The sequence below is a fragment of the Phocoena sinus genome, chromosome 17 (assembly GCF_008692025.1).
Source record: "Phocoena sinus isolate mPhoSin1 chromosome 17, mPhoSin1.pri, whole genome shotgun sequence".
In the NCBI taxonomy this organism is placed as follows: domain Eukaryota; kingdom Metazoa; phylum Chordata; class Mammalia; order Artiodactyla; family Phocoenidae; genus Phocoena; species Phocoena sinus.
The window spans coordinates 51,815,273-51,959,451 of NC_045779.1; the positions used below are offsets into that span (position 1 = coordinate 51,815,273).

General features: G+C 39.3%; 1 protein-coding gene across 1 annotated transcript; it reads left to right on the forward strand.

The window, feature by feature from the left end:
• Positions 1-36,709: 36,709 nt before the first annotated feature.
• Positions 36,710-109,047, forward strand: TRHR (thyrotropin releasing hormone receptor). Its single transcript, XM_032610124.1, has 5 exons — positions 36,710-36,887; positions 51,662-51,755; positions 57,700-57,921; positions 58,480-59,353; positions 108,297-109,047. The coding sequence occupies exons 4-5, from the start codon at positions 58,565-58,567 to the stop codon at positions 108,702-108,704; spliced, it is 1,197 nt and encodes a 398-aa protein (XP_032466015.1). The 5' UTR covers positions 36,710-36,887; positions 51,662-51,755; positions 57,700-57,921; positions 58,480-58,564; the 3' UTR covers positions 108,705-109,047.
• The last annotated feature ends 35,132 nt before the right edge of the window (positions 109,048-144,179 follow it).

Consider the following 144,179-nt stretch of genomic DNA (forward strand, 5'->3'; position numbering starts at 1 on the left):
GTAGTTGATTACTTCCTACACAATTTCACTTTAACAGTATTACTGGAAGACAGTTGAAATTTACATTTTGACTTTAAAAAAAAGAAAGCCACTTGTGCTCTGGGTTTCCAGTGGAATTCAAGTTGACTCAGCTTCAGTGGGGGTCATACCAAGAAGTAGACACTGTGCCAGAGGCTAAATGTGTATCACCTCATTTAATCATTACAATAACTCTTTATGGTTAAAGGTTACATTCTTCATTAGTCAAATGTGGAAACTGAAGCACAAATCTAAGGTCACTCAGCTAGTAGGGGATGGATGTGAATTCTGTTTTATGTAGCTCCATAAGCCTTGCTTTTTGTAATGTACAATTTTGCTTTCTTCCTTTTTTTCTCAGTAATTCCTAGATGCATACATATGCCAGATGTAATGTGCTCCCACTTAATCCTCACACCACAACTCTGGTTATTTACACTTTATAAATTAAGAAACTGAGATTCAGTAATGTTATGTATATTCCCAAGGTCATACAATGGGTATGTGGCAGATCATATCAAACATTTTAAACTAAATTTTAAAAATCCAACTTCAGTTCTTCTACTCCCCAACAGCTTCCTCTTTCAAGATGTTCTGTCCTGAACTCATTGAAACACAGTTATGCCACTTAAAATAAAATCGGTGCTCTGACGCTTTCAAAACCTACCTATCTTTTGCCCTCCCTCTCAAAATCAGGTTCTCTCTACACTGGTAGAAAAATAATCTCATATGTTAATCCAAGCCATATTGATGGCTGAATAGTGAGTTCATTTATTACAGCTATCCTTGCATGTTTCCTAGGACACAGCAGAAGACAGAGAGCTCCAACCCACTAGAATGACCCTCTCTTGTTAGAATACTAGATACTGAGGCAGAGCTGGCAAGGAGTTATACACTTGTGCAAACACTCCTTTATCACACTCCTAAAATCATACCATAAGTAAATAAACCCAGGAATATGCATGGATATTATGATGGAAGATTCCTATGGTATATATTCAGATTAATAAATATATAATATGACTTAAAACAGCACAACAGAGCAAGGTCTCATGAACCTGCAACAGATCTGGAACATTCTTTGGCTCTAAATTTCTTCTCTTTATCATAAGAGGATGGAAACTCTCTTTGCTACAGTTAGGAAGATCTCACACACAGGTGATAATCTGAGAGAAAAGATACGAAAGTCACGTTGAGCAGGTGGCAGTCCTGGATTATAGTATTTTTTCTGTTTCACATATTTGAAAACCTAACACTAAATACTATATAAAGAAGGTGTAGTGATTTCCCCATTAAATTAAGAGACTATAGACAATCAGCAGAAAAAATTGAAAGGAAAAAAAAAAAACCACACACTACATTTCTTTGGGAGAAGCAATACTTACTCAATTTCTTGGATTGCCTCTCCAATAAAGTTAATGATATTTTCTTTTTGTCTACTAGCTTAATAAAATAGTGGCCTACAAATCTGGGGATGGGGAAGTGATAAGGCTTCAAACTTAGCTGAATTGTGACCTCAAATTTTGTCCTTGAGTTACTTCTCCCTCTAGGTCTTACATCTCTGCTCTTCTACATGTGAGCTTTATTCTTAGGTTTACCGCATGGCATGGCTAAGATGATGACCAGAAGCTTCAGGCTGATAGCCTACCAGCTTAGCAAACACCAATTGGAAAAGAGTGGGACTTTCTCTAGAAACTCAAGCCAAATCCCTCAGATATACACTGATCTGCTTGGTTTTTGTCATATGCCTATCCCTGAACCAATCACTGTGGCTAATGGAAAGTTGATGCCCTGATGGCCAAACCTGGCTCATTTTGGACCCCAACTGCTAAGGGTGGTGTCAACCTGAGTAGAACTACAGGGACTGATAAAGGAAGAAAGTGGTTCCCCAAAGAAAGGCTGGACAGATCAAAAGAAAGAATAAACTACCGCAAGTGTTCTTTCAAAATAGTCGATAGATTGACTCATTGAAAAATCCTTTTAATATAAAGGAAAAATAAAGCATAAAATGAATTAGAAAACATTAAAAAAACAATATGTATCAAAGGCATAGCTGTTGATTGAGATATGATTAAGGTGTCTTTGATAGTGTGCAAAGAATTATAGGTAGACCAATAAAAAACAAAGAACACCTTTTTCTTTGTAGTACATTTAATAAGTGTCAGATTGTGTTGTATCCAAAGTAGGCAAGAGAGAATGTTGACTGGGCAACCTTTGATTAATTATGCAGTGACAGCACAGTCATGAGTCGGAAGGAACTAAGCAATGTTCCCTAGGTTTGTGTAACCCTGTGGTTCTTACTTCAGAGTCCATAACACCAGAAGAGAAACATGTGTCCAGAGAGAATTTTTAAACAGAAAAAAGGAGTTCAACATATGGACCTCATTCAATAGGTTAAATCATTTCCAAGAACCAGAATATGGCCCCCTCTTCACTTCTAACTGGCTAGCTCCTTCTTCTTCAACTATAACCTGCACTGACCACCTATCTTGAAAAAGCAAGACTAGAGGATGGGCTGGCCCAGCTGATACACTGGCAGTTAACACTGACTCTGGAGCAGAGTGAAAATGGGGACTACAGTTGAATTGCGGACAAGCACAAGCTTACAAGGAACACTGAGAAGAGTTAAGCTCACCAACAAACAGCAGACGAGAGAGGCAGGGTGGATTTAGGGAGAAAATGCTGAAAAGATCTGAGCCCATGAGCCTGAGGAGAGAAACCCTTTTATTGACATCCTATCGCCTGTGCTCACCAGCTTTGAAAAACACTGAGTCAATTGTGTCCTCCGGGAAGCTCTCCCACCCACTGGCCACACAGACACACCAGTGTCCTTGATTGCACTTTCACCCACACTATAGGTGGTCAGGAAAGAAAGATCCTCAAAGCAAAATTAGAGTGTTGTAACCACAAGAAAAAAGAACATACACACATACATAAATCCCCACAAAAAACATATGTCTCAGACTGTTTTGCTTACCACAGGCAGAAAATGGGTTGCATTTTGAAAGAATGAGTGACATTTCTCATCTTCTAGATATAGCTAAATATTTATGAAACCCCATATAATGTGCAGTGGATTATGTGCAGTGATGGAACTTCTGTCATTGCACATTTTGATGTACAGTTATTTCCCCAAAACAGAAAAAACCTCAAGTGTCATCAAGAGGTATTTTGCTTTGTTTCCTAAGGCCCTCTCTCCTTCTGGGGGCACCACCTGTAAGTCCAAATATTACTACCCAATTGAGAGGAATATAAATAACTCCCGGAACAGAGTCAGAAAACAAGCCAAGAATAGAAAACCGAAATAATTAGTGCAAGGGCATCTCAGCCAAATAAAGAGCAGTAAGATGTATAACAGTTAAGGGAGAAACAGCATCAGCAGCTTGGTTTTAAAAGAGAAAATTAGGAAATAACTAGACTTTTTACTAAGTGCAACATATCCTGCTAGTAATAGTAAAACCTGATTTGTAAGGTACTCAGAGACTTAACAAATTTTTTCTAAAATACATACAAGAGATGCTCAAAGAGATGACAACCAAGTATAAGGACAGCATCAATAGGGAAAAATGGTACCCATGGAGAGAGCACAACAAATTAAGCCCCAAGGGATTTTAAGATAGTGTGAGAAGGAACCTGGCTCTCTAAACCACTGAACAATAGAACTACCTTGGGACCAATGACCAATGAATAAACTAACTCAAAAATATGTACTTTTTTTTTTTTTTTTTTGGGAGTACGCGTGCCTCTCACTGTTGTGGCCTCTCCCGTTGCGGAACACAGGCTCCGGACGCGCAGGCTCAGTGGCCATGGCTCACGGGCCCAGCCGCTCCGCGGCATGTGGGATCCTCCCAGAACGGGGCACGAACCCGTGTCCCCTGCATCGGCAGGCGGACTCTCAACCACTGCGCCACCAGGGAAGCCCCCTGTACTTATTTTTAAAGGTCTCTGCAATTAAATGTATATTTTAAATTGAACTATTAACCTAAATTTCATGAGCACCTTACTTTGTTTTTCCTTCTGTTGTTTTTAACTGAAATTATTTCCATAAAAGTTCCAAATTAAGAACCATAACTTCCTATTCTCTGAGGCAAAAATACCTGACTCAAACGGGACCTGAAGGTAGATGGACCTCTCTCTTTACCTGGGTACTATCTGGTCCTCAGGGAGGAAGAACCTGTAGCTCCCATTTAGCTCGTTCACTCTTACTTAGCACATAGAGATATAGAGGGAAAAGAGAACAACAGAATTATTCTGGGATAATTACTACTACTACTAATAATAAATAATAGAGTGGGCTGAATTTGTCAGACTACATAGATATGACTACCCAGACGACGTTTTCTGTTTAGTTGAAAACCCATGCTAAGAAATAAGCAAATGGGTAACTCTGAAACTCTATCACTATTGACAGCTATCAGTGCTGATGTGTCTAAAATCCCTTTCCAAACAGGTTTTCTCTCCCTTGTCAAAGGCAAATGGTATGAGTGTGAAGAAAAGAGTAAGCAGATCAAGGGCAGAAGTATGGGGGTGGGGAACGTCCTAGAAACTTCTTCTTGAGACCCGGCAGTGCAGAACTTCTCGGCCCTTTGTCAGTTGAGAAACCAAGGTTCTCACTGCTTAGCTGGTGTGAAAGGTGAGCAGACTGATGAGTGTGGAGATGTGCTGTTTTACAAGGTAGATGCGTCAGGAACTCAAGCTTCATGCCCTGTGCACTTCTGCTTCCAAAGGAGCTTTGGAAAGTCAGCTAAACTACATTTCTCCATTTACAAAAAAAGTAGTATTTACCTCCCCATCTACCTCAAAGACATCTTCTGAGAAATAACCAACAAATTTCCCACCATGCCCTTCTCAAATGAAATGTGATAAAAACATTAGTAAGACTAGTAAGACTAAAACTAAGTTTTTCTTTTTTTGTAAACTGTTTCTCTGTGCTATTGAAAAATAGAGCTACGGCTAGTCCTAAATTTAACTTAATTATTAAAGTATAAGCAAGCTCCAAGTTCTAAATATATAAATAAAGTTTAGCAACTTTAAATATTAAAATTTGACATTGAATTTGCAATTCTACGTGGCAAGGCACTTCATAATATCCTTGTGCTTCTTCAGCCTTTTATTAATGTGAGTTGTAGAAACAAACTGTAAGTAGCATATTGAAACTTATTTATTGGCTTAGAATAATAGCATTGCTCAATCACGTACAACATATTCTTATTCTAGACCTAGTAAAAAGTGAAGGATGACTACCAAGACAAATTATGTCCTATGGTTAACAGAAGAAAGTCATAGGGCCATAAGAAAACACACACACAAAAAAAATTAGTCTATAAATGAAATTCACTGTTTTTTTTTCCCCTATCATAACTTCAATCCTGACTATTAAAATCCTAGTTTAAAACATGTACCTAATGAAGAGCTTGTGGAAAATTAGCTTTTAGGTGGCTGCAGAATAGTTGCTTTTTTTTTTTTTTTTTTTTTTGCGGTACGTGGGCCTCTCCCGTTGTGGAGCACAGGCTCCGGACGCGCAGGCCCAGTAGCCATGGCTCACAGGCCCAGCTGCTCTGCGGCATATGGGATCTTCCCGGACTGGGGCACGAACCCATGTCCCCTGCATCGGCAGGCAGACTCTCAACCACTGAGCCACCAGGGAAGCCCAATATTTGCTATTTTTAATTCACATATTTTCTAAACAAAAATGATCTCATCACTCTTCAGAAATTACAGCTTCAGTCTACCCACACTACTCTGAGCAAAAAGAAAATAGTTTAATTTTAACAAAATGTGGTTTCAAAGTACAGTATTAAAGAGGAACATGAAACGTTAATTGTTAGTTTCCCTCGAAGCTTCTCTTTTGTACTGGTTTATCTGCAAAATCAATTTCTACAATTAACTCTGACAAAATATGTTTTGCAAAAATCAAATTATACCCTGCTAATATCTGCAGTAGAATTTTAATTCTTAAATAAGATAAGCTTAATAAACCAATACATTTAGAACAAAATAATTGCTGATAAAAGTGGTTTCTCTGCTGAGGGACAGTTTTAGACTCAGTGAACAACTTGTTAGATCTTCGTTGTAATTCCTAAAAAAGAGAAATGAAGCACATTTGTTAATTTCTAATTTTTTATTTTCTGACTAAGGTCGTGTAGACAAAGCTTCTTTTAAATGAGTTGAAACCATGATACACGCAGTTTAAATCATACCATGATCTTGGTTCCCTGAAGGTCTTCTAAAAAAATTGAGTTCTCTGCAATAATAATGAATTTCTGTGTTTTGTACCATCTAGACTGGAATGAAAATGGCCAGATAACTATTGACACTTTCATTTCATATAGTTTATCATTTGCAATATACTTTGTGGTTGTGTTGTTGAGCAAAGGATAGACTTTGAAATATGGAGCTCTACTTTATGCTTCGGCACTAACTTTGCACAAGGTCAAAATGGATTTATCACTAATGAGAGACATCTCAAACTCTATAGACCACTGGGGCAAAGAAAAATAACTTTTAAAAACAACTTGGCCACCAGTGATATGCTCATAAAAATCATAATGGGAGTCTGGATAATGTTTGGCAATTCTTTTTCAGTATCGATTGAGTTTTGTTTTGTTTTTCTAAAGACCAGAGTTATATTCAACAATAGTTAACAGAAATCCAGTCACAACTATTATGATCCACAATTCAAGTTTCAGGTGATTATCTCAAGTCACATTGTCAACTGTGAAATGAAAAGATAGTTAAGAAGCTTTTTTCATCAATGCTGGAACACTTCTACCAAGAAAGGAATATATGCAGTGCATATATTTTCTCATAGTGTAAATCTAGTTTTTCTCATAGTGTAATTTCTATTGTTTGTTATTCTAATGGCAGTCCACAAATCAATGAGCCGGTACTGATACAGTGCCATGTCCCAGACTGCACACGGGGCTGGGTTCATTTCCTCCATAACCCCATCAATGTGAGACAATTGCCATTGAGCTGCCATTTAAACTGCCCATATGCAGCAATAAGCCAGGCAAACAGGATCTTACAACAAGCAAGGAGAATCTCATGCTGGGAGATGAATGAGGACTTTGCCCTATGTTTAGGGATGCCTTATCATTGAACTAAAAGGAGGAGGAGACTAAAAGTAGGAAACAGCTAGAGCGCAATGCAAAAAGTAAGTACCAAGAACCTATGTTTTATAGGATGCACAGCACAAAGTGCCTCTCTCTTTCCTATAACTCTGAGCTACTGATTTCCTATCGTGCTATTTTTCAATTTAAAACATTGGACAGACAAAAAGTCAAATAAAGGTTTATAATTAAAAACAGAAATTCTCAGATACTCTGCTAACTCTTCCTATTAAATCGTATTTTAAAATTTCTGCTTCAGAAGTTTATCTACTACACAAAGACCTTAATGAATAATTAAGCAATAAAGGTTTGCCAGAAATGGTTTTATGGAAATGACTAGATTTTTAGGGGTTTTAATATAAAATGTGATGCTTTTGATTTCATGCTCTCTAGCAGAGAGCCCTCTATTCTTATTGTACTATTCTGAAAAAGATATTATGCTATTTTTTGTGTTTTAAGATAGAGTAATTAAGTTAAAATTCCCCAATATCACATTATTTTAAAGAATATACATATAACAGATCTCTATGAGTTTAAATATTTTGAGGTCCTCAGACAACTTTGCTTCTTCTAGAGACTGAGTCCCAAAGTTCTAGAATAACATAACGCTGTGGTATTTTAGGAACAGGAATGACAACAGATTTGAAAAGATTGCAACAATACAAAGGAATTTCTGAAGGTTCAGTTCGAATTCTATTTAATAATTGAAAGAGAAGAAAGGAGGCCCCGATTTGAAGCTAAATTGTATGTTTCTTGATCTTTAAATTTTGTCTCATTCAAGATTTCCTGATTCTTTTTTTGTTTTGTTTCCTGGATCCCCTTGGACATAGCCTATACTCACTTTCTCAGAATAATACTTTTAAAAGAATAAAATAAAATAGGGTTTATAACTAAAAACTAATATATATATGGTAGGTAGAGGATAGATAGATGGATTCGTGGCTAGAGGCCACGTACACGTTCCACTCTAAGTAAAATAAAATTCCCAATACAATAAAATTTCCAAAGGACTTATTAGGAACAAGGTGGCCCCTAGGAGCAGGGGCAGATACAGCATCTATTGTATACTTTCCCTTAGCAGCTGACAGTGTCAAGTCAGAGTCAGGCATTGCTGGAACTGAGAAGCTCATTTCTTAATGTGCCACAATCCTTTTATAATAGTGGCTTTTACCTCAAATTAGAAAGAATGTAAATAAATAATCTATACCCTTAAAAGAAAATATTTACAAACCTCTGGGTCCCTCCTGGGTCCCATGCTGAGACTATATACCCAAATTGTATAGTGAACAAAGTCAGTTCAATCCTATTGCTGGAACAGCAAACAGCACCAGGAAAATAATTTGTCCCATCACTCCTCAAGTTAGGTCAAAGCCTTGATATATGGGACAATCTGATGCTTACAGAATGACTGCAGCACTAGTTCTGTGTATAATATTTATTAATATTAGTTTAAAAGATAATTCCTCCGTTTAGAATATAAGATTTTATTTATAGTGTTTCATATATTAACATTGATTTAAAGTAATCTAGAAAGAAGAATTTAAAGATATAAATCTTAGGGAACCAGTAAATCTAAGGTGTGGAAATATTCCTAATTTACATGCAATCTGGCCATCTATTGTATGTTTGAATTTACAATACACTATCTCATTATTATTTATAATAATAAATATATAATCATTCCATTATTAACTATAATAATAATGATAAATACTATATATTACTGCTATCACCATCACCGCCATCATTTTTACCATTACTTTTTATGAGCACTATGTACCAGGATTCTGCACTACCACATCTGCTGCTAAAAATTCAATCTTGTCCTTCAAGTTCTATAATGATGGGAACTCAGTACCTCCAGAGGCAGATGATTCTATCATTGTATAATCTTACTGTTGGAGATGTTTGATTAAAAGTTCAAAATTAAACTATAAATAAAATCTAAGTTCAGTCCTTCAAAATGTACTCTGGAGCAGAATATAAGAAAAAAATTAATTCTATTTGAAAATAAAGGAAATTGCGCATTCTTTCTTGATCCACAGCTCATTTACTTAGGTTTAATGTCCAATATTTGTTTTTTAAGCCATTTAAAAGCTAACCCCTTATAATGATAGAACACATAATGCAAAATAATATGACAGTCAGGGGTTCTGTAGACTTGTTTCCCAGGAAAACTCCCATATTGAAAACACGCAGACTTTCACATGGCATTAAATCAATCATTAACACACAAAAAAATCACTGTTGCAACACATACCTCAAGATTAAAAGCGCTTATCTATGTTTATGGTTGTCAAGGAAACCTTTCCCTGATTTTCTAATGAAATACATTGCATGAGAGACAAATAGAATAAGCACCAAAGTATGAAATAAAATCCATACTTTAAAAAATGTGGTTTTTAAAATATTCATGAAAAATTAAAAAACTTAATGTTTTAACTTTAAACTCATATAAAGCATTCAAAAATCAGAATGACAACTTTAAAACTGGTATTCAGAATCTCATAGCACTCTTCACTAAGTAAAGCTAATGGAATTTTAAAGCCTAAAAACTTAAATTCTCAAGCACAATTATTTACACTGTCTTAAACACTAAGAGAATACAAATGAAGTTGGAGGTAATTATGCCTGTAACTATTTTAAACTATAATAGAAAAGGTAGAGCTATACAACTGGCAGATCAAAATAATATTAGAGAAAGATTGTTTTGGGTTTTGTTTTTTTTTTTTTGCGGTACGCGGGCCTGTCATTGTTGCGGCTTCTCCCGTTGCGGAGCACAGGCTCCGGACGCGCAGGCTCAGCGGCCATGGCTCACGGGCCCAGCCGCTCCGCGGCATGTGGGATCCCCCCGGACCGGGGCACGAGCCCATGTCCCCTGCATCAGCAGGCGGACTCTCAACCACTGCACCACCAGGGAAGCCCTACCCATCTTTAAATTAACACCTTTTGAGAAAAATTCTTTTACCAGTTTGAATCTGCATAACCCTGCATAATCTCACTTAAAACATCACCATCATGTCTCCATACTGACTACGCAAATAGTCTTTAAAAACACAATCTTTCGGGCTTTCTTGGTGGCGCAGTGGTTGCGAGTCCGCCTGCCGATGCAGCGGACACAGGTTTGTACCCCGGTTTGGGAAGATCCCACATGCCGTGGAGCGGCTGGGCCCGTGAGCCATGACCGCAGAGCCTGTGCGTCTGGAGCCTGTGCTCCACAACGGGAGAGGCCGCAACAGTGAGAGGCCCGCGTACCGCAAAAAATAATAATAATAATAATTGTAACAATGAAGTAAACGTTTATGACCAATTAGATGCATGTGCAAAAGGGGAAAAAACTGTGACTAAATTTAAGGTTTGTAGCTTGGGAGACTGGATAAATATACAAATGACATTAACTGGAATAGGAGGTGTGAGAGATAAGAAGACTGGGGACAAATGTTAGTTTCTGTTTTAGAGTATAGAATTTGAGATATCTTCAGGATATCTAGGTGGAGATTCCCAAAAGTCATTGAGAAACTGAGCCCTGGCACACAAGAAAGGGTATGTGGGCCAGGGTGTGCCTTGGTCTCAATGTGCAGTATAACTCACAAACATACTATTTCTTCATAGAAACACAATGTATCAAAAAAGGTGAGTTGTTTTAGAATCTTGTTAACATGACAAGCAGAATTGTGCTAATACTCTCTCATTCCTGCCTCTCGTAGGAAACTTTACCTAAACCAAGAAATATGTGTACTATCTCTGATCAGCCCGTTATATGCATTTACCCCTTGAATTACCTTGATGTTTATGTACATGTTTGTCTTTACTAGCTCTGTCTATGCTGTTATCAACTAGCACAAAATCTCTTCCCCCCCAAGAAATTAAATTCTGCTTATTTTTTCCTCTAAGGAAATGGTTCCAAATGAATATTTTGTCCACCAAGGTGCTTGACATGCTTTTCACGGGAACTAGTACAGCCCACAGTGTGTGGGTTCTTAGTAGCTGCTGGTGGTCATCCTATGTTGCTGTTATTCAGGCCAGAAAAGTGACTTATCATTTGTTTCCTTATATTACTTACAAGGGGCCCCAATGTTGTGGCTGAGAGCAGGTGCCCTACTGTGTTTCTGATGAGTTTTATCAAAAAGAGTATAATTCTGCTAGCCTCAATTAGAGACAGACCTGTTCCTTGCTTCTCTCTTCTCTGATCTGAAGTAGGACTTGAAAAGAGGTGACTCACATAGTTCTTATCTTCAGCTATCTCTGCCATCTATCAATGTTAGTTAGAGAGAACAGTTAAAAACAAAGCAAAACAAAACAGAAACTCCAGAATGTTATAGCATGTTAGAATTTGCAAATTCCTTTCTATCATAAACAGAGTCTATAACTGACCGTATAAGAGAGAACCGTAAACTCAGAAACATCAGGCCAGTTCAACTCGCTGCCATCTTTTTATTTGGGAGGGACAGCTTATTTCTAGTAAATTTGAACTTGACTCTCTTTGGGTTGGATGTGAGCTCTCCAGTGTGCCACAGTCCCCACCAATCCCTGTTTTTTAATACCTGGCTGCATCACATATTTAATTTGGAAGTGCAAACAAAGCTCTAATTCTGGAACTACTTGTCTTAATTGGTGTCATTTAAACAATTGTGACAGAATAAATCCCATATTTAAGTTTACCTTTGCCCAGGCAAAAATTAAATGCACAGAACTTAGCATAGTATCTAGCACAGAGTAGTCCATCCAATACTTATTTTTTGAATGAGTGAATTTATTTGACTCTTAGATAGCCTTCAGGTCTGGATGAACTTTTTTTGGTTCAGCCAAATTTGCACAGAAGATATCAGAGCCTGTAGATTTTTCTAACATCTTTGGTAGGTATTGAACCTAGCTAGCCCTGTCTTTGAAACTTACATTGTATTTTTTATATTTAAGAAACCTCCTGTGAAGTGAGGAACATAACATGTGATGTGTCCAAATATTCACTCTTTATCTGTAAAGTTCTAGTATATATTTTCTCATTGAATTCTAGCAAAACCATGTTGAGTATGTATTAATGTACCTGTTTTATATTGGATGAAATTGAAGTTCAGAGATATTGAGGAATTTTCTCACAGCTCACACAATCACTAAATAGCCAAATAGGACTTCAAACTTAGACAGGTCTTTTGTTTTTTTTCCCCCAAGGACGGTTATGCTCCTTTTGTTTTTCTGATTAATTAGAATAGTTGTGTCCAGCCTCTTTGGTAAGAGGACACATCCTAAATGTTACCTGACCTGTTAGGGTAGACTTGAGGATGTGGGGAAAGGCAGATCTATCCATCCATCCACTCTATAACTCACCCTTCCACGTACCCATCACAGACAAGGTGATGAGAATTCCTCTCCTGATTTCCACTTCTCTCAGCCTTCATGTTTTTGGACTTCTTCCCTGTTTTTCAGATTCTGAAGAAAGTTTTAACCACTTGCCCCTGTACTAGACAAGTTTATACTATGAGGGAGGTTGTGAAAGGGAGCAAAGATGTAGTTTGTTCCAGGCTCTGTCTTTTCTAGGACTATCTCTGGACCTCTCATAGAAAATAACTAATGTCAAAAGAAAATATTGAAAAAACAGAAGTGTTTCAACTACCTGGTTTTAAATTACTCAGATGGATTGGAATTCAACCATATTACAGGATAAGCTAGTGTTGCAATATTTAGTTGAAAGCCCGGATCACATACACATGTAAATGTGAATTCAGTCCCACAGTTGTCTCTACCATTAAGGGTTCCTTTTAGAGCACTGGTGTTGCCCATTAAGAAAATCCTGTTCATAAGAAGGAAGGTGGTAACTCAAAATGTATCTGTTAAAAAAATATTTTGGATCAATTTTACTACGTTAGTTCTTTCTTACAGATTACAGTAATATACCAAATTGAACTCCATAGTCAATGTTTCCACACTCAAAGAACTGATTTGGATCCATTAGCTCTATTCTAACCTTTTAGCTATATAATTTCTCAACTGGATCATAGGTGGGTGCCTAAATACTCCTTCAGGTCTAATGAATGGTCTTTTAGACCATTCTTAAATGCAACTGGTTTCCATACATTTAGACTAATACCTCAAAAACTAGAGAGTAAAAATAATGAATGCTGAGAATTGGATTCTTAAAAAAGAACTTGAAAGTCCATGCTAGGTTATTTTAGGTGTATCTGCTGGTAACAGAGAAGAGGGTACAGAGGGCTATTGGGCATGCAAGCCTTCCTAAAATGGAGTTTATTAAGCCACATTCATGACTATTAAAGTTACAGTGACAGGGTTTATTGATGGGGCCTCTTTAGAAATTATGTGAAACTGTGCAGTCTGTTTAGCAAAATCTCATAGAATATTCTTAAAAATGAGATAAAGACTGAATCTGAAGAAAAAGTACAGTTGGTACAGCAACTGTGATGAAAATATGAACACTGAAGCTTTTCTCTCAGTCTCTCAACTCAGATGCATTTAACCACAGGCCATGTTTTCCCAGGATAATTTCCTACTAGGTCCCAGAGCGGCAGCCTTGCAGCATTTAGTTATCATTGCTTCAAACACTTCATCAAATGTAGAGAGACAAGATTTGATCATTTAAAACCATATATATTTGGTTGTAGTATTATATATAATTGTATTATATAATTTTATATATATGTATATATATCATCATATATATATATCATAAAGCAAGCTTATTTGTCAAAATATCTCTGCTTTATTTTGATTTTTCACCAGAACATACTATCTGAACCATACATATATATCAATATGACTTTGCTTCTGTTCTACTAGAGAAGGGTACTCTTGAGCCAAAGCCTCCGGTACATAAAATGAACCCTGCTTTAATTCTCCCCAGATCCTCACAAAAAGAGCCTTCCTTTAAACAGGCTGATCTATTTCATGAAGTCAAATTTTCCAAAGAACTGTGGTCAGTACTTTACAACCAGTGTTTCGTTTAATCTTCACAAAAATCCATTAAGTATCATGCCATTCAAAAATGTTGAAAGTATGGCACAGAGAGATCTAAACAGTTTGTATCAAGAAATAAAGGGCAGAGTTTTATTAACTGAACATTCAAAGTAAACCATGTACTTTTAACCATGAAGCTGTAGCGACTTCTTAGAAGAAGTTTAGACTGTGTGTGAGAAGCGGTGAAGCCCCTTGAACATCCCCACAGGGAAATGCAAGAACAGCAGCTAAGACTGCAGCACAAGAAGAAAATTCTTTAGAGAGGCTTCTGGTTGGGTAACCAGATGTTAGATGTGACTTTTCTTGTGGTCTTGGAACGCTGGCCAACCTCCAGACGCCATGAGCCATAAGCACCTGACCATCTGTGCATGAGCTGCCAAGAGACCCTGACTCCAATTTTGTGATGCTGAGCCCAGAGCTCATCTCCAGGATATATAAAGGGGAAGCGTGTGATAAAGTTGGTTTCAAGAGCCACGGAGATGATTTCCTTAGAGGAGAGTTGTGAGATTGTTGCCAGACTTCACTGCCACTGCCCGTCTCAAGCCGTATGAGGGTGATTTCAAAGGAGCCACTCTAAGACTTAGCAACAGATCTCCAGAAAAATCAAAGTCCAAATATGGGAGGCTGGCCAGGGATACACAGTCTGCAGTAAAATGGGCTTCCGTTGGAGCTGTCTACACTTCCCTAACAAGGTGACTGATGTGGACCCTATGACAGGAGCAGGGCTCGAATATCCTGTAAACTCCCAGGGGGATACGTTGATCCCAGGTACAATACAGAGCAACCAGCCTGTGGAGGAATTGCCTACATCAGGAGAACTGCTGGAGAGACCCCCAGAGGAGGAGAACACGTCCAAATACTCACTGAAGCACCAATTAAGAAAGAATGATTAGGTAGCTGGCATCCTGGAAGGCATTAAGTGATGGATGAAAGTATACTTATCCAAAGCTCCCTCTCCTTTTCTCCTCCATGCTGCAGCCCTTCCCTTCCCTTCCAGCCTTTGATATAGAATTATGAATGACAGCAGAAAGCAACCAGGCAGTCTTGGGAAAAGGTGAAGAAGCAGCTAACCATGCCCTCTCCTCCACTGCAGGTCACTAGCCAGAGTTGAGCCCAACAGGTGGGTTGGCATGGAGTGTAGAAGTCTTAAATTGAAGGAAGGTTTGAAATTCTAACATTAGGTTAGATCGGACAGTTTATTATCTTAAAAATTAAGACTCTTCATGTTACACTTTAGAACTAGCATGGAAGCCATGGAACCTACTTAAATTTCATTCAAGAGCAGGAGAAAAACAAGCCAATAGAGTAGGTTTGCAGATGCAGTGGTATGGAAAAAGGAAACTGATAAAATGCACCCCCTAAAAATGATAGCTTATTTTAGAAACTGGCTAGAATTAGAGCAAATCCTTAGTCAATCCTTTTTATACCAAGACCCCAGTTCTGCTCTTGGTCACCTGACCAGTTCCACCACCACTAGATTTGGTTCTTGACTTTGCCTAGCTCCTTCCCTTGTACTCTATATTCCTTTATGTATCCCTGAGTCCCAGATTTGGTTTTTTTGGCTCACTGTCTGTCCTTGAACACAACCGCTACCCCCAGCCCGATGCCTCTGCTGCCTGCTTCCATTCATTTCAGGGTTTAAGGTGAACTCCAAAATCAAGTCCATTATTCCCATTATTGACCCATATTTGGGGGTGGGCTGAGTTCCTGGTCTCAACTCCTTCAGTTTTCCTCTGTCCCAGAGAATTCATTAATTGGACTGTTCCCAGCCATGATCAGAAAAATGGCATTCAAGTAATAAATACAAACTGGCCCAATCAGCACAATAACCGTCTCACCCTCCCATCAATGAGGGATATGTATAATTCCTTCAGAATCATTTTCTAATACATTTTCCCACTTGGTTTTCTTATTAGTGTATTATTTCATTTATTCTATGAGAAGAGTTCCCTGTGCACCTTTTTTAATTTTTTTATTTTTTTGCGGTACGCAGGCCTCTCACTGTTGTGGCCTCCCTCGTTGCGGAACACAGGCTCCGGACGCGCAGGCTCAGCGGTCATGGCTCACGGGCCCAGCCGCTCCGCGTCATGTGGGATCTTCCCAGACCGGGGCACGAACCCACGTCCCCTGCATCGGCAGGCAGACTCTCAACCACTGCACCACCAGGGAAGCCCCCTGTGCACCTTTAGATAAACAAGTATTTACCACTTACTTAGCCCGGGCAGTAGGCTAATACCTTTTATATAATCAATTCTAATCCTCACCATACCATCTTGTTCAAGTAGGTATTATTTTATCTTCCATGCAGATAAGGACATTAGCTCACAGAGTTTTAATGACTGGCCCAAGAATGACACAATTAGAAGTCAACTCCATATTTTTCTGCTCCAGAAAGAACTAGAATTTGGCAAAATCATGATTTAGAAATAATGTGGTACAGATGTTGGGAGGATCATAGTCAAGTTCCAAAAGGCATATTTAGGGATTCATGAAGAATACTTCAAAATATTAACTGAGGAATTAGATGGATAAAGACAGACAGAGGGAGAGAGGTTGGCTCTGGCTAAGAGCCCAGCAGTAGGAACAAACAGACACTATAAATTAAAGCCAACACTTGGACTTGTCCCTGACTGTGGACAAATATCCATGTGGAGCAGCACGAGAGGGATGGAGTCCGCTTAACCTGATGCCTGTGTTGTTCTACTGGCACTAGTTGGAACTTCAAGATTCGTTCTCTAACAGAGCATAGCAGGGCACACAGTCAAAGGCGCCCACTCCAAACTCAAACTGAGTGCTTCTAAGTGATAGATGAAGGGAGCTTTGAAGGCAGATAAGAAGCAGGGCTTTGCTTTCTTCTCACAGGCTTCTTGCTATTTCAACCATGTGGTTGCACTCCACTTCGGAGCCTAGCTGGGGAGAACCATACTGGTCATTGTATGTTAACAGAGAATTTCATAGAATATAGGAACTTTCTCAGTGTTACATGTGATGTTTCTCTATGGTACCCACAGTGGGTGTTCACTGAGAATAACATTTTCTGCTCCAGCTGCAATCATGAGAGAGTTGGTGTGAGCAGGAAAGGACATTCAGGAGTCCAGTGATAAATTTGCAAGTTGTTTCAGTGGCTACCAAACATTTGTGATCCTGGATATAAATCCTGTAACAACAAATCTCTTTACCCATGATCTTTATAATCAATGACAGCTGTAACTCAGTACTGTATTTCAGATATGAATTCAAAAAGTATTAATAAGGCACATGAGCCATGCACTGGGTACAGAAATGAACAAAATAGACACAAATCTTGAACTTCACCATCAGCTTTCTGGCTACCAAATAAAATTCAGCAGAATACTAGTCCACTATAGATTTTGCTTGGTAATAATATTAATAGTAAAATTTACAATTACATTTGAGCAACACAATAAAATAGTACTGGATCATAGCCCAAAGTATAAAATAAAGATCTATAGTCTATGTTGATATAAATAAATGATTGAATAAATAAATAAGTGGGGGTGAGTAGACAAATCTCCCATGAAGAAGAATTCCAAATAAATTATGTCAATACTCCACCCTCAAGGACATGGAACGTACGTAACACCCAACTACTTAAGTATGGGCTGCTCGTAGTGACTTCCTTCCGAAGATCACAGTATGGAAAGGGGATAAAAAAGAGTAACTTTACAGTGGCAAAACCTGACAAACCCTACATCAGCCAGGTGGTCGAGGTTAACACCAACAGGGATGAGTCGTGTTGATAGTATGTACCCTTGCTATGAGGTGATGAAGGTGACACTTCACCTCTTCAGGCTTCCTCCCCGAAACACATAACCGCAATCTAATTATAACAAATCCCAGTTGAGGGACATTCTGCAAAATACTCACCCAGTCCTTCCTAAAGCTGTCAAGGTCATCAAAAATAAGCAAAGTCTGAGAACTGTCACAGTCAAAAGGAGTCTAAAGAGTCATAATGGCTAAATGTTATGCAGTACCATGGGGTGAGATCCTAGAACAAGGAGCAAGGAAAAGGACATTACATAACAACTAAGAAAATATTAATAAAATGCGGACTTTAGTTAATAATAATGTATTGGCTCATTAATTGTAATAAATGTACCACGCCTGTGTAAGATTTAATACTAGAAGAAACTGGGTGGAGGTATATGAGAACTCTATGTACTATCTTCACAGTTTTTTTAGTAAATCTAAAACTATTCTAAAATAAGTAGTTTATTTAAAAAAATAATTACTTTGAACTCTCTTTATAGTTTCCAAGTTACTTTCATATTCATTAACTTACTTTAACTTCATAAATTCAATGAAGAATTGATCCCTCCATTGTGCCAAGTACTCTTCTAGACACACAAAAACACAATCCCTAATCCAAAGAGTGTATAATCTAGCATTGAATGTGGATAGGAGGACTGGCCTGGCTAGTGTTATAAATGCCCATTTTACAGGGAACTCTAAACAGTGGCTTAGAGATGCTGAGATTTGCCAAAACTACATAGCTTTTAAGAGTCAGAGCAAGAGCTCAATAGTAGATGTTACAACTACAAATGTATTTCTTTCCCCATTAAAATAAATTTGTAACTGGGGGAAATACTGTTTTACCTGAGAGGCTCCATCATAACATGGATTTCTAAGACCATGTTAGCATGGGTGCCAGTTGGTAAAGGCAAGTTTTTTATTTTGTGTCATTGCCCCCTGGGGAGTTGAGTATGGTCTCTCAGGTTCAGACTTCGTACAGTTCTTTTCACTGAAACTTCTTAATTGACGTGAAACAAAAAGACTTGAATTTAGTACCGTACTCTATGGTCTGTGTATATCAATCCTTTCATCAAATGACATTTCTCTCAAGTTGAATTCAGATATGCTCTGGAATTCATTTACTTCAAAAGTCCAAGTGCGGACTTCCCTGGTGGCACAGTGGTTGGGAGTCCGCCTGCCGATGCGGGGGACGCGGGTTCGTGCCCCGGTCCGGGAGGATCCCACGTGCCGCGGAGTGGCTGGGCCTGCACGTCCGGAGCCTGTGCTCCATAACGGGAGAGGCCACAGCAGTGAGAGGCCCGCGTCCCGCAAAAAAAAAAAAAAAAAGTCCAAGTGCTTAACTTCCAAGTGTTTGTTTTCAATGATGGAAGAGCAGAGTAACATAATGGAAATATCACTGGCTTGGAATTAGAAGACATAGATTCAAATTCCAGCTCTAACATTGGCTACTTTCATTATTTTGATCAAGTTAATATCCTTTCTCAGTAATAATTTCTTCCATCTATTAAATGGGAATAATATCATTTACTTAGAGGTGTTTAAAGTATTAAATAAATGTACATGTGTGACTTTCCAAGTACAAAACCTGATACACAGTAGGGGTTCAATAAGCCTTAGTACTGGAAACTTGCTAGGGAATGAGTTGCATGATCCAGGGTGAGGGAGGGAAGAAAAACAAGAGGAATGGGATAAAGATAAGAAAGTCTACATTATAGAATTGTCCAGAAGAATGCTCATCAGACATGTAGAACACAACTATGTTTTCCCTCCTCCTGCCCAAACTGAGACCTCCTTCTATGTCACAAAAACGGGCTAACAAGATAATTTGAATTGGCACGGATCTCTTGACAAGTGTTGGGATTCTCTGAACACTTGAGGCCCAGAAGATAATCCAGAGTGCTTGAACATATTTCTGTCAGAACAAGAGCGAGTAATTTCTTCCTCATGCCTGACATCTTGGCAAATTGCATAATCCATTGTGCTAATCTAGGGGATGAGCCTTTTGAATAATAACTCTTGTTCTCATGACAGTTCAATACAACTACATCCAAAAGTAGTATCAGAAGGTTGTATAAGTGCTTCCTTTAAGTTAAATGTAATTAAATCCCAGACTTTCTACATTATAAATGGTGTTTCTTGATGTTCCTTAAAACTAAAATATACAAAGAGAATAAAATCCCATGTACCTGGTCTTGTGGTGAAGGCCCCTAAACATTGTCTCTGCAGCCTCCAGCTTCTCCCATCTTCTTCACTGTGAGGGAGATGGTCAGCAATGGGAGACGACTTGGAGGGCATCCCTCTCCTTGAAGAGGATGGGAAAGAGGGCCTCCAAAGGCCTTTTCCTTGCCTCTGATTCCCTGATCCCTGGCACTTTTCCCTTTAATACATTCTTCTGACCTTTAGCATCTGCTGCATAATGTTTGGACTCTGAAATTTTACTACCCATTTTTCTGTTTGGAAGTTGCTGTATTTAGTTTAAATGTTGAATGTATTCTCTGTATGCAAGTTCTAGAGCTCTAGGCCATGAACATTTTCAAAATAAATCATCTCGATAATAAACGTGAATAATTTCCATTGTAGGTAATGATCTGTGTGGCTGAGGGCTGCCAAGTTGAGCCCCAGATCAACGTCCGGAACTGTTTTGAAGACCTAATATGTACAGTGGCATTACTGGTACTGATCCCAGCCATATGAGGTCAGTGTTTCAATTTTCCTTGTCAGCAGCTTCTTTGGCAGGACAGAGTATGCAAGGTTTGCCAAAACTAACATATCAGGTAGCTGGGCCTCCAAACAGATGTGTTCCCATTTCCTGTTCTTCTCTCTTTGTCCTTCATTGGCAATTTCTATATGTGTACCAAGCCAAATTGTGATACTTACGTGGATGTGCTCAAAACCCATTGTAGTTTTTGGCCATATGTGACTGAACTTGAGAGTGGAATCTGGCCCATAGTTTGAAGTGGTTGGAAAAATTTAAGGCTCCTTATCCTATGCCTGAATTATCAGTTTAATCTTTTCTAGTGTTATCAGGGAAGCTGAGAGTTAGGGGAGAAAAGGTAGTGGAAATGAGCATTACCTGAACTACCTAAAGTTTTGCGAAGACCTAGATTCATGATATCTAAAGTTTTAGTCCATGCACCAGCTAAATGGCTGCATCAAAATTACCTGATATGGGGCTTCTCTGGTGGCGCAGTGGTTGAGAGTCCACCTGCCGATGCAGGGCACACGGGTTCATGCCCCGGTCCGGGGAGATCCCACATGCCGCAGAGCGGCTGGGTCTGTGAGCAATGGCCGCTGAGCCTGCGCGTCCGGAGCCTGTGCTCCACAACGGGAGAGGCCACAAGAGTCAGAGGTCTGCATACCGCAAAAAAAAAAAATTACCTGATACGGTTGCTAACGACACTAATTTCCTGACCCTTCAGCAAACCTACAGAATCAGATTTTCCAGTGGTGGGACCCTGGAATCTGTACATTATTTAACCTTTAGATTATCAGCCAGGTTTAGGATTCGCTGAGAAGGTTCTCTTTGACCCAAACCATTCCTAAGATGTCTAAACCTGGCTTAGGTTATCACTGATCTGGATCTTTCCCAGGGCTCACTTTTGATCTATAGCAGGGTTATAGCACCACAGTAGATCTTTAAATCTTCCCAGTTTGTCCCAGGACTAGCGTCAACTCCTGGAGAAGACAAAGGCCTAAATGGGAAATGGAACAACTCGTCACTGAGCACCCATTACCTACCAGGTTCTATTTGAGGGTTTTCCATGTGTAACATGGGAAAATATCATTTGTGATTTATAATTCTCTTCTACTTTCTGAAGAAGATACACCCCAGTGACTGGAGAGCCCCTTGTATACAGAAAAAAAGAAAGAAAGAAAGAAAAAAAAAATGATGCGTGGGGGACAGATGTTTGAAGGGAATAGAAAAAAGTTAAATTGAACTGCATGAGAAGGAGTGAAAGGGAGTGAGATGGGAGCATCAGATCCAGGAGGGGAGAGACTGTAGCCTGGCAAGTTAGGCCCTGGAGGATAAGAGGAGAGAGAGAGAGATCTGAGACTGAGAACTGGTCTATGTATAATTAGAATATAGACTAAGCTGCTCTAACAAGAAGACCTCAAAATATAATGGCTTAAATGAGGTGGTTTATTTTGCTACCACTTAATAGTTCAGGGATGAATAGTTGTAGTTTCTAAGGTGGTTTGGGTTGTCAGTATTCTTTAGGTCACAGGAAATAGGAAAGAGAGTCCAAGACAAGCAGCTTTAACTCTGAGAAGATGACCCAGGTATTGCACATATATCATTGCTGTTCATACCCCACGGGTTTGGCTTGGTTACTTAGTCACACCTGGATGCACGTGAGGCCAAAATTATGCAATCTCTAGCTGGGCAGCTGTGTTCTCAATTAAAAGTTGGAGGCTTCTGTTGCTAAAAGGAAGAAGGGATGTATGGATATAATGTTACAGTTAGCAGTCTCTACCCACTCAGCAAAAGATAACTAGTAACTGCGAGTTTTGGAGTGACATGCTACATCCTGTACCACATGAATGCCCACCTCAACTGTACCCCCAAATCTTTAGTAAAATACACACTGTTCACTGACATTTGGAGTGGTTTCTCTTAGTGAATGTAAAGAGTGAAGTTCTGCTTCACAGTTGGCACACTGGTGAAAACAAGATTCCACCCAGGGAGAGAGACAAATGAGTTGCATATGTATCATCTGGAATGGTCTACACAACAGCCCCATCAAGGAGCTATCACCACCTCTTTATTAGAAGAGAAAATAGAGGCTCAAAATGTAAAAAAAAGGCAACTGGCAGCCCCACGCCTAGAAAGTGGCAAAGTCAGGATTCCACAGCTGCATGCCTGATTCCAAAGCCCTCCCACCACAGCAATGTGCTCATTCGGTTTGCTCCAGACTCTACCTCCTGAGCAAAGGCAGGAAGCCTCACTGGGCCCAAGGATGCGGGTTATTTCACTCTGCTCCTTTGTACATCTAATCTCCCTTTGTGTTTTCCCCGAAAACAAAAGAATTAAGAATCCATTAATTAAGAATCCATTAATCACAAATTAAGAATCCATTAATTCTTACCTTTGTTTAATGTAGTGTTTCCAAAACTTTTTTGACCACAGAACTCTTAAGGAAAAAAAAACACTATTAATATCCTACCCCTCACTCCCAACCTACCATATGTTTTTTATTTAATGATCAAGGGATCTTTTTTAAAGCATAAATCAAATTATGTCACACACACATACACACTCAAATATCTCCAGTGGCTTCACATCAACTCAGCATGGAAATCAGAGTTCTGACCGAGGTCCACAAAGTCCTACACAATCTGGTCTCTCGCCTCCACCAACACCAGCCTCACATATGCCTCCCTGGGCCACACTGACCACGTTGTCTCTGGAATATGTCAACCACTCTTTTGCCTTAGGACCCTTCCCATTGCTATTCTTCTGCCTGCGCTGCTCTTCCCCAGATATTTCTATGCGTTTCACATTCACCCTGTTCTGATTGCTACTCAGGTATCACTTTCTCAGAAAGTTTTTACCTTTCTATTAATATAAAAAACATCACAGCTAAAACAATAAGCTCCTTCTCTGTCCTTCAGACTCTTACCTCATCTTATTTTTTTTTCATAGTACTATTCACTACATGAAAATGTAGAATTATTTGTTTGTTTGCTTATTTTACCTCTGCCCTACTAGATGTGAGCATAGATCTTTTCTCTTTTGTTTGCATCTTTACCCCCCGTAACTATCCCTGACACATAGCAGGTGCTCAATAAATAAAGACTTAATGAATGAATATCCCATCAGATCAGCATCTAATGGAATACATTCAGGAATTGTTGGTTCTCATAATGCAAAACAGCCGATAGATTTGATTAAGCCAAACAACCAACTAAATTCAAACAAGCAAGAAAAGAAGAATTCATAAAACTAGTTATTTAGTTAATAAAAAACAATCCAGAAAAAAGTCTTTTGGCTAATCTTTTTTACTATGTGAAGAACTGTTTCACAAAAAGAGCTTTGGGCTTCCATGGTGGTACAGTGGTTGAGAGTCCGACTGCCGATGCAGGGGACACGGGTTCGTGCCCCGGTCTGGAAAGATCCCACATGCCGCGGAGCGGCTGGGCCCGTGAGCCATGGCCGCTGAGCCTGCATGTCCGGAGCCTGTTGCTCCGCAACAGGAGAGGCCACAACAGTGAGAGACCTGTGTACCGCAAAAAAAAAAAAAGAGCTTTAATCTCTTTTTGCTGAGATAGATGAGGTTCTAATTCCTTAGAGGGTTTGTTTTCCTGCTTTTTTTTATAGCTGGGAATTTTTCTGCTCACAAAACCTACCTAAAGTCTGTGAATTACAAGCTGCCTTGATCTCCACTGGAGAATATTCAAAGCTTCCAAGACCTTCAGTAAGGAAAGATGCTAAGTACTCTTCTGTCAACCAAAATCTACTAAGTAGGTAAAATGTTGAATTTTGTTATGTTGTCATTTAAGAGGTCTTGCATCAAGAAATCAGTGGTACGATTTCACATTATTTGAATTATGATTCCAACGACCTTATTGTGAACTCAGAGTTCAACTATTATAACCCTTGAAAAAATCAGAGAAAAGCAATTTTAAAAAGATGTGTTTCCTTGAATACGCCACAAATTGAGAATGGAGTATTATTCACAGCCATCATCAACATAGTAGGAAATAATTACCTTAACTTCAAAAGTGTCACTCACTATCACTGAAAAGTTACCTGCTTAAAAGACAAAATAAAGAAACCAGCATTGACAGTTACTACTAAATTCCTCCCCCAGAAAGCTCTAATTTCTAGCTGCCACTGAAAAAGAAAAACGATTATCATACTCTCTTTCTTGCTTGGTAATAGTTTAGAAGTTGATTTTTCAGAGAGCTTAGGAAAAATTTGATGAAAAGCCTCATTTTTCATAATTATGTAAACTGTACATAGTGAGCAGAAAAGAGAAAAATCTTTTATGTGTGAGAATGTCATCAGCAGCAGAAGCCTAGGTATGGATGAATGACTTGGATGGATTTGAATCCCAATCAGTCTAAGGACAGGAGAATAAAAAGGTTAAGAGGGAATAGAATAAAGCAACAAGATGCTAATTTGGAAGTTTCAAATGAGACCCAGAGAAAGGCTATAAAATAACGATGGCTTACAGTGGGCCAGGCTCTGTTCTAAGAACTTTTCATATTATAAAACTTATGATAAAGACATGAGGCAGGAACTTCTATAAAGCCCATTCTTTAGGTGAGGAAACTGAGGCACAAAAAGGCCAAGTAACTTGTTCAATGTCTCACAGCTATTGTCATGGGTTTCAGATTCCAATTTAAGCCCAGGCATTCTGGTTTAGAGTGCAGGCCAAAAATGTTGCATAAAATACTGAGATAGCTCTAGAGACTGACCATATGCAGAGATTTGCAGGAAACAGCCAGCCAGAAGCTGGTTTTACAACACTAAAAAAATCTTATTTACAAAAGGGTGATGAAAGAGAGTGCAGGTGAGAAAGAGGATTTTGTGAGGAAGTTTCTTTGGCAAAATCCATCTTTTGAGCCCCAGCCCCTCTTCCTTCAATAAGATTGATGGGTGGCTCCAGCCCTCTCAAAACAAGTCTCAGGATTGAGAGACAGCTGGGGAGAGGGGTTCAACAAGAACACTCAGAGAGCCATTGTTATTAGGGACACAGTGGACTGAGATCTGACCTTTGTCTCTAGAAATCTGGAAGGCAGCAGAAATAGGCCCAGGACCTGCTTTGACAGTGGGACAAAGGCAAGTTTCTGCAGCTTATTGAAAGTTACTATACTCCTCTCTTAAGGTGGGTCAAAGAATGTGTGATTTTCTTTTCTGTGAAACAGAATGGAGACAGAATTGACTTGGAAAATATATAAATCTGTGTCTGTTTTGTTCATGCTGTTTTCCTAGTACTTAGAATTGTGCTTGTCCTAGTGGCTAGGGCAGATTGTTCAATAAGTATTTACTAATTTTATAAATTATTATTATTTTATTATAAAATATTATTTTATGAGTTGTCATGATGAAAGAGGGAGAGAGAATGAGAAGGAAGGGAATGGTCCATTTTGACATCCTAACATTCCTTGCCCTTTCCTGTGGTTGAAGACCCAGATTTTCTTTTAGAAATCTATCCCTCTTCCATGACTTGCAGTGTTCCTTGATGTTTCACTTAGGGAGCTAAGGATAGATGTGTGACCCAAATTAAGCAAGTCAGACTCTGGTTACTGGTATTAGGATTGTTAAAATAAAATATTGCATGGGACATACTAAAAATTATTGGTTGTTTATCTGAAATTCAAATTTAACTTTGTGTCCAGTGTTTTTATTTGCTAAGTCTGGCAACCCTACCTGTAATTTAAGTCATGGTTACTTGGCACAGATAGAAGCCTGATGGAGTCCAGCTACTCCAGTATCCATTAGTTTTTGCCTCCAAGATTCCCTAGCACTACCCAGGCTCTGTCCTGCCTCAAATCTGGTTATTTAGTTATTCCTCCAATTCTTTGTCTATCCCTACTCTTATAGCCTTCCAATATATTTAATTTTTTCCTTACCTTTTTTTGTATCAGATATCTAAAGTTGTTTTTTATAGTTTGCAGCAAAAAATCCTGGTTGAAATATCACCAGATATCACCAGCAGAGACACATTGGTGGTCCCATGCTGGAAACAGCCAGGTTTTTTGGCCCCCAAAGAATCTTTAAACTGAATTTATTGCCACTAGGATCTAAGATAGGGATGTTTATATTAAAAAATGGAGACTTCTGGCTTCTCCAAAACCTCCAGTCTGGCAATATGGGGCTGCAATCCTACATGGTGACAACTGTCTGGATTGGACTAGTTGTTCGCCTTAAACAGATCACGTGCTTATTTATCTGTATTTTGCAGATAAAAAGCTGAGGCTCTAATGCTAAGGTCAGTAAACTTTTTCTAAAATGGGACAGAGATTAGTTACTTTAGAGATTGTGGGCCATTAAGTCTGTGTCACAGCTACTCAGATCTGCTGCCATAATGTGAAAGCAGCCATAGACAATACTTAAACTAATGGGCGTGGCTGTGTTCCAATAAAACTGTGTCCCCAAAACAGATGGCAGGTGCTTGAACCATAGTTTTCACACTGAAAACATTAGTAACTTGCTCTTGAAGTCACTAGCAACTTGCTCAAGATCACTTAGCTAATAAGTAAGGAAATTTGGAATAAAATTCAGATTTTCTGCTTTGAAGCTCAATATTCTTTTTACTCTCCTGTAACTTCTTCAGTACCTAGACACCCATTTTAAAATAGTTATTTGTGGACAAGGTTTATTCAATTGTTTTTAATCTAGCCAAAATAATACCCCAGCAAACTTTAGAAAAGTATTTTTAAATATTAAATCAATAAATATATATATTTTTTGTGGGATTAAGATCAGATTAGACAGTGCAGAAGAAAAAAATCAGTGAACTTGAAAATATAATAACACAACCTTCCAAAATGAGGCAGAGAAAGAAAAACAGGAATGAAAAACAAACAGATGCATAGGACAACATCAAGTAGTCTAACACATTGTAATTGAAGTCCCAGAAAAAGAAGAGAAAGAAGGTGAGACAAAAACATTTGTCTAAGAAATAATAACCAAAAATTTTATAGATGTGTTACGAATGATAAACCTATATTTCCAAGAAACTCAATAAATCCCAAGGAGTGTATGCATAAAGAAAACATGGTAATAGGTAGAAAATCTTAAAAACAGCCAGAGGAAAGATTATTATATACAGAAGAAGGAAGATAAGAATTACAACAAACTTCTCATCAGAAACTGTCCAAGACAGAAGAAAATTTAGTGACATCCTTAAAATACAAAATTCTTTCAACCTAGAATTCTCTCTAGTTTATTCTAGGTAGAATGAACTTGCAACCTAGAATTCTTTACCCAGAAGAAATTTATTTCAGAAATTAACTGGAAATAAAGACCCTTTTTCAGACAAGCCAAACTGAAGAGAATTCATTGCTTACAAACCCACAGTAAAAAAAAAAAAAAAAAAAAAAAATTAAGGAAAAAATTTTGTGGGGTGCTATTAAAGCAGTGCTTAGAGGGAAATTTAGAGCGTCGAATGTTAAATTTTATCAAGTAGGAATGGTCTAAAGTCAATGATCTGTGATCTATTCCACATTGAGAAATAGAAAAAAAAGAGCAAATTAAACTCAAATAAAGCACAAGAAGGAAAATTATAAAGATAAGAATAGAAATCAATGAAATAGAAAACAGAAAAGTTAATACAGAATGTCAGTAAAACCAAAAGCTGATCGTTGGATGAGAACAATAAGTTGGATAGACCTCTAGACCACGAATATGGGAGCTAGATATTTTTGTCCTCTTGTCACAAATGAAGAAACCAAGTCTCAGACTGAAGAATTAATGTTCTTGTGGTCATTTACCCATTAAGTGGTGGGGTCTTAACTCAAACCCAAGTCTGAGTCTCGATTCCATTTTATTTTCAATAAGTCAGCAATAAATAAGTAGATTATGGACTACAGGGTGGTATGGACAGACAAGTTTTCCCTCCTATTTTCCCTCACACTTAAATGAATGACCAAGCACTAAAAATGACAATGAAATACTTTTAGTATCTGAAGTTAGACACACTAGCATGGGTTACTATCTAGCAGAGAGTAACAGTATTAGTCCATTCCAGAGTCAGGGCATATGGTTGTACAATGGAGGACTCCAGTCAGCACCGTTCACACTATGGTCTACGTGAATGGTTCCCCCGCAGTTGTGCAGCAGGTCACCTTCACAGCCATACCTGGTGGCTGCTCTGGTTCATTCATTAATTAAACAAATATTTATTGAGTGTCTGGTATGTGCTAAGCTCTGGGCTACGTTCTGAGGACACAGAGATTAGTAGGGGTCTTAAAGTTTAGTGGGGAAAATGGGCAAAGGGACAGAAAATGGCAGTACATTATAGTGAGAGCAGAGTAAAATGGTAACGCTTAGGAGAGACTTCTAACTCAGAGAGCAGATGAATATCTGGGATTTGGCTCTATTCTCTCTCCGACTTTGGCTTTTTACTCCTCAACATCAACCCAGGGTTTCTGCTCCACAAAAGTTTTAGTGCACTGATGGTCAAGGCAGGAATGGCTCCTTTTCAGGAAGGTGATGGTGGACTCTTAGAGTTATTGGCTCATTATAGAGCTCTTAGGCAAATTAATCTATTAGGTAAATTAATCTATAAGGCTAACAGATGCAGGTTTCTTTTTAATGTGAAAATTATTAGGCTAACAGACCCTCCCCATTAGGGGCAAAGCTGAGAAGAGACACGGGAAGGGAATGGGATGGAGAAATCTCCTTCTGCCAGAGCTGTAAATCCCCTGAAGGGAGGAGCCATGAGAGTCTTGTTCAGGGCTATAACCGCCTCCCTCCCACACCCAGCATACACACTGGTGCTGGATTGTTCATGAACATCAAATAAGTGAATGAATGATTGAATGATAGATGCACAAAAGTATTAGCCTGGGAATGTGGACATTTCAGGGATGGGAAAGACTATTCTAAGCAGAGAGAATAGCATATGCAAAAGTATAGACAAAAGAAAAAAAAGGACAAGAAAGTATGATGAGTTCCAGGAACTGATAATAGTCTAGTCTAGCAAGACTTGAGAATAAGGGGATTAAGGAATGAAAGCTAGAGATGACATTCTGAGTCAAAACACTGGTCAATTCGATCCTTTGACATCATGAACTTGTTGAATAAATTGTTTCCCTTTCCATAGACTGGGTTAGCATTCTCTAGCATGTCATAATATCTAGTTAATGAAACATTAAACCACCTTCCATATGTCATTTCAGCTTTTGGGGGTATCACAACAAACAGATCTACCATTTTGAATATAAGCAAATATAATTATTTGAAACATATTATGTATTCTAAGTTTTCCCCAACTTAGTAACTTTATCTGAGTTGTCATGGTTGGGAAGCTCATAAAATCATTCTGTAATTCAAAATATTGTTAATCAGTCTGAAAATTAACATTTTTTTTCTTGTGCTTGCAGCAAAAGCTTCTGAGAGCTTCATTTCAATTAGATTTGTCCAATTATAATAAATGCCTTTAATGAAGATATAAAAGGACTGGAATAAAAGCGAAAAACCAGGAACACTGAAGAGATAGATCTAAAGGACACCCATTATTCACTTTCTTGTAACTGACCTCAGAATTTACCATCTCCCTTAAAAGAAGGAAATCGGAATTATATATAATGTATAAGTAACAATTGTACTTTGGGAGTTTTTCCAGGTAGTTTACATAAATGGGAAAACAAGTGTATATGAGGTCATGCATTTCCATCTGAATACTTAAGGGTAATAATACTAATTTTAAAGTACACTAGAAAAAAAGGGTTAATCCTTCCCCATTGCCCTTATATCCCTGTTGCCTTATTCGGGTGTACTTGTGAAAAACTTGCAAGAAGATAAATTGTCAAGGCCAACATTTATTCATTTTAATCTATGAGCACATATTTTAACTGTAAAAAAATTTTTAATTTCTCGGCCTAAATCCTTAATTACCAGGACTAACGTAATTAATACTAATGTAATTAATACAAAGTTAATACTTTGCCAGATCTGGGTTTGTGTGACACACATGTGAGAATATTTCCTGACTAGCTCTTAAGAAGCAATTAAAAATCAGTGTTTCTGGATGAACTTGTAATCACACAAGTAGCATTAGATAGAATCAAAGTCTATTTGAAACCTATAAGCACATTTTCTTTTAGCAAATTAGCATATGTCCAAGGATGGAACAGCACATTCTAAGTGCAGAGTTAGGGGAAACTGACAAACTTGTCCGAACTAATAATACTAATCAGTTTTGCTCTATTTTTTGCCATAAGAAAGTCTAGGGGGCTTTCCTGGTGGCACAGTGGTTGAGAGTCCACCTGCCGATGCAGGCGACACGGATTCGTGCCCCGGTCCAGGAGGATCCCACCGCGGCTGGGCCCGTGAGCCATGGCCGCTGAGCCTGCGCGTCCGGAGCCTGTGCTTCGCAACGGGAGAGGCCACAACAGTGAGAGGCCCGAGAACCGCAAAAGAAAAAAAAGTCTAGGATTTTTAGGGAACTTCACAAGAGGTCTATGGAATATATGCCTAGTATCTATTAGATTTTTTAGTTCCATGATTTAGTTTATGGAACTTCACAAGAGGTCTATGGAATATATGCCTAGTATCTATTAGATTTTTTAGTTCCATGATTTAGTTTAACTCTCAAACCTCTTTGAGTTAGATACGTTGGTTTTATCATCTTCATTTTGCTGGTAAAGGAAATTAGGGTGAAAAACTTGACCAATGACAGCCAGGAGCAACCAGAATTTGAATTCAAGTCTATCGAACTCCAAAGCCTCTGCTTTATCTTACATATCCACAAAGTGCCAGTCCTATATAAGTTTTTTAAAACATGAAGTTAGTGGCTGGGAATATGTAGTCACTTTACTCCTAGTACTCGTACATCAGTAGTTTTCTTTCCTTCAGCATAAAGGCGATACTTTATTGTCACGGGGAAATAGTCTGAAATAACCCATTTCTGTAGAAAAGTTTATGTAAAGTATTCTAAAGAGAAGATACCCAGAATTAATATATTTTTTTCTGTTTATAAAGGTTTGCATTTAAATATCACTCTATAGAAAAAAATTTACACCTATGTCTCAATATAATCACAAAGGCAGAGAACATTTTCTCCCCTTCATCTCGAATATCAAACATCATCTTGAATATCATACATTTCTACAGGAATGTAGCTACTGCTATAATAAATTAACCATTAATCCCCTCCCTTATTCGAATTATTGAAAATCTACCTCAACAAAATTCCATTTAAAAAAGAATAAAGTACAGAATGAACTACAGATTTCCTCAGGAAAACTGGGGTGGGGGGTAGAACTGCCACGTGGATTTGACGTTTCCTTTTCTTCTAATCTTATTTAGGTATTCTAAAAACACAGGAGTTAGGGAAGCTCAGAGAATGCCACCCAAGGGAAGATTCTACTTAATGAGAACACAAGAAGGGGAGAATAATGCCTCTAAGATTCCCATTAATAAGGCACCAGTCTCTTGGCACCAATATATTACTTCCCAAACTCCATCTCTAACCCTCCAATAACACCTCCTCCTTGTGGCTCTTCCCAACTACTTTACTTCCTACATATTTGGAAATGATTTCAAAGGGAGAGCTATAAATAAACAGAAGTACCCCACTTTCTGCCACACCCTTACTAGATGCAGCATAGAGGTTAAACACATGGACTCTGGAACCTTTTGGCTTGGTTTTTGTCTTCCTGTTTTGCCATGGTCTTGGGTATGTTGCATATGCCTCAATCCCCCATATATAACGTGGGGATAAGAACAGTATCTCAGTCCCCCATATATAACATGGGGATAAGAACAGTATCTCCTTCACAGAGTTGTGCTGAGGATTAAACGTAAAACATTTATAGCAATGCCTGGAACAAGAGTACATTTTCAATCAGTGTTAGCTATTGTTAATATTTTGAAGAAGTTGTAAGTTTAATTCTCCAACTTCACACCAATATAATTATAAAAATTCCATTTATACTTTCAATTTAATTGTGAAAAACCGTGTTTTTGTTCCAGACTTCATCAGACTCTCACTAAATACTCAGGAGAAAATATCCCATCTGTCTCTGAACAATATTTCAAACCTCACTGGTCACTAACCTCCCTCTACTCAAAGTTTTTCCATGCTTCTACAATTTATGATTATGTGTTTCTAATGAGTCGAAAGACGAGCATTCACAATTTGCCACATTTATTCCCTCCAGCTTTTAATGTGAATAATATTCTCATTTATTTATTAATTCACTTTTAGTCACAACCCACTGAATGGCATGCTAATCTTTCCATGGCTTTTTTTCCCCTATAAATACACATGGCCATTAAAATCAACAACTGTTGTTTTGGTTTCTTTTTTTTTTTGGTTTCTTTTGAATTATATAAACAATTAGATTTACAGAAGGTAACCCAGTAGTCCCAGTTTTTTGGAGACTTTCTAGATTTAAGCACTGAAAGTCCTGTGTCCAGAGAACTCCTTGATCCCAGACAAACTGGGACAGTTGGTATTTCTACATCATTCATATTGAACAAATGTATTGCAGTTGTCTTTAAAATATTCCAAACCATTAGAAAATGAAGTGCGGTAAAAATGGCATTGGATTTTAGACTCAGAGTTGCAGGTTTCAGATAACATCCTGTTTTGCCTTGCACTCTCTGTGATTTCAGCAAGTCAGTCAAACATTCAAGGTTGTCATTTATAAAATGGAATTGGAACATTGGTCTTCATTACACTAGGGCTGTTGTGAAGGTCAAATGTAGTAATGGTCATGAAGACAGAATCTTGATGAAGAAAGTTTTACATATGTTATCTTTTCTGATCTTAAAATTTAGTACTAAATGGTGCTCCTATGAATTCACGATGGTTACTAAAATTCAGAAGTTAAAAGGAAGTATTATACATGAAGTTTTTGTTCTTTCATACAGATATTTCATATCCAGCCATATCTGTAAGCAACTCTATTTTATGTTTAGTCAATTGTAAGAATTCACATCTCTTCTGGTATTCTAATACTCTGTCATGAGAGTCCCAAAACCCTCCTTCTAACATTTATAGTACAAATATCTTCTCAGTTCAAAAAGGATAAGTTAGGAGAGATCATTTTAAGTACTGCTCTCACCAGTGAGCATTTCACAGATACTTATAAAGATATTTTTCTAGGATGACCATATTTCCATAAACTGGATGATATGCTGGTATGCAACAAGCTTCTGAAAACAGATTTCTGACCGTCCCTTTATGAGTTGTATGACTTTGAGCCAGTTGTGTAGCCTCACTCTGCCTATACCCTGCATCTGTAAAATGGGAGTAATAATAACACCTCCTACCTAGGATTGTTATGAGGACCACATGGTTGGATACAGGAGAAGAGTGTAGAACAATACCTGGCACAAAGCAGGTATTCTCAAAAGTATTTTACCATTCTTATGACTTTCAGCCAATCACAGCACTAGGCACTAAGAACAAGCTATTGAATAAAGGTGGTTACTGCCCTCAAGGAGCATTATGTGAGTATTATAAATGCTTTAGGGGAGGCAATCCAGGATCATGGTGTCAAGCAAGGCTATCCTAGAGAATACTATGCTTAGTCTCTCCCTTTAACTCAGGAAAGGGGCCTAATCTAAGCTTAGTAGACTCTCCTGTTGAAAACCTTAATTCCAAATCATTTCCAGGTTTTAAATGTGTTTAGTCTTCAATAATTTCTCCCCCCAATTTGAACATCAGGACTTTTGACATTTCAAGTACATACCAGGGTCAATGAAAGTAGCTTCTGTCTATGTCTCAGGGCCTTCTGTTTTGAATATTTGAGTTACTAATTTGATTCCTCAGTGCTCCAAACCAAAAGATTCTTTGTTTTCATCCTAACCTTTTCATAGCTTGTCTTCTGCAAGGAAATGTTGCCAGAACATCAATATTTCCTCCATTAGAAAGCTGAAGAATTTGGTTTCCACGTAATTCAGTAAAAATGTGAGTGTAATTGAGGATATCTCACTCAGACAGTTAAGCGGACAATATCCTTTGTCAACATCTGTGGTCATGGTGACAGTTTGGGACAGAACCCCCCACCTCTACCCAGTCTCTTCTGTCACTGCTTTCCCACCCTCTCCTCAGTCCCTCACTAATCCTTCAGTGAGAGTCAACTTTCAGCACACAAGGGGGATGATCAATGACTTTCTGCTCTGTACAATTATTGAAAGTGTAATTATTATTATAATATCTCCTGCTGAAATGAAGCCCATCATATCTCATTTGGTTTTATTAATTGCTAAACATTTTCTTTAATTCTCTTAACAACATGGCGCCTACTACTCAGTTTTCTTCATTGGAAAAATAAGTGTCTTAAAGATGGTACTTAGATCTTCTCACTTTCTTCTACCTTGTGTATTTATTTATTAAGGGCAAATGGGGATGATTTCTAAGGAGTGTGCAGTGGCTGCAGGGAAGCTTGCAAGGCAGGTGCAACGCTTGGTGCCCATGTCCAGTCTCACACAGTTGTTCCATTAGCCCCAGCAGTCCATCATTCAGCCGAGCCCCACCAGCAGCCAGGCTGCCTTCCTGATTCCCTTCATGGTCCAGTCCAGGTACCAGCAGAAGCATCGTCCAAGAATCAGAAGACCATGAAGTTACACAGGCTTGGAATTGGGTCCCTCCGAACAAAAGTGACTCAACCAGTCAGTTTTCATCTTGTTTAAATTTCTCGTTAGGGCTCTTCAGAGATCCGGGTTCGGCAACGAACCCTGGGTTTATGTTATGGAGGGTCGCACATTCCTCCCTATGCCCATATGCACTCTTCCTTGCCACATTCCAGACTGCTTTATCATGTTTAGTTCTCCTAATTCATGAAGTTTTTTCTTTCACTATCTTACCGATAGGAGGACTATTTCTTTATTTTGTTTAAACTCCTCATATTCTGGAGGCCAGGATTCAAATCCCATTACTCTGTCTGCCCTTAGATATCAAGAGTAATCAGTTACTGAGTTCTAATGATTCCTATTCCATGGATTTTTATCACATCTTCCCCCTTCTTTTTTTATTTTTTTTAATTGAAATATAGTTACTGTACAATATTATATAAGTTATAGGTGTATAATATAGTGATTAGCAATTTTTAAAGGTTATACTCCATTTATAGTTATTATAAAATATTGGCTATATTCCCGTGTTGTACAATACATCCTTGTAGCTTATTTTCTACCTAATAGTTTGTACCTCTTACTCCCGTAGCCCTATCTTGCCCCACCTTCCTTCCCTCTCCCTGCCGGTGACCACTAGTTTGTTGTTTATATCTGCGGGTCTGCTTCCTTTTTGTAATATTCGCTAGTTTGTTGTATTTTTTAGATTCCATATATATATATATATATATATATATATATATATTTTATCTTCATGCCACAATTCTAATAAGGCCAACAACAATAACTGTAGTTTATGAAAGGTCTACTGTGGGTCAGATACTTTACCCACATTATCTCTAAATCCTTGCCACTTCCCACCATGCAATGAAGGGCCTATTACCTCTACTTGGTTTTTCTGTCTCACTTATTATGATCTGACATATGCATATTTAATTAATTTATTTACACGTTTATTGGTTGCATCAGCCAACTAGAATGTAAACTCCATGAGGACAAGGGTATTTGTTAGGTTCATTGCTGTATCACTAGTTCCTAGAACAGGTACCAGGCTGGCAAGGACCAAATCTGTTGCCTATTATTTTCATTTAGAACATAGCAAAGTGTCTGGCATTTATGTGTCACCCAATAAATATTTGTTGAATTAATTAATGAGATCAAGAATGACATACAAGACTCCTTTTCTGCTTCTGCCTAGTTATATTTTATTTTTGGCATTTCATCCCTAATTGGTCCACGTTTCATTTATTTATTCCTCTTAAATTTCAAACTGTTTTGGAAATGTGCTGATGCTAATGATATTGATATCATTGCATCAGTCAAGCTTCAATCAGTTAAACAGAACCACTGGAGGAACCCATAATATGAAGGGATTTGTTACAGGGATTTGACCTTCTACAATTGTAGGAGCTGGTTAAGTGATCTTTGTAAGGTTATTGTCTTTGTGTCTGATGTTACAGCTTGAGGTTCTCTCATTAGCCAGTCAGGAAGGGAAGACGGAGATAAAGTGGGAGACAGCCAGAAAGAGCTGGAATCCATAAACACATCCTGGAATCCACGAAGAAGAACTGAAACCTGTGTCATTTCCTGTTACTTCTGACCTTGATGGTGTGGGTATCTGCAGAAATCTAGGCCTTTCATCATGGAATTAAACACACATACCTGGTCCAGGATTCAGAGACACTGAAAGAGGATCCAAAGGAAGGCGGAGTAGTTGCAGGCCTGGCCACTGCTTCACGGTTGATGAGGTGAACTAGCAGGTATGTGACATGTTGTATAAGTTACGAAATGGCTGTGGCTTCACTTCTGCCCTCACATATCCTACAAGGTTCTTTCTCGTGGCCGACCCTGTCTGGAAATGTACAGAAAAGGGAATCTGAGAAATATAGCTCATCCTGGCCAAGTTGACACATTACGAGACTGCCTCTCATATCTTCCAATGAATTGGTCATGACAACTTGTTGCATTCCTATTTTGTCAGTTGTTAACAATCCCACCCTAATTTAGACTAGAAACTTGAGGAACAATGTTTCCTTCTTTTATAAAGGTACTGATGGTATTACTGAATTCCCATTAACTTCTTGCTGTTCCGTGCCACTTAAAATGTAATTGGATATTCATTTAACTTCTCTGTTGGTTAGAAATGTATTCGTCTGCAAATTTGAACCCAAACAAACAAATAAATAAAGTCATGCCTTAAGTAAAGTAAAAATTTATTTCTTTCTCACAAAAAAAAGTAGGAAGTCTAGAGCTGGTCTGTCCATGATCATCAGAAACCCAGGCTTTTTCTTTCAGTAAGTCTTAGCATCTTCAAAGTTATTTTATGGGCTTCCCTGGTGGCGCAGTGGTTTAGAGTCCGCCTGCCGATGCAGGGGACATGGGTTCGTGCCCCGGTCCGGGAGGATCCCACATGCCGCGGAGCGGCTGGGCCCGTGAGCCATGGCCGCTGAGCCTGCGCGTCCAGAGCCTGTGCTCCGCGGCAGGAGAGGCCACAACGGTGAGAGGCCCGCGTACCGCAAAAAAAAAAAAAAAAAAAAAGTTATTTTATGATCCATGAAGCCTGCTAGATCTCCAACCATCACACTTACTTTCCAGGAAAAAATAAAATTCAAAGAGCTTACTTCCCAGATCCCTTATAGCTTTCTTGAAGCTTTCCTAGAACTTCTGAAAAGCAATTTCCACTTGTATCTCAGAGCTTCAAGAGAAGCTGAGAATTATAGCCCAGAGCTGAGTACGTTGCTCAAGGAAAAATGAATGTTGGGAAGCAAACAACAATATCTGCCACAATTCCTAAGAAGAAATACTCCTGACACAAACCATACTAGCCGAGACAGTGCTTTCTTCCCTAGGGATGTGAATATCATCAAATACAATGGTGGGCTTTAAAGCAGTTGTATCATGATGTGAACCAGGTTGTGGAGAGTACAGGGGTTCATTAAATGCCAGTGGGCATTTTTCCAGTTGAGAGAAAGAAGGGGCCCTGAGAAGAAAAATTTAGTAAGAATTCTGAGGGCCAGCAGAAGTGGAGGAAGCTATGCAGACTTGACTTTGGCCACAGCATTAGTGTCTATTTAATATCACTGCATGTAAACCTGAATTACCCACCTACTAAAGATAGGTATTCATCCACCTGATCAAAAACACTTCATCAAAACACTTTTTGTCTTCATAATTAAGAATGTTACACCAGACAAAGCAAAACCTTAACGAAACCAATATAATGTTCTGTCTTTGCTTTTACTGCCTTCCCCCTCAAGCATTTTAAGAAAAGAGAGAGTTGATTTGTCAAAATTTGCTCATCATGTAGCCCTTCTGATTCCTATATATGACATGTAACTACAGTGTAGTGAGACTAATGTCTCACAATGGAGTGGCATTTATGAAACCCAGGGAATGCCACACCTCCTTCAAAGTGTCGTGGGGAAGAAGGCAGTTATGGTGGCTGCTACAGTTCCAAACATTTTGGGGGCTCATGTTTTAGAATTCAACAGAGTCTGTGGCATTTTCTTGTTCCTTGTTTTCGTGGGAGGTTTTGCCACTCTTGTGTGTGCTTCTTCTTTTTCCATCCTGCTTGGGTAAAGGAGGACCCAAAGAATGAGTCTGTTCTCTGTGGTAGGCATTGGGGAGACCCAGAGCATGCGGTTAAGAGCACAGGCTCCGGGAACAGGGCATCCAAGTTCAAATCCCAGCTCTGCTCCACATGAGCTGGACAATCCTGGGTGAGTTTCTTCCCATCTCCTTGCCTCAGTTTTCTCACCAGCAAAGTGGGGAAACTAAAAATAGCTCTGCATCATAGGGCCTAAGGCAGGGCTGTGGCTTCAGTTAGAGTTTAAGTAACTTTAGCTGTGAGAATAAGATCCCTGGGAGTAACCAGAAGAGGAATTTGGTATTGGTAAACAAATAAGTATGAACTTTAAACTTCTATTTTTACCTCATAAAATATCCTTAAGCAATTAAGTTAAATCTGAACAGCCAAGTACTTACAGTTTTTTTATAAATAAAAATGTAACACCTTTATAATTAATGTCTTAAATCTTCTAAAAATAATGGATTCTCAATAATGTAAAGGGGCTTCCCTGGTGGTGCAGTGGTTAAGAATCCATCTGCCAGTGCAGGGTACACGGGTTCGAGCCCTGGTCCAGGAAGATCCCACAGGCTGCGGAGCAACTAAGCCCGTGTGCCACAACTACTGAGCCTGAGCTCTGGAGCCCGCGAGCCACAACTACTGAGCCCGTGCACCACAACTACTGAAGCCTGTGTGCCTAGAGCCCGTGCTCCTCAACAAGAGAAGGCATCGCAATGAGAAGCCGGCACACCGCAACGAAGAGTAGCCCCCGCTCGCTGCAACTAGAGAAAGCCCACGCGCAGCAACAAAGACCTGATGCAGCCAAAAATAAATAAATTTAAAAAATAATAATGTAAAGAAAGAGCAGAACGAGGTATTTCTAAATTAGCATTACTGTTTTGAAGACAAAAGTTATTGAGAAGTTAAAGGCAGTCTTTAGTTCCTCATTAGCTTGCCTTCAGGACTGTGAAGTCTAAGCTCTATGCTTTGGAATGATTTTACTTCCTCTCTTCAATAATCCAATGTACATAAAGCTGTGTCAGTCTGACAGCTCAAATTTAGTTTGAGGGAACAAACTGGAAAAGTAGGATCAGTTATTGGACAGTTTAAAGATCTTCAAATTGTTTAATTGCAGCCTTTACTGAACTTAACTAAATCTATTTTTATTCCCCATTAAGAAGGGAGCAGTTATCCCCAAACCGCCATGTAGAAACAGGACCGCCATCTGCTCTACCTACAAAGCCCCAGTGCAGATGGATCCCCTGGGCTCCATGACTAACTCAGAGCCCGGGACAGCAGACCAATCAAGCATGCTGGCCATGAAACTGTCGACGTGCTCTAGAAATGTTCATTTGCATTTGGAGTTTTGCAGGAGTATGTGAATTCAGACTTGTGGATGGCTATGGAAAAAATTAGTTTTGACCAAAAGTATGTTTCTTTATTACCAGGATTTGAAAAGTTCAGGTAGGTTCTTGCTTGTCTGTTTAAGCACTCTGTGACTCATGCTCACAGGTAGAAAGTTCTGGTGGCTGGCCTTGGCCATGGCTGTTCCCTTCATTCTTCTTCAAAAGGATACATTTGCTTTCAGGCAGGATATCCCTGCCTATGCATCGTGTATAACCCCTCTTTCTGATTGTGAGCATTGTAGAAGCAGTACCTGAAAGTAATTTATATCATGAGCTTGGATCAGACAGGAGGGAAACCTTTATTAATGCACAAGCAGGATTCTTTCAAATCTGAGATGAAAGGCTGTTTTTGGAGTTGAATGAATTTCAACTACTGATTTTCCTTTTTTCCTATTATTTGCTTTCTTTCTCCTATTTCAAATTGTTAATCTGATGTGTTGAGAAAGATTCCTTAAAAAAATTTAAGATGCTCATTATGAGTTAAAGCAAATTGCCCAAGGTCACACAGCTAGTAAGTGAAAGGGGCTGTAAAAACTTAATAAACAGAAACCTGTAAAATAGAGTTGGGAGAGCTCCCACACCCTGTGAGGATAGCAGAGCCCAACAGAGAGAGGAAAGACTCTTCTTTTCTGGCAACAACTCGGCCAATGAAAAGCCATGGGCTCTATGCTTACTGTAACCCTCCCAACTTCTTTTCCCCCTCTATAAAAATGTTCTCCTTCCCTTGCTGTGTGGGGACTTGCATGTGCCTTGCCCTGAATTGTAATTCTCTGCTGATCCTGAATAAGCCCATCTTTGCTGCAAAAATATCTGGCAGTCTATTTGTTTCAGGTCAACAGGGTCAAGGTCTGAGCATAATAGAGACAAATGAGCTCCCTAATGAATAATTAAAGAATAAAAAGAGTTAACATTTCTTGAATTCTTATTCTGTGCTAGGCACCATTCTAAGAAATTTTTATGAATTATGACTTTTATTCTTTACAATTCTATGAGATGCGTGTGATTATTACCCTCCTGTTTTTTACAGAGAAGAAAATTGAGCAAAGGGAGCTTAAATAACTTATTTAAAATTACAAAGTTAGTAAATGATGGGGCCAAGATTAGAACTGACTCCAGAGCCCAGGTTTTTATGATTTGAATGAATGAATAATATAATTAAGTTTTTTAAAAACAGAACTAATTACAACACAACTCAGTAGAGAATCATCCACCTAAAAAATTTTTCATAGGAATCACAAACCTATGAAAATCACCAATCTCAGAAAATGTCTGACACCATTTTTAAGAAACAATAAAAAGTGTCGTCAGCGGTCGCCATTACGAAATTCTCCAAATTGCCACCTGGATTTTCCTAAATTAGAATATTTTGGTACGTCATTCCTTCTTATGGCTTGTGCCTTTAAAATAAAATTAATTAAGATTATGATTTGGCCTCTGGGGAAAACTGATTTGCAAGATTTGAAAACAATCATCAAAAAAGAAAATCATCAGAAGGATAACTTCAAGATATTTTAAAAATTCCTCCCCCTCAAAACAAATATTCCTTAGGTCTAAGCTCCCCTAAAGGACCAGGAACCAAAAATAAATGGGAACAGTAAAGCAAGGAGAGAAAACAGTAAACATCATAAAGACAACTTTGTATTTTCATGGACAACTCTGGAAAGGCAGTTCTCTGCTGCCCAACAGCTGTGTGATGTTCTGCAAAAATTTGCCTCTCTGGATTTATGAGGTATAAAAAATGGCCATCATAAGATCCGGAAATGATGAGACCAGTCCTGAAATGACCGTGCCAACACTCAGAAAGTGCTGTGGAAGGCAAATAAAAATGATTAAATTTTGTGTGACAGAAGGTACCAGCATGCAAAGCACCAGCAGCCATTTCCGCAGGGAAGCATTCATCATAAATAGGCCATAGATGGTGGGCGGTAGGTGGGCAAAAGGCAGCCTGTAGTGCTTTGGTGACTGCGGAGGAAAGGAGGGGTGGTCGTATTCTCACTGTAAGTCACCCTGGCTTTTTCCACAGATGTCAGATCTTACGACTGACTTTGTTCCAGTCCCACCATGACAGAACATCTCCCCTAGTGCCCTGAGGTCCTCTGTGGATGATAATTACTCCTATTAGTGAGCTCCTACTGTGTTAAGAAGAATTCTAATCACTCTTATCTATCCCCTTATTTAAAACGTAAAAACTCCACGAGTAGGTATTATTACCAACTTCATTGTATACATGAAGAAACCAAGACAAGGAGAAATTAACTGCTCAAGATAAAACAGGGAGCTTCCCTGGTGGCGCAGTGGTTGAGAGTCCGCCTGCCGATGCAGGGGACACGGGTTCGTGCCCCGGTCCGGGAGGATCCCACATGCCGCGGAGCGGCTGGGCCCGTGAGCCATGGCCGCTGAGCCTGCACATCCGGAGCCTGTGCTCCACAAAGGAAGAGGCCACAGCAGTGAGAGGCCCGCGTACCGAAAAAAAAAAAAAAAAAAGATAAAACAGGTAGAATGGAAGAGTACAGAATTCAAAGACAGACAATCTGACCCCAGATTCCACCCTGTTAACATTCTATGCTAGAGGAGAGCAAACAGCAGCCTGCTGGCCAAATCAGCCCACTGCCTGTTATTTTAGTGGCCATAAGCAAAGAATAGTTTTTACATTTTTAAATGGTTGGGGAAAAAAATCAAAAGAAGTATAATATTCTGTGACACATGAAATTCACACATGAGTCACATGAAATTCAAATTTGATTGTTCATAAACAAAAGTTTGATTGGAACACAGCCACTCATTCATTTATATACTGCCTATGACTGCTCTCATGCTACAATGGCAGAAGCGAGCAGTTACAACGGTATGGCCTGCAAAGCCAAAAATATCTATTCTCTGGCCTATTACAGAAAAAGTTTTCTGGCACCTGGTCTATGCAATGCTAAGAAAGGGCTGGGGAGGATTCTCCAAGTTTGCCATACCCAAGTGACGACCCGCTGTCCAAGCAAGCCTTCCTTTCCACCTACCGCCATCTATTGATATTTCATTCTCCAGTCTTTGCTCTTGTGTGTGAACCTGACACAGTACCACATTTCTGACCTACCACCAGTAGGTTAGCTTATTCTGTCTTGAAATGTATGGACAGAAATGGAAGCATGGCGCACCAGCAAAACTGGATGAGGGCATTCTACAAAATGGAACTATTGTAGAAACAAAACCAAGTTTCCAAAATATAATTATTGAGACTTTAAAAACATTTGAGCCAGTGTTCAAGTGGGAAGGGAAAGAAGTATTTTTAAATCTCTTATTTGAAATTAATTATGTGGCTCCCATCAAATAATGGATGGTTAAACTGTTGAAAAAAAAAATTGCTGGTCCCTTCAGCTGATCCAGCCACTCAACTGCCTTCACTGTGGTCCAGCGATTCTCACCTGAGAATAAGAAAATACAAGTGAGTCACTCACTGAAAGCACCTGTTTGCACGAAACAGCAATCAAGGAGGAAAAGGCAGAGGAAAAAGTTAAGCTTCCATGATCACCGAATTTCAAATATTTTAATAAATAAATTAAAATCCATTTTTAATTTAAACATTAGTTTAATCAAACTTGCCCCTGCATATTTCATGCCTGGCTTTTATCTCTCAGGAATCACTATAGCAACAGGACAGGAGCAGGATTTGGCATTTCCTTAACCACAGTCAAGTAGACAAGCAATAAAAGAGGTGAACTTTCAACAAAAGAACCATAAAATATACATCATTAGACCAGTAGAGCTCTGGCTTTCTCTTGTGTTAACGTGCATTCCACAAGAACAGAAAGCAAGGAAGTAAATATAATAATTGTCTCCAAAGAGGAGATACTACCCTGTACTCTCAAGGGGATTTATCTGCATACGTACAGTGGGTTTAAAGGTCCCCAAGAGCTTGATTCTTTGGCATCGCGTGGGTTGTTCTGCTCTGTTCCCTTATGCAGCTTTTAGCCTCTGCAGTCTCTGCAAGCTAGTGGCCTTGCGTGTATGATGCCCAAGAACTTGGGCATTTTCCACGCTGAGGTAAACCAACACAGGAGACCCAAATAGAGCAGCCTTGTAGGCTGCCAGCAAATGCAGTTTTACAGACGTGATAAAATATCAGGGGCACAATCAGAGGGTCCCACTTCCCTGCCTAGGTCCAGAGGACAGCTTTGTCCAGCTTAGAGAGGAAACCCACTTTTTCCATTTTGGTTCCCTCAAGATGTCGGTGTAGGAGAGGCAATAGAGTATGACTCTGGGCTACCTGAACCTTAAACATCATTTCTTTTGATTCTCGACAAGAGTCTAAAATAACCTCAAAATCAAACATTTAAAACCAGAACATGTCAATTATTCCAACATCTTCATTTTATAGATGAGGAAACTGAGGCTCAGAGAATTGAAGTAAATTGTCCAGGCTCATTATGGAACACTCAAGTCTTTTATGGGACACTCAAGGCTTTCCTTTCCACTACACATACACCTTGCCTCCCTGCTCTTCCAAGCATGAAGCCAATTATTTTTTCATATGCCATTGGATCGCTTCACATTAAACTGAACCTGGTTTGCAAAAAGCTAATGTTGCTTGTTGAAACGTTGTTAAAAGCATGTGTCTAGAGTGAGGAGAAGGTATTCCCATGACTTGTTCTGCCCTGGAGAGGTGGCGAACACTTGCACTAATCTAACTGAGACAAGCAAGGAAAGTTGCTGCCTGCAGCAGCTCCCACGGAAGGCAATCAATCAATCAATCGAGTTTCGGTCTTTGACGTACACCGAGCCCTTAGGTTAGCAGATTCAGCTAGAATTTATTAGGGACAGGCATAATGTTGTAGAAATTTTCTTTTTCCAGCTGCATTAGTATTCAGTTACGCACACGCAGTAGAGCCTAGGAGAATGCAGCGATTTTGGCAAGGTTCAGTGCGTCTTCAAATATTAGGACGTTGTAGAAAAAAATAGAATGTTTATTCCCAAAGACATTCTCATTACTAGGGAACATGGTAGTGAGTAAGTTGGGACACCCCAGCGTTCTTGAAACATGCTCCACCTTCCCACCCTTTCAGTTTATTACACACATTCTTCCCTCAGCCTGAAATCCTCCCTCCTCCTTCTACTCTCAAGATTCAGGTCCAGGATTGGCTTCTCCATGAGCTTTTTTCATCCTCCAGGCCAAGTTGGTGGCCACTCTTATGTACAACTGAGAAGCTCACTGCATTTCTTCTCATTTCTATTGTTGGACTTACAAGTCATAGTATAACTCAGATTTTGTGCTTGCTTGTCTCGCCCATTGGACTATAAACTATTTGAGAACATTGGACCCTGTTCTACTTATCTTTGCTTCCCACAATCCTTAGAATAAGAAGGTGCACAGTTAACATTTATTTTCTGAAATAACACTTTGTGCGGGATATTAACTGAATTTTTTGTAATCTGCACATCTTAGCAGTTCACCATTTTCTCTCCCTAAAAGCATGCCCTTGACGACTTGGACATCTTACTCGTTTGCATACACTTACCTTCCTCTTTCATTCTTAAATTGATTAAATCATTTGGCTAAGATTCAGAAGTAACCTGAATATTAACACTGGCTGTGATTGCCAAGAGGTTGGAAATTCTACAGAGCTAGTGCATTTGCCCAGGGATGCTGGTATGGTGGGGGCTGTCTATCTTCTCTGCATCAGAGTGGCTTTCAAACCCATTTGACCCATACCCACGGTAAGATGTATATTATATATTATCACCATGTACCTCATACCATCTAGAGCCAGACTTCCAGGTCTGCACCCTGGCTCTGGAATATATCAACTCTCTGTCCTTGTGAAGTTGTTTAACCCCTTGGTTTTCTCACCTGCAAAATGGAGTTGGAAATGAGCTCTATCTCCTAGGATTGTTATGAGAATTAACTGAGTTACTATACGTTAAAGTTGTTAGAACAGCGTCAGCCATCATATTATTGCTTATATAAATTAAGTGAAACTAGAAGTTTATGAAATAATACCCATATTATTTGCAATCTAAAAAAAATTTGTCCTGAAATTTTAAATTGATTTCACAACTCAATATTGCATCTCAACTTGCAGTTTGAGGATAACAATGCTTAGCAATTTCATACTCTTTTTAAATACTCATTTGGTAGAGCTTGGTAAACATTAGTCATTTGGGAGAATCCCTTTAGAACAGGCAGAGGGACTATAAAGCCTCAGTCAGATGGAGTCATAAGAATGGGCATCCTAGTCTCTCTGACTTACTTTGAGAATTTTTTCAGCAGGATAGAAAGCTCAGAGATAAACCCACACACATACGGTCACCTTGTTTTTGATAAAGGAGGCAAGAATATACAACGGAAAAAAGACAGCCTCTTCAATAAGTGGTGCTGGAAAACTGGACAGGTACATGTAAAAGTATGAGATTAGATCACTCCCTAACACTATACACAAAAATAAGCTCAAAATGGATTAAAGACCTAAATGTAAGGCCAGAAACTATCAAACTCTTAGAGGAAAACATAGGCAGGACACTCTATGACATAAATCACAGCAAGATCCTTTTTGACCCATCTCCTAGAGAAATGGAAATAAGAACAAAAGTAAACAAATGGGACCTAATAAAACTTAAAAGCTTTTGCACAGCAAAGGAAAGCATAAACAAGACGAAAAGACACCCTCAGAATGGCAGAAAATATTTGCAAATGAAGCAACTGACAAAGGATTCATCTCCAAAATTTACAAGCAGCTCATGCAGCTCAATATCAAAAAAACAAACCAGCCAATCCCAAAATGGGCAAAAGACCTAAACAGACATTTCTCCAAAGAAGATATACAGATTGCCAACAAACACATGAAAGGATGCTCAACATCACTAATCATTAGAGGAATGCAAATCAAAACCACAATGAGGTATCACCTCACACCAGTCAGAATGGCCATCATCAAAATACCTACAAACAATAAATGCTGGAGAGGGTGTGGAGAAAAGGGAACCCTCTTGCACTGTTGGTGGGAATGTAAATTGATACAGCCACTATGGAGAACAGTATGGAGATTCCTTCAAAAACTACAAATAGAACTACCATACGACCCAGCAATGCCACTACTGGACATATACCCTGAGAAAACCATAATTCAGAAAGTGTCATGTAACACAATGTTCATTGCAGCTCTGTTTACAATACCAGGACATGGAAGCAACCTAAGTGTCCATCGACAGATGAATGGATAAAGAAGATGTGGCACATATATACAATGGAATATTACTCAGCAATAAAAAGAAATGAAATTGAGTTATTTGTAGTGACATGGATGGACCTAGAGACTGTCATACAGAGTGAAGTAAGAAAGAGAAAAGCAAATACCGTATGCTAACGCATATATATGGAATCTAAAAAAAATGGTTCTGAAGAACCTAGGGGCAGAGCAAGAATAAAGATGCAGATGTAGAGAATGGACTTGAGGACACAGGGAGGGGGAAGGGTAAGCTGGGACGAAGTGAGAGAGTGGCATGGACATATACACACTACCAAATGGAAAATAGATAGCTAGTGGGAAGCAGCCACATAGCACAGGGAGATCAGCTCTGTGCTTTGTGACTACCTAGAGGGGTGGGATAGGGAGGGTGGGAGGGAGATACAAGAGGGAGGAGATATGGGGATATATGTATATGTGTAGCTGATTCACTTTGTTATAAAGCAGAAACTAACACACCATTGTAAAGCAATTACACTCCAATAAAGATGTTAAATATAAATAAATAGAGTGAGAAGCAAAAAATAAATAAAATAAAATAAAATATCACTGCCTCTTGAAAAAAACAAAAAAGAATTTGTTCAGCAAAAAAGGAGCTATGCTCTCCACTCCTTTCATCATTAAATAGATTCGAATCCTGTCTTTGCTTTGTCATTTCTTTGTAATACAGATGAGCATCCAGCTTCTGTAGACAGCCCTGCCACTTCTTGAAATCAACAAGAATTTAGCTGGGTACAACTTCAGAGGACCATGCCTCAAAAATCAGCAGATTTGGGCTTCCCTGGTGGTGCAGTGGTTAAGAATCCGCCTGCCAATGCAGGGGTCCCGGGTTCGAGCCCTGGCCCGGGAAGATCCCACATGCTGTGGAGCAACTAAGCCCATGAGCCACAACTACTGAGCCTGCGCTCTAGATCCTGCAAGCCACAACTACTGAGCCCATGTGCCGCAACTACTGAAGCCCGTGTGCCTAGAGCCTGTGCTCTGCAACAAGAGAAGCCTCCGAAGTGAGAAGCCCGCGCACTACAACAAAGAGGAGCCCCTGCTCACCTCGACTAGAGAAAGCCTGCACACAGCAACAAAGACCCAGTGCAGCCAAAATAAATAAGTTTATTTTTAAAAAGAATCAGCAGATTTAGAAAACAGTCTTTTTCTTCTCCTCTAAATATAGTAGCCATTAACATTTACTCAGTACACTCTTGTGTGGGCATAGTTCTAATAATTTTAACTCGTATTACTACATTTAATCCTAAAAAAACCCCACACACAACCCTATGAGATAGCTACTATTATTATCCTTACTTTACAAATGAAGGTATTAACATGCAGAAAAGTTAAATGACTCACCAAAGTCACACAGACAGTAAGTGAACCGGGATGAAAGACCCAGTCAGTCTGTCAAGAACGATGGGCTTTGTATATGCCTTTGCATTGGGCTCTATGTTTGTCCAAGGGTGGAGGAGTCAGGCACTGCACATGTGATAGAGTAGCGTTCACCATGGGACATCCTCAGGGAAAACGTGGCACCTACTGCTGTCCACTGAGAATTTTCCATGCATGGTAGCTTCCCTACACCCCAGCTGATTGGTCAGGGGCCATTTGTCCAACTCTTTATTGCTTTTTTTCTCTCCTGGACCAAGGAGTCCTTCTCCTTGGTCTTGTGAATTTACTCCATACCATTTCACATAGAATTAGTCACTCCTAACACCTTACAGCTTTAAAAATATGTACATACCTCAATTATAGCAGCTAACACACTGCATTATAATTGGCAGCTTGTATAAGTCACCCCTGCCAGGCTGGGAACTCCTCTGTGCTTTTCATATTCACATTTCTATCTATAGAGTCTGGCAGAGAGCCTGTCAAATAACTGGCACTCAATAAGGCAGCATTTAACAAGTGTGAATGTATGAGCAGGTGGACTGACAAATGAACCTCCACACTGAAGGTGAGAAATCACTCTGCAATGTTGTCTCTTAATTCATTGACCACACTTCTTTCTTGCCATTCTTCTTGGAAAAGTATTTCCCAGAAGACTGAAAGTTTAAGAAACATTGTAACAAAATATTACAGAAGTATCTCACCTTAGAGGAAATTACTATGACGATGTCACAAACTGAAAATTTGTTCCACATTAATGCCTCTTTTTATTTTTAAAAAGATAATTTTCAGTATTGAGGTGGCCTTTGATTCTCTAAGATGCTATACTTTTGATTTTGGCAGATCTTACTTATCTCCTTCAAACAAACCCCTGTTTCCTATCACCGTCACACCCAACAAGCCCCACCCACCTTCTCCAAGGGTTTGGGCCACCTGTGCGGGGGTCCAAAAACATTTCCTCAGGGAGATGCATCCCTTCTGCACACCAGTGCTTGGATGATTTCATCAGTAACACCAAATAGTCAGCTGCCACTACAATCTAATAATTAAGTGACCGGATTTTATTCTTAACTACTTACTGTCTTCCTTTCCCTTTTTTTTTTTTTTAAATATGTACAGTTTCAGTATTCTGTGCTCTCCTTTCTGACTTAGCATACTATGTAAGCCAACAATTCCTGACAACTAAAACAAGCCATTTTTTTCAACGTTTCCTATCACAATTGTAATTTCGAAGGCGTCAGTAAGAATTTCAATTCTACAAATTCCCTCATTCATTATGAACATAATTATGGTGAATGAACAAATGCTTGTATTTTGTTAATTAATTAATAAACAGTTATGGAGGCATGAAAACATTTAATGTTATAATTCACATTTACTGGGTTTTAGAAGAATAAGAGAGATACGGCACTAGGATCTCCACAGAGACATATCTTAGCCAAACCACTAAAAAACCCCATTGGATTCAGCAAGACATATTTTATAACTTAGAGATTTTAAAGGTGGTATGTGGTGTTTTAGCAAATTTAATAATACCAGTTTTATTTTCCATGAACACATTGTGTTTATAGAATAATAAATATAAACTTTTATTATGTGCCAAGTACTGGACTGAGTGCTTGATATATATTATGTCATTTACTCAGCATATCTGTTCTATGAATTAAGTTTAAGGTAATCGTTTGGGAAAATTTATTCACTCATTTATACAACAAATTCATGTTGTACACGAACTGCCTTTTCTGTATACTCTGTGTATTCTCTCTGCTGCATGCTGGGGGACAAACAAATGCATAAAGCACACTTCACCCTAAATGTGTACAGTTACTTTCTGCTTTGAATTTTTTATATGTAGCCATTACGTAGGTTTCTATGAAAACAAAACATGACATAAATTTGTATGAAAATGGTGCAATCATTTTGGAAAACATTTTGGTGATTTCTTAAAAATGTAAGCATATACTAAATTTATGTCCCAACAATTTTCACACTTGGAGTTTGGTAATTCTTATCCAAGAAAAATGGCAGAATGTTTTTACAAACATTGTATTTGCATGCATATTTATAGCAGTTTCATTCATATTAACCAAAACCTAAAAACAAGTGAGATATCCACCAACAGGCAATTGGATAAAATATGATATATCCGTATAGCCATACGATGGAATGTTGTGCCGCAATAAAAGGGAACAAACTACTGATTCAGGCAACAAAATGGGTCAATATAAAAAACATTGTGCTGACTTGTGTGTGCGTAAGAGTGCGTACTGTATAATTCCACGTATTTGAAACTCTTCAAAAGATAAATATAGTCTAGAGATAGAAAGCTGAGCAACATTTACCGGAACATAGAATTGTTCGGGGAATACAGAATTGCATGGGAAGGAACACAGGAAACATTTTAGGACGATGGAAGTTTTCTGTATCTTAATTGTGGTCGTGGCTACAAAGTTACATGTATTTGCTATAACTCACAAAACTCTACATTTAAAGTGAATTTACCTCGATAAAATTGATTTTTTAAATGATATATACATATCTGGGAAGCAGTGTTATGTGTCTGCATCTGTGTGTCTGACATAATAAATAAGAGCAGAGGAGGAACTGAAGGTCAAATACAAAGTTGATAGACTTAGTAAGCAAAAAAAACATTTTATTGATAAAGCCTTACACAACCATTTATGTAAGGATACAAGTTCGGACTTGAAATTCCTAGCAGCCAGAGTCAGCCATGTTCAGCTTACAGAATAGAATTTTATAATAACTAAATTACAGTAACTTTTTAATATTATATGAATTTTTAAAAATAACTTTAGTGTTCCATAAAACATGAAATAAATCAAAATAATCAGAAGCTCAGAAGTTTTTTCTTTTTATTTATTTTTTAATTGAAGTATAGTTGATTTATGAGCTCAGAAGTTTTGATTAAAATTCTTATTCTTCAATCTTTTGTGTAGGTCACGACACTTTGGGGAAACTTTTGTAACTGGTGTTAACACTTCCTGAACATGCTTCACCCAACCAGATAACAAATGCTACAGACTGCAGAGGGTAAGAAGCTATGTATATATGTTTCTACTTTTTCATTTTGAAATATTTTTAGGTTGACTTCTACTATACTTCATTTTAAAATCTAAGATCTTATTTTCTCCAGAAGTGTGGACACTAGGGAATGGAAAAATAAGAGTATATATGGTTGAGAAATAGAAAGGAAGGGTGCTTTGTGCCCAAAATATACAGTATTACTGTACAACTTATTTACCTTTCAGGTTCTGTACCTTTTCCAATAAGCACAAACACAACTTCATAATCCCATTTCATAAAGTATTTTTCTTTGTTGATCAACAGCCAACAGTTTTCTCTAGCTAACGTTTAAATTTCAGTGAAAATGAATTTTGACACCTTTTCTATAATGTTTGCCAAATGCTTTCTTTTACTCAAAGCTCTGTGATCAAGCTTACACCTGAACAGGGAAATTTTGAAGGATACTTAGTTCAGTATCTAGGTGACTTAGCATCAAATCCTGAGTTGACTTTGTTTACTACTTCCAGAATCCAAACCTTCTATCCCAGTTCCAGTGACCCAGTCTTCTGTGGTTTCTGTGTCAGAATCTCAACTCGATAGGCTGTACCTCACTCTGCTCTTCTAAATCTAGAAATCTGTATAGTTATATAATTTTTCCCGGGAGCCAGAGTCTGTGCTAGTGTTCTGTTGCCAACATTTTCTGTTGTCACCTTTCCAAATCTGGGTGGGTTACCCGCACCTAGTTTACTCATCTCCCTGGCCCTCCCGCAGCCTGGACACCCACATACCACCACTCCCTCACCTCCAGAGACCAACACTGGTTGGTGTAGCTCTGTGGTTCTTAATCATCACCGTACATACCAAAGGTTAGGCTTCACTTCCTGACTAATTAAATAAGAATATCTGGGAAAGGGATCTAGCTATCTATATTTTTTAAAACTCCCCAGACGATTCTGAAATTCAACAAGGGACGGAAACAAGGGAAAATTCATAATATTGATGCTGTCTTTATTTAAAAAGTTGATATTGTATTCATCATAGACTTTTTTGCATAAACTTTAATTTTAAAAATATTGCATTAAAATATTGATGGTATAAATTACTGAGGTTTTGGGCACCCCCTTAAATTGTGCCCTCTCCTCACCATGGTCTGGGTCCTGCAAACCGCTGACCTAGCTGGCTGCTCTACAGTATCTCTGACCCCAGTGCCACTTGACCACAGTGATCATAGATCTTCTCTTTCGCAGCAGTCCCCCACCTGCCAAGCCAAGCTCCAGGTATAATAGTAGAGATGAAAAAGAGTGATAGATACCAAGGAGAACAAGTCAATTGCTTTTGTCCAGAGCCCCACTCTCTTTCTCAGGCCCTGGTCCAATCTGAGGACATATACCAAAACCCAAAATACTTAGGAGGGCTAACCTGATATGTAAATTTTTAGAACTTTCTCTAGGTGATTCTGATTCATCATTGCTCCCACCTCCCACACCAGAACCGCTGAGCTAGATCATATAGTACAAGGTTATTCGAAGTGTGGTCCACAGACAAGCAGCGTCAGCATCACCTGGAGTTTATGAGAAATGCATATACTCAGGCCCCACCCTAGGGCTACTGAAACAGCAATTTGGGGACGGTTTTAACAAGCTCTCCTGGAGATCCAGATGCACGCTAACGTTTGAGAAATGCTGATAGCATAAATAATCATCTTTCTACTAAAGGGTTCATGACAACCAGCTGATAGCCAGCTACTACCTAGACAGCTAAGATCACCTTCAGAGACCAGGGTAGGGCTTTCCTGAATTCCTCTTATGTAGAATTCTTGTAGAATTCCTCTTGTGTAAAATCATGTCAGCCACTGTGTCTCAGGGACAGAGACTTGGCCAAGCAGATGATTTCCTAGGGTAACTAAGAAAGGGAAAGCCAGATACCAAGAGCAAGCTCTCTGGGTGGGAATGCCAAGAGTGGGAAGCAGAAGTGCTAAATCTTTCCTCAAGCTTGAGGGTCAAGTCTGAGGCCAGGCCAAAAAAAAAAAAAAAAAGTCCCAGCTTGGAGTCCAAGGGCATTCTTAAAAAGGAGCCTGTAAGTGTGACGCTCATTCTTATTGATGCTAGCCAAGTGGCACACGACTGAGAAGGCCTGGATAAAGGGCAGAGGAAACAGAGCAAAACTGAAAGTGGGCAGTGAGAAGTTCATGCACCATCTACATGCTGTAACCATGACTTAGCAACTTTTTTTCAAAACAGACACCACTGAACTATTTTCAAAGGATGCATTTCTCTCTAGTCAGAATTACTCAAAAGATACAGAAGTCACAGTTGGTTAGAATTTAAGACATTATTGTGAGAAAAAAATCTCAACCCAAAATGTAAAGTGTAATCTAGTTGTACACTATTTCTTTTTTTTTTTTAACATCTTTATTGGGATATAATTGCTTTACAATGGTGTGTTAGTTTCTGCTTTATAACAAAGTGAATCAGCTACTCGTATACATATATCCCCATTTCCCCTCCCTCTTGTGTCTCCCTCCCACCCTCCCTATCCCACCCCTCTACATGGTCACAAAGCACTGAGCTGATCTCCCTGTGCTATGCGGCTGTTTCCCACTAGCTATCTACCTTACGCTTGGTAGTGTATATAAGTCCATGCCTCTCTCTCGCTTCATCACTGCTTACCCTTCCCCCCGCCCCATATCCTCAAGTCCATTCTCTAGTAGGTCTGTGTCTTTATTCCTGTCTTACCCCTAGGTTCTTCATGACATTTTTTTTTCTTAAATTCCATATATATGTGTTAGCATACGGTATTTGTCTTTCTCTTTATGACTTACTTCACTCTGTATGACAGACTCTAGGTCCATTTCTGTGCAGTTCTTTACACTTAGGGAGCATTTATTAGATATTAGCTGATTGAGATTTACAAATAAAAAACCTACCTTATGAAATCACAGTTACTTTGAAAATATAATTTTGCAAAGAGCATAAATTGGCTTGAAAACAGACAGGAACGTAAGGGACAGGCAAGTCTGGGATGGTGAAAGCAGAAGTTTGTACTCTCCAGAGAGGAAAGAGCTAGCTAAAGGGGAGGGAAGGAGGAGCCAGGGGTGGTGTGAGTCAGCGCAGAAAGGGGCGCTCATTACTCTGAAAGCTGCCTCGCGGTCACCAGCTCATACGCCTCGCGACCAAAGCAGAACCAGAGAATTACCCCCCCACCCCCCACAATCCTTGCCATTTTACACAGCTGGGCCTTATATATTCTGTCTCCTCCAGTCAGAATAGCTTCACTCATCCCACCCTTCAAAAAGAAGCTATACTTCTCTTCAAGACTGTTCTCAGATGTGACCTTGCCTCGGAAGCCCTCGCTGGCCCCTCCGTCTGTCGTGCCTACTGCCCACAAATGCTTTCCCCTTCACAACCTAAGCCCTCTCAACATATCTATGCATATTTGTAACTGTTCATAAGTCTGCTTCTCCCAATACACCATGACCTATCTGAAGGTAAAAACAAAATGTTATATACTAGATGCCTGGTACATAGTGAGAGCATAACAATTAAGTGCTGAAAGAATGAAGACTGCAGCAGGCTGCAGCAGTAAATCAGCAGTTGCATTCTGTTACCACAGTTGTTACGTTGGGAGAGGAAGAAAGGGGAAAAAAGGCAAATGCTCTCTCAGAAGCAAAAAATAATAGTAATAAAAATTAAAAATCATCAGAAGAAAACAATGAAGAGCTGGGAAATAAAAACTAAGATTCCCTAAGCCAAACAGAGCTCAAAGGAAAGCAGAAGAGCTAATAGGAAGTAGAAGGACGGCAGCAGATAGGCCCAGAAGCTAAGACCAATCCTGTTCCTAAGGGGGGCAGGGGAGGGGAGAAGAAGCCTGGAGAAATGGTTTCCCAGCCCCAAGGCAACGAGACTGAAGACTCAGAATGGTGTCCTTACATAGAAATGCTGAAGAATGTGCTAAGATTTGGAGGGAGGTGGAATTGCCAGGGCAGGTAGCACTGTAGATGTTCTCTCCCCTCATGTTTACTACCCAAGACTTAAAATAAGGTCTCTTCAGAAGGCCTGAAAGCTGACTAAAATCCTGGGGATAATGAGAGGGGAAGATGTGCTTTATGAAGTGTGACTTTTGAAGAGGCCTTTCAGATTGGAGGTGGTGGGGCTGGGATGGGGTAGGGAGGCAATGCTTTCACCTTAGAAAGCACTTTTCATTCCAAAATGCAGAGGACTTGACCAGAAACAAGGTGTTCAGAGTAATCTCTGTCCTCTAGGGCAGGGAGAGAAGTAAAGCTGGCACCCAATCTGCTAAACCAGTTGAGGGAACAAACTAGAAGGTGGGCAGAAATCCTATTCAGGGTAAAAGAGTTTGTATTTGGCTGGTACCCTCCACTGTCTCTCTCAGGAACTGCATGTGATACAAGAGTCAAGACTCACAGAGGCCAGGTGTGCAGGATTACTGAGTGAAGCTGGCGTGTGTGACAGAAAAGAGGGAGGAAAAGAGGAGAGGACACATCCTGTCCCCCCACAGACTGCTACTCACAACCACTACTCAGCTTCAGATGGTTATTTCTAGCAGGAATATGGACTCTTGGTTGCCAGATCTTTCCATGTTTATGAGAGGCAGAAATCCAGATTTACTATACAATCTCTCAATATTGAAAGGTAGACAGACGATAGTCTACCTTTGAGCCTACATTGTGCAGGCCAAACAATACATTTCTGAAGCCTGAATCTGAGTCATGGGTCATTAATTTGTAACTCTGGTTGATTTAGAAGGAGAAGTAGATACTCAAGGAGCCCTCGATGGTTCAGAGGGTGGAATTCACTCAATACGATCCAAGCTTCGCCTTCATCCCATTGTTACCTAGCCTTGAACGTGACTCTGATTCCTTCATGGTCCTGTCTACACCGAATCTATTCTTGCATTGACATCTTCTATCAAAAAGAATATCTAAAATTCTTAGAGTAGAGAATCAACCTGTTCACTCTATAGGGCATTAAGTTAAGGGCTGTTATTCGTTGTCAGTCTGAAATAAAAGTGGACAAACATTAACATTTGGTGTATTCAGTTGGTGCCTGGAGAAGAAAGACATATTTTCTGAGATCCCATTAAAAAATATAAAGATTTGCCCATGGGCTACTTCAGAGAAATAAAAATCAAGCCGAAGTACACTTTCCTAAAAAAGATTGTTTATAAAGTTTTGTTTCAGAGGCGGTTACCAGAGTGGCCCTGGTTTAGATTTCCACCTAGAAGTAAATTGACACAAAACATTGCTGGGCGCTACATGTTGCTTGGCAGTCCACAGGGCGGGTGAAGAGGGGAGAGGTGTCCAGAGCAGTTAGAGAGATCCTAGTAAGTGACGCAGAGCCAGAGGTGAAAAACAAAGTTCACAGATCATATGTAGGTTTGAATTGATGTTCTTAGCTCAAACGGGTTTTTAAAAAATAATCTTTATAAGCCTCAGAAGATTGCAGCTGAAATGGTTTAAAATCCATTTCAACTCATTTTCCATTCATATAATATGAGAGGAGGGAGTCAATTTCACTCGTTCACTGGAGAAATAGTCTAAGGGTTTCCCTAGTAGGGAAAGAAGTTGATTTCAGCTCAGTCACATATCTCAAGCTTCAAGGGCTGTGTCTGGACTGAGAAGGATTTGCCATCCCCAAGTCCTATCAAACAGGGAGTGTAAATATATTTCAGGGCTGCCTCAGGTACTGGAGTTGCTGTAGAACTTAGACTATAAACAACTATAAGACCAGCTGCCTCTGGACCCCTTGCTGGTGATTTCAGCCTTCCAGATTAGAACTGTATCACTAGCACATTTAAAAGTAAATCCTTCAAGGGGAGAAGATTATGAATCAGTGAGGACTGACTGGCATTTGCCATTGTGAGTGTGTGTGTTTGCGCGTGTGTGGGAGGGGGGCGGGGGGAGACAGAGAGCGAGCGTGTTCTCATTAGGGGGCGATCTACGATTTGGCAGGCTCTCTGCTGCTGCTTCTGCTGCTGCTTCTGCTGCGGCTGTATGGTCTGTCATCAGTTGGAAAGGCTGCAAGGGTTTAGAAGAACCGCAGTTCTGAAGACAGAGCACTGCTAAGTAGTCTCCCTGTCAAACAAAGTAGACGAGGTTTTCTGCAGCGTTGGAAACTCACGCTTAATACTGCCTCATCTACCTGGAAAAGCAGGCAAAGCTACAGAGGAAAAGGTAAGAGAAGAAATTGTTCTCTGTTGGGTCTGCAGGGCAGAGGGCATGGGGAGAGGTAGGTTCAAAGGCTTGCTATTTTGTAGCAAAGGGATCTCACCCTTTGAGAGCAGAGGAGGCAGATGCTAATTTTCTGTCAAGCTTGATCATTGAGCCTCTTGGCTTTTTCCCCCCTCGTATCTTTTTCTTCTCCACTGTACTTTTCCCAAGCATCTGAGAGATGTCTTTGTATTTATTTTTCAGGTAGCAGATATTGTTTCTTTTCTTTTTTTTTTTTTTTCCATTGAGCACTCTTGCAAAACAAGGAGCATTTTCTGTGTCTCTTTTCTTGAGCATTTTTCTCCATTAAGAAAAAAACCGGTCCCTCTTATGGTAAGGTAGTCAAAACAGTTATTCCATCCTACGCTAGAGTTGCAATAAAAGGAGTTTTGGGGAGTACATATGAGCCCTATTACTGCAGAAAAATGGGAGGTGAAAGGAGAGGAGAATTACCTGTAAGTGACTGTGACTTGCTCAGAATTGGTGATGCTGTGAATGAATAGGAATTGTAACTCTTCACAGGGGGAGAGAACCACTGTGATAAAGGCAGGGCACTGGCAAGAAGATGTGTTGAGAAGTGTTTCAGAGAAACCTCAAGCCACTAAAGATGGAAAACGAGACAGTAAGTGAACTGAACCAAACCCAGCTTCAGCCTCGCGCCGTGGTGGCCCTAGAATACCAAGTGGTCACCATCTTACTTGTGCTCATTATTTGTGGTCTGGGCATCGTGGGCAACATCATGGTAGTCCTGGTGGTCATGAGAACCAAGCACATGAGGACGCCCACAAACTGCTACCTGGTGAGTCTAGCAGTAGCTGATCTCATGGTCCTGGTGGCCGCAGGCCTCCCCAACATAACGGACAGTATCTATGGTTCCTGGGTTTATGGCTACGTTGGATGCCTCTGCATTACTTACCTCCAGTACTTGGGCATTAATGCATCCTCTTGTTCAATCACAGCATTTACCATTGAGAGGTACATAGCAATCTGTCACCCCATCAAAGCCCAGTTTCTCTGCACATTTTCCAGAGCCAAAAAGATCATCATCTTTGTCTGGGCTTTCACATCCATTTACTGTATGCTGTGGTTCTTCTTGCTGGATCTCAATATTAGCACCTATAAAGATGCTATTGTGGTGTCCTGTGGCTACAAGATCTCCAGGAATTACTACTCACCTATTTACCTAATGGACTTTGGTGTCTTTTATGTTGTTCCAATGATCCTGGCCACTGTCCTCTATGGATTCATAGCTAGGATCCTCTTCTTAAATCCCATTCCTTCAGATCCTAAAGAAAACTCTAAGACATGGAAAAATGACTCAACCCATCAGAACAAGAATTTGAATTCAAAGACCTCTAGTAGATATTTCAACAGCACAGTATCTTCAAGGAAGCAGGTAAGCAAATCTGAACCTCCAAGTCCACAGAGGAAATGTGGGAGAGAGTTCCTTGTGAGATGGGATCAACTTTGCCCTACTTAGCTACTGGTAAAACTAAAATACAATCATGCAAATGTTTCACAGTGTAAGCTTCTGCTTTACATATTAAATCCACCTCTAAAACAACTGAAGATCTAAAAATAGATGGGAAAATGTTGATAGCACATCAGCAGATACCAGTTCACGTGCTATTAGGATATAAGGAGATATAACAAAACCCCTAGAATTCCACCTTTAAAATGTTTGCGTCTCTCTGAGAAATGTTATCAAAATATTTAGACCATTTCTGGCTTCTATAGGGAGCAGCTGGATATTTTTAAGAATTCTATTGTCTGACAAATATTTGACAAGATAGTTTGAGAAAAGATGAGTCAAAACAGTAATGAAACTGAGAGGGGTTACTGGACTTTTTTTTTTTTTTTTAGTCTTAGTGGAGAAAGATTCTATTACCTTCTCTTCCACCTCCCTACAAAGTGTCCAGCATGTAGCAGTTCAAAATGCACTTTGCTCAGGAAATGTTCTAATAAAAGGCTAACACCAGGGCTTCCCTGGTGGGGCAGTGGTTGAGAGTCCGCCTGCCGACGCAGGGGACACGGGTTCGTACCCTGGTCCGGGAAGATCCCACATGCCACGGAGCGGCTGGGCCCGTGAGCCATGGCCGCTGAGCCTGTGCGTCTGGAGCCTGTGCTCCGCAACGGGAGAGGCCACAACAGTGAGAGGCAAAGGCTAACACCAAGCTCAATTTGTTACAAACAATTATTGAATTTTTTTTAAATGTCTGCTTTTCTTGCTAAGCATAACTAAAAATCCTTTTACGTTTCAGATCACCTGAATGCTCAGGTGGTTACAGTTGAATAATGGTTTTATATGAGTCAAACAAAGGGTTTCACTTTGTTTCAGTAGATATGGTTTATAAGACAATACAGGAATGAAATACTTTTATATCATATGCACATTTACCTATAGTTACACAATTGTTCTAAGTTATCTGTGAACTTGGCTTTCAGGTCCTTTTCCTTCTTTGTTAAGCAGGAAAAAAATAGATGGTAGACATCCTCAGAGCTGAAAAGAAAAACTTGAAATCAACAATACTGGCTCTTTCAAATGGGTTGAATTTTCTTTCTGTTTTTTAAAATCCTGCAGGAATGCAGTTCTTCCTATGTGCACAGATAGAAACTGAGTGTACTTTTTTTTTTTTTTTTTTTTTTTTTTTTTGGTAAGCGGTCCTCTCACTGTTGTGGCCTCTCCCGTTGCGGAGCACAGGCTCCGGACGCGCAGGCTCAGCGGCCCTGGCTCACGGGCCCAGCCGCTCCGCGGCAGGTGGGATCCTCCCGGACCGGGGCACGAACCCGTGTCCCCTGCATCGGCAGACAGATTCTTAACCACTGCGCCACCAGGGAAGCCCATGAGTGTACTTTTTAAAGTAAGCACATGAATCATCCACACTATCACTTCCTAAACTCTAGATCAGCTGAAATATGAAGAACTGTAATTGGACATTGGGCACATAGTGAAATAAGTTACTAATAAATGTAGGTGTTTTAGACATGCATGAAATGAATAATGAACTGTCACTAGAAAGAAATATATACAACATTTTAAATGATACCATGATACTTGATTTATATAACATTTAGTATTAAAGATGCCCAGGTGATAGAAAAGACTTGAACAACTATTGCCAGCTCTTAGATTTCTGTTGTTTGGGTCTAGCAGTACTACCTAATACAAGGCATATTTACTGGGCCTTGTATTGGGCATCTGTTACCCAAAACTTGATTAAGGGAAACTTAGAGAGATCTGTTGGCCACCTGCCAAGACAAACATTAAGAGAGTAAAGAATACAATAAGAGAGTAAAGAATACATACCTCTCAGTTAGAGACTAAACATGGGGTAATGTCTGTAGCAAAGAAGGTCAAGGAGTAGATTCATTCATTAGACTCTAATTTAGATCCTTGTTTTAAATTCTAAAATATTGTTTGTCTGGTCTAATATCTTCCCTTTCAATTATAGTCATTAGCACCTATCAGCATTAATAACGTGCTTCAAATTGCTAATTGTGTTACATGTTCACACTCTTATTTCAAAGCTGTTACAAATAGGCTGCCCTTATAGAGGCTGAGTGGTGAGAGAAAAAGCCAAAGATTTGACTCCAAATACCCTGGGCTTTAAAAGGCCAGGGCTCTAATCAAGCTTGGATGTATGACCTTGGGTAAGCAGAACTCTCTGAGCCTCAGTTTCCTCATCTTTAAGGATAAGGATAAATAACAACCAGGGCTGGTGTGAGGGTTTAATGAAATACCTTATGAATGACACCTAAAATAGAGTGTTGGTTCATCTGAATGTTTAATTAGTCTCATTCTGAGTTTTTTTAATATGTTGGCAACTGTAAGGGAAATATTTATTCTTTAAAATATGCATTCACCATTTAAACAAAGATCATTTGTTGAGCAGGTGTGTATATGATATAGCAACTTCTCCAAGGAACTTTTTAATAATTAGGGCATTTGGAATTGTATTCAGAGCATTTGGGGTTGTCACAATAACATCCCTGTCACTTAGCATCAGGAGCCTGGGATGCCAAATGACCTGAAATGTGCTAGACAGCCCTGCACAATGAAGTGCCCTGTTACAAATGTCAAAACACCCTCCTTGAGTAACAAGGGATGCCATATAAATCAAAAGAAGTGTATTGAAGTAATATGTCATGTAATTCAGTCTTGATTATAGATAGGAGGAGAGTTCAGAGAAAAGAAAGGAAATTATGGGTCTAGAGGGATCAGAGAAGCCTTCATGGAAGAGGTGGCATTTGAGAAGGCTCTGGAAGGATGAGGATAATTTGGAAAGTAAAAGTCAAGAGGGACAGCACTTTACACAGAAAGGACATGGCTGGGATGAGAATGGTATGGATTTGGAGAAGGGGTCAGGAAGGGGATTTTTATAGTATGTAGTGATTTGGTTGACTAAAATGAAGTCTTTGGGGAACAGCAAAAAGTACGATTGGATTGATGTGTGTGTGTGTGAGAGAGAGAGAGAGAGAGAGAGAAGGAGAATGAGAGAAAGGGCTGTAGAGGGTCCCAGCTATCAGGCAGAGCAAGGAGTTTGAACTTAGTGCAGGGACAATGAAGGAAGTGAGCAGTGAGCAGGCGGCAGCAATGAGGAAAGTGATGTTTGGGGACAGTAAATCTGACAGCTGCGGACCAGGCAGGATTGGAGGCTGAGAGACTTGTGGCAGAGGGACCACTTTGGAAGTTGTTGGTAGTAATTCAGGCATGAAGTAGTCCGACTCTCTATCAGGAGAATGTAAAGTAAGGTGTGAACCAGAGAGAGCTTTCAAAGAAAGAGAGGGTGAGATGTGAACATATCAGATACAAAGGATGAAGAGGGAACAATTCAATGTGGCTTCAGGGTTCCGAGTCTGGAAGAACGGTCGTGCCTCCAATGAATGGAATGAGAGCCATGAAGGGGAGTCAGTTTTGTCCAAAATCAGTGACCCTTTGATCTGGCTCTTCCTCTTCTGAAACGGTTCTTTTCTTAAACCTTCCAAAGGTTCTAACTCCACCTCCTATAACCCAAGGACTATTATTCTAATATTTTCTCTGCATGTTTTTTCTTTCAGGCAATTTTTTTTTTTTTTTTTTTTTTTTTTATGCGTTACGCGGGCCTCTCACTGTTGTGGCCTCTCCCGTTGCGGAGGACAGGCTCCGGACGCGCAGGCTCAGCGGCCATGGCTCACGGGCCCAGCCGCTCCGCGGCATGTGGGATCCTCCCAGACCGGGGCACGAACCCGTGTCCCCTGCATCGGCAGGCGGACTCTCAACCACTGCGCCACCAGGGAAGCCCCTCTTTCAGGCAATTTTAATGTACATTTTAATAAATATTCTGTCTGGACCAGGTCTTTCTAACCAAGTAATGAAAGTTAAATGTGCATAGCCTAAAAGAACTACTTTTTAAGCAGAAATAAGAGAGTATTTATATGTAAGGGACAAGTGTGGGGTTTTTGTTCATTCATTTGTTTGCTTTTAACTTATATCCCCTATGCAGAAAATTCAGACCAGAATCCTTTTTCTTCCTATTATTCAGATTCAATTATGTTTTAGGAAACCAACTAAATATTTGGTACATTCAATGAAACAAATTACTCAGAATGATGGCTTGGATTTGTGTAGACAAAAGAATTATCTGATTGACGAAATCTTTTGCTTTACAATTGGCTGTGATGATAATGGAGACATGGTTTAAATGATCACATTTTTCCCATTTCAGCTCTACACACTCCCAAAAGATCTCTCTCTGTTCAGTCAGTTCAGGTGTTCAGCATTGTGTAGATAAAATATCTTTATCATTGAGTGCATATATCAAAGGAATTGACTGGATCTTTCAGTATTTTGGAGACACAGAAATATCTTGGTAAAGGACTACACTATGGATAAACACATTCAATTCAAATATATTATTTCCACAGGATACGGGGTATGCAGAATATTTTACAGATCAGGCTATCAGTTTCATTTTCAGTGGAGTCACACTAACATACTTTTTTGTTTGTTTTTTACAGTATATCTGGTGGGATACTGTGCAACATAGTCCAAGTAGCAACTCCAAAAGTTTATGGCAAAATTTTCATTATGGATTTTGTTTGGCTTAAAAAGCCTTTGAAATGCCAAACAGTCTTTGTTTACATAAATTTCTTAAAAGCCTTCTACCTTCCTAGAGGAATGTTGGTAGCCCAAGAGACAAAGGCAGCTTTCCTTTTAAAGCAATATATGCCTTTTGTTGCTGTTGTTGCTGTTATCGCTGCTGATGATAGAAAAGCAGTCATGTATTATGGAAAACACAGAAAACTAGGAATGAGAAAAAAGGCATCCTTTACCCCACCTCTCAAAACCCACAATTTATTAGCATTTAGTCATATTTATTTTCATGTTTTCACTTGATCTTTTTTATATCATTATAGTCAATATACAGATATGTAGTTTTATATGCTGTTTTTACACAAAATGTGAAATTAATCTTCTCAAGGATAGCACAGAGTAAAAGAAAATGGATAAGATTGTGAGTCAGTTTTTCTCAGCCGCAGTTTTCTCATTAATAAAATGATACTAACAATTCCTCATGGAGTTACTCAAATCAGATAAGATGCATCAGACAAAATTTGTGGGGTTTTTTTTTTGTCTCTCCTCCCTCCTGTACCATCAGCTACCCTTCCATCAGTCCTTTACTTCTCAGTGACTTCCATTCCCCTAGGCAGCCTCCTGACTCTGACTCTGAGTAAACCGAGTAGGATGTGCTCATGGAAAATTAAGAATTCTGCCGCAGGTGCGGCAAAAAACAACAAAAAAGAGTGTATTAATGATACTAAACTCTCCAGCATTAGGCCTAAATCAAAGGTTCCTCAAGTTTACTGGGACTGTTTTTGTACTGTTTTCACAGGTCCACCTTTCTTTTTTTTTTTTTTTTTTTTTTTTGCGGTACGCGGGCCTCTCACTGTTGTGGCCTCTCCCGTTGCGGAGCACAGGCTCCGGACGCGCAGGCTCAGCGGCCATGGCTCACGGGCCCAGCCGCTCCGCGGCATGTAGGATCTTCCCGGACCGGGGCACGAACCCGTGTCCCCTGCATTGGCAGGCGGACTCTCAACCACTGCGCCACCAGGGAAGCCCCACCTTTCATTTTTATTTGTTTTATTTGTTCCATTTTTCTGGGTTCAACTATATCCTTAACAGTATAAAGATCTCTTAGATGGGAAAAAAGTTTAATTTTTGTAACTTAGCACACAGTTATCTAAGTGTGCAATCTTATTTTATTATTAAAGAAAAGTTTTCCATTTTCCAATTCACATCCTATATAAGGAAAAACTACATATGTCATAAATTGCCTCAGTGAAAGTGCCCTGCAGTTACATGTTTTGTGTCCTTTGGTTAGATGAGCGCACATTGTGTATTCCCAATTTTATGCCTGCAGCTTTGAGACATAATTTCACCAGTAAAGAAATATAAATTTTCCTGTATGCCTACAAAAAGGAAAAACCTGCACTCGTACAGAATTCTTGATTTTACCACACACCAAAAAACACCTTAAAATCAGCTAACCTTGAAAATGACAAACTATATTTCTTTACATAGCCTCTTGTGAATTCTTCAAATTGCAGATATTCCAAGTTCCAGACAGATTAAGTCTGGGCTGTAACCATGTTCTTAGTCTCCTTTACTTTTTTTATGAGTTGGGGGAAGGGTGAAAGGTATAAAGCTAGAGCTAGGTCAACATTAAGCAGAATTTTGCAGTAGGTCACTTTATATTCACTGTCCTCCTCAACTTAATGAAACATTCACTCACAACCCTAAAAGCACCTAGTGCTGTCCTAGGTGGGGGGGGCTACTGGGATATAGAAAGACACACTCTTCATCTTCAAGGAGCTCACTATTGGCCATGTACGCAAATAATCCTGAGCAGACCATTATGTTCTACAGTAGAGGACAAAGCCTCCATGAGGGGAAAAGCAAGATGGCGGAGAATGGAGGAAAGCTCTATGGAGAACATGGCATTGATCTGGGCCTGTAAAGATGGGCAGAATGTCTAAAAGCAGCAATAAGGAGACAGAGAGAAAAGGAAGAAAGTTCAACAGAAAGAGAGGAATAGATAGGGGAGGGACTGGACACGTTTGAGGAGAGAGTAGTCTAGTATCATTGAAGTGGGGCAATGAAAGTGAACTGTCTACTGAGGGAAGCCTGAACCAGATTGTGGTCCTGCTATATCTAACTCCCATCTCTCCTCCCCATCCTTGACCTTTGTCACTCTACCTACTTACACCCACACCCATGATTACAACTCCCAACTATGAGAGTCTAGTACACAGCTCTAGCAAAGACATCTTCCTGACCCCTACGCCTAATTGAGTTTTGGACATCGTGTAATTACATCAAATCCAATATGTCTAAAACTAAATCCATTCTTTTTTCCTTCGTAAACCCCTACCTCTTTTTTTCTTTCCTATTTTAGATTCCCAAGCCACAAATCTAGGAGTCCTTCTAAGTTCTTTTCTGTCCTATATACTCGCCCCAAATCCAAGTAGTAGTCAAGTGCTAGTGACGCTAGCTGATAACTCATTATTGGACCTACTCCATCACACTACCATTGTCCTAGTTCACTATTTCTCACCTGCTCTATTTCAGGACACAGCTCACCAAGCCTCTCTGACTCCCATTCCTCTGTTCCCCCACATCATTCTGCACATTTCTCACTAGGGGGTTTCTCTAACAAACAGATATGTTATTAAAATACTTTCAAGTTCCCGGAGGCCTAGAGTTTAAACATCTTAGCATAACAGGTAAGATCCTGGCTCCTTTATATGTTTTTAGCTTCATCGCTTATGGCTTTCCTAACTCAGACTTTATGCTCCGCTGATACTGAATTATTTGTAGTTCTCTGAACTTGCTATGTTCTCTCAGCCAGAATACCTTTCATCTGGCAAACTCTCAATTATCATCCAAGTCTCAGATCAAACGGTGCCCCCCATGCATCCCATCAAGCCTTCCCTGAATGTCTCAGGCAGATCTATGTAACTGGATGCCTAGCTATAACCATGTGTGTTAGGTATTCTACCTATGTGTCCACAGTACATTGCCTATACTTCTGGTTTAGTAATTCTTATGTATCATAATTGTTACCTGTTGGTCTTCCCATTGCCACTAACATCTGTAAAAGTAGGGCCCGTATCCCCAGTGCCCTCAGCACTGAATTTGGCATGTCACAGGCTCCCAGAAGAGTTTATAGATAGTCGTGTGTTGCAGCCAAAGAGTACAGGCTTTGCAATACAGCAGGTGGCTAGCATTTCTTCCCAAACCTATGTTCAGTGACATCACACTAGTTGCTTAAAATTGGTCATGGTTGGAGTACTAACACTGCAGAAATCAGCAAATATGACACTTCAGGGCCCCTCCCTTTTTTTGTGGAGAGCCAGTTGTTAAATACTGATCAGTACACTTCTCTCTATGTGCATATCACACATAATAAATGAAAGTGTAAAAGAGTACATACACGAATACTTTGGAGCTAAGTCAATTCCAACACTCTATTTGGCTCCCTGAAAAATTATTGTTTATTTATTCCATATCCTTCACTGATTTTAATTAAAATTTATTGTCTTTTATTGAATGTCTTTTGAATTCCAAAACAGAAAAACTAGCAACCAGCTAGTATGATAGTGAGTTTGTTACTAGATAAGACTTTTGAGCAAGATTTCCACCTTCCAGACAGAACAGACTGACTTAGAAACATGGCGGACTCAAATCATAATTTACTTTTTGTACAGAATCCTGTTGGCTTTCCAAAGAGCCTTTCAGATATCCTCCCCAATGAGAGAGCTACATTAGACTGAATGCACAGAGATGCAGAGGGATGGCAACTTAAGGAAGGAAACAGTGTGAGCAGAAGTATTAAGATGAGAATAAATCTATCCAAGCACTCCTATGTGGCTAATTTTCCTAAAACAATTTGCACACATCATCTTCTTTCAAAAAGAAACATCCCCAATCTCCTCTGACTGGCTTTCAAAGCCCTCTAAAATCTGACCTTTTCATCATTTTTCTGGCTTTGTTCATCCATTGTTTCTTTAATTTAATAGACAATTATTGAGCACCAATTTCATGTCAGGCATTACTCCAGAAAACCAATAATAATCACTGTCTTATGGGAACTTTCTGTAAAATACAAAAGATCACCTTTCAAAAATGGTGATAGTATTGGGGTAGTATTTTTGTTTTTTTCAGATATATACTCAGGAGTGGAATTGCTAGGTCATATGGTAGCTCTATTTTTAATTTTTTGAGAAACCTCCATACTGTTTTCCACTGTGGCTGCAGCAAGTTACATTCCCACCAGCAGTGCACAAGGGTCTCCTTTTCTCTGCATCCTCACCAACATTTGTTATTTGTGGTCTTTTTGATGATAGCCATTCTGACAGGTGTGAAAAAACAAAAACACTAATTTGAAAAGATACATGCACCTCAATGTTCATAGCAGCATTATTTACAATTGCCAAGATATGGAAGCAACCTAAGCATTCATCAACAGTTGAATGGATAAAGAAGATATGGTACATATATACAATGGAATATTACTCAGCCATAAAAAAAAATGAAATCTTGCAATTTGCAGCAACATGGATGGACTTGGAGGGTATTATGCTAAGTGATATGTCAGACAGAGAAAGATAAATACTGTATGATATCAGTTATATGTGGAATCTAAAAAGTAAAACAAATCAGTGAATATAACAAAAAAGACATAGACTCACAGATATAGAGAACAATCTAGTGGTTACCAGTGGGGGGAGGAAAAGGGAGTGGGGAAAGTTAGGGTTAGGGGATTAAGAGGTACAAACTATTATGTATAAAATAATCTACAAAGATATATTGTACAGCACAGGGAATATAGACAATATTTTATAATAACTATAAATAGAGTATAACCTTTAAATATTGTGAATCACTATATGGTACACCTGTAACTTATATAATATTGTACATCAACTATAATTTTTTTTAAGTTGAAAAAAAACAGTTGGAAAATACAAAGTTAGGCTGTACAGTGTGCAGAAGAGGCAACAAGGAATGAGTGAACACCATACATAAGGCTGGAGAGCAGGCCCTCAACAGAGAAGAGTCACTTCACTTTAGAAAAACGAGTAGGTGTTCACCAGGCCAACGTGAAACCAGCAGAATTTACGTAGCCAAGCAGAGCCCAGGGTAAGACCTTGGAAGTCCCTGTGTGTGCCACTGAAAGCAACTAAATCTGGTTCTAAGGCACCAGGGAACCACTGAAGAACTCTAATAAGGACAGTGGCAAACTGGATTTGACTTTCGGGAACTTCACTCATAAAATTTTACAATGAAGCCAGCCCATAACCAGGGAAACAGAAATGAGGCTTTTGCAATCCGAGCAAAAAGCAAAGAAGACTTGAATTAGGGCGTAAGAGTAGAGAAGTCTAGGAAGGATATACAAGAGTTAAATCAGTGGAATTTAACTACTAATTTGGCAAATGAAAAAGAGGTTCCTAAAGTGAGTCCCAGATTCTCACCTGGAGTGACTGGGCAGACAGTGGTGTTAGCAAGCATGGCACAGAATACAAGAGGAAGAACAGTCTTAACTATATTTACTCCTTCCGCATAGAAGGGCGTGTCTCACCAGATTCTCCCATGTATAATAAGCTCATTTGATTTTGCAACCTTGCTCATGTAATTTTTCCCACCTGTAGAGCCCTCCCCACTCTTCATACCTCCCACCTCTCTGAAAAGCTCAAGTTCCCAGCTCAGGCTGCAGTTAGAGCCAGGGGTTCCGTACATTGGACATCTACCTGAAGGCAGAGTCTAGCATGAGCTCTAGACTCAGAAAAACGTAAGTTCAATTCTACTTCCTATCTCTGTAACTTTGGATACGTTATTTTACTCCTTGATACTTGTTTGTTCAAATGTAACATGGGATACTAATGATACCCACTCATAGGGTTGCTGTGAGGAAATGCTTAGTACATAGTAAGCGTTTAAAAATGCTTATTTACTACATTTAAATTATATGCTATAGTTAAAATATTATTTACCCCGCCTTATTCATGAAATAGCAAAAAATACAGACTGGTAATTCCCCAAAACGACAAAGTTTAGAGATTATAATAGAGGTTGATCTTCCAGGCTGATCTAACAGCATATTCATAAGATCAAATTAATATTTCTTGAGCTCTGCTATGTGCCCAGAGAGAAATACATAAGTTTATATGAACTAACTCAATATATCTTCACAACAATCCTGAGAAGTAGGAACTAACTGTAGAAGAGAATTTGGAGGCAAATGAATGCAAAATGACCTGCTGGTTGTAGCAAAGCCAGAATGTTGACCCAGCACACCTGCTCCATTTCAACCACAGGGCAAGAGAAAATCAAATAAAGGTGAGACTGGTGAGGGCTAAAGTAAGTTTCCTGGAGGTGGATGTTTGGGCCGGGTTAAAGAGGCTGAGAGGAAAGAGGTCGTTCCAGATAAAGGAGAGAGATGGGAAGGATATGACAGTATTATCAACAGGAGAAAAAAGCCCAGAATTTTAAAAAGCATTTTCTGTCTGAGGAATAGTAATGAGATTAGTCAGATGTGGGCCAAAAGTTTATGGGAAATAAATTTGGAGGACATGCAGACTGGGGCTGGAACAGTGAGACCAGAAAACCAAGCACAGGACCACCACCTGCCTCCCCAAGCCCATCATCAGGCTGGTGACCAACACCAGGGAAATCACATTCTATAGGGTGCAGCTATCCCAGCCTTGGAGTTTCCCTTCCAATGGGCCCTCGTTAACCTCTGCTGATCCATTTACAGGACCATCCCCGGTTCCCTCTTTTCATGCCTATTTCAAAACTTTCTACTCTCCTGAAGTTGTCACACCTGGAATTTTTTTCCCTCTGAAATCCGCCCCCAACATCCAACCTCTCCTCTCTAATGCTACTTCCTTAATTCCAGTCTCAGCATGTCATCCCTGCACTGTAGACCAGGAGGCTGGTCTCTCTGCCTCGCCGAACTGTTGCATAAGCATCCTAACCACCTTCCCTGCCTCTTAGCTGCCCTCTTCCAATTCACCCCCAGGGTGCTGCTAGAATCATCCAAAAGGCAAACTTGATAACAGCATCATCCCGAAGTCTTCCAATATCCTTTTTCCCTATAGGTTCAAATCCAAGGTCATAATCATAGCACACTGGGACATTTATGTTCTGCTCCCCACTTACTTTCTCAAGCTCATCCCCTTTCTGTCCCCAACATACCATTCTACAAGCAGTTTCCTTATCTGGCCACACTCTTTCCTACCTCCAAGCCAGTGTGCATACTCCCCCTGCCACGAGCATTCCATACAGATGCGAGAACAAAATGCTACAAATGGGAGGGACAAACACCAATCCCTGCCAATGGAGAAAAAGGAAGCCTGCTCTGCGTCATGACCTATGAGAGGGTCCAATGAGGGCCTGCGCGCACCACATTGCTGTAGTAATTTGTTCATATGTCTCTCCCACCAGATTGTGTATCCCACAAGGGCAGAAACATTATCCCATTCATTTTTGTGTCCACAGTGCCTGTCACGGCACCTAGGGACATACCGATAAATGACTAAACTAGTAAAGACTGGATATAAAGGTAGAAGGATCAAGTATGACTCCAAAGATTTTTTTCAGGAGACCAAAAATGGTAAAATTGTTGAAAGAAATGTTAAGGGAAAAGATGTTAAAAACACTGTCAGAAATCTTTAGCTTAAGATGAGGATATGGAAATTTTACATTGTAAGTATTTAGGATTTGGAAAAATTTAGACTGTTGAGTAGTCAGGATCAGATATGTGCATTTATGAACCAATAGAATAAAGGAAAGAAGGTATGACTAGCGTTGAATTTATTTATTTATCTATCCTTTTTATTGAACTACAGTTGACATACAATATTGTATTCATTTCAGATGTACAACATAGTTATTCAACATTTACATACATTATTAATTGATTACCACTATAAGTCTAGTAACCATCAGTCACCATACAAAGTTGTTACAATATTACAGACTATATTTCCTATGCTGTACATTACATCCCTGTAACTTATTTATTTTATAACTGGAAATTTATACCTTTTAATCCTCTTTACTTATTTCACCCACCACCCCACCACCCTACCCTTTGCTAACCACCAGTTTGTTCTCTGTATCTATGACTCTGTTTCTGTTTTATTTTGTTTCTTGTTTTCTTTTCAGATTTCACACACAAGCATACTTCATTTTTTGCACTTCACACGTATTGCAATTTTTGCAAACTGAAGTTTTGTGACAACCCTGGGTTGTTGGATGATGGTTAGCATTTTTTAGCAGTAAAGAATTAATTAAGGTATGTATATTGGTTTCTTTTAGACAAAATGCTATTGCACACTTAATAGACTACAGTATAGTGTAAACAAATTTTATATGCCCTAGGAAACCAAAAAATACATGTAACTCGCTTTATTGTGATATTCCCTTTATTGCCATGGTCTAGAACCAAGCCCACAGTAGCTCTGAGGTATGCCTCTATAAGTGAAGTCATATAGTATTTGTCTTTCTCTGTCCCACTTATTTCACTTGGCATAATACCCTCTAGGTCCATCCATGTGTTGCTAATGGCAAGACATCATTCTTTTTTAAGGCTGAGTAATATTCTATTATATATAATAGATACATTATATATATGTATATATATATCACATCCTCTATCCATTAATCTGTGGATGGATATTTATGTTTCCATATCTTGGCTATTGTAAATAATGCCTCACTGAACATAGGGGTGCATATATCTTTTGGAATTAGTGTTTTTGTTTTCTTCAGATAAATACCCAGAACCAGAAGTGGAATTGCTGGATCATACAGTAATTCTATTTTTAATTTTTTGAGGACCCACCATACTGTCTTCTAAGCTGGGTGCACTAATTTATAATCCCACCAACAGTGCACCAGTGTTCCTTTTTCTCCACATCCTTGACAACACTTGGTATTTTTTTTTAATTAATTTATTTACTTATTTATTTATTTATGCTGGCTGTGTTGGGTCTTAATTTCTGTACGAGGGCTCTCTCTAGTTGTGGCGAGCAGGGGCCACTCTTCATCGCGGTGCGCAGGCCTCTCACTGTCGCAGCTTCCCTCGTTGTGGAGCACAGGCTCCAGACACGCAGGCTCAGTAGCTGTGGCTCACGGGACCAGTTGCTCCGCAGCATGGGGGATCCTCCCAGACCAGGGCTCAAACCCGTGTCCCCTGCATTGTCAGGCAGACTCTCAACCACTGCGCCACCAGGGAAGCCCACCAACACTTGTTATTTGTTGTCTTCTTGATAATAGCCATTGTGACAGGTATGAGGTGATACCTCAATGTGGTTTTGATTTGCATTTCCCTTATATCAGTGCTGTTGAGCTTCTTTTCATGTGCCTGTTGGCCATCTTTATGGCTTCCTTGAAAAATGTCTATTCAGCCTCTCTGTCCATTTTTTTTAATCAGGTTGTTCTGTTTTCTTGATGTTGAGTTGTATGAGTTCTTTGTATATTTTGGATATTAACCCCTTCTCAGATATGTCATTTGCAAATATCTTCTCCCATTCAGTACTCAGCCTTTTCTTCTTGTTGATGGTTTCCCTCACTACGCAAAAGCTTTTTAGTTTGTCATAGTCCCATTTGTCTAGTTTTGTCGTTGTTGCCCTTGCCTAAGGAAACAGCTCTAAAAAAGTATGGCTAAGACTGATGTCAGAGTGTACTCTAGAAGTTTTATGGTTTCAGGTCTTACATTTAAATCTTTAATCTATTTTGAGTTTATTTTTATATGTGGTGTAAGAAAATGGTCCAGTTTCATTCTTTTGAATGTAGCTGTCTTGTTCTCCCAACACCATTTATTGAAGGGGCCTTCTTTTCCCCACTGTTTATTCTTGCCTCTTTTGTCGTAGATTAATTGACCACACAAGTGTGGGTGCATTTCTGGGCTCTCTATTTTGTTCCACTGGTCTATGTGTCTGTTTTGGTGCCAGTACTATACAGTCTTGATTACTATAGATTTGTAGTATAGTTTGAAATCAGGGAGTGTGATACCTCTAGCTTTCTTTTTGTTTCTTAAGATTGCTTTGGCTATTTGCATTCTGCTGTGGTTCCATACAAATTTTAGGATTATTTGCTTTAGTTCTGTGAAAAATGCCACTGATGTTTTGATAGGAATTGCATTTAATCTGTAGATTACTTTGTACATTTTATCAATATTAATTATTCCAATCCATGAGCACTATATATCTTTCCAGTTTGTGTCATCTTCATTTTCTTTCATCAGTGTCTTATAGTTTTCAGAGTAGAGGTCTTTCATCTTCTTGGTTAAACTTATTCCTAAGTATTTTATTCTTTTTGATGCAATTGTAAGTGGGAGTGTTTTTTTAATTTCTCTTTCTGATAGTTTGTTATTAGTGTATAGAAATGCAACAGATTTCTGTATTGATTTTATATCCTGCAACTTTACTGAATTCATTTATTAGTTCTAATAGTTTTGGGGTAAAGTCCTTAGAATTTTCTATATATAGTACCATATAATCTGAAAACAGCAGCTGTTTTAATTCTTTCTTTCTAATTTGATGACTTTTATCTCTTTTCTTGTCTGATAGCTGTGGCTAGGAATTCTAATACTGTGTTGAATAGAAGTAGTTATTGATAGAGGACATCCCTGTCTTGTTCTCAATCTTAGAAGAAAAGTTTCAGATTTTTACCATAATGTTAACTGTGGGTTGTCATATATGGCCTTTATTATGTTGAGTAATATTCTCTCTATATCCACTTTGTTAAGAGCTTTTAGCATGAATGAATGTTGAATTTTGTTAAATGCTTTTTCTGCATTTATCAAGGTGATTATATGATTTTTATTCTTCAATTTGCTTATATGGTATATCATTTTGATTGATTTTTGGATACTGAACCATCATCCTTGCATCCCTATAATAATAAATCCCTCTTAATCATGGTATATGATCCTTTTAATGTACTGTTGAATTCAGTTTGCTACTCCCCTTACCCCACATTGTATGTTTTTTACATTGTATTTTACATATTTTTATTTTGTTTGTTGCTTAACTAATTATTTTAGGTATAGATGATTTTTACTACTTTTGTCTTTCAATCTTCATGCTGGCTTTATAGATAGTCGATCCACTACATTTATTGTATGCTTGCCTTTACTAGTAAAATATTTTCTTTTATAATTTTTTTGTTTCTTGTTATGGCGTTTTCTTTTCTGTTTAAAGAAGTACTTTAACATTTTTTGTAAGACTGGTTTAGTAGTGATGAACTCCTTTAACTTTTGCTTCTCTGGGAAACTATTTATCTCTCTTTCAGTTCTGAATTGTAACCTTGCCAGGTGGAATATTCTTGGTTATAAGTGTTTCTTTCTTTTAGTACTTTGAATACATCATGCCAATCCCTTCTGGCCCATAAAATTTCTTCTGGAAATTTAGCTGATAGACTTATGGGGATTCCCTTGTACATAACTAGTTTTTTTCTCTTGCTGATTTTAAGATTCTTTCTTTATCTTTAACTTTTGATAATTTAATTATAATGTGTCTTGGTGTGGGTCTCTTTCAATTCATCTCATTTGGGTGTCTCTGCCTCCTGGACTTGATTGTCTGTTTCCTTTAACAAGTTAGGGAATTTCCAGCCATAATTTCTTCCAGTAGGTTTCTGTCTTTTTCCCTCGTTTTTCTCCTTCTGGGACCCCTATAATGTGAATGTTAGTACACTTGATGTTGTTCCAAAGGTCTCTAAACTATCCTCGTTTTTTAAACTATTCTTTTTTCTTTTTGCTGTTCTAATTGGGTGATTTCCATTACCCTGTCTTTCAGAACAATGATCCATTCTTTTGCATCCTCTAAATAGCTGTTTATTCCCTCTAGTGTATTTTTTAGTTCTAGTTAGTTACTAAAAATTACTGATTGGTTCTTTTTTTATAGTTTCTACCTCTTTGTTGAAGTTCTCACCGAGTTTATCCATTCTACTCCTGTTGTAATCATCTTTACAACACTATTACTTTGAACTCTTTATCTGGTAAATTCCTTATCTCTGTTTCATTTAGTTCTTTTTCTGAGGTTTTTTCTTATTCTTTCATTTGGAAGGTATTTCTTTGTCTCCTCATTTTGCCTAACTTTCTGCGTTTGTTTCTGTATATTACATATATCAGCTATGTCTCCCAGTCTTGAAAGGATGGCCCTATGTAGAAGGTGTTCTGTGGGGCTCAATGGTACGATCTCACCTAGTCAAAAGAGGCAGGTGCTCCAGGGGTATCCCCTGTGTGGGATGTGCATGTCCTCCTACTGTGATAGAGCCATGATAGCTGCAGACCTCTTGGTGGACAGAGTTGGTTCCCAGGCCAGCTAGCTGTGTGGCTTAGCCACAACTGCTGCAGACTCCCTGGTGGACAGGGCTGGTCCCTGTCCCAAATGTCTACAAAACCTGTCTGCAACTGCTGCAGGCATGCTGATATGAGGGCTGGCCCTCAGTGCAGCTGGCTGGGAGGTCCAACCTCGATTGCTGCTGGTACATCGATTTGTAGGGCTGGCTTCCTGTAGCTGAAGCCACTTTGAAGGGGCACTTTGCCAGCTAGAATAACCCGACAGGTTGGGGAGGACAAGAGCCACTTCAGAGGGGCCAGCCAGGACAGGTGGGTTGAGTGAGGTGGGTCCCAGAGAACACCAGGGTGGGGAGCACGGTTTTAGCTAGGTTGATGGAGTGTGACAGAAATGGCACTTGCCAGCGCTGGGCCAGCTAGGTGAAAGGCAAGTAAAAGAAAACTGGCACCCACCAGTGCTTTCGTCCCCAGAGGAAGTGCCGCCAGATACCTGTGCCTCCGGTACCTGCCTTTATGTTAGTTAATGATTCTCCTTTGTATATGACCCAGGTTCTTTTCAAGCTGCTGCCTCTGTGCTGGGATTCAGAGGGAACGAGTTTATGTGCAAGCCCTTTAAGAGTGAAATCTCAGTTTTCCACAGCCCTCCAGCTCTCCGGGCCATAAGGCCCTCTGGATTTCAAAGCCAGCTGTTATGGGAGCTCATCTTCCCGGTGCAGGACCCCTGGGCTGAGGAGCCCAGTGTAAGGCTCAGACCCCTAGCTCCTCAGAGGGGAATTCCATGGTTGTGATATCCCTCCCACGTGTGGATCACTGAACTAGGGTCGTGGGTTCTGACTGGACCACATCTCTGCCCCTCCTACCCATCTCGATGTGGCCTTTTCTTTATATCCTTAGTTGTAGAAAAGCTGTCCTGCTAGTCTTCAGGTTGTTCTCAGAGACACTTGTTCTCTATATAGTTGTAGTTTGGGTGTGTCCCTGGGAGGAGGTGAGCTCAGGGTCTTCCTACTCCACCATCTTGATCCGGACTCTGGCTAGAGTTGAATTTTTTAAAATGGAAGGACTGACTGACAAAAACCTAGTTCTGGAGGAATGTCTGCATTTAGGAGGCTAGAAGATGACTGGGTTCTTTGCTACAGATTAAAAAAAAACACCACACACAATTTCTCTGTCCTCGAACAGCCAGAGTGTCAAAGGCATAGCTGTAATGGATGATTCCAGTTAGGAGGGAAAGTAAAGAAAGAAGAATGAGCCAGGGAGAGCGAGGAGGTTCGGTTAAATGAATAAGTGGATTTATCTAAAACTGGGGCGTCGTGTCCTTGCCACTAGAGTCAAACACAGCTCTTCAGAGCTGCATGGGAGGCACCTGAAAAGAACTCGAATAAACTAAAAATTAAATTAGCTCTGAAAATTAAACAAGGCTAAATACATGTGCACATGGGATAGGATGAATAATGTAAAACACCTGACATCCATATTTAGTTGAAATAAAAATAGATAATATTATGTTGGAAAAGAAAACATTGCAACCTTTTGTAAACAACACTTTTAGCCAAAAGCTATCTCTCTTGGATAGATTGCCTGAACATAATTTTCTAGTAGCTGCAAGTAAGTACAGCATCCTCTGCCTCTCCATTCCGTGCCTTTGTTGTTTGAGTCTTACGTGGATTTATGACTATGGGAGAACTCAGCATACTTTCCTCAGGCAGCAGCTCTTAGCTTCGAAAATAAGGAAGTGACTCAGTGAGCGAGGTGGCGTGATCATGAGAATGCAAGAGGAAAGAGAGTAAATGCAGAGCACCCCATCACTTTTCAAAGATCATTTTTAAAGTCAAGTGACCCAAGTGCAGTATTGACACCCTGCCATGTTTCCTCTGATAAGGGTTCAGCTTTGTGAGTGATTCTACTTGGCAAACATTTGAAATATTATGCATATAGAAAACTCTGGGTGGGAAGAGTGAGAGAAAAGTGTGCACTGAGATAGTTTCTGCTCTACTGGGAAAGACAGAAAGAAGCTCAGATTCAGGGTGAATTTACAGGAGAAATATTTGACTAGATATTATAAAGTGCTAGAATGGACCACCAGGAATTTCTTTACAAATCAATTAGACAAGTCTCTGAATAAGTTAAGAGCAATCGAGTCACTACTTTTATATAAACCAACTGTAGTGCACAGTGGAGGTATGACCCTGGAATTAAAGATGGCCTTGTTCAATTATTACAGTCCCTTCCAGTGCATTCTTATATGGAATGGGAAAATAGTGGAAATAAGGACAAATTCGTACCTACTCATTTATGAGTCAATTGAGAACCTACTACATGTCAGGCACTGTATTAGGCACTAGGATATAAAAATGAAAAAGTCAGAGTTCCTGCTCACAAAAAGGTCACAGTCTAACAGGAAAAAACGTGAAAGTAAACTGATCATTAAAGCCATAAAGGAATGAGTGTTATCACGGGAAAAAGCACAGATTAGTGTTACCTGACCTAGATGGCTTGGGGAAAGGTGGGCATCAAGAAGGCCTTCTGGAAAAGAAGACTCCTAACCTGAGCCTTGTGAATTAATAGAAGCTTTGTAGGTGAAGAAGGGAAGGAAGATGGTTTATGCAAAGGAGACTCTACCGTTGAAGACCAGGAGTCCAGAAAGAACACAATCAGTCCAAAGAACTGCAAGTATTTCATTAAGGCTGGGCAACAATAGAGGAGACTAAACCAGGAAATAAAGTCTTAATCTAGGATACTGAGAATTTGGACAATATTCTAAAGGCTATGAAAAGTCACTGGAAGACTGCAAGGCAAGGTGTATTATAATTACATTTGCGCTTGAGGACGATCACTGTTTTCAGTAGGCAAAGGATTAGATCAAAGTCAAGGGCATTAGTTAGGACAGCGCTGCAACCATATGGGCGAGATAATCGGAGTAATTCTGCAAAGGCCTAACATGATGAGGTAAATAGCAGTGAGGATAGAAAGAAGTAGATACATCTGGAATAGAATCAATAGATTTGATATATGCAGATGTGTAGAAAGGGGGAGAGAAAGGACTCAAACACCTGCACCATTGAGAAAAAAAGTGGTATGACAGTTGAGAGTCTGCATTCTGGAATCTCATGCCCATATGAGTACCTGGAACATGAAAATAATAAACGTTATTATTAATTGGAGAGTGTAATTTGCCTAAATGAAGACAATTGGTGGAGGAACATATTTCACGGTGTGGGGGTGAGCATGTTATTCAGTTCTGCCTTCGCAGTATTTGAAGTGTCAGTAGGATACATGGGTGCAGTTAGAAATATAGAATTAGAGCCCAGAAGAAACATCTGGCCTGGAGATACAGATCTGAGAACAAATCAGGTTTGTGGAAGACTCCGGATTAAGTATACTTACAGGAAGAAATTCTGTGGAATGGAACGGAAACCCTGGAGTAGCTAGAATTGTAGGAAGACTGGGATGAACAGCCTATGAAATAAACAGAAGAAATTGCCACGGGCTTCCCTGGTGGCGCAGTGGTTGAGAGTCCGCCTGCCGATGCAGGGGATGCGGGGTCGTGCCCCAGTCCGGGAAGATCCCACATGCCGCCGAGCGGCTGGGCCCGTGAGCCATGGCCGCTGAGCCTGCGCGTCCGGAGCCTGTGCTCCGCAACGAGAGAGGCCGCAACAGTGAGAGGCCCGCGTACCGCAAAAAAAAAAAGAAAAAGAAAAAGAAATTGCCAAAGAGGAAGGAGGAAGAACAGGAGAAGTAGAGTCCCAAAAGCCAGAGGAAGGGACTTTCAATAGTGATCAATAAAGAGGAAAAGATAAGAACTGAAAAAGCACCTAAAACATGCATTAGTAACCTTTGTGAGTAGCGTTTCCATAAAGTGTAGGGGGGAATAAATCGGATCTCATGGAGTTGGTGAATGAATTTCTAAGCGGAAAAAGACTGGAAAGAGAGTAAGAGTAAACAGCTGTCTTAAGAAACTTGATTATGAGAGAGAGAACAATAATGACACTGAGAAACAGGGCAGGGCATTTATGTTTGTTTTACTTGTATTTTATTTCTTAAGATGAAGAAACCTGAGCCTGTATAAATCCTGATGGGAAAGAGCTGGTAGAGTGGGAGGAATTATTTGTAGATACACACGTGAGACTGAGTATGGAGAGAGCACCGTTCCTGAGGATGCAACAAGGGATACCATGAAGAGTGTGGGCAAGGCAGTCAGCCTTGGAGAGAAAAGGGTGCATCCTTGTTTTCCTTGTCAGCAGGGTTTGTCTCTAAGTCACTGACCCGTTTACATCACCTAGCACCTAGCACAGTGCCTGGCACATAGAGGTACCCAATAAATGTTTGTTAAGTAAATAAATGGAAAAGTGAGTGAATGAAAGAGGAAATGAATAAGATACAAGGAAAAGAGATGAGGATGACTGTTGCAGGTCAGTTTTAAGTTCTGGGGCAGGAAGTGGTGAGTTCTCACAAGCTGGTCTCTATTTTCTCAGTGATAAGATGGACAATATTGATTGAGAATGAAAGGGCAATGGCAGAGGGAGGGGACATGGCAGTTCGTTGTGGGAAATGGGAAAAGTAGATGACAGGTAGAATGGTAACAGTGTTCAGTCGCATTCCTGTTTAGAAAAAATGAACTGGAGCAGTAGTAAATTACAGGCGATCTAATTTCTTAGTGACATTGCAGTGGACCTCCTCTGGGACTTATTCCAGTAAACATCTTCTCCAGCAAATTAGGAAAATCTATCACTTTGTTCGGACAATCAGAGGTCTTTATGCATGGTGCCCTATTTAGATGAGCCATTTCATTGTCCTCAAGGTTGTTTCCTTTTCTGTTGCAAGTGACACATCCACAATGGGTACAATTTCACATTTAGCACTTCATTCCCCTTTATTGAGGCAAGGATCTTAGGACAAAGGGCCAGATCACATCAGATGTGATGCATTGCCACAGGGCAGGGATTTCTACATTTGCCAAAATTGCCACGGGGAGCCCTGCCTCCAAATGGAGAGGAGCCAGGTGCCTGGATAAACCCCTTACTCAAAAAATACCGTGAATAGGACCAGCTCATGGGCAGTAACTCCTTCCTCACCACCTAGAGCCAGATCTCTCCGTTATCAGCGTCCTCAGCTGACATGCCTAGTGTTCAGTCTGTTCTTCCTTCCCCTCAAACATCTTGGCTCTTGCCACTTTATTGTATTTTTTAAATTTTTATTGAAGTATAGTTGATTTACAATGTTGTGTTAGTTTCAGGTGTACAGCAAAATGAATCAGTTATACATATACATATATCCACTCTTCTTTTTTTGATTCTTTTCCCATATAGGTCATTACAGAGTACTGAGTAGAGTTTCCTGTGCTATACAGCAGGTTCTTACTAGTTATCTATTTTATATATAGTAGTATGTATATGTCAATCCCAATCTCCCAATTTATCCCTCACCCCCCCCATTCCCTGGTACCCATAAGTTGGTTTTCTACATATGTGACTCTACTTCTGTTTTGTAAATAAGTTCATTTGTACCCTTTTTTTTTAAGATTCCACGTATAAGTGATATATGATATTTGTCCACTTTATCTTTAGAGGATTTTGGAAACACACGTAAAAGCAATTAGCCTTGGGACAAAAGCAACACACTCCATTTTGCACACAGTCCTTTACTTTAACTTTGCTCTTGACTTTATCTCAGAGAAAGAGGGTATCATGAGATGCAGACACCCTTAATAAATAGGGATCCACATGATCGAGGGTGCTTGACCCTTCTTGTCCAAATGCAAGCATACCAGCTTGCCGTGCCTCACCAGGACTCTTGAGATGCTAAAGGGAAAAGCCAGAGAGGCTCCACGTAGTAACACTTTCTCCTATCAGTGCTACTCTTCACACTTCAGCATCACGCAGAATATTTCTTTATTCCTCAGGGGAGCTCTCCCATCTCAAGAAGTCTGTGCCAGCCACTCAAAATCCAGTGCAGACCCAAAATTCAGACAGGTGGGAAACTGCTGTTATTCACGGTGGCTCTTAAGCTCATGAATAACAGCTTCTGTTGCTGGCGCCTCCCCAACTCCACCTATTTCCTCAGAATAATTAATCAAAAGAGGTTATTAAATCATACCAGGCTTCTTGTCCCCTTCTAAACATGCTTTAAAATAGAAAATTATCCATGCACTCTGGAACTTTTTTTTTTAAATCATGAAAACTGAGGCACCAAAAGAAAACTCATGGTCCTATTAAACTCAGCCAAAAGACAGAAATTTCTAGACTGTGATGGTATGAATTTTCTCAAATAATTTTTAATGACCATTATGAAACTCTTGGTAGCATTTAAGGAAGGCACAATAATTTTTGCAAACTGATGTAAATGTAGACCCACCTTCAGATGCTGCTGCTATCTTTTAAAGAGTTACAGAGCAAAGATATTATAACTAGAATTCTATTTATTCAATAAGGCCATCTTCCTGCCTCAACTAAACTGACTCAGTACAATCCCAATATTAAGGGTAGAGTCAAGTTATTTAGTAACATGGAGGAATATAAACTATTCTTTCAAAAACACCAATAATTTGTCACGAAGACAACTTGAAGCGTGGTGATTAGCAAGGATAAAATTCACAAAACCGTTTATGGATATGCATACCCTTAATGGCCTGGGCAGTTTCATGAGTGTTCTTCAAGTGAGCACAAAGATTTGAACCTCTTGACTCGCATGCTTTTGTGGGGTTTTCTCGGTCAAATGAATAGTGTACCATTTTTAGCAGTCACCTCAGGCCGCTTACCGGAAAAGGCTGAAACTTCCAAGAGATTCTTACAACCCTCCTCAAGGGCTCCCCACCCCAGGTGGAGAGTCACTGTTTAAATACCTACCTTAGATTCTTCAGTTAAAATCATGCCCCAGGCCACTTGCCTTGTCTTCCTCCCACCAATGTAAGCAAGCAAGTAGTCTGTCCCACTTGCCTAGGTGTCAGTTGTTTATTAACCTTTTTGATAGGTAATATTATTGAGCTTTTGCTACATTGAGCCAGGCATGTTTCTCAGGGATTTTCACATCTCATCTCATTTCTGCCTCTGACATAGACATAATTTTCTCATCTCAGTTTTAAAGGTGAGGGGTCTGAGGTTTAGCAACATTAAGCTCAGGGCCCCCAGTCAAAAACTAGGAGGGGAAAGAGTTTAATCCCAACATCTGATCGAAGCCCTCTAATAGCAACGCTACACTCTACTCTCTCACATACCTGTCCACGGTACTAGTATCTCAGAGATTAGGTATAGAGTGGGCCTATCTGCCTAAGAAAGGGGGAACTTCCTCTTGTATATGTGACAGTTAAATTGATTCGTTCATTCCACAAAATGTGTTGAACACCTGCTTGAATGATCCAGGCACTGTTTAGACCTTGAGAAACAGAGATGAAAAAATAAGACAAAAATCCCTGTCCCGTAGACCTTACATTCTAAAGGGGGAGTGGGAGGTGGGAATCAGGGAATAAATACACATAATATATAAACAAACACACATAGTGTATCAGATTTTAGAGAAGAATTAAGCAGATAAGGAGGATATGAGAACTTGAAATAGGAGGGCTATGCTTTTAAATCGGACAGTCAGAGATATCAAATAAATAGCCCATTAGCAGAGCGCAGTGTTATTTTGATTCTATATGCAGGCATTAGTAAATGTCATTTATAAATCAATGCCTGAAACAACAGGGTTTTTCCCATTGATGAAATGTTAAAACAGGCTGGCTTAACATTAGTCGTTTGGCTTTTATGCACAGGAAGTGTAGAATTAGTGATACTATTTAATAATATTTCATAAACTTGTATAGCACTTATTCTAAAAGAAAATGAATTTTACGTTCTAATTCAGAACTGCAGTATTTCCCAGCGGTGGGAATAGGGACCTCTAGGTAGGTCAGTGATTGAGAGAGGTTTGTGATAAACGTTCCTTTATCCAGGTACAGCGTCAGGCCTCTTCATTTTTGTAAGAGAAAGTCTGACAACCTCTATCTTCCCTTCTCAACTGGGAAAGAAGAGACAGTTGCCTTTTTAGGGACAGGATAAGAGAATTCCGTTTTTTCGATGGCAGCCGGAGTGGTTATTAAATCATACCAGGCTTCTTGTCCCCTTCTAAACATGCTTTAAAATAGAAAATTATCCATGCACTCTGGAACTTTTTTTTTTAAATCATGAAAACTGAGGCACCAAAAGAAAACTCATGGTCCTATTAAACTCAGCCAAAAGACAGAAATTTCTAGACTGTGATGGTATGAATTTTCTCAAATAATTTTTAATGACCATTATGAAACTCTTGGTAGCATTTAAGGAAGGCACAATAATTGGGATTGGGACAAACTGTCTGGATCAAATCCCAGTTTTACCCCTTGTAAGTTGTATATGGGTTCCCTCATTTGTAAAATGGAGATGATAGTACCTTCCTCACGATACTATTGTAGAGATTAAATGAGCTAATGTGTAAATGAAGCACTTAGAACAGCACTTGATGCATAGTAAGTAATGAGTGTTTTCTATTATTAGTTTCAAAAATACCTTTCGCCGTTCTAGCATTTGCTATGTCCCAAGACCTAGCATAAGCACTTGATCTACATCATCTCATGTTTCCACACAAAAACCCTGGGAGGCAGGTAAAATTTCTTTCACCATTTCCCTGAAGAGAAAACTGAGACTCAGAAGCAGTTTCAGTAGCGCCCAAAGTCTAACAATTGGTAAGTGGTGGGACCGGGGTACCAGCACAGAGTGACTGCTGTAAAAGAAGAGTCTTTGACGTTAGTAAATTAGGAGGGTTTGATATAAAAACCAGAGGACTGGCTTGCTTAGGGACAGGAGGACCAACTACCAATCAACATGTAAATGCACCTTCTCCAACTGGCTCCTATACTGGTTTCTGAAATACTCCTGCCTTAATCACCCATGAAAGTGCATCATACCTTCTAGAAAAGTAGCTCCCAGGAGTAGCTCCCAGGATTATTGAAAGTACAGTGTTAACATTACATTTGTTTTTAAGGTCATAAATCTCCCGTATCTTTTTTTTTTCTTATATATAACTATGTTCCCATATCTCTTCCCGCTTGCGTCTCCCTCCCTCCCACCCTCCCTATCCCACCCCTCCAGGCGGTCACAAAGCACCGAGCTGATCTCCCTGTGCTATGCGGCTGCTTCCCACTAGCTATCTACCTTACGTTTGGCAGTGTATATATGTCCATGGCTCTCTCTCGCTTTGTCACAGTTTACCCTTCCCCCTCCCCATATCCTCAAGTCTGTTCTCCAGTAAGTCTATGTCTTTATTCCTGTCTTACCCCTAGGTTCTTCATGACATTTTTTTTTCTTAAATTCCATATATATGTGTTAGCATATGGTATTTGTCTCTCTCTTTCTGACTTACTTCACTCTGTATGACAGACTCTAGGTCTATCCACCTCATTACAAATAGCTCAACTTCGTTTCTTTTTATGGCTGAGTAATATTCCATTGTATATATGTGCCACATCTTCTTTATCCATTCATCCGATGATGGACACTTAGGTTGTTTCCATCTCCGGGCTATTGTAAATAGAGCTGCAATGAACATTTTGGTACATGACTCTTTCTGAATTATGGTTTTCTCAGCGTATATGCCCAGTAGTGGGATTGCTGGGTCATATGGTAGTTCTATTTGTAGTTTTTTAAGGAACCTCCATACTGTTCTCCACAGTGGCCGTATCAATTTACATTCCCACCAACAGTGTAAGAGGGTTCCCTTTTCTCCACACCCTCTCCAGCATTTATTGTTTCTACATTTTTTGATGATGGCCATTCTGACTGGTGTGAGATGATATCTCATTGTAGTTTTGATTTGCATTTCTCTAATGATTAGTGATGCTGAGCATTCTTTCATGTGTTTGTTGGCAGTCTGTATATCTTCTTTGGAGAAATGTCTATTTAGGTCTTCTGTCCATTTTTGGATTGGGTTGTTTGTTTTTTGTTATTGAGCTGCATGAGCTGCTTATAAATTCTGGAGATTAATCCTTTGTCAGTTGCTTCATTTGCAAATATTTTCTCCCATTCTGAGGGTTGTCTTTTGGTCTTGTTTATGGTTTCCCTTGCTGTGCAAAAGCTTTGAAGTTTCATTAGGTCCCATTTGTTTACTTTTCTTTTTATTTCCATTTTTCTAGGAGGTGGGTCAAAAAGGACCTTGCTGTGATTTATGTCATAGAGTGTCCTGCCTATGTTTTCCTCTAAGAGTTTGATAGTGTCTGGCCTTACATTTAGGTCTTTAATCCATTGTGAGCTTATTTTTGTGTATGGTGTTAAGGAGTGATCTAATCTCATACTTTTACATGTAGCTGTCCAGTTTTCCCAGCACCACTTATTGAAGAGGCTGTCCTTTCTCCACTGTACATTCCTGCCTCCTTTATCAAAGATAAGGTGACCATATGTGCGTGGGTTTATCTCTGGGCTTTCTATCCTGTTCCATTGATCTATATTTCTGTTTTTGTGCCAGTACCATACTGTCTTGATTACTGTGGCTTTGTAGTATAGTCTGAAGTCAGGAAGCCTGATTCCTCCAGCTCCATTTTTCGTTCTCAAGATTGCTCTAGCTATTCGGGATCTTTTGTGTTTCCACACAAATCGTGAACTTTTTTGTTCTAGTTCTGTGAAAAATGCCATTGGCAGTTTGATAGGGATTGCATTGAATCTGTAGATTGCTTTGGGTAGTAGATTCATTTTCACAATGTTGATTCTTCCAATCCAAGAACATGGTATATCTCTCCATCTATTTGTATCATCTTTAATTTCTTTCATCAGTGTCTTATAATTTTCTGCATACAGGTCTTTTGTCTCCTTAGGTAGGTTTATTCCTAGATATTTTACTCTTTTTGTTGCAGTGGTAAATGGGAGTGTTTTCTTGATTTCACCTTCAGATTTTTCATCCTTAGTGTATACAAATTCCAGAGATTTCTGTGCATTAATTTTGTATCCTGCTACTTTACCAAATTCATTGATTAGCTCTAGTAGTTTTCTGGTAACATCTTTAGGATTCTCTATGTATAGTATCATATCATCTGCAACCAGTGCCAGCTTTACTTCTTCTTTTCCGATTTGGATTCCTTTTATTTCCTTTTCTTCTCTGATTGCTGTGGCTAAAACTTCCAAAACTATATTGAATAGGAGTGGTGAGAGTGGGCAACCTTGTCTTGTTCCTGATCTTAGTGGAAATGCTTTCAGTTTTTCACCATTGAGGACAGTGTTGGCTGTGGGTTTGTCATATATGGCCTTTATTATGTTGAGGAAAGTTCCCTCTATGCCTACTTTCTGCAGGGTTTTTATCATAAATCGGTGTTGAATTTTGTCAAAAGCTTTCTCTGCATCTATTGAGATGATCATATGGCTTTTCTCCTTCAATTTGTTAATATGGTGTATCACGTGATTGGTTTGCGTATACTGAAGAATCCCCACTTGATGATGGAATACGATGGAATGTGATGATGGAATAAACCCCACTTGATGATGGCGTATGATCCATTTAATGTGCTGTTGGATTCTGTCTGCTAGTATTTTGTTGAGGATTTTTACATCTATGTTCATCAGTGATATTGGCCTGTAGTTTTCTTTCTTTGTGACATCCTTGTCTGGTTTTGGTATCAGGGTGATGGTGGCCTCGTAGAATGAGTTGGGGAGTGTTCCTCCCTCTGCTATATTTTGGAAGAGTTTGAGAAGGATAGGTGTTAGCTCTTCTCTAAATGTTTGATAGAATTCGCCTGTGAAGCCATCTGGTCCTGGGCTTTTGTTTGTTGGAAGATTTTTAATCACAGTTTCAATTTCAGTGCTTGTGATTGGTCTGTTCATATTTTCTATTTCTTCCTGATTCAGTCTTGGCAGGTTGTGCCTTTCTAAGAATTTGTCCATTTCTTCCAGGTTGTCCATTTTATTGGCATAGAGTTGCTTGTAGTAATCTCTCATGATCTTTTGTATTTCTGCAGTGTCAGTTGTTAGTTCTCCTTTTTCATTTCTAATTCTATTGATTTCAGTCTTCTCCCTTTTTTTCCAGATGAGTCTGGCTAATGGTTTATCAATTTTGTTTATCTTCTCAAAGAACCAGCTTTTAGTTTTATTGATCTTTGCTATTGTTTCCTTCATTTTTCTTTTTCATTTATTTCTGATCTGATTTTATGATTTCTTTCCTTCTGCTAACTTTGGGGTTTCTTTATTCTTCTTTCTCTAATTGCTTTAGGTGCAAGGTTAGGTTGTTTATTCGAGATGTTTCCTGTTTCTTAAGGTAGGATTGTATTGCTATAAACTTCCCTCTTAGAACTGCTTTTGCTGCATCCCATAGATTTTGAGGCGTTGTGTCTCCATTGTCATTTGTTTCTAGGTATTTTTTGATTTCCTCTTTGATTCCTTCAGTGATCACTTCGTTATTAAGTAGTGTACTGTTTAGCCTCCATGTGTTTGTATTTTTTACAGATCTTTTCCTGTAATTGATATCTAGTCTCATGGCGTTGTGGTCAGAAAATATACTTGATACGATTTCGATTTTCTTATATTTACCAAGGCTTGATTTGTGACCCAAGATATGATCTCTCCTGGAGAATGTTCCATGAGCAGTAGAGAAAAATGTGTATTCTGTTGTTTTTGGATGGAGTGTCCTATAAATATCAATTAAGTCCATCTTGTTTAATGTATCATTTAAAGCTTGTGTTTCCTTATTTATTTTCATTTCGGATGATCTGTCCATTGGTGAAAGTGGGGTGTTAAAGTCCCCTACTATGAATGTGTTACTGTCGATTTCCCCTTTTATGGCTGTTAGTATTTGCCTTATATATTGAGGTGCTCCTCTGTTGGGTGCATAAATATTTACAATTGTTATATCTTCTTCTTGGATCAATCCCTTGATCATTATGTAGTGTCCTTCTTTGTCTCTTCTAATAGTCTTTATTTTAAAGTCTATCTTGTCTGATATGAGAATTGCTACTCCAGCTTTCTTTTGGTTTCCATTCGCATGAATGGAAAATCCTTTTCCATCCCCTTACTTTCAGTCTGTATGTGTCTCTAGGTCTGAAGTGGGTCTCTTGTAGACAGCAAATATATGGGTCTTGTTTTTGTATCCATTCAGCCAATCTGTGTCTTTTGGTGGGAGCATTTAGTCCATTTACATTTAAGGTAATTATCGATATGTATGTTCCTATTCCCATTTTCTTAATTGTTTTGGGTTCGTTATTGTAGGTCTTTTCCTTCTCTTGTGTTTCTTGCCTAGAGAAGTTCCTTTAGCAGTTGTTGTAGAGCTGGTTTGGTGGTGCTGAACTGTCTCAGCTTTTGCTTGTCTGTAAAGGTTTTAATTTCTCCATCGAATCTGAATGAGATCCTTGCTGGGTAGAGTAATCTTGGTTGCAGGTTTTTCTCCTTCATCACTTTCAATATGTCCTGCCACTCCCTTCTGGCTTGCAGAATTTCTGCTGAAAGATCAGCTGTTAACCTTATGGGGATTCCCTTGTGTGTTATTTATTGTTTTTCCCTTGCTGCTTTTAATATGTTTTCTTTGTATTTAATTTTTGACAGTTTGATTAATATGTGTCTTGGCGTATTTCTCCTTGGATTTATCCTGTATGGGACTCTCTGTGCTTCCTGGACTTGATTAACTATTTCCTTTCCCATATTAGGGAAGTTTTCAACTATAATCTCTTCAAATATTTTCTCAGTCCCTTTCTTTTTCTCTTCTTCTTCTGGAACCCCTATAATTTGAATGTTGGTGTGTTTAGTGTTGTCCCAGAGGTCTCTGAGACTGTCCTCAGTTCTTTTCATTCTTTTTTCTTTATTCTGCTCTGCAGTAGTTATTTCCACTATTTTATCTTCCAGGTCACTTATCCATTCTTCTGCCTCAGTTATTCTGCTATTGATCCCATCTAGAGTATTTTTCCTTTCATTTATTGTGTTGTTCATCGTTGCTTGTTTCATCTTTAGTTCTTCTAGGTCCTTGTTAAATGTTTCTTGCATTTTGTCTATTCTATTTCCAAGATTTTGGATCATCTTTACTATCATTATTCTGAATTCTTTTTCAGGTAGACTGCCTATTTCCTCTTCATTTGTTAGGTCTGGTGGGTTTTTATCTTGCTCCTTCATCTGCTGTGTGTTTTTCTGTCTTCTTATTTTGCTTATCTTACTGTGTTTGGGGTCTCCTTTTTGCAGGCTGCAGGTTCATAGTTCCTGTTGTTTTTGGTGTCTGTCCCCAGTGGCTAAGGTTGGTTCAGTGGGTTGTGTAGGCTTCCTGGTGGAGGGGAGTGGTTCCTGTGTTCTGGTGGATGAGGCTGGATCTTGTCTTTCTGGTGGGCAGAAACACACGCCATGTCTGGCGGTGTGTTTTGGGGTGTCTGTCGACTTATTATGATTTTGGGGAGCATCTCTGCTAATGGGTGGGGTTGTGTTCCTGTCTTGCTAGTTGTTTGGCATAGGGTGTCCAGCACTGTAGCTTGCTGGTCGTTGAGTGAAGCTGGGTGCTCTTGTTGAGATGGAGATCTCTGGGAGATTTTCACCATTTGATATTATGTGCAGCTGGGAGGTCTCTTGTGGACCAGTGTCCTGAAGTTGGCTCTCCCACCTCAGAGGCACAGCACTAACTTCTGGCTGCAGCACCAAGAGCCTTTCATCCACACGGCTCAGAAGAAAAGGGAGAAAAAGTAGAAAGAAAGAATTAGTAGAAGTAGAAAGAAAGGAGGGAGGGAGGGAACAAGGAAGGAAGGAGGGAAGGAAGGAAAAAAGAAAGATGATAAAGTAAAATAAAATAAAGTAAGATAAAATATAATAAAGTTATTAAAATTAAAAAGTAATTATTAAGAGGAAAAAAAAACAAAAACAACAACAACAAAAAAATGGATGGATAGAACCCTGGAACAAATGGTGGAAGCAAAGCTATACAGACAAAATCTCAAACAGAAGCATATACATACACACTCACAAAAAGAGGAAAAGAGGAAAAAATCATAAATCTTGCTCTCAAAGTCCACCTCCTCAAATTGGGATGATTCGTTGTCTAAAGGAGGGAAGGAAGGAAAGAAAGAATGAAGATAAAGTAAAATAAAATAAAGTTATTAAAATAAAAATTAATTATTAAGAGAAAAATTTTTTTAAAAAACGGACAGATAGAACCCTCGTACAAATGGTGGAAGCAAAGCTATACACACAGAAGCGTACACATACACACTCACAAAAGAAGGAAAAGGGGAAAAAATAATAAATCTTGCTCTCAAAGTCCACCTCCTTAATTTGGGATGATTCGTTGTCTATTCATGTATTCCACAGCCGCAGGGTACATCAAGTTGATTTTGGATCTTTAATCCACTGCTTCTGAGGCTGTTGGGAGAGATTCCCCTTTCTCTTCTTTGTTCTCACAGCTCCCAGGTGCTCAGCTTTGGATTTGGCCCCGCCTGTGCGTGTAGGTCACCAGAGGGCGTCTGTTCTTTGCTCAGACAGGAGGGGGTTAAAGGAGCCGCTGATTCGGAGGCTCTGGCTCACTCAGGCTGGGGGAGGAGGGAGGGGCCTGGAGGGCAGGCGAGCCTGCGGCTGCAGAGGCCGGCGTGACATTGCACCAGCCTGAGGTGCGCCGTGCGTTCTCCAGGGGGAGTTGTCCCTGGATCCCGGGACCCTGGCAGCGGCTGGCTGTACAGGCTCCCCAGAAGGGGGTGTGGATAGTGACCTGTGCTCGCACACAGGCTTCTTGGTGGCGGCGGCAGCAGCCTTAGCGTCTCATGTCTGTCTCTGGGGTCCGCGCTTTTAGCCGCGGCTCGCGCCCATCTCTGGAGCTCCTTTAAGCAGCGTTCTTAATTCCCTCTCCTCGCGCACCAGGAAATAGGGAAGAAAAAGTCTCTTGCCTCTTCGGCAGGTCCAGACTTTTCCCCGGACTCCCTCCCGGCTAGCCGTGGCGCACTAACCCCCTGCAGGGTGGGTTCACACCGCCAACCCCAGTCCTCTCCCTGTGCTCCGACCAAAGCCCGAGCCTCAGCTCGCAGCCCCGCCCGCCCCGGCGAGTGAGCAGACAAGCTTGTCGCACTGGTGAGTTCCAGTCGGCACCGATCCTCTGTGCGGGAATCTCTCTGCTTTGCCCTCTGCACCCCTGTGGCTGCGCTCTCCTCCACGGCGCTGAAGCTTTCCCCCTCCGCCACCCACATTCTCCGCCCGCGAAGGGGCTTCCTAGTGTGTGGAAACCTTTCCTCCTTCACAGCTCCCTCCCACTGGTGCAGGTACCGTCCCTATCCTTTTGTCTCTGTTTATTCTTTTTTCTTTTGCCCTACCCAGGTACGTGGTGGTGGGGGGGGGGGGTTTCTTGCCTTTTGGGAGGTCTGAGGTCTTCTGCCAGAGTTCAGAGTTGTTCCACGTGTAGATGTATTTCTGGTGTATCTGTGGGGAGGAAGGTGATCTCTGCGTCTTACTCTTCCGCCATCTTCCCGAAAGTCCAACATTACATTTTTTAGGTGATGTTTTTTAGAGAGGTAATTCTAACCATGACTCTGTCATAAGAGAAATCAAATTTTAAATCAAAACTTTGGTTCACGAGCTAAAAGCCAGCATTATTTGGTTTATATTTCTCATAAGCTCTGTTGATAATGAAATGAAGAACTTGAAAAAAATTAGTCATAAAATACAACAATAGTTTGAAATACATTATATGCCATTTGTTGTTTTATTTAAAGTGTTCAACTCTTCAGTTGGTTGGCAAACTACAGTCATGGGCCAAATCCTGTTCAACTGCTTGTTTTTCTAAATAAAGTTTTAATGGAACAGAGCCATGCCTGGTCATTTATGTGCTGTTTATGGCTCCTTTTGCATTACAATAGCCAGGTTAAGTAGTTGAGACAAAGACTATATGGCCCAAAAAAAGCTAAAATATTTACTGTCTCGCCCTTTATAGTTTGCTGACCCCTGAACTATTCCTATTTAAGAGTTTGTAGGGCTTCCCTGGTGGCGCAGTGGTTGAGAGTCCCAGTGCTGTGGAGCGGTTGGGCCCGTGAGCCATGGCCACAGAGCCTGCGCGTCCAGAGCCTGTGCTCCGCAATGGGAGAGGCCACAACAGTGAGAGGCCTGCGTACCACAAAAAAAAAAAAAAAAGAGTTTGTAAAAATATTATATACTTAGTACAGGCACTGGTAAATGACAGGTGTTCAAAAACAAATGATAAGTACATATTAAATAAATATGTTTGAATTCCACAAAATTACTCAAAACAGAAAAGTTCAAGCTTATCACAGGCAGGCTAAGTTAGCAGCTAGTATATCCCCTGCCTTCACTTGACTCTATCTCCTAAAGAAAATGCTTTGCCTGTTACATGGGAGGATCCTTGATTTAAATAGGCTCTAAAAATACAAATTTAAGATGCGGAGTGATATCTAGAAAAATAGTTTTCTACGGTCTCATGAGTGACAGAGAAGCCACAGATGACTAAATTTGACAGCAGCAGATAAGAACAGAACAAGAATGGCTATAAAGTGAGATTTATATCTTTTGGAGGTAAGCTTTGGTATATATTAACAGAGTACAGTCAACATCCAGTAATGGGAAATGAACTCAGAATAAATCATATTGAGTTAACATCTCTTTAGCTCTTTACATTTCATAAGTTCTTCATAACAATATATCCAACAATTCTTTATTTCTACAGACTATTCCCCAGAAATTTTTCTTCAGCATAATTTCAGTCTGATCTATCATGACCCTTCTGGACACTGAATCTTTACACACTGATTTTAATTTTTAACTTCAAGCATTTTTTTATGCCAAACCTTGCCTCAGGGGCTAGAGATAAAAATGTGCACTACACGTTATTCCCACCATCAAGATCTTATGTACCAGGAAAGAGAACAGACCCAAAATAAGAATGACATTTGCAGTTAGGGCTGGAAGTATCAAACAACCACGTGGAATTCCACGGAGGTAGCAAAACTTAGAATAGCGTTAGTGAATTGTTTCTTCATTTGTACTTTCATTTCTTTCCTGAACATTTATTGCACCTACTCGGTACCAGACCTTCACGTTGTTCCTTGCACGGAAGGTAGAACAGGGATCCTCAAGGAGGCCTCATCATTCTAAGGACAAAAAAGAGACTATAAACAAAGAACCAAATGAAGCAACAGGATCTCTTCAGAATGTGATTATCAGTACAGAAAAAATAAACAGGAAGAGATGAAAGGAACTTAGAGAAGGGTTTATACCCACCACTCTCTATTTTTAGAGAGTATTGTTTTCATGTCTTCCTCGCAATTAATCTTCAAACATATATTTTCCTATATTAAATGCAGACACCAAGGCTCCAGAAAGCTTTGAATGGTAATGACTAGTGATGCTAAAATTTCAAACCAGATCTTCTAAGACCCATGTTTAACACATCAGAAAGTTAAATTCAGTGAAAATGCTGAATTTATGGCTTGCTGAAGGAAAGAAACGTATCTCCCCCATTTTTGGCTGTCTCTTTGGGTTCTTTTGGGACAGCTAGAAAATTAGCTCTGTAACTCCAGATGGACCCAAGCATGGTACGGGCTGTCTCTCCAGGGACAGACACAGGTAGAGAAGGAGCTGGCTGCCTCCCAAGTGCTCTCAGCCCCGTGATAAGGGACTTTGTCCAAGACCTTTAGAAGCAAGACAACTAAATGCCCACTAAAAGTTTGGCAGCCCTGAGAGCTATACTGCTATTTAGAGATTACCTCCCTTCCCCTCCATCATTCATATTCTACATCTTAAAATATTCTCATTGATTTCCCATCCCCTGGTGGGTGAGCAGCTGAGGGATCGCTTGTCTGTATTACAGTCTACAGTGTCTCCCGTAAGAGGCCAGAGAAGCACAAGGGAGAGATGAGATTGGGAAATAGCTCCCTCAGAAAGGATCAGTATCTTCATAGATGTGTGATAGCCAGTAACCGGATTCCCAGCTCAGAGCCAGCCAAGATGCCTCATTCAGAATTTCTAAGGTCTCATTCCAATGAGAAAAATGATCAAAGGAACTAAACATACCCTAGGTACAAAGGTAAGGAAACCAAAGGAAGACTTATTAAGACAAGCTTTTCCACATGCTTAGCCATTCTCCAATAATTTACCTGGAAGAGAGAACACTCAGAAAAGACTAAATAGGACATTCAGCCCACAGCAGATGAACTGCAGCATTGTTCCAGCGTGGCTCATGACAGAATTCAGACTGACATTTCATCTTCTAAACTGAGATGTTATTATAATTTGAATCCCAGGTGTGCCAGCTGAGTTCTTCCCTTCCCAGCATGTTTCCAAATATCCTCCTCCTGTGAACAAGAAAACATCCAAGCCACAGGAAGGAAGCCAGCCTTTCATCGTGCGCAGTAATCAGTCTCTGTAGCCAGTACCGAAACCTCCACCCTACAGTAGCTGCTAGTGTTGCAGCAAGTTTCGCATCTAATCCTCAAGTCCAGCTGCATGTTACCTAGCACACGGCTGCTTTCTACTCTTAGCAGAAGAACTTGAAATCAGAAACATTCCAAAAATATGTTCTGTCCGGACTTAGTATTGCAGTATGAATGGGAATATCTTTGTTAGGTGCTGAGACATAAACACTGTGTTGAACTAAGAATGAGGCTTTCTTTTTTTTTTTTAACATCATCTCGGCCCTTTTTTTTAATTGGAGTAAAAATTGAAGTAATTACAATGTTGTGTTAGTTCTGGTGTACAGCAAAGTGATTTTGATAAATATATATATATTCTTTTTCATATTCTATTCCATTATGGTTTATTACAAGATATTGAATATAGTTCCCTGTGCTATACAGTAGAACCTTGTTGTTTATCTATGTTATATATAGTAGTTTATATCTGCTAATCCCAAACTCCTAATTTATCCCTCCCCACCCCTTCCCCCTTTGGTAACCATCAAATTTGCTTTTTATGTCTGTGAGTCTATTTCTGTTTTGTCAATAAGTTCATTTGTATCATATTTTAGATTCCACATGTAAGTGGTACATATGGTGTTTGTCTTTCTCTGTCTGGCTTACTTCACTTAGTATGATAATCTCTAGGTCCATCCATGCTGCTGCAAATGGCATTATTTCATCCTTTTTTATGGCTGATTAGTATTCCGTTGTGTATATATAGCACATCTTCTTTATCCAATCATCTGTCATTGGACATTTAGGTTGCTTCCATATCTTGGCTATTGTAAACAGCGCTGCTATGATCAGTGGGTTGCATGTATCTTTTGGAATTAGAGTTTTCGTCTTTTCTGGGATTGCTGGATCATATGGTAACTCTATTATTATTTTTTTGAGGAAACTCCGTACTGTTTTCCATAATGGCTTCACCAATTTACAATCCTACCAACAGTGTAGGAAGGTTCCCTTAAGAATTAGTTTTTCATCCTCCCTGCTCCCCTGCACATACAGCCTTCATCAATTCCAACCTTTAAGCAGCACGTTTTATGGGTTTGTTTTTTTCTTTTTGGTTTTGCAAACTTCAGGAAAAACGTATTTCTTCCCCAAATTCAAGGCATTATAGTAAGGAGGATAAGGAGACTTTGGAGTCAAATATACATGTTTTTAAACTGTGGCTTTATTCCTTAACGTATGACATTTCTCAGCATCAGTCTTACCCTTCGTAAAATGCAGATAAAGTAGGGCTATCATGAAGAAACTGACAAGCACATTGTCTGATACATAGTAAGTATTTCATAAATCTTAATTCTCTTTCTCTCCTTCATCTACTAATTCCCATTGCTAGATTGGAATACCTTTCATTTTCATCCAGTTTTCTTCATTCTAGATTGAAACATGTTAAGAAATACTGCACAGTCCCCATCTAACACAGATTCTCAGAGATTCTCAGAAAGTGAGGCTTACAGCCGGCCACTCAGGGTCTCTCTCTCTTACCCTGAGAGGTGTTGGTGTAATTTTACCCTGAACCCTAGCTCTACTAACTGGGACAGCTCAACATTCCATCACTTTTTCTAACTCTTCATGTGTCTGTGCCTCTGCCTGTCTTTGCTCTTGAAAGAAAGCTTTGAGGGTTCATCCTACATCAGAGTTGGGTGCAGAGCTCTGCCCATTTCCCACAAGAAGTGACTCATGCTTGGTATTTTTGGTGACGCTCAGTGATTATTCTGGAGACCTGGACGTGTCACAACAGAAGGGTCACATCGTGTTCTGCACAGAAATATGCCACCCTGTTACTTCAGCTCTCATCTGTGCTCTTGTATCTTACCAACAGCAGTGGCCACTTGTGGCTCTACTGGCACACGAAGCCCCCCCCCCGGGACACAGAGTCCAAGTTTCTGTCCCCACAATCGTCTCACTCAAGAAACAGCTCTGCTGGACAAGTCCACCTTCCTCAACACCCCTAGAATTGTGAAGAAATTTTTTTCAATTTCACTGGATATACCACACTTACAAATTTATACTTGAAAAATCTTGTATCACCATTTTTTTCACTTAATCACTACTTCTCCTTCCTCAGCATCACCAAATACAACCACAGTTTCTCTACTGTGAACCTCTGCTAACATTTTTATGGACCTTTTTAATCAGACTAGAGCCCAGAAAACACTTCAGAATTCTTGCCAGAATGGCTATTCTGAGTAGAACATTTAGATATAGTACTTGACAGGTGGAGTCAAGAACCCATGCATTAGCATCCCTGTGTGGCTTCTTGTGAAGAAATCTATAAGTAATCCACAACACAGGATATGACAGTCCACAATCTCTCCACCATGAGTCACCACTCAGCCTTTATTCACTTTTATTATACTTTAACTGACTTTGAGTTGATTCCAAGGCCTTTTCTGGCCCCATCATTAATTTTTAAATCCCGTCAATGATCTCACACCAGGATATGAAGCACCCCACATTGATTAGAACTGTCTTTTTTAAGCTGCCTGTGCAGATTCTAAGTGAGAACAAAGCAGAACAAGCTGAAAGTGGAAAATTCCAGAGCACCCCAATCAGTGTAGAAGCGTGGCTAAATTCAGATTTATATAATTGTCTAGTCAAGTTTTTCCTTCAATTGGCTCAACTGATGTAACAAAATGCAAGAGGACATCGATCACATTGATCATAGGCCATCTGAGAGCAAAATACTCCCGGTAACAGAACACTTTGCTAATATGTAGCAATGCAGGAGAACGTGGATAGTCTCCAACCGGAGAATGTATCGTCACCCTTCAAGAAGTGGCATTAGAAGATTAAAGGCTAACTTTTATATCCATTAACCAACAAACTGTGTCCAGAAGGATGTACACTTCTGAAAACGGGGACATTCCAGTCAGAAGTGCAAGAACTAGAGCACTTCGCTAATTTAAAGAGCCCTGCACCCACACAGACCTCCACAATTACATTTTAACATTTGCAAAAAATAAGTATTTACTCAATAATAATTCAACTGTTAATTGAACACTTATTATATCACAGGCATGCATACAAAGGCCTTCTCCCAACCTGTGATGCAATCCTATAAAAGTTAGTTGTTCATTTACTTTGTTCATGAAGCCAAAAACAGAGCTTTAGCATTATAGAATGTGGGATCCAATATTGATAAAAGAGCCTCTTTACAAACTGAAGTTAGCCTAAGATGCTCTTGATGATCACTCATAAAAGTGGTAAGAGTCCGCCTGCTGATGCAGAGGACACGGGTTCGTGCCCCAGTCTAGGAGGATCCCACATGCCGCAGAGCGGCTGGGCCCGTGAGCTGTGGCCACTGAGCCTGCGCAAAAAAAAAGTGGTAAATATTCTTTGAGTACATTTACTGACGTGGTTGTCACTTCCTGTAATATGGCTTTGCCTTTTTAGTTCTAAGAAAGCTTTTTCAGATTGCCCTGAAATTTAGATATTCTGCCCCTAAATGACAGCCAAAGGTTTGCATGGACCTTGGTACATTTTATTAAGTAATTTTCGTCTGGCTATTCTTTTTAAATCTTCTATAAATTCAGTTTTTAAATTGACAGTACCCCTAAAAAAGGATTCAATTATTTGCTTTCTTCTCAAAGTGATACCTCTATATCTTTCTATAACTCCATGTCTTCAACAATATTTCAGTTATAATGAACTTTATTTTTTTAAATTTTATTTTATTTTTGGCTTCATTGGGTCTTCGTTGCTGCATGCGGGCTTTCTCTAATTGCAGTGAGCAGGGGCTACTCTTCATTGCAGTGTGTGGGCTTCTCATTTTGGTGGCTTCTCTTGTTGCAGAGCACTGGCTCTAGGCACGCGGGCTTCAGTAGTTGTGGCATGTAGGCTCAGTAATTGTGGCTCGTGGGCTCTAAGCACAGGCTCAGTAGTTGTGGCGCTCAGGCTTAGTTGCTCTGCGGCATGTGGGATCTTCCCGGACCAGGGCTCGAACCGTGTCCCCTGCACTGGCAGGCGGATTCTTGACCACTGTGCCACCAGGGAAGCCCTATAATGAACTTTAAAAAATAAATAATAGTTGGTCTGGGAACCAGGGTCCTGGGTCTAGAGATGCACTGTGTTCTTAGATAGCCACAGGAAATTAATATAAATTCTAGTAATGTCTTCAACACTTCAAGAAACTTCATCACCTCTATGAATGCAGCAATTAAGATGATTACCAACAATCACTGTGATTGGGAACTGAATCTCTTCCTATAGTTCATCAGCATCTTGAGGGATACATATGCTCCTGGTGTTATCTCCCTTTGCCTGGCCTTATAATCCCCAAATAACAAAATCCTATTATGTGAAAAAGATCACAAACATGTCTGAATATTGTGTTACTATTAATAATATATAAGTTCGATTTTCTCAGAATGTTCAAACCGGAGAGACTTTTGAGAGGAATCCAGATTGTGCATTTACTGGCTCGGAATATGAGGTTCAGACATAAGTCATGTGACCTGCCCAGTCTCCTCAGAACTCAGAGGTGGATTGTGAAACCAAGATGCTGGACACCAATTCCAGCTCCTTCTATGCCCACTGCACTTTGTCCCTCACTAACACACAGAAGGACTATGCCACAGCATTTATCTCCCTGGGGAGAATGTCCAGATAACAGCAGGGCCCATGACCAGGCACAGGGTTTTTTCTGAATCATACATAGAATCAAAAATCAATTTTTTTTTCTGAATCAGTACAAGAATTCCAACTAAATTTCCCAGAGTACTGAGGTATCAACCATTCTCCATGACCTCCTAGGCAGACAAATAAACCAATCTCTGATAATTAATCAAAATGTCCTCAGATTCTCTGTAAGCAGATCCTCATAAATGGCATACTATTAATTGAGCTGTAACCCAAAAAAGAAGTTTCCATTTTATTTTTTTATTCCATTTTATTTTTTATTCTATTTTATTACTTTCACATTTTAAATTTTGTTTGTTTTTTCCCTAGGAAATTGGTATGAAGGATTCCTATCTGCCTTGATATGACAATTTTCTTCTCCCTAATCAGTACTTTCTAAATGCAACGCTCCAATTTGGGGCAAAAAAATCATATGTGATTCCAGGGCTACCAATGATTCCTGCCGATAATGTTATCCTTTCCAAATACTTCAAAAACATTTTTTATAGGGGTATAGTTGATTCATAATGTTGTGTTAGTTTCTGCTGTACAGCAAAGTGAATCAGTTATACATATACATATATCCACTCTTTTTTACATTCTTTTCCCATATAGGTCATTACCGAGTACTGAGTTCACTGTGCTATACAGTAGGTCCTTATTAATTATCTATTTTATATATAGTAGTGTGTATATGTCAATCCCAATCTCCCAATTTATCCCTCCCCCCCACATCCCCCCAGTAACCATGTTTGTTTTTTTTTACATCTATGACTCTGTTTCTGTTTTATAAATAATTTCATTTGTACCATTTTTTTTAGATTCCACATATAAGTGATATCATGTATTTGTCTTTCTGTGTCTGACTTACTTCACTCAGTATGACAATATCTAGGTCCATCCATGTTGCTGCAAATGGCATTATTTCATTCTTTCTTATGACTGAGTAATATTCCATTGCATATATGTTACAGCAAATTTGAAGGCTTCAGCTTACCATATATGTTGATTTTTGTAATTATCTAGAAAGAAAACTAGACTTAGAGTTGGCAGACCTTAGTTTAATAACTAGCTTTGCTATTTATATGTGAGCTGTATGATCTTATTTCTCTGCTTCTCTGAGCTGTTTCCATTCATCAATGAGATGGGAATAATAACACCTGTCCTACAGATCTCACTGGGACATGAACAGAAAATGGTTTAAGGACAGTGAAAGTACTTTGTTAACTCCAAGGAATTAAACAATTAACTGCTATCAGGACTCCATTCAGGATTCAGGGTATTGACAAGAAAGTGGCATTTTCTCCCAGATTATCTTGATTGCTTAGATCAAGTGTGGCTAAGAACAAAAAAAGAAAAGAAAAGAAAAGCAGATATTGAAAAAGTAATTTTGTGTCTACACTTGAGAAGAGGCCAACCACACCACTTGGGCACTGGACTCTGTTCCCTATTCAAGAACATAGTTCTTCCAATTGTCTTCTTTCTCTTTCTCCTGGATCGTAGGATTTCCCCTGTCTATGGGGATTGTTCCCTAAGCAAACAAACATGCTGTGATGTCTCTCATCTTTAGAAAAATAGACTCTTCATCACCCTCTGGCAGCCCTTCTGCTTTTCTACTGCTTTTCCCAGAAAAACTCTAAAGATATGTTTATAATCACTATCCACTTTTCCCATCTTCTCTTGAGCCCACTCTAAACAGGCTTGCCTGATAAATTAAAGTTTTTATTTTTATTTGTATAAATAAATAATCCTTTTCTCCAAAACTACTCATTTCCTCTTATTCATGCTATTCTGTCTTGTAGGTGTTCTCCAAGTTACAAGAGTAGCCTAAGAGGGTTGTCCCAACTATTTTAGTTTTGTCTTTTACTCTTTATCTTTCTTGAGTCCTGATCTGTAAAATCAGTTAGTACTTTTTACTAGGCATCATTGTAATAATTATCAGAATTATTTCAGAATTACATCAAATATTAAATGTTTAATATTCTTGAATACTTTGTAACTTAAAAAGCAATATGCAACCTGGCAATTCCACTCTTACTTATAGACCCAAGAAAAATAAAAACATACACGCACACAAAAACTTGTACACCAATGTTCATAACAGTATTAATCATTATAGGCAAAAAGTGGAAACCACCCAAATGAGTGGATAAATAAAATGTGGTATATACATAGGATGGAATGTTATTCAGCAATTAAAAGAAATGAAGTACTGATATAAGCCGCAATATGGATGAACGTTAAAAACATTACACTAAGTGAAAGACACTAGTCATACACAAAAGACTGCATGATCCCGATTATATGAGATATTCAGATAGGCAAATCTATGGAAACATAAAGTACATTAGTGGTTGCCTAGGGCTGGGGAAGGTGAACAGTGACTGCTCATGGGTATAGGGTTTCTATTCAGGATGATGAAAATGTCCTAAAATTAGATTATGGTAATGGTTGCACAGCTCTGTGGATATACTAAAAACACCTGAATTGAACACTTTAAGTGGGTGAACTTAATTATATGTAAATTATGTCTCAATAAAGCAATGTACGAGGTTAACATCATTAGTCATAAGTCAAGTTGATAGCCTGCGCCCCTGATATGTTGTGTTGAAAATGGCAGTTCACCTCTGTGACCTTCCTCCAAAAAATCCATTGCTTCATTGTAACCATGAGGAAAACATCATCCAAACTCAAGTTGAAAGACATTCTATAAAATGCCTAACAGTTCTCCTCAAAACTATCAAGACCATCAAACATAAGGAAAGTTAGAGAAGCTGTCACAGCCCAGAGGAACCTGAGACGATGTAATGACTAAATATAATGTGGTATCCTGGATAGGATCCTGGAACAGAAAAAGGGCACTAGAGAAAAACCAATGATATCTGAATAAAGTATGGAGTTAACTAATTCTGTGTAAGAATAGTCATTAATTGTGACAAAGAAATGCGCCATACTAGTGTAAGGTCTTAGTGATAGGGAGACTTTTGTGCATGGTATTTGGAAACTCTCTGTATTGACTTTGCAACTTTTCTATAAATCTAACACTATCTTTTTAAAGGTTATATACAAACGTTAGCTAATAGTTTTAGAACTTGTAGTAAAAGTCATAGTACTAGTACTAGAGATAGTAGTTAGTAAAACGAGCTTCCTCAGCATCCTAGAATAGAGAAACTAGTTCGCCTCTGGTTTTTCATAGACAGCACACATATGCAAAGTTGAGCTTGTGTCCACTCAGGGCAATGTAATCTCAACCTTCAGATAGACATCTCAACAGTCAGATAGACATCTGCCCAGTTCATGTATTTTTAAAAAAAAATTTTAAAGGAAGAAAAGAAATCCTTGAATAGGGTCTTTATCTAGAGATTTTATAGATTACAAAATGATGTTTTGAGGACTGAATTAAACTCTCTTGTGAGAACTATATGGCACTTATTCCACATAATTAAATATCATGAAGAGTAAAATATATATAGTAGGGCTTGATTCTAAAGTTTCCAGCTGATACTCATGAAAAAGTTAACCCTTCACCATGGTGGCCAAGGACGGGGCCTGCCCACCTTAGACCCTCCTGTTCCCACCCTGCTCTTCTCAGCCATCCCTGTAAGCAGTTTCTCCAGCTGAACACTATGTTTTAATCAACTGATTTTTATGACCTTTTTTCCTTGCCCTCAATATACTCTGCAAAAATGGCTGCCTACTTCTTCGCTGACTTTCTAGCTCCATGGAGCTGACCCTTTTAGGACTCAACACTCTACATCCCCTTTGGCAGCTGCATCTCCCCTTCTGTCCTAGCAGAAGGAATGCCAAGCACCCCACAGAAAGTGATGGATTTTGTTATGATTTCCACAAGCTTCCTAGAGGAGAGAGATCGCTCCACTTCTTTCCACGGTCTGCAGTTAGAACTTGCACACTAAATTACTTCTAGTCTTCATGCTATGCCCCACTATCTCATGCCTCCAGATTGTCACACACACCCAGTCTCTGCAGTAACACTTGTCCTGCCTCTCCTTATCTTCAGACTTTGGCTTAACTACCACTGAGACCAAATCCTCACTCACCAATCCTCAACCTCAAGTCCAGATCGGGAGCTCTCATAGAACCAAAACTTTCCCCTGTCTTAGCATTTGTCACATTGTATCAGATTATAAGATACGTGAAGCTATTGGCAATGTGTCTCTGGGTCACTGTCGAATCCTCAACAGCCAGGACATTGACTGGTACACAGTAGGAATGCCAATGAATCTCCTAGAGTAAATGAGTAAAGTAATTCCTTCCCAGTCAAAAATATATGGAGATATATATATATATATATATATATATGGTATATATATACCATATATATGTATATGGTAAGATCATTTTCCCCTGAAGATTGTTTCATGCTGTTTCTCAAAGACCTTTAGGTCCTGGGGCAGAGGCGTCTGTAAATAAGCAATCTTTCAACCCATTGTGTATCCCATGCACTTCCCCAGTAAAAATGTCAACGCCTAAAAACAGTGGCCCAACAATATTTTCAAATTTGCATTTTTGTCACTTATTTGGAACCACAACAGAAATAAAACTTCAGCAACCAACAGTGAAATTAATTGGGTATGGAAGACAATCTCTAGGACATTTCCTTTCTAGGTATTTGCTCCTGTATTAAGAACTATTAAAATCCAAGCTATGGCTACACCAAAAACTTGGGAACATGTTAGAAAGTGATTAAGCTCAATCAAAGATATTTGGAATTAACTAAAAATACTTATGAGTGAGATTGAATGTATTCTCTATTATCCCACTGGAGACATATGTTCCTCCGGGACAGTCTTAGAAACATCACTGCATTTGTTTTATTTTAACACCTCCTTAACATTTAAAAAATGTATATTTCAAACAAAAAGCTGAAGTATATTGAGGACTCATTTTACTAATTAACCAATCTCTATTTAAAAGGGATTTTTAATATTAAAAAATTAAGTGTTTGCAAAAATCCTCTAACAATATGTTGGAGCATTAAAAACTCAGAAAAGGAATACTCGAGGAATGGTGTCTCCTCCAGGATGGAGTATGGAATGAATAGGGGGCAGCTCCAAGGGAACCAGGTTCATGAAGCCTCCCCTTCCCTGCAGGTGGAGTAAGTTAATCCTTCCTCAGAACCCTGGACTCATGTATATCACAAGGCACATATCACAGTCTGCTTATTTTTAATGTATAAAGTCAGTGACTTCACAATGCATTGATATAAGCAACATGATAAGAGGAGAGAGCCTTACTGTTCGAATCCCCAACATCTAGAAAAGTCCCTAGGATATGGCAAGTGCTTAATAAATGTTCACTGAATGAAAAAAAAAACAGAAAAGGATCATGATTACATATTTTGAACTAATACTTTCCATGCCTGAATTTATTCAACATTAATTGAGGGCTATCTTATGTCACATACTGTATTAAATACCTGAGGAAAGAAATGAATAAACTTTACTCATGTCCTGAAGAAGCTCACCATCTATTGGACAGGTGGACAAATATAACTCATTGCAATTAAAAGTTTGGGGAGTGATGCCAATGTATGCATGGGGGCCTGTGGAAGCGCATGGCAGAGATACTAACCTAGAAACAGATTGCTTTTCTTTGAGACAATGAAAGTTGCCCCCTTACATGAATTAAAAAGAGGTAGGTAGATATTATATGTGAAGTCAGTGTTTCATCTTAAAATAGTAGGGAAAAATAAACAGATAAAATTTAACCTTTAAGTTCAGAAATTAAGCAGCAATAAGTACGTTGAAATTATACTTAGAAGAGATTAAATGTTTTTGGCAACCATGTGGGAGTAACATGGTAGAAATATCATTAATGAAAATGCAAAAGACTTTCACAGGGAGAGCAAAGTATAAAGGAAAGAGCATGGGCTTTGGCTTAAGCAGACTTAGCTCGAATCATGGCTGTCACTTACTAGCCATGTGTCTTTAGACAAATCACATATACTCTCTAAACCTCAATTTCTTCATAGGCAAAAGAGAACCAATACTAGCTTACACACGGAGTTATTATTAAAAGCATTAAATAAGATTATGTTTACATATCTTTATGATGGGCCATTTATAAAGACTCAAATGTGATGCTAGCAATCCAATTGTAAATCAAACCAGGGGCTCAAATATAAGATGCTTAGTCCTTGGCAAGGAGTGAGAGGATATTGGTAAGTGTGAAGCAGTGACCTGATATCAGAGAACCTGGAGTACCGGGCGGTGGAAACAGGCAGGGATGTGAGTGATGATGATGACGATGAAGATGATAATTACTATGGCTCCTTCCAAAGCTCAGAGTATTTATCACTGAATTAAGCCTTTAGTTTCCTAGCATCAATTTAAGTATTTACTCATAATTTTAAAAGTCAGCTTTGAAAAAGCAGGCTTCCATTAACCTCTTGTCTGAATAGATCCTCTTTATCTCTGAAAGAAGTCAAGAATCTCTGAAATGTTTTACTTGTTATTAAATGAACCAATGTGAAAGTCATATCTTCCCACTGAACAACTTCCCTACCCCAGTAAGCCAAATATAAAATGTAATTATCCTACACGTGGTGAGTCAGAAGGACAGTGAACAGTGGTCACTCAGGGAATGGTGAGTGAGGTAGAGCTGGAGGGCGTGGGGCACATTCTTAGAGGGTAGGAAGGACTTCAAGAAAGTGATCAAATGGCCCTGGAAGCAGAGGAAACACAGTAGCTTGAGAGTAGGTGTATAGATAGCTCATAGGTGCCATTGCAAAGAAGTTGTAGGAGTTGTTCAAAAAAAGATAGTAGTGGTTCAAAAAACGATAAAGGCTATGTGTGTCCCTAAGTGAGAAGTCTTACAGCAAATGATATGAGCCACGGAAGAAGGCAGTTACTATAGAATAACAGCAAGAGGGTAGCATTACCCCCACGATGTGGGATTCATGGGGAGTTCCTGGGGTGGACAAGATATAGTTAAGGGTAGGACAGAGCCCCAGTATCAGAAAGAGTGCCAGGAGGGGAACGGAAGGTATTCTAACACAGGAGAGCAAGATGGATTCTATTATCAGGATTAAGTACAAGGAGCTGAATTTATAGTAGATACTAATGACAGAGTGGGTATCTAGCTGTGGAATCCTTATTTCTACACTAAAGAACTTTTAAAAGCCCTGTGTAAAAACAGGATCTCTCTCAATGCCAGAACAAGATAGAGGCTGGTGGAGAGGGCTTTAGGAAAACAGCTGAGAGGTTGGGAAGGATGAAAGAGGAAGTATCAGTTCCTTCTATTTGCGGTAGTTTTCAAGTTCAGAACATCTAGAAAGTCTGGGCTGAGGAAGCTGAAATTTGTCAAACTCTGTAAGAGACTATAGATATCTAAAAACTTATTTTAAAATATGTAAAGTGTTGCTGTTGAAGGAAAGGTGAGTAAAGATGGGATTAGACCCTAGGTGTCCTAGTGTTCACAGCAGACACTTTTGGTGCCCTGGGTCACATCCTCTGAGACAGACTGTGGTTTCAGCCATGATTTCATGGCTATTGTGGATGGTTCCTGCTTGCTGAGAACACTGCACTACAGGTATCCAATGTCCCCTGTCTCTTCTCTTCTCCGCCTCAAGGTTCTGTCTAAAGCCCCTAGGAGTTTCCAGGTAGGTGAAACTTGAAAGTACCGTGCATTTAAAGCCCCTAAGGCACCTCTCAACAAAGGGGAGATGGCAGCCAGTAGATAAATGCCTCAGCTTCCCTGTCTCTGGACAGATGATCCCGAAACACATTACTTGATCCACAGTTGCCCGCAGTAGGAGTTGTCTCAAAAACACACCGTATTTTGGCTTTTCCTCCCCTGTCACACTCTCTTCTATGCCTTTAATCCTGCTTCCTGGGTTCATCTCCCAAATACTGTAAACTGCCTACACTTAAGTCCTTGTCTCAGACTACATCTTGGGAACTAAATGCTGGAGGAGGGCAGAGGCGTCGTTTTATTTTCATGTTTCGGTTCTGTTTTGTTTTAATTTGTGTTTGCTTTGCATTTCTGTTTCTCCACAGGTCACCAAGATGCTGGCAGTGGTTGTCATTCTGTTTGCCCTTTTATGGATGCCCTACAGAACTCTTGTGGTTGTCAACTCATTTCTCTCCAGCCCTTTCCAAGAAAATTGGTTCTTGCTCTTTTGCAGAATTTGCATTTATCTCAACAGTGCCATCAACCCAGTGATTTACAATCTCATGTCCCAGAAATTCCGTGCAGCCTTCAGAAAGCTCTGCAACTGTAAGCAGAAGCCCGTGGAGAAACCGGCTAGCTACAGCGTGGCCCTCCATTACAGCGTCATCAAGGAGTCAGATCATTTCAGCACAGAGCTTGATGACGTCACTGTCACTGACACTTACTTGTCTGCCACGAAAGTGTCTTTTGATGACACCTGCTTGGCTTCTGAAATAACCATTAGCCAAAGTTGATTCATGAAGTAGAAGAAAATGGATGATAAAGAACGTGAGAATCTGTGCAGTTATCAACCCAAGAGAGGAAACAGCCAATGCTGGTATGTGATGACAGAGCAGATAAAGTCCTCGCCAGTGCTCTAACACTACTGCCCCAAGACACTCTGACCCATTAGAACGATTCACAGCTTCCTTCTCGTATCAAGAAAATGTATATCATAGAAAAACTGAGCAGGTCTGTGAAAAACCCAAATGGTGGAAACTTTCCATTTAATTGGAGACTTTATTTTCTGGGGCTGTGAAGTTTAGATAAAATCTAGACATCAGTTTACCTTCTTCAAAATAATTTTATCAAATGTATTTTCTCACCCCTCCCAAATTATTTATACATGTGGTAATTTGGCAACATGAAAATGTTTAATGTGTTCATTTAGCATTTCATTTTAATAAAGTACAGCGCTACTTTCATGAATATTTGAAACTACAGGGGAAAATAGAAAAAAAATTCGAGGAGTAAAAATGAGATTTCAGACAAATATATTCACCATATGAAAAAAAAGTCATAAGGCTTATAAAATTCTGAGTTGATTTTTATATCTTACAAAGTGTAGATGGTGAATCACCATTCAACTTTAATGTAAATAGCCAAACCCCAAAATAGCCAAAATTACTCATTGAGAAGACATGTAGATTTGATATTTAGATAAATCCAGCTCTGTACTCTGCAAGGCGTCTAAATGATGGGTGAGACAGGAGAAATATCAAGATTAAATAACTGTGAAGATACATACTAACATATAATTAATATTGAAAAGTAACCAAGACAAGACCAAGTATTCAAAATAAGGTTTTACTTCTTCCTCTGAGACTTTTAAGGAAGAAAATCCTATTTGAGCATTTGAGAAGAAAATCCTATAAACTACTGAGCCATGTCAAGCAAATCCTTGTAGCTGAATCTAGCTAAAAGTCTGAAACATTCTCAAAAGCTTACTTGCTATTCTAAGTCAGCCAAAGGCTGACTATTACACTTCCAGCTGAAGACTCCCCACTGAGCATTGTAGCCTATGGATTTCAACTTGTCTGCAAGTGTCTTTCCTTCCTGCCTGCTTGTCATTTGTAGGTTCTCTCTCTTTTTTTTTTTCCAAATGCTTGTGACATTTTGTTTACAGATTCTAAATCAAAGCAATGCAAAATTTTGTTGGCTTTATTTCCAATAGAGCTAAAACTAATTTCATCTCATTATTAATATCTCTTTATAGTTATGACTAAGGCCTGCTCTTCTATTCCAGTGATTATTAGAGAGTTGTGAATGTGAATCTGTCAGGTCCTACTTTAATCCCTTTCAATCGACTCACGTACTAAGATTTGACCAAGTGTAAAAATCGTCCTTGGTGTTGGTTCAGTAATAACTTTTTTTTTTAACATCGTTATTGGGGTATGATTGCTTTACAATGGTGTGTTAGTTTCTGCTTTATAACGAAGTGAATCAGTTATACATATACATATGTTCCCATATCTCTTCCCTCTTGCGTCTCCCTCCCTCCCTCCCACCCTCCCTATCCCACCCCTCCAGGCGGTCACAAAGCACGGAGCTGATCTCCCTGTGCTATGCGGCTGCTTCCCACTAGCTATCTACCTTACGTTTGGTAGTGTATATATGTCTATATCTCTCTTTCACTTTGTCACAGCTCACCCTTCCCCCTCCCCATATCCTCAAGTCCGTTCTCTAGTAGGTCTGTGTCTGACTTTTAATGACTGGGTCAAAAAGTACTGTGTACTTCTAAGTGCCCCATAGACTGGCATTTTCCCTTTCCAAGGTATATACTTATCTTGTGGATTTTTCCCTGAAACCTAATTGCTAATGATAACTACCCACATAAACACCTTCTTTACGAAGAATATTTTTCAAACTTCAGTTTTTAAATGCTGCTTCATGGAGACTCTGCCACCCAGAACCTCAGTCCTGAACATGCTTTGGTGAAAATTGGCCTCATCTACTCCATGAAAACATTCTTATCCTGTCACTGTTTCCGTAAACAAATGCAAGCAAACACTTACAGGAAATACACTAAAGGTCTATATGCACGACACTAAGAAAACTATTTTTAACTGACTTTTCATCCTGGATTAAATATTAATTTGGGGATCATATAGATAGAGCACTAGAGTGACCCAACCCCAAATCACACATGCACGTATGCAGGTGCATACAAGTACATACACATGGGTGCGTAAATTGCTTATCCATGGGGATTGGAATATATTAGATTTTTTTCATTATGGAAAAGAACTGATAACATTGAGCATCTACTCTGTCTCAGGCGTGCTGGTAGGTACTTAATCAACATTATCTTCATCACAGTCTCACTACAGCTGTGATTTTCTTATAAGACCAGGGATCAGGGATTAATTCCCTGAACTGTATAGATATTAGGGAAAGAAAATGAAGAAATGTCTTTCTTTTTTCTTTTTATAAGCCAGCATGCTGATTAAAATTCTTGTGACCTGATGGCTTAAATAATTAAAAAAATATTCTTTGCAGAGTGGTAATATCAGATGTTGAAAAAAATTATGATTAGTTTTATATGTTATACACAGAACACAATATACTCTTCCCACCTTTGGAAATTTAATATATGGGCTCAGTTTTTGTTTTAATGTTTAAAAAGTTATTTGCTAATAATCTGTTAGTTTTAGACCACGTGGGAAATTCAAAAGAACACAGTTCATAGCGTTTCAACTCTAAAGCAAATGCCATTATGAAATTAAATGTTCCCATGCAATATCCAATAGATATTTGGGTTTACACAGCAGAAATATAACTTTTTAAGGTATTCTTTATCACACTGTACTAAATCATAAAATATTGCCATAAATAATCAAAAGTTAACAAACCATCAAATGAAAAATAGATTAAAAATTGCTGACGGAGTGATGTTATTAAGGCCTCCCTTAATAAAATACCTTGAGCTATTTTATTACTTCCAATTTCATTAATTGCTGAGTGTCTTTGGTTAGATCTTGGACCTGAGGTAATTAGGTAAAGGGCACAGATCATGAATAAAACAAGCAGACATAAATTTCCTCTTAAGACTTCTCCATCAGTATTATGAGTTTAGTTCTAGAGCTTCACTCCAACACAAATATTCTAAACGCTAAAGAGAAATGAGAAAAGTGAAAACTCTGTAATCACTCTTAAACAGGCCAAATGCACGGAACAGTACACCTTGACAATATACCCAAACACATGGCTGATTTGTGCTAAACAGCTAGTTAAGTCAAAGAAAACTATAGCCATAAAACTTAGGTTAGTGTAACTAAGTCTTAAATAGATACTTGAATTGTTTCATTTTCAGAAGAATGTGTTGGAGTAATAATGACAGTATGTCATAGTAAAGCTGAGTCCTCATGGTTATGGACTTACTCTTAAAGAATAAGAGTTACATCATTCCAGACTATGTTAAATCTATAAACATGAGAGAAGAGAGAAAAGATTAACTTTTGGGAGGAAAAGGAGATTTTAAATAGCTTACCCATGGCTCTATGAATTCTATAAATAATATATGCAACATTATTTATGTCTCCCAAGTGCAGCTCACAAAGGGGTTGGACTATTTGATCATGGAGTAAGGGAACTGGATGTGAATGATGGAACAGCCACAGACAACCAGTCCATCCAGGCTAAAAGGACATTTATTTAAAATATTTGGAGTCACTTGTTCTCCTTGGAAAAAGCAGAGTATGAACATCTCTAGCAATGTGTTTTCTGTTTATCTGTAGTTGTCCACAGCAAATAACCATCAAAACCAAGATTTGGCTGAGCAAATATAAGTTTTTAGAGTAATACACATGAAGAAGTCTTACAGCACTCTGTAGTAATAAATATATTTTTCTCTCCTTCCCCACCTCCCCTATCAAACTCTTCTCCCTCCGCAAACATGGTTTTCCTCAGAGCAGCCAGTTTTATGTGACTTTATTCAAGACTAAACCTGGACATGAACTATCTTAAGTGTACTCTCAAATATATGTGATATGTATGTGTGTGTATATATGTGATATGTATGTATGTGTGTATATATGTGTGATATGTATGTGTGTATATATGTGATATGTATGTGTGTATATATGTGGTGTGTGTATGTATGTGATGTGTATGTGTGTATATATGTGATATGTATGTGTGTATATATGTGGTGTGTGTGTGTATGTGATGTGTATGTGTGTATATATGTGGTATGTATGTATGTGTATATATGATATGTATGTGTGTATATGTGTGATATGTATGTGTGTATATATGTGATATGTATGTGTATATATGTTATGTGTGTATATGTGATATGTATGTATGTGTATGTATATGTGATATGTATGTATGTGTATATATGTGTGATATGTATGTGTATATATACACATATATATGTACGTATATATATAGTTGCTCTGAACACTTGTGTGTTTCATAAAATCATGTTCAAATTGTGGAAGAACTGATGCTTCTAAAGTTTCTATTTAGGTCCCAATTTTCATGGTGGGGAGTCATGTGTAGAGTTGAGCTGCTCAATGTTTTTTCCCTCACAGATAAGTGCAAGTCTGGCATTTCAGAGCTTCACTGAGAAACCAATAAAGGATACTCCATATGTGAAATTTAAGAAAATAAAAGGCTCTCCCCATTCTTAAGGATTTCACAATCCAATGAGAAGAAACTAAATCAATATAATATCATCTCAAGTTATAACATTTTGGCAATATTTAGAACATGAATTAGAAACAGAAATGTTTTAAAGAAGCAATTAAGATTGTTCATGTATTATGATTCTATTTTATGAACTATAATTAGATATATTGATTAATTTTTAACTTCATTGATCACACGGGGGAGAAAGGTCAGATACAGCCCTGTAATATTTTGTTTTTATGTTTAGTCTGTAATCTCAAGTCACTCAGCAGAAAAGCCCATTTACGAGAGTGCCCACTGGGGAATAGTTTTGTTTCTGAGACAGTTAGAACCAAATGGACTATGCTGATATAAACTAAATCTATATGGTTCTGATTTTAATATTCGAGTAATCTCTGTGAAAAGAATTGCCAAGAATGTTTGTAGACAGTGTTGTCAGGCTTGTTTACATTATTCTACACCAAGTACATTTATGGCAAATCCAACATGAGGTGATTGGTTTATATTTTAGAGATTACGTCTGGAAAAATTAAGCTGGATGAAATAGTTCAGCTGGGACAGCACATTGTCCGAACTGTCAAATCTGGATCCTGCAAGAGAACAAAAGACAGCTTTATGGCCAATAAACAGCAAATCCACACAATGATCACCTGTATATCCTCGTGGAGGAGCATCTGGGTCAAGTCTGTACTACAGGCTCTCAACTGAAATAATGGAAATAAAAGCATTTTGAATGTTATACAAGTTAAAAGGATGGGATTAAAAACAATGGAGTTGGCTAGAGTTCCTGCAACTTATTGAGCCTCTAAGCAACACCCATAAGTGAATATTTCATTCCTCACAGAATAATGGACTTAATTTTTGTGCATATGGTCGTTCTCTGACTTGTAAGAAAGGGAGAATGAACTTTCTCAAGAATGTTATGAACTGATATTGATAAAGATGGAGACTTTCCAGAACAGAAAAATAAACACAACATGGCAGTAGAATAAGATTGAACTTAACCACAGGTCTGAATTTAGAAGACAATTTAAGAACATTTTCTGTATTCCTGAAATGGCACAAAATGCCCCGGTAAGGAGGCTAAATGTTTACACCTTAGCCAAGAATAATAAATCACTCCCACTTTAATATACATAAGAATTATCTGGAAGCTTATCTTTTTTTTTTTTTTTTTTTTTTGCGGTACGTGGGCCTCTCACTGCCGTGGCCTCTCCCGGACTGGGGCACGAACCCGTCCCCTGCGTCGGCAGGTGAACTCTCAACCACTGCGCCACCAGGGAAGCCCTGGAAGCTTATCTTAAAATGCACTTTATTTGATGTTGCCCCAAGATTCTTATTAGGTAATTTTGATCCCTGGAGTCCTCTGACCATACCTTGAAAACCACTGAGTCATAGCCCCCAATGTAGACCTTCAAGGCTCTTTAATATCATAATTCTTAATAAACAAACTACATGAAAAACTCCTTGAGAGTAAGTCTATTTCATCTTTGTATTCCACAAATTATCTAAACTTGGATGATGTCCCTCAGTATCTGGTAAATGTATGAATAAATCAATGAATTGCAAGCTAATATATTTTTTAATTTTCTGCTAAGGTCCAATTTGCCTTTAAATCTTTCTACACAATAAGATAACTAGTTCTATGTGGTTTTTATTTTTCTAAACAGTTCTCCCAGCTCAGTGAAAGGCACTACATTAAGTGTGCTAGATGAGGGTCAGAACAATTCCTTACATATGTGTAGTGCTTGACAATTTCAATAGCACTTCCACATCCTAATTTAATAATTCAAGAAGAATGCATTGCCTCTGCCCTCAAGGAGATTACAATCTCGTGATAACATATTAACACAGAAACATACGAAATACAGAATGCATAATTGGAAGCCAAATTGTGTGATTTCAGACTACAAACAATTGAACTCTTCAGAGGTAAAGGGACATCTTTGGTGCCTGGAGTCATTAAGGATAACGTTGTAGAGAACACAGGACTTCTTTCAAGGATACGTTTGATTTAGATAAAGAAAAGACAATACATGTGGGAGAAATAAGACGAGTGAGGTCAGGGAGGTACAAATAAACATTAGAGCAAGGCTCTGGACATTATGGATACGGGTCCAAAGTATGTCCATTTCATGAGAGATTAAGGAAGGCAGCTAGTCCTTTCATATTTGCCACCACCAATAAAACTCCAAGTAAAGGAAGTCAAGAACCTACCTGTGCTTATATTTGGTGAGGAAATATTCACTCATACACTAGAATATAGAGTTAAAAAGCATATAGGTCAGCTATATTTACTTTCTAAATATTTCATTTATTATGTATAGAAAATATAGTACACTATTTGTCTTATAAGCATTATAATTCCAAAAGTACTCTTATAGTCTTAATTTTCGAAGTGGAAAATATGTGTATATATACATATACATGTATATCTTTGTTTCTATATCGTATCATCACCATATATTTTAAAGTATTTATACCTGTGTATATTATCCAGGGGTCCTTAACAACCCTGGATTTATCCAATTATGTTAACCATAGAAATCAGAGCTAGCTCAGGGACCTAGGCCTTTCATGAACTTAAGCTTTAAGATTAACTTTGTATTGAAAAGCGAGTAGTGATTAGCATCAGATTACTTGTGACACCATGGACTTGCATGTTGCTTTTGATGTGCTCCTGAATGCGTTGGCTTCCTTCTATCAGTTTTAGAAAGTTGTATGCTGACTCATTTCATCACTTGGGAATTAATCACTGTGTCCTTGTGGGACAAGGACTCTTCTTTAAGAAAGTACAGTATCGTGTGCTCTGCTGTGGGAAACTGTCTGTACCAATATGTGTATTGTGAGCAATAAAGCATCAAACTGAAAGAACTGGCTCTTCAGTTTTCTTTGTCTTCCAAATTATTTCATTTTGGTGCAGCTTGACTCTTAACCACTTGGTCAGAAGAACATCATTTTAATCCAGTGGCACCCAACATGTACCAGTGTGGTTTTCTGAGATGATTATAAGTAACACAGAGATAGACGTTTTCCATTTCAATAGTCATTTTAATGTGTATTGGAGCAAATATGACTAGCTCGTCAAATTCACGATGTCAACGATGTTAATGAGTTCGCTTGATGTTGATATTAGATAAGACGAAAAATCATGAGGTCTAAACAAGTGGCTGAAGTGTGGACAGCACTGAAGTCATTGTTTCAGGTGTCTGTCCCTTTTTGAACAATAGCAAAGTAAACCCAGATACTTGTGTGTATCATTGAAAAGCAGATTGCTGCATTACCTTTGTAGTTCCAAGTAATCTCCAACTTACCTGGAATAAGCAAGGCAAAAAATACGTGGACTATAAAGTTCAGCTCTTGTAGAAGTGGATTTGGCTTATTCCTGGGGCCACTGCTCTAGTATACAGACTCTATTTGATAAAGTTCATCTTGCCATGTAAAAGAAAATGCTTGCTTAAGTAAATCTCAGACTTTGCTGGAATGACCTTATTCTTTCATACTTGGAGAACATGAGAAAAATAAAATAAAAAATAACATTTGAAGCACTGCAGCATTGAGTGAACAACAGTGGATTCTTTGAATCCTCTCTATTCAAGAATAAAACAACCTTGCCACCACTAACCCTATTTATCTTCCAAAACATTTGTTCTTATATCATGATGGATAGTACCTTCAGCAATGTCACTTTTCCTCAGCCCCCATCCCAGGTCATTAGTTTAGTGGGATTTTACCAAATAGCATATTCCTCTTTCCCAAATCTCCTAAAAATGCTATAAAAATCAATGAAGACACGTTTTCATGCACCATGGTCAGTAAAGTGCAACAACTAGCACACTACCTGGCACATAATGGACCCACCAAAAGCATCTGTTAATGGATGTGAATGAATATGTTTAGCAAATGGTTAAATTTAATGGACAGAAAGCATTTTATGCCACAGATAACTACTAAGAGTATAAATTGCATGTGGACACTGAAAGTCTTAGATCTCCTCAGTCTCAAACACCATCCACTTATTTATACTAACCTTAAAATATGTTCAGCTTCATGATTTAATATTGTTTCCTCTGACATAAAAATCCACCAGGGAATTCCCTGGAGGTCCAGTGGTTAGGACTCTGAGCCTCCAATGCCATGGACCCTGGTTCGATCCCTGATCAGGGAACTAGGATCCTGCAAGCTGCGCGGTGCTGTCAAAAAATTTAAAAATAAAAATAAATAAATAAGATAAAAATCCACCAAATGTGATCACTCCATCCACTCCACAAAACTGTGACCTCTGCTGATAGATTTGTTGTAAAAGGTGAGATAATATTAGATGAATCTATGCAAATCAACCAGTGGTAGCAGCCACCTGTGGAGACTTGCATCCCATCTCCTCTTTGGCTTCCATGATTTCAGCACAGCTGTGGTGGACAGTTCCATGCACATTTCTTCCCTCCTCGCAGCTCCAGCAAATAGAGGTGACTCTGCTTTTCTGCCTCACAACTTTCTTCAAAGCTGTGGGAAGCCACTCAGCTTGAGCATAGATTTCAAGGCAGTTAATGTCCTTGGGGACAACATTAAGACAGTGAGGGATGAAAACCAGTGGACAAAAGCGCCAGCCTCTCATCTTCTGGTGGAAGATGCTCAACTTTCTGAGCATCTTCAAAAGGTTCTTTAGAAGGTCTTCAGCCTGACCAGCCCCCAGTTTCCATATTGGTAACCAGCTCAAAGACATAACCTTCATTAACTTTTCTTCCTACCTTGTTCCTCTCTCCTAAATTTCTCACTTCTGCTTTCTGGAGTCACCTCCAAAATATAAATTCACACCCAAATCTTTGTTTGAGACTCTGATTTGGGATTTTTACAACTTTTTTACGATTTTTATGTGAATGTCTACTCAGTGGCAGGTCAGAAACATCATCATCAGAAAGTAACATCAAGAATAGATCTCACTGTATTTCCAGTCAGATTGCCTTCTAAAATCTCAAAGAACTGACATTGCATATAGTTACCAGTTTTTACACTTCTAATATAGCACAAAATTTATGAATCACAGGAAAAAAAAGTTGTTTCTCTATACTACCATAAAGGATCCTGTCATTTCAATTAATCTTTTTTCTTCTCAATCTCTCTTATGTAATTTATAAGTATTTAACTCAGCATATAATCATTGCATTTGTAAAATGGAGATAGAAACATCTAAGTATGACCTAGAATGTTTCCCTATGAGATCCAGAATTATCTTGATATTAAGATAGTTTTTTTAAATTAGTCAAATGGCAAAATTAGGCAAACCTTCTTAACAAAACCACTAGCAAAGCTCATAACTGTCAAAGCATAATTCAAGTGCAGGGATTTTTTTTTGCAAGGAGCTCTTTGAATGTCTCTCACTTGAATCAGTTAGCTTCATATTTTGTTATATAGTAGTATAAACCAGAAAAGCCCCATCCTAACCCCAAATACACACAAACACACTGCCAGATTACAGAATATAGAGAAGCATAAAATAATTAAAAAACCAAACTGACCATAGACAGCTTTCTTCATTTCATCCGTATAACCATACATTGACTAAAATATATCATGCATCTACTACATGACTTCAGTCATTCACAGGTATTATAAAATGGACACTAGTTGACTTCAAGGAGTTTCTAATGACTCTGCCATTGCCAAGGTACCCTCAGAGAAACTCCATCATTGTTGATTAAACAATGTTTCAACAGTGTTTCAACTTTTACCTCACACTCCAGACCCTGAAAATCACGTCTTATGTCTTCAGCTATTATGGCAGGTGACATGGTTGTGGCAATTTCCGAGGTCTAAGAAAGACTAACTCTTAAACTGAAAAAAAAAAACCTGAAAAAGAGGTGACAATAGCAACAATTAAAATACTTGTTTGTTTGTTTAGCTTCTTAGTACTATTAGCTATGACTGGACAGAGGTGTACAGAAACGTCTTTAGACAGTATCCCAACAGTCGAAGGGAAGAAATACAATAACAACAACTAAAAGGAAATAAAACAAGGATTAATGAAAATAACTTTTCCAAGTATCATATTGTGTTGGATTTATTGAAAGAAGTTCTTTCAGAATTTAATATTCAACATTTAATAGGAGCACTGCTACTTCATTCATAATAAGTCATTTTCTTTGAGAAGAATGTAATTGTCTACCAGAAGGATCGGAGACATTTGAAAGAATCATGGCCTTTGCTTGGAACATTGAACACATTCTTCTTAATGCCAAGATATGAAGGATGTGGAAACACTCACTTTTATAGCCAAATGGTGAACTACAGCTTCTTTCAAATTGAGCATTTGCTAAGTTTACCCACATTTCATATTGTTCTCCCAGGTTATACCTCACACTGTACTTCTGCTCGCTGATCGGAAACAGCAATGGATACGATGAGTACGAATTGCTGTCCTTTAATTTCTTATATCAGTTACATATGTTTGGGATTTTATGAAAATTAATATGACCATGTCTTATTACTGGTATGATATAATCAATAGAGTGGCACTTAGGAGACCCAAAGAGATTGGAACCCAGCATTAAAACTGCTTCCTGCATTTAACAGGCACTGTGAGAAGGAAGTTGAGGTGAGGGCCCATCCATCTGTGGAAACAGAGAGGGAGTCCAGTCTATTAGGAAAAATGGCATCTACATAATTCAATTTAAGGCAACAAATGGGTAGTAAGCATCTACAACGTGCCAACACCACGACTGGTAGCATACATCTTACACTACATATACTTGATACTGGGAAGTTCATCATAATTGTTTATTGACTTAGACAAGGAGAGCACTTGAAAGAAATTAATGATATTCAGAGATCTAACTGGACAAATATCAATGTAAATAATCAGAGCCATGCTGAAGTGTGGGTGACTCGGTGCTGCGTGGAGCAGTACAGTCACGAGCTGCAGGTGTTTACACAGACCCAGCTGAAGTCACAACTTCTTCGAGAGCCTGGAATGAGACTGAGCTTTCAAAGTGAGGTCAAGTGACCCCAGCCCTACAAAGGAGACTGAAGAGACTCAGAGACCAGGCAGACCTGACCAACGTTAAGCTCCTATGTTCTCACTTGAACGTTGTGATTACCATTCACATGAAGGGGAATTTCAGTGTCTTTTCAGGAATGGGACGAGCAGAAACACATGCTGCCCCAGCTACTGACTGTGTATTTCCCAGAGCAAAGCAGGCGCATGTTTGAAGAATTTGATCATCAATGTTTTAAGTATTTTAAATACAAGTGTTTATTGGGAAGAGAAAGAACCTCTTAGTTATGGGTTTTAAAATTCTGATTAACCACCAAAGTAGGAATGAAAAATGTCCCAGAAACCAATAAAAATTATTAAAATCTTGTGTGTGTGTGTGTGTGTGTGTGTGTGTGTGTATTATTATAAAAAAATCTATCCCAAGTAACATGACAGATTTTAATTTGGGATCACAAGTAGTGACCCATACAGTTTATAACAGAATAACTGAAAGGATTATTTTGTTTTAGGACATTTTATATGCTGAGGCTTATATAGAGTTTTTAAAAGAAAAAAAATGTTTTGATCATTATGGTAATGGAGAATAATCCAGGCCTCTAGTATGGTTCTCCAAAAGAAGAGTGTGTCAGGAGTTAGACTCTCCAGACTTTTAGAATTCCAGCCAGTGGAAGAAAGGAGTCAACTCAAAGGGAAGATGATCTCAACATTCACCAGCTGCTACAAAAACTGACGGGTCCAGCTTTGGTGAATATCAAATCACAATGTGGAAGCTTACTTTTGAGACTTTAAAGTAGATGTTGGTTGAAATCCCACTAGTACAACTGTTAACTATGTAATCTCAGGGTGGCTGTGTAATTTCCCTGAGCACCTATAAAGTGACCAAAACAACATTTAGGTAAATTTAAATAAGAAATGTGTGCAGTGTATCTGGCACAGTGACACACACATGAGAGTCACTAAATAAGGATAGATAACAATAGACATTGTGAGAATTTTTTTTAGAATTTCAAAGGCATTGGAGCTTCCATGTCCAATAAAGTTATCTTTGTGAGCACCGTATAAAGCATAAAGATTACTGGCTCTATTCCCCATCATGGACACAAGGAAGACTACATATCCCAACCCCTCTGCAGGCAAGTTGTGCCATGTGACTAGTTGTGCTAAATGAGCTAGTATGCTACCTCCTTCTCCACCATCTCTTTCTCGTAACCGTTCTCATTTTCTTCCCATTCATTCTCCTCCTGGTCCCTCACGGAGCATTATTAAGGTCAGGATGCTAAACCATCAGCATGGTGCAAGAGTTCATTGATAGAGACTCTTTTTACTCTGATTAGGGACTAGTTCCCAGAAAAGATCCTAGGTGTGTATTCAATTTACCACTGTTTTACCCACCAAAAAAGCAATCTAAGTCATAAGTTAAATATACAATTTTTAAAATCAAAACCACATAAAGTTATAATTTTTCTGTTTCTGGTACTATAAATTGAAGAAAATATCCTTATTGTACTGAGGATTGGCATCATATATTTAAGGAAGATAGATGGGTGGATGGATAGATAGATGACTGATAGATGACAGATGATAGATAGCTGAGCCAACCAGATAGGCAGCTATTTGAATATTTAAGTTACTAATGGGTGACAAATGCTTTCTTTAAAATTTTTAAGAGTTACTCTTGGTACCCTTCATCCTCTTACTGTTCTCATTGCAAGTCCACAATCTAGAAGACTCACCAAAACTCCTATGTGCTGCCCTTCCTACATCCCACCCCCTCCAATCTCAGCCCTCTGTTTAAAAAGGCAGCTAACTCATTCCATACGCTATCCACTGCCAAGAGGCAGCTTTCACATTTGTTCTTATCACCCCTAGGAGGATACCACTTTCCACAATCTCCTATTTTGATACAGCACAAAACAAACAGAAAAGTTTTCTCATCAGATTTTAGAAAAAGATGTTGAATGCAAATATGCTGAAACAATGGAAATGAAGCAAAAGAGGATGATCTTGTCTGCCAATAATGTGACATTAACTCAAAGTGCCCTAAGGCAAGAGTGCAGTGTCTGTTTCCAAGCAAATTGAAATCCGGTGTCCCAAATAGATAGTTGTGCCTAAAACAGAAGCAAATATATTCTGGATCTTCCTGGGATTCACCGGTCTATGGATATAAATGAAGTCACAGTAACATTAGTATTATACATAATTTCACTGGCTGGTCAACCCGCCTGCCTAACAACAAGGCCTCAGTCTCCCTTTCAGGTATTTCTTGCAGACCTGGGGGTATATCGCTTTGCTCAGGACCTGTCTTATTTGTCTTCAACTTCAGCCTCTTTATTGAGGCAAAACAACAAGATAGTATCTCCTAGCTGACGTTCTCATCACGACAATGTAGATTTGCCCAAGGAAACATCTCTTCTGACTTTGAAAGATGTAAAGTGTTAGAGTTGCCCAAACCCCCACCCCCCACAAAAGAACACACACACACAAAACCCAACTGCATTTTTTTTCCTTACTCCATGTAGAATCCCCTTCTTTCCCCTATTTTATACCATGTTTTGAGATAAGCTTGGCTCTGCATACCACTGCTTATGTTCTGTGTGTAGCAATGATTCCTATAAAAATAAGCTCTTGAAAGGCTGGGAAAAAGCACCATAATAATATCCTTTTCTTCTCCCCCACCTCTCCTCTCAGACACTCATCACAAAACTTCCCAACTCTGGCATCTTCTTCTCCTTTAATACAACTCAGCTCATGAATGTAAATAATGAAGGGCACTGGCCCACCAGAGTGGTGACTAAATCCCAGTTTCGGGTCCGTAAAAATTACAGCTGTATTGAAAACAGATTAAATTTGAGGAACAAAGTAGATGTGCTGGTTTATTTCTTCTTTCTGTAACTTGTAAGAACAAACGGAAAAAAAAAACCCAAAACTCAAGGGATCCTTAGCTTACTTCAAATCTTAGTTCAATCCTACCCAAACAAGTAATACTAATGCCAGCTTCAGACATGATCAGTCCTGGTCTCAGATCATATCTCAGCCAGCAGTAGCCTCAAGCATTCAGACAGCTTGAGTGAGGGGCAGAGCCAGAGTGAAACATATATTTCTTTCATTAGATCCTAAATGACTGGAAAGAAAAAAATACTGCTTAGTTTGACCAACTGACATCTGATAAAAGTGGAATTTTGAAATCAAACAGGGAGCTCTAGCTCTTAAGATGCTCAAAGCAAATGTATTTGATGATATTTATTCTACTTTCCAGCTGTCGTTTTGTTTTTTATTATTTATTTATTTGGCTGCACTGGGTCTTAATTGTGGCATGCGGGATCTTCATTGCCACAAGAGGGATCTTCGTTTGCGGCTTGCCAGATCTTTAGTTGTGGCACGCAAACTCTTAGTTGCGTTGTGCAAACTCTTAGTTGTAGCATGTGGGATCTAGTTCCCTGACCAGGGATCAAACCTAGGCCCCCTGCATTGGGAGCATGGAGTCTTAGTCACTGGACCACCAGGGAAGTCCCCTCAGCTGTTGTTTTGAAATCCTATAGACTCTGCACTGACATCGCAAAGCATTCTACCCAACAAACCTAGAACGGCTGGATTTGTTCAGTGCATTTGGAGGAAAGCCACAGAGGCTACACTCTACTTCCTCACAACCTGTAGACATTAACTGATAGATTCACGTAATTCAATTTTATGGTGAAAACCTGCAGCATTTTTCTCTCCATGTTTTAGAGACCATCCAATTATTCATTCCCTTCTTTCACAGTGATCTCAGGAGAGAGTGAGGTCTAAATCTTCACCTGCAGGTAAATACAAACTTTCATTAGCAAATGAAGAATGCAAACCAGAAGTTTAATTTTGGTTTGTACATGCAAATCACAAAGCAGCAGCTCAGCCTCAATAAGACCGGAGTCAAATAAGCATCCTTTAAATGGAATCCTGGAAGTCAATTTCCCTCTTTGCATCTTACTTCTCCTGGAGAAATTTCCCCAGCAATTAAAGGTCTTAAATTCATGGAGAGTGACTGTTACACTGATGAAACCACACACGGAAAATTGGGAGACACATGGCAGCATCAAGCCATGTAATTAAGCAAATTGTCTTTATGTTTTTCTATGAATATGAATGAATGATTAAATGACTGAGCAGCACGGCCTCTTCATTACCGCGAGAGCAGAGGCAGGGGAAGCACCTGGGTCTCCAGGAGCTCCAAGAAGGGCTAGAAGGACTAATAGAATCAGAAGCCAGTGCCTCTCAAAATGTAGGGTCCAGATGCTTACCAACAGAAGATAAAAATAAATGAAACTTGCAGCTCAGGTGCAGTCGTTGAAACATTAGCCTGGGGCAAAAAGGAAATAAAGTAGAATATCAAATATCATCGCTAAAAGGCACCTAGGGAAAGAGTGGGATCTGTGCTCTGAAAGTGGGTGTATGGTCAGGCCACTCAACATGGCTGTTCTCTCGCTTTCTGTAATCCCCTTCTCGACCAGGGCTTGCTTCACCTAAGCCCTAGGCACTTGACTGACTTGCCTAGTACTTGCCCCAGGCCCCAGCTGGTGATTGTTCTCATCAAAGGGGCCGGAAGGGGCGTACCCCTCTGCTGGTTTCCCTGGTAACTAATGAGCCCACCTGCTGTCAATTCCCCCTATAACTAGCAATCTTGGAGAAGACCGCCGCCATGTCCTGTCCGCAGTCAGCTGCACACGGTGGGGTGTCGCTCCAGGACCTTGCTTCAGACACGTAAGTTTCCCCCACGCATTAAACCACTGATGTCTCTGTTGCTGGTTCCAGGCCCCTTCTTGGGTCTTAAAGCTGGGCAAGTACAGGCCTTGCAGGGCCGGTGGGTGCAGCCCAATGGCGGGTTTTCCCTAAGTTTTCAACTTCCCGGCCTCAGCACTGCTCTTCAGCCTTCCCATAGCTCCTGCCTTACTCAGAACAATTTAAAACCCTCGTGTGGTCACAGAGAGGTGGGCTGGGGCAAGCTGTCAATTCCAAAAAAGGTTGAGGAAGAAAGCAGAGAGCCGTGGACTGGGCTCCCTGAAGCACCCCAGTGCCTGGCTGGCGGAATCGGAGCAAGGCCTTGGTCAGGAGGCACCTGCGGGGAGAGCAGAGGAAACACGAAAAGCTGAGGAAGTAGATGTGGGAGGCTAATAGGGCCCAACAGGACACAGCAAGGAAACGGTCAAAGAAGAGGAATTAGGGTCCATTTCGCGGGTAGCGTTTGCTCTGAAAAGGAGCAGTTATGTGGTTCTGGCTCGTAATCTCTCTGGTAGAGGTAGTGACACGTTCCACAATAGTCCCCATATTCATTTACGATGATTCTGGATTTCCCCAAGGTCAGTTTGAACAGTTCTTTTAAAATGTTACCAGGAACGTTTAAACTTATGCATTTGGTGTTGTGAGGAAATATTTATAGAAGAGAAAAAAGAGAAACAATCTAAAAGTTTAACGTTAGAAGATTGATTTAGTAAATTATGGTATTCTTATAGATGGAATTCCATGAGACCTTTAAAAAGATATGGAACATTTGTGTAATGATCTGATATTCAAATTATACACATGTATATGTATGTAAAATGTGTTGTTTTATATAAATTTTAACAATCCTTTATCAAGTGATGAATCACTTGTGAACCACTCGTGCAGCCCCCTTGGTTGTTCAAGTGTAGGAAAGCAGGCACTCTTAGATTAGTGCTTTTTAAACTTGATCAAGTCAGGATCTCAAAAGCGTTACCTAGGAGCCCAGAGGACTTCTGGGGAATAAGGGACCACAGATCCAACACTGTTCCTGAGAACAGAACTTGGTGAGACCCGATGGGGCTTTCTGGGATTGCGCCAGTCAGGTTTCATTGGCAAGCAGTGCGGCACCTGAAATAAATTTACCTTGACAAAAAAGGGTAGCTATTTCAGCTGTTGATCCAGCCTTAACACCAGGGCCTAAGAGTTTTATGTGGAAGGGCTGATTCTGACACTGTATGTGGCTGATATCGGAAGTTCCTCTGGAACCAGCCCCTTGGGGCAAAGTGGCTGTGCTCTGGGAAAGACTGATTTCGCTAAGAGAACAGTCACCTTGGGAATCCAAGTGTGGAATTTGGGTGAAGCAGAGTAGAGAAGATGTATACCCCATCTGCTCTTTCAATTCAAAATTGGCTGCATCCAGCACGTGCCCCAATGGAACAAGTTCTAAGCCACTCTTCCACATCTACTGCTCTCAATGACTGCATGACTCCAGCTATATAAAAAGCACCCAGGAGACTGCTTGTCTTCCAGTAAGTACTCAATAAGCAATAGTCCCTTTCCAATTGGGAGCTGATTATTGATCACAAACGTATGTGCAGCTCCTTTTCTTAGAAGTAAGTGGGGTAGAACATTTCCATCCATAGTTCTGAATAAGGTAAGCTTTTCATTGCTCCATGTCACCTTCTCCCACCGTCTCCCTGGGAAATTAGTCATTTGTGTGCATTGTTTATAATTTATCTAATTATTATGCAGTGTGATAACAATTATGTAAATCACTAAATGAGTCAGGTTAACTTTAAGTTTTGTTTGAGGATAACACGAAATTTTGTGTTCGCAGTTTCATAATTAGCTTTTCATAATATATCTGTTGGTATGGTTTCAACTGCAGTAACAGAAGCCATGACTCGTCTAGGCTTAAACAATATGGAACTGTATTATTTCGCATAACACGAAGTATGGCAGTAAACTGCAGGGTGATTTGATTCATGGGCTCAAGCTACAATATCAGAGACCCAGATTTTTCTGTCTTTCTGCTCTGCTGTCTATAGAGTGTTTGCTTTATCCTAATGGTCCTTCTTGTTTTGGTCCTAAGATGGCTGCCAGCAGCAACTATAGCCATGTGGTCTCTTGTTCACATCTAGAAGGAGGGGGAGAAGGAGGGGAAAGGGGTGGAGAGAGAGAAATCACTGCTCTCAAGGAAGGAATGTGTCTTTCACTTTAATCTAATTGAGCCAACTAAAGTCAGAAGCCCACTCCTGCCTCAGTAATAGTTGCCAAGAGAATTCCATGTGATGATCCCTTTAGGCTAATTATCATCCACACTTGGTACTGGAGATGGTGTCAGTTTCCTCTTACTCATGTGTGCTGTGTGGTGCAGGGATGGATAGCTGAGCAAAATCAGGATTTTGGCAGGAAGGAAGAAGGTGTGTTGAAGGGCCATCAGCCAGCAGTCCTGGGTTTAGTAGTCATGTGGGGAGATTGTTTTCCTGAGGAAGAGGGTGTAGGAAAGAGAAACTATGGACCAAGAACCACCTGGGAGTAGCTTACACATTTTGGAAATTGCAGGGGTTTCTCTTTATTTTGAGCAACTTGGAAGAGCAACTTTCTAAAGGTCTACAGTTGTTTCTGTCATCAGTATGCAAGTAGCATGAAAAAGAAAAATGGTTCTGGTCTGAGTTCACAGATAACTTAATTGATGCTAAGAGGGTTGAGCCATGAATCACGCTCCTAAATTCAAAATGCCACATTGTATTCACAACAGGATTTCACTCCGTAACTTTTCCTTCTTTGTGGGTGAGCTCCTCACAACGAGGCTTTCAAATAACCTCCAGAAAATCAGTTGCTGGTGACTCCCCACTGTCAGCCATTCAGACAAGGCTGGATGCACCTGGTCCTGAACCCCCTGTGGGTGCGCAGCCTAGGTTTCCATCCGGGACTCCACTATGTCAGCAGCCTCCAGCATCAAAAACAGAATTAAACCTGAATGACAGAATAACCTGCATATATCTAAGTCTAAGCTGTACTCTGCAGAGAATTGAATAAATGATTGTTCAAGCTGAAATCCATTTCACCGAATGGAAGAATGAATATGATCTGATTAGAGCATAGCCTGTTGAACTCCAAAGGCCAGTTTTTTTAAATCAGACTTTGCGATCTGAGGCAATGATTTGAGTTTATAAATCCTTCAGATACAAGCTGTCTGCAAGTGTTAGTTCCCGAGAGTTAGCTTAGATTACACATTCTCCGAGTCATCGACCCATGCCCCCTGGAGTCCGTGAATTATATAATGAAAGCTCATTCACTAAGTAAGAATTTTTTATTGAGCACCTGCAATGTGCACTGTGCAAGGTCAAGGCCACCCCCATCCTCAGTTGTGAATTGACACATGCACAGCTACACTGAAATAAGCTTTTTAACCTAGCAATCTGCAAAGTATTTGGAATCGCATACAATAAATGGTAGATTCTTCCTGAAGATACCAGGACAGCCATTACAAAGGAGGAAGCATTTAAGAAAGGTCCTTAAAATAGGTAAAATCTTGAGATAGAGAAAAAAACTGAAAAATACAGTTTTCAGGAAAAGGGAACGTTATGGGCAAAGCACAAAATATGAACAAGCATGAAAATGTCAAAGAATGTTAATGAACAGAAAAATCGCTAAGATTTCAGGAAAGAATGGATAAGTGGTGTAGGAATCAGTAAAGGACAGGACTTAGATTCTAAGACACTGAACCCTTATTCCCACTTAACCATCAATCATCGGTAGATTACGAGTGTTACTCTACCTTAACTGATTCACAAGATGATCCCTGATCACCTTGGGAACACGGAGAGCCCTTGCCCTAGATCCACCAGACAGACACTCGTGTCAAAATAAATTGTCATTTTTATAAAGGAGGTTAAGGTATCATGCTGTCCAATGAGGCATTAATTCATTTGCCAGATCCACTTGGAGACACTGACAGTACAAGTGGCTCCAAGAGGATTTTCAGAAAGGCTGGAAGAAAAAGCCTCTTTGGGCAGGCAGATCTTTTGTCCCCGACCCATCATAGCATGTTGATAGCTGCCCACCCCATCACTAGCAGGATTAACCCTGTCTGCCTGAAAAATTGACTAACTTCTTGATACAACCTAATTCTTACCATGTGAATTGTTACTTAATTTGACCTGAATGTTTTTCAGATACGTAAAAGCATCCTTCTTGAATACATTACACTGCTTCCCATGATTCCTGGTGTTTGGGCACCAGTAAGAAACCATAAATTAATATGCTACTTAGCAAGATAAGCAACACAGATTATTCATTCACTGAAGTGCTCTAATTTCATTTTCAGCCATAAAATGAACATATTAATTCTTGTCTTCCAAGTTAGGAATTTATATATATATTTTGTGTGTGGGGTGGGTTTATTGAGGTATAATTGATGTACATTATAAGTTTGGGTGTCCAACATAGTGATTCACAATTTTTAAAGGTTATATTCCATTTATAGTTATTATAAAATATTGGCTGTATTCCCTGTGCTGTACAATATATTCTTGTAGCTTATTTATTTTTTTTTTTTTTTTTTTTTTTTTTTTTTTTTTTTTGCGGTACACAGGCCTCTCACTGTTGTGGCCTCTCCCGTTGTGGAGCACAGGCTCCGGACGCGCAGGCTCAGCGGCCATGGCTCACGGGCCCAGCCGCTCCGCGGCACGTGGGATCCTCCCAGACCGGGGCATGAACCCGAGTCCCCTGCATCGGCAGGCGGACTCTCAACCACTGCGCCACCAGGGAAGCCCAGCTTATTTATTTTATACATGGTAGTTTGTACCTCTCAGTCCCCTACCCCTCTCTTGTCCCTCCCTCTTCCTCGCTTCCCACTGGTAACCACTAGTTTGTTGTCTATATCTGTGAATCTGTTTCTGTTTTGTTATATTCACTAGTTTGTTTTATCTTTAGAGTCTACATGTAAGTGATGTACAGTATTTCTCTTTCTCTGTCTGACTGATTTTTCTTAGCAGAATACCCTCCATCTACATCCACGTTGTTGCAAATGGCAAATTTTCATTCTTTTCTATGACTGACTAGTATTCCGTTGTATGAATATGTGTATATATCTCACATCTTCTTTATCCATTCATCTGTTAATGGAAACTTAGGTTGCTTCCTTGTTTTGGCAAACGTAAATAATGCTGATGTGAACACTGGGGTGCATGTAGTTTTTCAAATTAGTGTTTTCATTTTTTTCAGATATATACTCAAGAGTGGAATTTTTATATTAGAACAAAAGGTAGGCTTGCATGGAGTATATAACCCTTCTTATCTTCTCTTTCGATTTGTTCCTGGGATTTTAACTGTAGTGGGTTTTGAGATACCTTGGCTCATTATTAAACTCTCTCAGGGAGCACTTTCCTTTCTTTCTTTTTTTTTAACACCTTTATAAGAGTGTAATTGCTTTACAATGTGTTAGTTTCTGCTGTATAACAAAGTGAATCACACATATGTATACATATATCCCCACATACCCTCCCTCTTGAACTCCCTCCCACCCTCCCTATCCCACCCCTCTAGGTGGTCACAAAGCACCAAGCTTATCTCCCCTTGTGATGCAGCTGATTCCCACTAGCTAGCTATTTTATATTTGGTAGTATATATATGTCATTGATACTCTCTCACTTCATCCCAGCTTACCCTTCTGCCTCCCCGTGTCCTCAAGTCCATTCTCTATGTCTGCGTCATTATTCCTTTCCTGCCCCTAGGTTCTTCAGAAGCTTTTTTTTCTTTAGATTCAATATATATGTGTTAGCATACGGTATTTGTTTTTCTCTTTTCGACTTATGTCACTGTGTGACAGACTCCAGTTCCATCCACCTCATTACAAATAACTCAATTTCATTTCTTTTTAGGGCTGAGTAATATTCCATTGTATATATGTGCCACATCTTCTTTATCCATTCATCTGTCATGGACACTTAGGTTGCTTCCCTGTCCTGGCTATTGTAAATAGTGCTGCAGTGAACATTGGGGTGCATGTCTATTTTTGAATTATGGTTTTCTCAGGGTATATGTCCAGTAGTGGGATTGCTGGGTCATATGGCAGTTCTATTTTTAGTTTTTTAAGAAACCTTCATACTGTTCTCCATAGTGGCTGTATCAATTTACATTCCCACCAACAGTGCAAGAGGGTTCCCTTTTCTCCACACCCTCTCCAGCATTTATTGTTTGTAGACTTTTTGATGATGGCCATTCTGACTGGTGTGAGATGATACCTCATTGTAGTTTTGATTTGCATTTCTCTAATGATTAATGATGTTGAGCATCCTTTCATGTGTTTGTTGGCGATCTGTATATCTTCTTTGGAGAAATGTCTGTTTAGGTCTTCTGCCCATTTTTGGATTGGGTTGTTTGTTTTTTTGATATTGAGCTGCATGAGCTGCTTGTATATTTTGGAGATTAATCCTTCGTCAGTTGCTTCAACTCATTTGTTTTTTCAGCAACTATTGATGTGCCAGCCAGTGAGCCAGGCACCGAAATACAACAGTAAACCAAGGGCTCCCTGTACATGTGTGATGTGATATGTTTCTGGGGGAAGTACCAGGTCCCGTGAGTACACAGAGGAGGGCCATGGAACTTACGAACATATGAAACTTATGTTCAAATTCTGTTCTCATTTGTCTTCTGTTACAATATAAATTTTAATTTTTTGATTTCCTTTTCAAGCCAAAATTTATTTAGAAAAGATTAAATTTCTAAGTGATTAGAGTTTTACTATAAATTTCTTTATTTAATTTGATTGCATTATGATCAAATACTCCTTATTATACCCATTTTTAAAATAATTTTTCTGTTTAGTTAGTGGACTAGTATATAGTCTCTTTTCTTAGTGAGACTTTCCATATCCATATATACAAAAAGTGACTGTATATTTTCAGTTCATGGATACAAAGTTCTCTGCATGTTTATTAGATATAGTTTGGTAATTATTTATATCTGCCATATACTTTTTTATTTATCAATTTCTAAGAAAAATTTGTTAAATTTTTCTGCAACAATTGTAGGTATATCCATTTCTTCTATTTCTAATATTTTGCCTTACATATTTTATAGCTATGCATTTAGATGTATATAGGTCATATTTACTTGTTTAATATAAAATCTTTTACCTCTAAAATATGCAGTATCTCTTTTTCTCATCTAACACTCTCATCCCAGAAAGATCCATTATAGTAATTCATAGAAATATAATTTTTTCTCTACTAATATTAACACGTTCTCTTTTACTCTTAATATTTTCCTAGTACATTTTTTGTATCTTGTTATTTCCAGACTTTCTGTGTCCTGATTTTTTTTCCTTTGGCTGAGTCACTTGTAAACAAGAAATGGCTGGATTTTGTTGTGGGTTTTTTTGTTTGTTTTAGTTGTTCTTTTGTCCATGTGTGCTTTGGTAGTATTTCCTAATCCAAAACTTGAGGCATGGGTTATAACATATACATGGTATCTGATACAATGGCAGAAGATAGGAGATTGAGGACTGTTTTTGAAATATGGGGCATTATTTTATACATGTCATATGGTGTTTGAGGATTTTACCCTAGTAACATATATGACCTCCATCGTCTTTAGGATAAGTTGATGCTACGAATTAAAGCATCATCCTTCTCCTATCCTTTAGAGTAGTACCTATCCTTTAGAATATTCTTTAATATTCACTTTTAGGTATATACGTTTATAGCATACTTATTCTTTAGTGTATAATTTTAGGGGATTTCTAACCAAACGCAAATAAAGCATCAGAAGCCTTGGAAACAGTAAGCCAAGTAAATTAGGCAGAAATTCTCATGGAAAAGGGAAAGAGAAAATTCCTTTAACTAATGTCTTAATTTCTTAAAGTTTTTATATAAAAGTTTCTGTAATTATTTATCATTAAAAGGGGTTGTTAGTTTCCTTTGCTCTAAAAAACTTAATTCAGAACCAGAACATATATATCCATGGGAATCCATTCTTCATTGGAATTCATTTCATTTCACTTCAGTGCAGTTAGTTTGTATATATGTTGACCCTTCATTCTTTTCCTTTCTGCAACTGTTTCCACCTTTGGGCTTTTTCTGGTGATCAAAGCAGAATGTTTTCCGACTCTTCACGTGGTATGTTATGAATGAACCTCAAAGGCTCTCGTTCAATGGCTAGTGAAATGTTTCCAAATAGAAGAAAGTTAGGTAGTAATCTGCTTCCTCAGGAAGAAAAGGAGAAAAAGAACTGCCAAACAATTTATTGGATAGCATTTCTTTCATTTAGAGAGTATACATCTAAAATTAGAAGGAGTTTTGACTCTTGGCCTAGACCAGACATGCCCCAACCATGGAGAAGATGTGGAAGAAATATTGGTCCAGGTTCAGAGATGCATGTCCATATTTTACAAACGACTGTGGAATGGCCAGGACTAGTTAATAGGTAAAACGGGAAGGAGGCCATGTTTATTTTAGCATCATTTTCTGACTAGACATCTGGAGTTCTTTGATGTATTTCTATATGTATGTATTTGTAAATGCATATATAATATTTAATAGAGTGACATGACCAAAGGAAGGAGAATAAAAGGTGGGGAAGGCCCTGAGGGAGGAAGGTAGGAATTCAGGGAGAAATACAATTTAGATGTATAAGTCTGGCTTATTTAGACATCAGATTGGAATCAAATTTTTAAAGTAATAAAAAACAATTTATAGTTGTTGGAAAAGGACATAGAAAGGAGCAAAGGAAATCAAATTCCTAAAATTACAATGTGAATATACTGAGTAGAGTGTGTTAAGTAATCCTGTATCTTGAACCACTTACACATTCCAAAGATGCTATTATTTGGGGGAGGCAGAGTGATGAAGTGGAAGTGCCCAGTTTTAGAATCAGACACTGAATTTGCCACTTTCGTTGAGCACAACTCTGCATCTCAGGGCTTCCCTCTGTTAATTAGGGTGATCAAAATACAAACTAAGTCCAGTTGTTTTAAGGTTGAAATGATGTGTAAAACGGGCCAAGATCGTAGAAGTCAGTCAATAAACAACTGGCATATTAGTGTTTAATTATTCGGTTTTCTGTGAACCATGAAACAGTTAATAAACTTTAGGTTTTTTCTAAGCTGATTATCGAGTACGTGAGATCCCTTCTGAAACACCTTTCATCGGAAAACAGAATTTGACAGTGGCTACCCACGGGGTCCAAGGACCAATGCAAGATGCCTTTCCATCAAAAACACTTTTTGTCCCTGTACTGCATTCCAGGATATTTATAAGGAGATTGTATGAGAGTTGCCCTGGAGTTCGGGAAGCTACAGGGAAAGCATTTAGAACGACCCTGTAATGAGCGCAGTGGATACTCATGAATCTTTACAACAAATCTGTGAGATACGTATTATGTTCCCTATGTTACATATGAGGCAACTCCATTCAATTGAAGGTAAGTAACTCCAAATTCCCACAGCTCATCAATGGCCAAGCCAGGATTCAAATTAGACCTTACTGCAAAGCCTGCTATCTTTTCATCACATAATAATGCCACTGAGAATCAATCTTGGGCAGGTTGGTCTTCTAATTTTCAATGTAACTATAGTTTAGAAGAACAAATACATGTGCACGCCAAGTTTAGAGAACAGAGTTTTGGATGACAGGTAATCAAATGAGAATGACATTCAGAATTGCACTCTGATTGCCTCGGGAGAATCTTAAAGATCAGTGCTCATAATAGAACAAAAACAATAAAATTGGCATGATGCAACAATATTGGTTTGTTAGCCATGAGAGCGGAATCTAATTCTCTTTTTTTAGTCTTGGAAACTATTTGTGAAACTGCTTGTGACATAGGTTCAAATTCTCTGTTTTCCAGTGAATGTTTTTGCTCCCAATAGTCAATTTCTAGATGCAACAGATGTTTTGTTCTTTTAAATGACTCATTACTCGAAACTTGGAGAAAGCCTTCTGGCAAGTCAGCTTCTTTGCTCTGTCCTGTTAAGATTCAGAAAATTCAACGCATTCCATTTTTATATGGAAAATGTTCGTGTTTTTCCCCCAGTTTTCTCAAGAGGCTGAAAGTTCAGGATGGTGTGTTGCGTCCTGTCATTCATGCACAGTGCGTCACTCTTAACTGTTCATCTTCAGAGGGAATGTTCATAAAATAGCTATCTGATCCTCCTGCCTCCAAACAAGTCTTAATCCATGGCTTACATTAAAATAGCCAAAACTCCCACCATGATGTCCCCTACATTGAAAATTTAAAGACTATTTCCCTTAGAGATATCACCTAGAGGTTCCCTAGTTCTCCTTCCAGAATGCATAATCTTTGATATTTTTGTATCAGAAATTCTGTTGACTAGTGAAGAATGGGCCTGCAGTATTCCGTTTGCAACCTTAAAATATTAGACCTGTTGTGGGTGGTATTACGGCGAGTTAGTGTTGATGAAAGGACGACTAGAGAGCTTCAGGGCTTTGTTGAAGCAAAGGATGAACTACTGCTCAGTAGGAATTCAGTTACATGAAGGGTAATTGGATTATCTTTTAATAATAATTAGTAATAATCAGGCACAGTTTCTAAAATACTTTATGCTTGGTATATCAAGTGCTATATACAGTATTTCAATACATCATTTTATATTTTTATTTTTTAACATCTTTATTGGAGTATAATTGCTTTACAGTGGTGTATTATTTTCTGCTTTACAACAAAGTGAATCAGCTATACATATACATATATCCCCATATCTCCTCCCTCTTGTCAATACATCATTTTAAAATTTAGGTATTATTGTTACCATTTTACAGTCTAATACACTGAGACTTGGGAGATTAAGTAATTTACCTGAGTTCCCACATGTAGGGAATGACACATCAGTATGTTATTCCAAGTCTGTCTGACCCCTTAAGTTCAGGTTCTCAACCACTACACCATATTACCTAAGAGTCAGGATTTGTGTGTGTGTGTGTGTGTGTGTGTGTGTATTTGTTATCCTGTGAGCATCACATTCACACTCATACTGCATGTCCCTTAAACAGTTCAAATATCTTAGAAAATGTGGTAAAACTGGAAATTCTTTGGTGGTTAAGGCATTAAGACCATTTCTGCTACAGTCAGGAGTAGAGTCCACATTAAAGCAACCAAAATTATCTGAATTTTTTTCTTTGTCTAAGCTCTCATTCTTTCCACTATTTTGCCTTTTTACCAGAGTTGAGGTGCAATGTGTGTGTTTTTTAAATTCTGCAATAATATATGCAGCCTTCATTTTTCAAACATTTTCTGAGCAGTTACAACATGCCAGGCACAGTATTAGGCAACAGGGATACATACGTGAACCCTACCCCGTCCATATAAAGAAACTAACAATTGTGGAAATACAGGGCTTGCTCTAAATACTAGATGTTTAAACTTAAACAACACAGCATGCTCTCCTCACCACCACGCACTCTAACCACTGTGGCTACACAGGATTCAGTTGATCAAGAAACATACAGCCGCACAGCACAGGGAGATCAGCTCCATGCTTTGTGACCACGTAGAGGGGTGGGAGGGAGGCTCAAGAGGGAGGGGATATGGGGACATATGTATGCACATGACTGATTCACTTTGTTATACAACAGAAACTAACACAGTGTTGTGAAGTAATTATACTCCAATAAAGATCTATTTTTTTAAAAAGTTTGCTAAATTTCTGCTATGTATCAGGGATGGATTAGTACTGGTGACACAATGGAGAACAAGTTAGACACTGCCCTTACCTTCACAGGGGTACAAATGAATGCATGTGTTTTGAGGAGGTGCTTCAGCAAAGGCACATGATCCAATCTCGAAGGGGGGTGAAGACAGGAGCAGGAGTTAGCTGTATGGATGGAGAGACGAGAACCAGGCTCTTCAGGCAGCAGCAACACCCTGTGCAAAGGTCCAGAGCTAAGACAGAGCCTTGGGCCAGTGTGTTTGGTGTATAGAATTTGATATGAGAGAGCAAAGCAGGGATCTAATCATGCAATCTGTGCCAGTCGCACTGAAGAGTTTGGACTGTATCTTGAGCACAGTGTGAAGTCCTTAACAAGTTTTAAGCATAATAAAAAAGGCGTGATCAGATCTGCTTTAATAGAAAAATTTTTAAACCTGTCAACTAAAGAATGAATTAGAGGAAATCAGAGATTTACAAAGTCTAGACTAGAGTAATGGCCATAGGATTAGAGAGAAATCTGTATATTTCGTAGATGTAAATGGGATACAATCCCCAAGGATTGATATGATTTGATGTACAAGATGAAGAATGAGGAGAAATCAAGGTTGTCTCCCAGGTTAATGGCTGGGCTGGTGGGAAAAGTGTTCAATTCTGAACATTCATTCAACAAACAGTGAGCACAGGCCATAGACCCACATTGTCTTGGGTGCTGGGGAGAAACTGGTGGGCAAAACAATAGAGTCCTTGCTCTGCTGTGGCTTACAGTCTTTTAACATGCTGAGACATTCAAGTGGAAATGTTGGACAGCTGTCCTTAGCGTTCTGGAGAAAGGGCTCTGCTAAGGGATGTCATTTGAAAGATCCCTCCGCACATGTTCTGAAACTTTACTTGACACCAGTGTAGGTCTAATCGTCACCAATCTAGGCTCTGGGAATGCAGTTGTGGACAAGACAAAGCCTCTGCTCTGATGGAGGTTGCGTTCTAGTGGTAGAAGACAGACAATAAACAAAAACTCTCTGACGTGTCAAGGGGCTGTAAATACTATAAAGAAATACAAAGCAGGGTAAGGGGAGAGAGAGTGACAGAGGTGGATGGGGTGATGTCTTAAATAGGAGGGTCAGCTTGTCTCTCCCATAAGGAAGGGAGGGATCATGCCAACCTCCAGAAGAAGAACCTTGCAGACCCAGGGAATAGCAATTACAAGCTGAGATGCTTGGTGCATACCAGGCATAGCCAGGAGGCCAATGCAGTTGAAGCTCAGTGAGCACTGGGAGACAGGGTTGCAGAACCGATGGGGTGCAGGTCCCATAGAGCCTTGTAGACCATGATAAGGACTTTGGACTTTCTTCTTAGTGAGTTGGGAGACCACTGGAGATTTCTGAGAAGAGGGGTGACATGATCTGACTCATATAACTAAGGATCACTGGTTACTGGGTGAAGAAGAGACTTCACACAGGCATAATCCAGATTATTTATATTGGGTAGCTCACTCTAAGTGGTTACCAAATAATTAAATGCTTTCTACCTCTGTCCTTTCCCCTTCTCTCTCTCCCTTTATAGAGTTGCTTCCCACATATCATCAGCGTAGAAGAGCTGCCGTTTTAGGGGGCTCTTTTGTTGCAGAATTGAACAGGGGTCAGGATGGGGCCCCAGAGGTTGCAAGCAGGTCCTACACTGCTGTAGGCTTTCAGGCATTAGAGTGAAGGAGACCTTTACAATTCCTTCTATATTAGGCAGGAAGTTCTCTAAAGGTAGGGATTCAAGGCAGAAGTCTTTCAGAAGTGGGATGACATTCGTTTTTGTGGGGGGCAGTATCTGGTCCCTCAAGGCCCTGAACCCAGCAGTGAGTGGGGGTGGGCTGCACTGCACACGGCAGTGAAGAACACTTCCCATGCTCCGCTGGGAACAGCTAGTGTGGCTGCCTTTCAGGGAGGCTCAGGTCTAACTGAAGTGTGCAAGGGGAACTCCAAATGCCTGAGCTAAGTGGAGAAAACCTAAAAGTGAGAAAGAAAAGAGGCCACACTGTGTTTTGCACTGACTTTGTTCTGCTGCTGTGATGCCCTCAGGGCCAGGGAACTAGCAGCTCTGAATTTGCTTTTAGCTTGAGAAAGTTCTTGTTCCTACGTGGTTGAAGGTGTGTTTGTGTGTGCTTTTTTTTAACCAGGCATCAACATTGTTTGCTTACTGGTACAGTCCCACCAGAATCAAATAGGGTGTTTTTTAAGATTGCTTTTGTACTTTCTCAACCCTTAAAGCATGTAGCTCTTGAGGGTTCTATAAGGATCCCTCACATTTCTAGCTGGGGCTCCATGTTCTTAATCCTGTTACATGTTAGAATCACCAGAGGAGATTTTTTTTAATTGATGTTCCATCAAGAGAAAGAGAAGACAAACCACAGACTGGGAGAAAATATTTTCAAAAGACATAGATGATAAAGAACTATTAAAACATACAAAGAACTCTTAAAACTCAGCAATAAGAACCTGATTTAAAAAAAAAAAAACCCTAATCTAAAAATAGGCAAACTACCCGAACAGATAGACACCTCACCAAAAAAGAGACACAGATGACAAGTAAGCATATAGAAAAGATGCTTCACATTGTACGTCACTGGGGAAATACAAATGAAAACAATAATGAGATACTGCGACACACCTATTAGAAGGGCTGAAATCCAGAGCACTGACAACACCAAATGATGGTGAGGATGTAGAGCAACAGGAACTCCCATTCATTGCTTGTGAGAATGCAAAATGGTACAGCCACTTTGCAAGACAGACAGTTTCTTTCGAAACTAAACCTGCTCTTACCATGCGATCCAGCGATTTGCTCCTTAATATTTACCCAAATGAGTTGAAAATTTACATCCACACAAAAACCCGTACACAGATGTTCATAGCAGCTTTTTTCTTAACTGCCAAAACTTGGAAGCAATTAAGATGTCTTTCAATAGGTGAATAGATAAAAAACTGTACATCTAGCCAATGGAATATCATTCAGCACTAAAAAGAAAAGAGCTATCAAGCCATGAAAAGACATAGAGGAAACTTAAGTGCATATTACTGAGTAAAAGAAACCAATCTGAAAAGGCTACATACAGTATGATTCCAACTATATGACATTTGGAAAAGGCAAAACTATGGAGACAGTAAGCAGATCAGGGATTGCCAGGGGTTAGTGGGGAGAGAGGGATTAATAAGCAGAGCACTGAGTACGTTTAGGGCAGTGATGTATGATTCTGCAATGTTGGATGCATGTCATTAAACATTTGTCCACACCAAGAGTGAACTGTAATGTGGACTTTGATAACAATGTGTTAGTATAGGTTCATCGGTTATAACAAACACACATACCACTGTGGTATGGGATGTTGATAGTGAGGATGGCTATTGGGGGGTGGGCAGGGGGTAGCTGGGAACTCTCTGTACTTTCTGCTCAGTTTTGCTGTGAATCTGAAACTGCTTTTTAAAAATCGTCTATTTAAAAGACAAAAAGAAAAATGATGCCCAGACCCCATCCCCAAAGATTCAAATTTAACTGGTCGAAAGAGGAGCCAGAGTTTAGGTATGATTTCATTGAAGCTCCCACGTGATCTTGAAGTGCTGCTGGGTTAAGAACCACCGTGCCAAGTAAGCACGTCAACCAGGTGTCAGGCAGATAAATAATTTCTGGCTTTTGGCTTCCATGCTGAATTCTAATTAAATTAGTATTTACACAGTTCTTTGTAATTCCCTACCAAAAGGCATTCATAAATTTTTTCCCTCTGCGGTACTAGCAAAATGCCAAGTAATCCTTCAGATGGAGGAAAATAGGAAAACAAAATTTCAAACTGCAAAATTAAAGCTGTAAGTTTATGGTTCGTTTATGCCTTGAAATATCGTTTATATTTCCTTTTGTCCTCATCCCCCTATAAGGCTTAAAAACCTATCCGTCTGCGTCTTAGCAGTGCTTGAGGCTCTAAAGGTGTATTGCAGCATCCATTCTGTCATCTTACTATCAAAAATGAAGGATATCAGAATAAACAAAAAATAATGATCAATAGTTAAGGAACAAATATAAGTACAGTCATCGATGATGGAGAGATTTTGTTGGCTGGGGTGGTGACTAAGGATAGGGGTGACAGATGGCATGTTTTGATGTACAAAGGGCATGAGGGTTGTGGATGTCTTTTCTCTTCCAATTAGCCGTGTCCTCCGTAAAGGGGGGGTGGGGGTTGGTGGTCTGAGAAATCAGGTCAGATGGTGCTTTGGAAAACTTCAATAATTTGACAGATTGGCAGGATGAGTAAATTATTCACAGCTTGCCTTTATGTGCTGTGACGTGGCTTGCCTCAAGCCGCTGTACTTCCTTGGACTAAATGCCTTGTACACTCTGAAGAATAACCATGGACTTTGAAACAAGTACCTTAAGGATGTTCTCATGACAGGAATCTTTTAGGTCATCAAAGTTTCCTGTTACTAATACAGCCAAAACAACATGATTATAACATTAATAATAGCTCACGTTTATTGAATACCTATTATGTGTCAGGCTTTCTGTTACGCATTTAATATGAATTATTTGATTCTCATAACAACTGTCTGATGTATTGATAGGTGTTATTTCAAGCCCCATTTTACAGATTAAAGAAAGTTTCCTATGGTCTGACTCCAGGAACAGTCACCACTCAGCTATATTGGTGGGCGTTCTGGTGTGTGCAGTGCAGTAATAGACATGATTCAAAGTTGAGGAACATATGTTAATTCTCTTGCAGTAGAAATTTATACCTAAAACAAGTTTCCCCCACCAAGGTGACATAGGCCACAGAGGCAAAAGCTGCCCTAGACTGCCAGCAATCAACTGGAAAATCAAGGCACTGCTTCTCAACTTTGTTACATATAAAACTCATCTATAGAACTTTTAAAAAATGAGAAGCATCTCTGGTCCCAGCCTCCGAGATCCTGACTTAATTGATGCAGGGTGGGGCTCAGGCATTGGGATTTTTAAATGCTCCCCAGACAGGACCAGCTACATAAATTTGCAGGGCCCATTTTCAAATGAAAATATAGGGCTCCTGTTTAAATTTAAGAGTGTTGAGATGGCAACAGCAGAGCGTTAAATCACGGGGGGAGCCCCTCTTTGGACAAGGCCCCATACAGGTTCACATCCATGAAGCCAGCCCTGCCCCACGTGATGCTAATACGCTAAAAACTTGGAAAGCCTTTGGACCAAATGTTTCCCCTGGCCAGACCCCACTCCTGTAGCTTGGGTGACTTTTCATCATCATTGTGGTCATCACATGTATTAAGCTGTTTGCAAGCATCCACACAATAACATTATGAAGGGAAAAAAAATTGCAAATTACATCCCCATTTTTCAGATGAGCAGACTAAGGCTGTGCTAAGTTATTATTATTATTATTATTTTGCGGTATGCAGGCCTCTCACCGTTGTGGCCTCTCCCGTTGCGGAGCACAGGCTCCGGACGCGCAGGCTCAGCGGCCATGGCTCAGGGGCCAGCCGCTCCGCGGCATGTGGGATCTTCCCGGACAGGGGCACGAACCCGTGTCTCCTGCATCGGCAGGCGGACTCTCAGCCACTGCGCCACCAGGGAAGCCCGCTAAGTTAAACATTGTGCCTGACGTCCCTGAGTAGTCAGTGGCCCTGCCTGAGTTGAGCCCAGACCATGTAGGTTCTGTATCCCACACTCTCAGTCATCACTCTACACCACACCTCCTTGAGAAAGTAATTTCTTTATAATTCTCTGTGAGCCCCCAGCCCCAAAGAAAAAGGAAGGTACTATGAATGAAAACAGATTCATGCCCTGAAAGTCATACCACTTCATTTATTCCCTTGATACACCTGAATGCGTCTTTGTTTATTGTTTCCTTATATTTTTATTTTGCTGTTGCATTGTGCGTGCATTGGCTAGAGTATACAGAGACGTGAAATATACACAGATAGGAATATAACTTGTATAAAATTTCACTGATAAAGCTCAGAAAGGGAGTCAGAAAGCCCCCAAGGCTTCCCTGACTTGGTGCAGCCCCCACTCTAAAAATGCAAGGAAGATCACGGCCATAAGTAGATGCTCATCCCAGATGAAAAGATAATATATGTTCCATCCCATTATCCACCCCGGGCTGTGTGTGTCACCACTATATCTTATTACAGCACTTATCTCACAGCCCTGCAATTATTTGTTACACGAAGGCCACACTGTAGTCTACTGTAGACTGTGGAATTACAGAAGTGCAGGTGGTGAGGTCTATTCATTTTCGTATCTCCAGCTTTTGATGTGGTATCTGGCACATACTTGGCTTTCAGTGTTTATTAAGTGAATCAATGCAAGCACAAATAAATATCTTTCTTCAAAAAGAGTTAATTGTGAAACTCATACATTCAATGACAATACGAAAATCCTTCAAAGACTGTATTCTCCCCCCTCTTTTAATGGCTTCTGCAGCAACTTTCTATAATTTTTTAACATTTCATTTATTTTCACTTATGTTCCTCTGTGGGTTCTGAATAACTCCTTATTTTAACCACTGTCATTTGTATTTTATGGAAATTCTTCAAAGGGTTCACTTGTACAGCTTCAGAGAGTTGTCTTGGGAACTACTATTTATCTTAGCTTTTGGAAGGATTTGGACTCCCAGCAAAACCCTGTGGCCTTGGGAAGTATAAATTCATTACCATCCAAGTTCCTGATGGTGACTGGGGACTAGACTGTTAGGCTACTTTTAGCTCACCTTTCTAATTTTCATCCTCTTTTAGTCATATTCTCTCAGATTTTCTAGTTCTTATACTTGGCAATATAATTTCAAAAGTAAGTCTTACAAAAGTAAGACAGAAATTTGAATATACATTCATAACAGTCACACAGCATTTTCATTTTATGTTGATTATCCATACAGTGAAACTTTTATTGCAAAGAGATTTGCATATAAAGACAATCTCTGGAATTAGTCATCTGCTTTTCTCAGCAGTTTTCAAGCTGTGATGTTGTCTAACATAGAGTCACATACCCCAAACTTAGTCTTTCCACGCAGTAGTCCTTGGTACATAAAACTCTGGGTTATAAATAAGACTTTTTATCCCCAGAGCAACAGCAGCTTCCGTGTCTGTGTTCATCTGCTTCTGTGATTTCAGCATTCACTCTTATGATCTGGCCCTTTAAGATTTTCCATACTTTCCTGTGAGCGTAACATGTCATTTTGGAAGTGTTTTGCTGTGGCAGAGAGACCTCTAATAGTACCTTAGTCCATAATACTGTTAGAAGTAGGTCCTCATTCTATGGTTTTAATTGTGACCAGGATCCTGGTCTTAATTCTTTCCTCCTACCCAATATCTTCCCTTTGTTTTTTTGGACAACTCCTATTCGTCCTTCAAAACCCAGTTTAGAAACAACCTCATAAGGAAGCTTTCCTATACAGAG

Bases quoted from the DNA above. Each gene is read 5' to 3' on its own strand.
- TRHR (XM_032610124.1), top strand. From the start codon at position 58,565: ATGGAAAACGAGACAGTAAGTGAACTGAACCAAACCCAGCTTCAGCCT. The intron at 59,354-108,296 runs GTAAGCAAATCT...GTTTCTCCACAG, and splicing joins CAGTATCTTCAAGGAAGCAG to GTCACCAAGATGCTGGCAGT.